At 40.5% G+C, this 144,179-nt stretch overlaps 1 protein-coding gene across 6 annotated transcripts; it reads left to right on the top strand.

Moving 5' to 3' along the window:
* Positions 1-77,222: 77,222 nt before the first annotated feature.
* On the top strand, positions 77,223-129,731 carry cald1a (caldesmon 1a). 6 transcript variants are annotated; one of them, XR_011311359.1, is made up of 17 exons: positions 101,327-101,463; positions 102,988-103,073; positions 111,221-111,358; positions 112,975-113,419; positions 113,510-113,542; positions 113,638-113,751; positions 115,176-115,288; positions 116,424-116,691; positions 119,079-119,216; positions 122,846-122,889; positions 123,120-123,195; positions 124,031-124,171; positions 124,357-124,452; positions 125,639-125,707; positions 126,007-126,058; positions 127,306-127,342; positions 128,059-129,731. XR_011311359.1 is itself a non-coding variant. In XM_069709195.1 (16 exons), exons 2-16 carry the CDS (start codon positions 102,997-102,999, stop codon positions 128,070-128,072), a joined length of 1,803 nt encoding a protein of 600 aa, XP_069565296.1. In that variant the 5' UTR covers positions 77,223-77,319; positions 102,988-102,996; the 3' UTR covers positions 128,073-129,731. The 6 variants fall into 6 exon arrangements, 5 of the variants coding, with proteins under 5 accessions (XP_069565296.1, XP_069565292.1, XP_069565291.1 ...); XM_069709195.1 differs by lacking the exons at positions 101,327-101,463; positions 126,007-126,058 and adding an exon at positions 77,223-77,319; XM_069709191.1 differs by lacking the exons at positions 101,327-101,463; positions 126,007-126,058 and adding an exon at positions 93,506-93,583.
* The last annotated feature ends 14,448 nt before the right edge of the window (positions 129,732-144,179 follow it).

Raw genomic sequence — 144,179 nt, 5'->3', positions numbered from 1 at the left:
CTCTGTGTTCCTGACTGTGTGCAACTTTGGTTTCTTACTGTTGGGTTAGTAGTTTGATTTTTTTTTTTTTTTTTTTTCAGTCAGTGCCAGTGTCAACGCTCCAATCAGAATTTGCAGTCGGGGCTGTGTATGTACATGTGTGGGAAAGGAGGGGTACCTCCTGTTGTTCACATCAAGCTACTTTGATTTAGTGCCTTTAATAGAACAGCCTTAAAAACAAAAAGATAAATAGCAGCTCTGCAGTCATGGGGACAGCAGCAGTGTTTTAAGCTGCATACTAACATGCTCACAATGACAATGCGGCTATGATGATATTGAGCAAAAATAATTGTAATCCATCCAATAGTTGTGGAAACATTTCACTCAAGACCTCAAACCTCAAACCTTGAGCCTATAACCCGTGGTGGAGTTAGATGTCAGGGCAGGATCGTGAGAAGTTGGCAGATTCAATTCAATTCAATTCAATTTTATTTATATAGCGCCAAATCACAGATCATCAAAGGATACATGAGCTGGGAATCATAAATATGTAAACCAACTTTTGTGCATGAAGTAGATTTAATCGTACTGTACTTCACTGGATGAGACATTAATTTTGATCCCACTTCTAGAAGAAACTTTTTTTTTGTCTTGGATCTGGATGCTGTTCTTTTCTCCTGTCACCTCAACCGGTCAAGGTAGATGGCCGCCGACCTTTGAACCTGGTACTATCGGAGGTTTCTCTCTATTAAAAGGGAGTTTTTCCTTCCCAATGTCAGAGGTTTTTCTTCTTGTTAAAGGGGAGTTTTTTTTTCCTCCCAGCTGTCGCTCAAGTGAGAATTGTTGTGGTCCTTTCTTTCATTTTGTGCAGTTCTGTTGTAAAGACTTTATGTTTTTAAGTGCCTGGAAATAACTTGAATTGTGATTCTGTATAAATAGAATTTTACTGAATTGAATATAATCCATACATGCATTTTATATATTTCTTTGTTGACCAAAGGCTCACTAAATTACAGTGTCATTGTCATCCAAAGAGAAAAACCTCTAGCATGGCTAAAAATGATTAAAACATTTTTTACAATAAACGGCCACAGCTGAGATACCTGTTCAAATATTTGTACATTTCAGAGGCTCAAGAACAGAAAGCTGAAAAAAAAAAAAAAATCCTCCAAAATTGTGTTCTCACTGGATTATAGGATAAGAATTGAGTTCAGGTTTAAGGTTTAGATTATGTCTATGATTAAGTTTGGATAAGGATTTTGTTGCTTCCCCACAGTATATCTGGCATTGCTGATATCTGAAATACTCTTGGGGACTGTGGAGCTAGTTAAGATAGACCATGGTGTCATGCTAGTGAGTCCATACTACAAGGAAAAGGTCACAAGTTTAATCACCAAAGGCCATTTGTCCTTTTTACAAATATCCTCGAGTCTTGTATTCATCCTTTTTCAGTCGCTTGAATGTAAGTGAGTTTGGTGAGATAAGATGGTGCATATTCACTGATGTGTGAAGTGGTACAGTAATATGGGATTTTTCCGCATAGGAAAGACAGCAAGAAGGATGAAATGGGAACAACCAGTAAGAAATGAATGAGCAGTCAAGCTAAACGTACAGACAAGACAAGCTCAAAAATATGGGTGAGCCTCAGCCTTGCCTATTTTTTTTTTATTTTTTTTTTTATGGCAGATTGCCTGTGCTTGCCATCTGCTTCATTGATGCTTGCAGAATCCCTCTGAGTGCCAGTTTCTTCAGCCTCAGGGTAGATGCTGTCTCAAGGTAGACAGCTCATTGAGGGCCTGAACCTACCCCATCTGATGGGTAGATTAATGGGGCTGTTACTGTATGCTGCATTTCCTGTATTGAAAAAGAAAAGCTGAATATCGTAACTATAAGACTAATTCTACTGTTTTGGCAACTAGGCATGGGCTTTTCAAGCCTGTGCCCTTAACTCAATAAATGATCAACAAATGCCATCTAACTTCTAAAACCGTCACCTTGGACAGGTCTGATGAGAAGAATGTCATCAGTTTCATCTTTGAGATGAGGGTCGATATTTGTACTGCACGTCCAACATCAAACTCAACTCGTCTGGCCATCGGTTATTGATCAATGCATTACAACCAGCCGCTGGTAAAAAACAGGGGAAATAAAGACTGACAATGGTCGCACTATTCGAATATTCGAAACTTATATCCGATCCGTCAGTGTCCAAATCTTTTTATACATTTTTTTTCAGACAAATTATTTCGATCTCAAGGTTCATTAGTCGAGTGAACTGAAAAAAATCCAAGCAGAAATTTGGATTCTCCTGTTGTAAATATTCCTGATCTACTATATAGTCCTAGTTTAGGGGTTGTTACATATGTATGATAAATTGAGCATCAAATCCTTCTTGATTCTATTGTCACTCATTCTTTAGTCACGATGTATATTTTTGTTCACCATATCTGAAAGTGTTTCCCAACTTGTTCTTACTCATCAGCAGATGTAGTTTGGTCAGTCCTCGAACTGTAGATGTTGTAATTGTTTCTACTTCACCATATTTTTTTCCCAAGAAGCCTATTGGGTCAGATCGGCTGGTTGTTACTCCTGCTCAAATCAAATCTTCAAAGTTGGGAGCTGATCAAAAGCCTCCAAAGAAGGAATCCAAAATTAAAGATAAAAGTTGGGTGGAGCTTTCAGTTTGATCTCAAGTGCTCTTTGATAACAGTTGTATGATTTTTTTTTACTTCAATATTAATTCAAATTGTACATTTATGGAATTCCTGGGGCTACAGGAGATGCACTACAGTTTTGGCATTGACTGGGAAAAGTGTTTAATAAGTTCACTTTGAAAACTAACAATTTAACAATTGTTACAAGTCTTGTCATTTAAACTACCACTGATTTTTTTTTTTTTTCTACTTGTCGGTCATTGGGTTTATTTCTCATGTTGGAGCAACAACTTGACGACCTACCTGTCACTCACACATCAGAAACCACTAAAGAAAAATATAACACCAGGAGTTGAGAGATATTACTTTCTCTTTCCCTTTTAAACTGACTCTCTGCTGCTTCACACAAACAGTTTTAAGCTGACACTGAAACCATTCTTCATAGTCGGATCAGACTTAAAAAAAAAAATGCTCCAATATATTCTTGAATTATTGTTTTTGTATTGATGTTTTCCTCCACTTTCCTCCACATGCTTAAGCTCTCCTCCTCTCTACTGTGAAGGATTCAGAAGTCGATGTTCTTGAACTTGGGTTCAACCGTCGATAGAGACACTTCCTTTTGGGCTGTGAGTCAGTAAGTGAATTGCAGAGAAGGCCCCAGCCAGTAAATATGTGGGAAGATCATCTGGCATTTGCATAGAGGAATATTAATAGGGCCCATGGCTAACTTCACAGGATTTTTTTTTTTTTCATTTGGAAATTGGCTGGTCCACTGAGGTGCTTTTGAAAATGGCTGCCAAGCCTCAAATAATTAGGTGCTGGTAAATATTTCATGATGGAGTGATTTTAACGCTCCTAAAATCTTTGTCAGCTTCATAACTAATGCCAAAATAATGAAGTGATTGCTTTGTGGGCAATAAAAATGTATATCTTACCCTGGAAGAGGGACCGTGGGTTCTTTAGTGTTATTGTTGAAACGATGTGTTTAAATATTACTTCAAGAGAGATGAGAAATATTTTAGTGTCAAGTACAATATTGAAACACTGTGGATGGAATTCGGTAGACATGCCAATCATTGTATTGCTCTAACTAGTCTAACTCTCATATGAGGCATAAACAACAGCTGTGTGAGATAAACTGAACATTTGATGCATGTAAGCGTGGGCATAAAACTACTTATGTTGCTTAACTGCATTTCCAGCAAAAGTGTTGTCCAAGTTCTTTTGGACCTGTGCACCAACCCGACAGCTTGGGAAGAGGCTCCGGACAAATAACCAAAGCTGATTTAGAGCATGATTCACTTTCTGTGCATCTTTTCTAATTTAATGTGAGCCGCTAAATTAAGTTCCGCCTTCCTGTTCCAACTTCTCATAATGGTCACCTTAGCTGACAACCAAAGGTGCTTCCATTAAGATTGATCTATAGCCGCATTTACTTTGAAAATCCCACCTATATCAGTGCATATGTTATGCAGACATATAACCATATAACACAACTTCCCCGTATCGTCTGTTTAGATGTTCACAGCGTAATGTAAATGAAGGAGACTGCCTGCGTGCAGCACCCATCCAATTACTGTCTGAGATACTAAAGGCTGCCACATGATGGACAGCTCAGCAGTCTGGCAGCAAAGGATCTGAAGCTTGAAGCTTGGGGAGGGATCTACTGGGGGGAGTGAGGGAAAATTGATTTCTATGCTGAGGCAGAACGAGTCAGGTGCAGCGGAAGCATGTTGAATTATCTTCAAACAGGAATCGTCACTGGTGATGAACAAATCAGTGACACAAGTAACACGTGCACGCCTCTGGGTGCTCTCACCATGTGTGGTATGAGTCACACAAGGGGTTTGATTTTTCAGGCTATGAAATAACATAGAAGAGTATTCCCCCTTTGCTCGTTCTTCAGGAGAAAAAAAAAAAAAAGGACACCACTAAGGACCATCTTTTCCAGGACATTTTCAAAGAGGAGACAGTTGGTGGCTGCTGGCACTGGCATGTAGTGTTGCCCATTCCAAAATATGGTGGGAATATTCATTCAGGGCCTGTTGTGAGTTTCCTATAAAACCTACTCTCAACATCAAACCGTTTTCTTGGACAAAGATCACAGAAATTCCAGCAATCGCTGAGGATAACTTTAGATGCTGAAAATACAAATTAGATGGAGGAAGGCCCTCATAATGTTCTGCATGATCACAAAATAACAAGGACACCCAGTGCTAGTGATGCATAACTCTCCAAACCAGGCCCGGCATATCATTGAACTGCAGAGCAGCAGTGGTGGCAGTGTTGGACTTCACACCAACATGAGCCACCAATTGGAAAGAAAAGTAACGGCAACTGGCGATGTAGACCTGCTGAAATGCTCCATCTGCAGGCAAGCAAAGGTGCCATGTACACTTGTCAATTCAAGAGTCTTTCATCCAGAGAGAGTCCAGAAGAGATTTAGGACACTTGGATTGCATTTAGCTACATATGTGTGTCTGCTTGTCATATGACAAATCCCATAGAAATCCATTTGGGTTGCCCCAGTCTCCAGTCTAGTCTAGAGGGTGGCTGTAAAGTCCATAAAACAGAATTTTTGCACTTTCGTCATTTGGTTTGGCGGTGGCCGACAACCCGATGTGACGTCACCCGTTGTTTGGTGATCTGCCACTTTGAAGCCACAAGTCTGGCATTTCGGCTGTCGCCATCTTGTTTTTTTGGAGGTAGAAGTGACCTTATTCAGATAAGCTGGTTGAGAATTTTTTTTTTAGCCAGGAATCTAAGCTTAGGAGTGATTTAGGAAACTTCTCAGAGCAACTCTGAGCAAGGAAAGGACAGAAACCCTTAGCTTAAAAGTCCTCCTCCCTGCTCCGAACAGTTTTTGTCCTTAGGAGGTATTTTAAGGGTTAAGATGCTTTGTGAATAACTTTTATCTTTACAAGGATCTACTCTCAACTTTAAGGGGATATTCTGAGAAAATGTGACAACTCCAAAAAGTGTTCTTAGAATTTCACCACTAGGAGTAACTTTTAGTCCGAGGAATCTTTGGAAATACGGCCCCTGGAGACTCCCTCCATTTTAATGTACAGTCTATAGTTTTTTTTACAGTTAAGCCAGGGTTGGAGAGCTACCAACTTTACCATCAAAACATTGGTGGGGGTGACTGCCCAGATGATAGAACATGTTGCCCACTAATCATAAGGTTTGCGATTCAATCCCTGGTTCCTCGTGTCCACATGCTGAAGTGTCTTTGGGAAAGATAAGGAGCCCTAAGTTTCTCCCAATAGCAGGCGAGCACCTTGCACGGCAGCTCTGTCTCCATTGGTATGTAATCAGGTTGAATGGGAACTTTTGTAAAGGGCTGTGCCGACCACTAAGGTAAAAAAAGCGCTTTATAAGTGCAGACCATTTACCATCCCACAGATCGTTTGTTACACTTAGAGAAATAAAGACTTCATATATATCTTGGAGAGGCAGATACATTAACATCTTTACAACTTCTGGCTCGAATGCCTGCCTGAGTGGTTTGAACAATCAGATTTCAGTTAATCTTGAATGCTTTGTGGATGCATTTAATCTTCGCTTTTTTTTGACATCCCGTCACTATCCCGTTCACCCAAGATGAATGACCTGACTAAGCGTAAAGTGGGCCAAAGTAACAGCTGCTGCAGTTTGTGTCACTGGCAGGCAATTAATGTAGTTTTTGTAAAGATCTGTTAAGGGGTTGGTGATAGAGAGGAAACATAAAACAATTAATGAAAATTATCCATGTATGTTATTAAATAAATTGAAGCTTCATGCCTGACCAATTCCTGCAAGGAAGGAGTGGGGAAAAAAACTGCCTTTTTATAATTAAGGTGAACTCATCCTTTGAATTCAAGGCATAAATATTCCTAGGGTAAAATATGTGAAAATGTCTGTCACAAAATCTTACAAATATTTATTCTAATTATGCCCTTGACAATTGGCACATACTTATTGTTAGTTATGTGCTTGCGTGCACTTGATTGCTGCCTCATGTATCCTGCATCCATTTTGAGTATTGGTTGTGCACATCTTCAAATACGCATATGTAATGTGCACATGAACGGTAGGGGCGGCATGGGAACGTGACAGGGTCAGTTGGCACCAAGCAGCAACAACAATGGCAGAACGTTTTCGAAGACAAGCTAATCGACCAGATCCGCAATTACAGGCATCTGTACAATGTGTTATTGCTACACATTTATGTCTTTAGCCTAAGGAGCGTACCACGTACGGTAATTGCAACGTCTATGGTTCGATGGCTGGTTGTCAGGGGTGTAGTGCTATTTACTAAACTACAGGACACCACCTGTGACACGCAGGAAAACAGTGGCTTCGTGAATCAATCAACATACTTTAAATGGCAATATGACAACTTTGACCAGATGATTTGTTTTAATGGGCTCTCTTGCATGACATGATTGTGATAATTGGATCTTTAAGTGCTTAAAAAAATCGATTTCAGTCATATCAAGAGAACAGTGACTATTTATTTCCTCACCAGGAGAAAAAAAGTGGTGGAGCATCATTCCGGTGCGCTCTGGCAGCTGGTTGGAAAAACTTTGTTTCCTGTCTTGCCCTTCTTTTCTTTTCTTTTCTTTTCTTTTCTTTTCTTTTCTTTTCTTTTCTTTTCTTTTCTTTTCTTTTCTTTTCTTTTCTTTTCTTTTCTTTTCTTTTCTTTTCTTTTCTTTGCTGTCCCTACATTGCTGATAGTTAAATATAGTCAAATATTCTCAGAAAATGATATTAAAAAAAAAAAATCAGTATCTATGGAGCCCATATCTTGGCCTGCAGTTATAAATGTACACTGTTGCTTTTATTTCCTGTTGGCAGGACAGTTTGGCATGTATAGTAGATTATTTTTTGTCCTGCTACACGTGAATAAGTACCTTTTGAGATGCAATTCTGTGTGTTTGAAATAACTGTGCCAATTTTTTTGTTATCTGTGTTTGTTGTGCAGAGTGATATTCTTTTGGGAATTTCTTTTAGACAACAGCCATCCTTGAGAATGAAGAAAGGTTTTATTTCCTGTCACTCTAAAATATATTCCCTGATTCAGAATGGGGCTCATAGGTTTTGTTTATGTTTCAAAATAAAAAGTTATTGGAATTTGTCTTAAACAAATGAAAAAAAAAAATTCTGCTGCCAACAGAACACAATGCAAGTGGATAAAAGGTTGTTTGGGGAGCTTAAAGCATTGAAAAGTGACATTTGAAAGACTCCGCAGTGTGTCTTTCCAGAAAAATGGGCCCCTGTTAATCCACAGACCTCCAGTTTTCACTGAAGCTTCCTCTTCACTGAAGAAATAACCCATATATGAAAACGATTGATGCTGAGGTCTGTCGATTATCCTGAGTAACCAGCACATTGTTTCTGGTAATTGCTGTTGCTTCCACCTCCCCCCCCCAAAACCCTCCTCCTTTTATTTTTTTTTCATTTACTTTGAGGGACTGCATAATCAGTAGCTCATTTGCATTTCTCTCAATTTTTCTCTTCACTTTCTGTTACCGGAAGCATTTTCTGAGCTGTGCTACTTGCAAAGGGACCTTGTTAACTGTGGACTGCTGTGAACAGTGTCTTCTTGTAGCAGGAAGTACAATGGGGGCATTAAATCCATGTGCAAATGAGTTTAAGACAATCCGCTCCTTCACAAAATTCCCCCAATTTTTTTTTAAATTAATTATAACATCTCACTTAACTTATTCACACGTCAAATATGCAATCTGCTAATCATTGATGACATTTTATCATGTGATGAGAATGGGCTTTTATGTGAGGAACTTAAAATGCCTGTGTGCTATTGTTTTGTTAGCGTTTTGCTTGTGTGCATGCATACACTCTTGCAAAAGGAACACAGTCAACATATTAAGATGCGGGAGATGTAGCCCCTCCTGGGATAAACTGCTTATTAATCTTGCACTTTCACTTGTGCATCATTTACCCCAGCAATTCTGCCAAACCTCGGCCACAACTGGCGTTGTAAATACATAAACAGCTCACAAAAATAGTCTTCCTTTGTCCCGTCGTGTCAGAGTAATCATACATTTCCTCCTGCAACTGTTTTCAATAATTCAAAATGTTTTATCACCCTCGGTTAGAATGTAAAATATGCGTGTGTATAGTTCATTACATATGGGTCACATTTATATTGGTTTAAGATGAGTTTACCCCTTTTTTTTTTGTTCCTGTTTAACATATATTTTTTATTGAGAATCTGTCGGTATGTGTTTATTTCCAAATGAAAGTAAAAGTGCCTGCCAATCGCAGTGCTCGCTACTGCTATGTGTGATATGAATACGAAATGACATTCAAGTACATTTCTCTGCAGACCTGGGAAGCATCCAATAATTTGTGTCCATCTCCTTCTGTTACTTACCCTTTCCTGGAAGACATGTTTATCATGGCAATCTTTCCTTGAGCAGACATAATGTGTGTGTGTGTGTGTGTGTGTGTGTGTGTGTGTGTGTGTGTGTGTGTGTGTGTGTGTGTGTGTGTGTGTGTGTGTGTGTGTGTGTGTGTGTGTGCGTGCGTGCGTGCGTGTGCGTGTGTGTTCGCTTGAAAAAGCTTTCCCCTGCAGGGATTCCCGAGGTCGAGGTGGACTCATACAAACTGCATGGCTGCCCCTTGTTCGGTGCATTGTTCATTTCACTACAGTGAATAAACGGTTTTCGTTAAAAACAATCGCACGCCTCCACCCCTCCACCGCTCCACTTCCATAAATATATAATTCAGCCTAACCATAAAATGCTGTGTTTCATTTCCCCGATGCCACATTCGAACAAGCATGTAGGATTATGGGTCGTCTGGCTCAGTGCTCGCTCAGATTTATTCAGCCAAGGTAAATTATAAATAAGTATTTTCAAAGCTGTAATTAAGAAATGTCTTTCAAACAGGACTTTAATGGGAAAGACCACAAAAGTTTAAAATGGGATCAGTGGAACCTATTTGCAAATCCCGCTGGATGTCCGTTTATGCAGGTGTTGTACAAAGCAGTCTGTTTGGTAAAGATAGCTTGGACCCAGCGCTTTCATGTATTATAACAAAAAAAGAAAGCTACAAAGAAAGTGAGTCCATAAGTTTCTATTTATTTCTTTATTTTGGTCATATTTCTAGGTGGATTTGATGCAAACAATCTCCTGCCACGGTTAGGGGCTACATGTGAAATTAAAAGCTACAGGTGACAGTTTGATGCCGAAGCTCAACATGAGTTTGAATGACGCAATGGCGTCATTCATTTGGGATGCTGGGTTCATTGTGTGCATGAATCATCATCATCAGCGAGCGTTTCAATCACACTCGTTTCCCTGGCTGAAATATGTATTATGTTTTCCATTATTTTTTTGTTCTCCTCTCCGTCATGTGAAAATGCTTGAAGTTAGCGAAAGTGAGTACACAGTAATGTGGCGCAACAAGGACGTAATATAGCTATTTACCCTTCCTACACTGGGAATCATGAGACAAGATGCTCGATAAACAGTCTGCATTTGGAAATATAAACAAAGCAATAACAAAATGGTCTGGTGGCTAAAGATATGTTTACAGCATAACGGCTAAATATATTTTTTAATCTTGTGCTTTCTTGTTGCACCAAAGTCTTGAATGTTATGTCATCTCCAAGGATGTGGAGCTTCCCGGAAAATATGAGGTAATTCATCTTGAGTTCACTGGTGCTGGTATGCCACTTAAACATTTTATTGTGTATTACATGAAAGGTCGGGGTCGTGGAGTGGATTTTTTTTTCTGTGCACCGGGCAGAAATGTGCGAGAGCATTAACAGCAGCAGGGGAAAATGTATCAAGATATACCACCACATTTTATTCTCTGCCCTCACACGATAATCAACTCGCATGCACACACACTCTCGACTTCCATCCCTGTGGGTGGACAGAACCACTTCCTTATCCACACTCACTTGCATAATGCCTCTCTGCACTGCGTAGGGTACAGGCTGTGCACCATCAGTCACAAACTCGGCAAAAACAGGGCTTCTTCAGAGCAAACCTTAGAGCTCGCTCTCTCAAATCGCTAACAAAGTCTAGTCTCACAGTACGTGTTCACTTTTTTGGCCCCGAGACCTGAGAGCAATAGCACCAGCAGGCGGGTGGCCCCCCACAGCACCCTCTATCGAGCTGCATCGAGGTCTGAAAAAGTTTCCTTTCAAGACGAGCAGACCAGAGCGAGGGATGGATTTCTCTTGAGGTCAGAGCTCAAGATGTTTGGCACAAGCTCTCTCTCTGTTGCCAACAGGGAGCTGACCTGCAAGGCTTGAGACTGTATGAACTCTTGGTCTGTGGTATGTGTGCACAACCCTGCGTAAAGTGAAGTCATATCCACAACACTTATGAATAGAAAAGAAGATAGATATTCACAAAAGAAAACTTTCTGAAGCAGTACATGAGCATGGAGATTTGTACCATAATTTATGCAGTACATTATACTACTAAAACCAACGGTTTGGGAATAGACTTCATATTTGAGGCTGTGAATAGCTGCAGAGGTTGGTTGGGCATGTGGCATAAATTGTTTCTGCCAGAATATTTTTGGTTTCCGTACTGCAAACCTCTCACTTTTTCTTTTGGCAAGTTTTACCCATAAAAGTGAGCAAACTCTTGGCGTAAAGTGTTCATTCCATAGTGATGAAAGCCACCTCTTCACAAGGAAGGAGCACATTCACGGCTACAAGTTGCTACGTAAACCCAACTGCTTTGCTGCATTTGCTGGCAATATTCATTCACAAAAATGTCACCCAGGAGTGAGAAGAAAATTAGCAGGCGAAAACAGCACCGGAAACAATTACAGAATATTGATACAGCTGCCGACCACGCGTAATTAGAGCAGGGCTGTACTGGATAGAAATAAAGAGCGGATAGTTTGGCATTCTTAAAAATGTCTTGGTAAAACAAAGTGGTCCATTACTTAGATTGGAGGCAACTAAGGTGTGATCAGTCTTGGAGATGGTTGAGGGAATATTATACATGAGGTAACGTTACACTGTTGAATGCAAACAAAGGATGTTAACCGGGACAATGACTGGCATGCTGACAATTAAAAGAAGTCAAATGTTCCTTCAAACTACTGAACTGCAAAAAACAAAAACAGAAAAACCTTTGATTTGCCAGGATTTGCATGATGATGATATGGTGAAAAGGATGTTAAATTTGTATGAGGTTCAGTTTATATAATTCTGATTTAGTGATTTTGATTATTTTCTACATTAATTAAAATTTTGAACCACCACTTGTAAATTTTACTTTCCCTAAAACAAGAAAATTGTTGAACAGTACAAAGTTGTCTGAAATCACCCCGTGCCACTTTGTGATAGTAAATTTTTTTTCCCCTAATTTGGGTGTGGTCCTACGCAAAGGAAATAAACTTGAAACAGCTAGGCTATGCATGAAGTAGCATGAACTTCGATAGAAGTGGAAAAAAAAAAATCGATTTGCTCTTCCATTCTTCAAAGGTTTTGCGAGATAAAGTAAAACATTTCCTGCACAAGTAGGAGATGAAAGACCTTCTGGGTGCTTCTGGGTCACTTGCGCATTTGTGTAAGAATGCAAAGCCTTCTCCAAGAGAAGTTTTGCAAGTAAGCATGAAAGAAGTAAGGAATTAGCTAAATTTAAAAAAAATCCTCCATTTTGAAATATGTCCTTTTGAATAAAAAAAATATGTAAATTCAGATTAAGTAACACATCCTCTGATGCACATCCTATGATTGTTCAATTCTATTCCTTGTTATTTATTTAGCCCTAAATCAGTCTGTATTAACAGAAATAATCTTTGACAGTGGAAATGAAAAACTCTTTTAACAGGAAGATGCCATCAGGTTAATTAATTAAGGAATCTTACACAATATATGAAAATAGGGCAGTTATATAAAAATCGATATAATAAAAACAGACCGTGACAACAACCAGCTGATCATCCATGCTGATTAACCCGAATGAGCTTTCAGTTGTGAAGGTGAGTGTAGACAGAGGAGGCAATGAAGAGTATACTGTATATTTTTTCAACCTTGTGGCAATAAACCTGATGTATGAACTGTGCAGCCCAATATTCAGTTGATCCTAATATTTTATACATTTGATATACTATATTGCTCAGAAAGCAAAGAGTCTATATTCTCAAAAGAACTCCTTCAGCCGACAGGCATCGTAAAAAGGATTCATAATAATGGCCTTCCATCAAGAAAGCAGTGAATTCTTCTTGTCATATCCACAACTCTCCATTAAACACCTGCTCACAACAGTATTCTTAACCCCTGCGCGCTTATACAGGCAACAATGGCCGCCTGTAAACATTTAGCACAACAATTCTGCTCTGTCACAGGTGATAGATGCACAAGTAAAAACTGCAATATTGGCATCCAAACAATAGGCAAGGCACTATAGTTAAGTATTTCTCCAGAGAAATCTAAAATTATGTTCTCTCAAGGACATTGCCGACCGAGCATAAAAAAAAAAAAAGGAGAGGGGGGGAAAAAAAATGTAAAAGGCGAGGAGAAAATTGCAGAGCACCCTGTTTTGCTCCCCAGCTGTTTACACAGCGCTGCAGAGGCTGTAAATTTAAAGAGCTGAAGCATATTGGGCATCATCTCCGGCACCCATCATTCCAGAAATTGCCTCTCTTTACCCCTCTCTCTGGAGAAGCACGCGGTTCATAGCCATGCCCGGGTATCCCTTTGCACTGTCACTTTTGTGGTGACACTCGCGAGGGGTGGGATAGGGAGCCCATAAACAATCAGCCTCTACGATATCTCAAGGGTAGGTGGCTGGATTGGACGCCTGCCTCCTCAAAGATATAAAAGGGTAATAATATTTTCCTCCTTCCTAGACCTTTTCCGCTCCTCATGGCTGGGGATGTTGTGCTTTAAGATACTCAAAGGGACTTTGGACTCATTGAATTTATATGTGAGAAAGCATTTTAATCTAACATACAGTGTATGCAAAAGTAAAAAAAAAAAATTAGTAGAGGGGATAATTATGTGGTGAGCATAAACCCTTTGTGGGGCTAAATGTATTATTATTATGAACATTTTCACTGGATGAAAATGCACGGAGGTGCAGTGGTTAGCATTGTCGCCTCACAGAAAAAAGGTTCCGGGTTCGAATCAGGTCCTGGGCCTTTCTGTGCGGAGTTTGCATGTTCTCCCTGTGCTTGCGTGGGTTCTCTCCGGGTTCTCCGGCTTCCTCCCATCATCCAAAAACATGCACCTCAGGTCAGGTTACCTGGCGCCACGCTAGTGGCAGCCTGCTGCAGCATCTCCCCCCTGAGAGCCCCCCTGCTGTAGCGAAGAAATTTCCCCTCGGGGATTAATAGAGTACTATAAAATAAATTTAAAAAAATAAAAATAAGAAAGCACTGGAATAAAATGGTATTTTTTTATTCAACTGTAGTTTTTTCTTTGAAGAGAACTGACCACCAAAAAAAAACTGTTTAATACTTCCATTTACTTTTAACTACTAAATTGACATTTAATTTAGGCTTCAATTGAACAATTTGAAAACCAGTGAATAACTTAATCCCGTGGTTCTCTGCCTTTTTAGCTTGTGAAAAAATGTCTTCTGGTCTCCTTGTTATTGTCAACTAAAGACTTTTTTTTTCTCATTGTTTTATTAATTGTCAGAGTGATGAAGTAATTACAAGAAGAAAAAAAAAAGATTGAAGTCGGAAAGAAACAGCAAGCAAAAATTATTTGTTTCCTGCTTTCTTCTGTTAATCTCATGACCCATGAGATTAATTATCCAACCCTTTAAGAACTGCTGTTCTTATGGCGATCAGAGAGAATGATTAGTAGGCTTCTCTCATTCTTATATTTGTTTTCCTCTTCAACAGTCATGCATGTCCTTTTGGCACTTAGGCTACTCTGTTGTGTAGGTATCAAGACGTGTTGGTCCTATAATGGACAGTGAAAACTCACTTCTTTGTAATTTTGGGAGTCATTGGAAATCGACCTATCTTGTCATTTCAGTATGAGGACGTGTTGCTCCGTCAGTTTGCCTCATTATGACACCTCTGGTGCTACGAGATCAAGAATCTTGGGAAATGAGATGTCTCAAACTGACCGAACTACTATTTGAGCCCATTCTTATTCCCATGGCTTCAAATAATGCCATTCTGCCAAAGCTGATGGCGTCAGAGAGATACGCACAAGATGTCCTTTGCCATCTTAAAACATACAAAGAAGAGACCTCATGTCTTATGCACTGTGATGAGCCGGGTTGAAGAAGGTCATGTGAGAAAGTATAAAGAGGGGGAAATTCTGTTTTGGGAGGGAAAAGGTCAGAGGTGGTTGGATTGGGCAAACCCAAGTTTCACCGAAGAGACTGGTGTTCGAATGCATGACCAAGTAGTTTTGGTGCCTGAATGTAACCAAATGGTGACTGTATTAAATTTAACCCAAACCGTGATCGTTTCCCTAACCCCCCAAACCACATGGTTTTTGTTGCCAAAACATTAAGGCACCTTGTGCACTTGAGACATAAAAGGCTTTGATAAAACAGCAGTATTTGACACCCTGGGAATGAGAGCAGGATGAATATTTAACATACAAAGGTAACAGTGTATAAAAATAAGTGGTCGCACAGTTTGTCTAAAATATTTTGATAAGAAACTAGGCATATTTTACCAAGTCAAACTGCATATCTGTCGATTCCTTTCACTCTGTTAGTATATCTTTTGAATGTTAATTCTTCACAAGGTCACGTTGTAGATCTGTGCCTTTCTCACAGTGGCTAATTACCCAAGCTCCATCTTTTATTGGATCTGACACTTTGAAGGGCTTTCTGTTGGCCCATCCCTCATTTTTAATAGTATTGATTTTTCACCGATCATATCAGCCCTTGCATTTTCAAAAAGATGCCGCCAGCTTTTTTATCCTCTCCCCGCGCCCATCCACCTCACAGCCTCACAGCTTTTATTCCTGTCCAAAGAGGTCCAGAGCTGGCAGAATTGTAACTGTAAACACACATCTTCTGCTCAGCAATTATCAAAGGGGGCAGAGTGAGAGAGGAATTGATCTGCTGGCTCACAGTACAGTAAACAAAGCCTCCCCTTCCCATGTGTGCTGAGCAATTATGAAGTGCAAGAAGTTGCAGGTTTTGCATGTGCTAAAAAAAGACTGAAAACTGTTGGAGCCAAAAGGGTGTTTGTAACGAAACACTTACAATTAGCTTTAATAATGCATTGAGTTCCATCTAATAAGCACTTTTCACTTTGTTTGTGATCTTTTGCAATAGTTGTCCTTGATATTTACATACAAGTGGATCAGCCATGTCTTTTTCTGTAGACGCACAGCAAATAGTTTTCCAGAGAAAACAAAAGAAAAGGGTTCTCCATTTCCCATGACACTTTTCATACCGCTTTTTCAATTTATTATTGGTTTTCTATGAGCTTATTTGTCACCTCTCTCTCTTTCTCTTGTCCACCTTCTGTCATTGTATTGTCTTTTGCCCGTCTGTAGATTCCATTCATGCAACATTAGATTTAAACTCCGATATGCAATGTCCCTGGGCGCTCAGCAGAGATGGATAGATGAATAGCATTTAGGAAAATAAATTGATCTTTGATGCTTGTCCTTCAGGGGGAGATTATGTGACATTGGTAACTGTCAACAACATTCTGTTCTATTTCTATTTTAGCTTGGCGCCATGGGTGAAAATGCACTCACGAGGTCCATTGGAATCGAAAAAAAATGGGCTATTACCCTTCAATATGATATTTGTGAGGAGATTGAAATGAAGAGGTCTCTCATTTGTGCTGCAGTGATCTGGTTATAGCTCTGATGCACATAGTCAAAGGGAACCTGTAAGGTCCACATTTATCAATTATTAAGTATGTTTGAAATATTCAGTGGTATACCAAATGGGGACTATGAAATACAAGAAAGGAACATTATTGTATTCATAAAAGTAATGTGCCATCATATTTGCTGGGGAAAATGTGTACAATTAGCTGTTGATGTATTCTGTATGTCTTGTAGAATCTCAATACATGGCTATCTCTTAAAATCTGATTTTTATATAAGCCCTTTCAGATTCCGCCACATCCTTTCTGTTCTCCAATTGCACATGAGTAATAGAGACCATCTGCCTAAAAGATCGCAGTCAGCAGAAAAGCCATCGCTAGAGCCACAAAGATTTCAATTATCAATATACCATTTAATACATCCCCGCCAGACCAAACAACCTGGCATCTCGACAGGGCAAGATGGAGAATGTTATTTCTCAAACACATCAGCAGATAGCTGCAATTTGGCTTTGTGGTGCGGGAGGGTTCAAACCAGCCTCCATTCATCAAACTGTACTAAGAATATAGAGGAGCAGAGAACCTCTACTTACGCACGGGCAGTCGTGGTACAGCGTACACACAGTAATTACAAAAGGACAGAACCCCTCCGAGAGCTGTCTTTTGGTTCTTGCAATCAAGAGATAGGAAACACTATTGTGGAGGTGTCAGCCGCCGTGTGAGCACTGTTGATTCTTATAAGGCGATACAGCCATCATTGCACTGATGTGGTTCTTCTTGCACTACACTTTGCATTCATTACAAAAAACAAATCCACACTTAGATGCATATTTTGTAACACCCCCATTGTCATGAAGACAAATGACTTCAGGTTGCTTTCTCAAAGCATCTAAGCAGATGAAGAAAATGTACCAAACAGTACATAATGGTTGAGAAACAGATGGTTATGATATGGAGACCAAAAAGAGTTGGCAGTCAGAAATTTGGGACCAAAATGAGAGATCTGTTCCTCCACGTGACTGATGCCAAGAGTCACATTTTATAACCAATCAGTCCAGGTATGTCTTCAAAATGATGCACAATACACTGGTGAGATAGCCTAGCCTTTCTTCCAAGAGCATATTCACATCAAATACAAGTTTGCATTTCATGTTGCCCTCTGTTCCCTAGATTCAATGGGAACCACACTTACATTGTTGTGTTAGGTGATTTTACCTTCACAAACATTAGCAGCTCAAAATTGTAACTTGCCGAGTCCTACTGGATGTTTTAAATTTGGTACAGAAATGTTCCTGCACCTCACTGAATTAACCCTCCCGTTGTCCTCGGGTCAAAATGACCCGCAGCTGTGTTCAACCAAGTTCTATTTTATTTTTATATTTTTTGGGGATCATTGGTGACAAGGAGGCTGTGAGGGTTATAATAAAAATAAAATAGAACTTGGTTGAACACAGCTGCGGTTCATTTTGACCCGAGGACAACGGGAGGGTTAATTGTAATCTCATAGCTCCATCATCAGGTAACCTTTTTGATTTATCCAAATTGCTTTGTGATCAGCTTCCTTCAAAGAACCAACCCAGCTAGAAATTATGCAATGTTCTTTTAATGTTTTCGATATTCTGTTTTTGTTCCCATAGTTTTCTTCTTGAAGGTAGGACAATATTCTCTAAAACATTCTAAAATCACGATTTATCACTTTAAAATGTTAAACTTGCTGCTGAAAACTTTTTAGGAATTTGGTCAACATATGAACAACGTATTAAAAATGGTAACAAAAAATAATTTTAGAATGTTTATAGAGAACTTTATCATACCTTTAAGAACATTCTTAAACATTCAACCAGAAATTCAAATTTCCCACTGAAAACATTCCTGAAACATTTCCTAACATTCTCAGAAGGTTTGTAGAACGACCATCAGCTTGTACTTTGTGTTTATTGCTTTTATTAGCCAATGTCGTAAGCAATGTTAACATTGTCAGTGTTATAATATTACATTAGCATTTAGCTCAAAGCATTGCTGTACTCACAGAATTGTTACATCAACTGTAGATTATTTGTCTTGTTAAAATGTCACACTCATAGATGATGTGAGCTGATGAAATGTCTCTGCTATCATCTATTTTTCCCTCTTTACCATTTTTGGGTATCGGGAGGTAATACGCTATACAAATATTGCACAAGTTGTAATAAAAAAAAAAAATCCTTTATTGCCAGTTACATGGTGACAAAGTAAACAATACAAGTACATATTCAGTGTAGCGAGTCAGCAGACATATAATACATAATAGTGCTGTATGAATTGCTGAGATATAATCTGGTTGCAGCTGTTAAGCAGGAAGGGTGACAAGTTAAGCATAAAGTTGTTACATTCAATAATGTATAATTCCTGAGGCTGAAATGTGTCATATTGAGAGGCTGCATCAGGAGAACTCTGAAAGCTTCTTCTCTCACATCTTCATTAACTGAAGGTAAACTGGAAGGATAAGATGTCAAAGCGTCTCTGAGCCGCTGTGGAAAGGTTTTGCCAGAAGAGAGCTTTTTGTGTCCTTGTCTGAGTGTGTATGTGTTGACAGACAGATGGACATGTTCCTGCATTTGTGTGTCTGCACCTGTCTGTCAACTGCCTGTAACGGCAGTAGGTGTGTGTAGCTTTTTGTGTGTCTGTTGGTTTGGACTGTCACTGCACATTTTGATCATGGATTCCTTTCTTGAGTCTTAAGCTTTCGCCATTTGGTAGGGAGAGGATTCATATAACCAGCTTTGCATTTGGAATCTTGAATTTGGCATGGTTGTTTGCACACCTGTTAGATTTACAATCCATCACTGAGAGTCAAAGCTTCTTTTTTTTGTTTTGTTTTGTTTTGTTTTTTTAACAGAGTGTGCTTTAAGCTATTTGCCAACTACAAATTGAAAATTTTGACCTGATGATGGTACAAGATGAAAAGCTAAGAGATCACCATAGTTATTACAATTTGTGATGAGGGTGTTTGGAACAACTGTACACAGTCTCATGGCAAACCATCTCATCAATTTTGAGACATTTCATTTAAAATTGAAATTGCTGACAGTGATACAGGTCAGAGGATGTCCAATATTGTTAGGCGCTTTATCATGCACCCAGCGCTTAGTGGCGGCAAGTACAACTAAACTGTCTTTACTAGTTTTAGACAGAAGCAGTTGTCATTTTCCATCCAATGTTCTGAGTGCCCATGGGTGTGTTTGTCTTAATGACGTGTGTTCAGGTGCATTGTTTGCTATCCTGAGGCAGCAGAAAGCGATTTGCACCATTGGCCAACAAAAAACAAGTCTGAGTCAATGGTGGAGTATTTTACTGTTCTTTTAAGAGAGTAATGTGAGCCCACATAGCCAGCTGTACAATGCTTTGCTTGTTACAGACATAGGGACATGCAGCAGCACGCAAAACATTTTAAATAAAAAGTTTACAATGTGAAAGATTATTTTTGTGTACACTGATCTGTTCAATCTGCACACAAGGAGATCTGTTTCCTCTGGAGAGAAGAGTTCTTTCTTGTACTTGGCAAAACCACCCTTACAGTAGCAATCCATCAAACTGCAAGCGTGCCGGGCTTTTAAAGGGAATAGGAGATGGCTCTGATTCGTTTATTTCATGTTACACCCAAAACACACTTCTAAATAATTAAGAGATGAAGTACAACCCCCTGTGAAAAATGTGCCTTATTTTACATTCAGATGACTTGCCATTAAAATAGCAAAAGTAGATTTGGAAACACCACAAATGCACTGCGTCATGCACTTTAGACCGTGTGCTTAGATACTGCGAATATAACCTAAGGAATTATGTCTAGAAGTCACGAATGTCATAATTTTGTGCCATCCACACCAAACTAGATGTTTACATATTTCACAGGACGTGCAAGAACTTTGACGAAAGGAAAAGGTCAAGGTATTTACAAAAGTTCATGGCAAGCATTCCAAAACAAGCCAACATTGCCATCTTCAGAGGCATGGTCCTAGCAAAGCTAAAATTCCAATTCGGACCCTCAACCAATGCTAAAGCAAATATACATTTCCAATTTTTATTTCCGTAAAGTTGGACGACTGTTGGTCATTTAGCTCTACCTGGACTGTACCCTAAACTGGGGATGCAGTTTCACCAACTTTGCCCTCAGGGCTAATCATATATCCAGCCAAGTTACCCCAATATTCAGTCACTTATCCCTTGATCCAATATTTATGATAACCTGGCGCACCGGAGGTTCTAAAATTAACTTGCTCATAAAAATAGAATGAGATGTGGTTACAATTTTATAACCTCTTTTGGCATTGATCTTTCACTGTGGAGGACAAGGAAAGCTCACATGCATTTACAATGAAGTGGCCTGATGTGACTGCTGGAACAATGAGAGATAGTGCTCACTAAACATTTTCTGGTGAAAATTGACATACAGGTATTTCACTGGAGGTTAGTATATTCTACTGGTAAACTGATATAAAAATATATATATTTGGTTCAGGTTACATTTCTCTGTTAATGCGCTGAAGAATTAATTTTCTACATATGATTTATTTCAATTTAAATCCATAATTTTATTTACAGTTTTGCTTGACACAAAACCTTTTGCGAGCACAAACAAAATGCAGTACATGTTATGAACTTAAACAGGATATGCATAAGAACAATCACCTTGCAAGGTTAGCAGTGTCTTTTGTTCAGTCCAACACTTGTGTCCAGACAGAAATTTGTCATCAAGTAAAACAGATAGAAAATTTGGTACAGGTATTCATGGTTCCCAGATGATGATCCTTGACTTTTCCTTCAGCGCCACCATTACATTGACAGTAGTGACTTTTTGCAGATTTTTTATTTATTTTTTTATTGTGATTTTGAAAAAAATTCAACTATTGGGGAGACTGGCATGAATGCAGAACATTATCCATCCCTTTTTAATTCAGTAACATTTATCGGGTCACAGTTTGTATTGTTTCAATGCAGATTTATGACCAATTACCTGAAAACCTGATGTGCCTCCCATTAGCCTCAGCTCCAAGTTGTATTTAGTGCTTATTAGCAGATGTTAACTAAGATTGTGGACATGGTAATAAATATACCTGGCAAACATCAGCATGTAAGAGTCATCATTGGTATTTTGCTAATAAATATAAACATTGAGATGTTAATAAATTAGCAGTTTTCTCATAAAGCTTTCTGTGGCCGTGGCAGTCTCTTTATTGGTCAATACACCAAAGAATTACAAGGCCGTACAGTCCAATTACCCGTATACATATGCACTTAAAACCCCTGATACAACCTCAGACTCGTAGATTAGGCCGCATAATATCCAAGTCAAATTGGACCAGACCTGCCGTGTTTAACAAAAGTGGAGCAATGGCAAGTATGAAACAAAAAATACCTTCCTGTTCCAAATTAACAGCAAAATTGGCAAAAGCGAGTAAGTTCTCCCTCATTTACAAAAATATGCTGAGTCTTCAAGAAATGTTGATTTTTCTGCAGGACTTTAGTAACCTTCATCATCCGGCTCATGATCACCTATCACAAAATCTTTTGAAAACCAAAATTACAAAGCTAAAATAAGTAAAAGTCAAGTGTTTTTTCCTGTAGTGACCAACATTTCCTGGTATTGTTTGCATCATGCTGTTTAAGACAGACAAGACTAAAGTGTCTAACTTCCATCATCTCACGCCATATATGTGAGTTGCTACCTCTTTTTCAGCTTCCTCCAATAGGCCCAGAGCATCCTTTGCTCAGTCTGTACACACACTGCCAAACATGACCATTTGCATCCTTCAAATTTAAAGTGTGGGTGGACAATAGCAAAGCCAAGTGTGTGATGTTTTGTTCTATCGCCCAGCTTTTTTTTTTTTTTTTTTTTTAAGTAGCACAGCAGCAGACACTGATGACCAATATAGGACCTCATCAATGCCACTGAATCATGCATCTAAAGCTGTTATAATCTCTGTTATTTTTGCCAACATCTGCTATGAAGACTCAAGGTTAAATTTGCCTCCAGGGTTACCATAATTGTTGTGAACATATGTTGTTTATGAGCTATGCTGGAGCTTTTTAAAAGAAGAGCTTCTCCCGGAAAACATGATTGTCTTGGCTTCACAGTAGTGTGAGTTTGTAAATGGTTAATCTGTTTGGCAAATTACTTATTTGTATTCATGAGGCACTTTGCTGTTTAACAGACTATAGAGAATTAAGAAGAGAGTTCAACTGAATGCTTTTGTTGAAATTTTGATTTCAATTGTCTCTGCCGTAGTTAGAATGTTCCATTCCTTAATGGATGGCATGTGATTAATTTCCCCTCCTTTGTGAGGTGGGCAGCAGCTGTTTTGAGTGCCAAGATTACATTTTGTCCCCTCTGAGGCAGAAATCAAATCCTATCAGAGGGCTCTTAGGCAGCCTCTGACTTCCGACTAGTGACAGATAACTAAAAACAGTCTGTCTTCGGGGATGGCTACCCTCATTCTAATGTATGCCAATTTTACTTTTCGTTCCTCTGCCAAGGACAGAATACCACCTGCTGAAGGATCTGATTTTATGTGCATGTTTATGGACATCTCGACTCCAGAGGCCCTGCTTGAGCGATAGCTCGCCGCTCCACAAGGAGAAACCTGCCCTACCCACTGCCACACCTCTCCGGTCATTCATCATAATGACACGGAGAGGGGAGAATATCTCCATATCCCCACATCCTCAGCACTCACATGGAGGAGACGTCATGTCGGCAGACCACCGACAGGTGGGAAGAATTAAAGATGGCACAGGTTGAGTGAGCACTGCGGGAAAGATGGAGTCACTGAAATGGAGAGCAGCTGACATTTTAAAATTACTCTGAAATTGCAAACAAAATAACCAACAAGTCCTCCGAGTAAAATATCTGAATAGATCACGTGTCACTAGCCTTCAGGATGAAACATTGAATCCCAATCAGAAGACTGAACATTGTTTGCCGATGCCGTCAAAACATTTTACAAATCACAGAAATTACTTAGTTTGGTTTCACCACCATCATTGTCATAACACCATCGTCGTCATAGTTACAATAACAACTACTTTTTAAAAGAAATAGGGGAATGATAATGTTCATAATATAAAGAAACCAATATTCAGTAGCAGTTGGAAATAGGAAACAAACAAAGTCCCCCTGCGTTAAAGTTTGACTTTCTGTTGACCCATAAATCCACTCCGACTTCCTCACTGCTCCGTAATAATGCCATCCACCTTCCTCCTTTGCTCCTGTTATAATTCCTACGGCTGTTATAGGGCTTTATCACTCAAACATAAAAATAGAAGGACTGATTCTGTCCTTTTTTTCCAAATGCCAGATGTCGAACATGTATACAAACATCACTCATTTTGTTGGCAGATAATAACAAAACAGTGCATAAAAAGTATGAATACTTCATGTAAAGTTGAAGAGTTTCAGTGAACATTATAAAAGTCCATCTTCCGATCACAGACTGATGTACACAGAACATTTACGTGACTTTTTGACCCTCCTTCATGCCTTCACTTAATTTACTTTATTTAGCCTGACACATTAACCCTCCAGTCAACCGCATCCACACTCTCTAAGATGATATTACCAAGGTGGGCCAACTGTGGACCATTTACACACTTTCAATAGCTTCCCTATTCCTCAATACTCCCACGATCGTTTGAAATTCAATTATGCTAATCACGGCTAAGGTCGGGGACATACAGGCACTCTACCTCTCTTTTTTGCTCCGCTACATCTGTGTGCCTTTGAGAATAATTATTCTTAAAAGCATATCATTTAGACCCCTTTAGGAAGAGGGAGTAATTTGTGCACTTTGGAGTGCGTTGGATCCTGATGCACTTAAACATGTTGACTGGTCAGAAGTTGCGGAAATTGAATGGGCAGTGGGATGTTAGTGTTTCTGAGGCATTCCAGACCTCAACAGCTTTCTGTTTTAATGAATACTCTGGCTGTATAGAGAGTTTAAAAATCCAAATACGGATATTTTGGGTGTAACAATGACTGCGACACAATTCTGGTCTTCAAATAGGGTTGTGTTTATTGTGTTCACAAGTAAAGTCCATATGTACGTGTGTATGTATGTGTTCTTGTGGTATTCACGAAAACTCTGAACGCTCAGAGTTTGTGAGTAGTGACGTATTTGCTAACGTTAACGGAAATGGTGAAGTCTATGAAAGTTTTAGTCATATACAGTTTTTCATTGTAACTTAATAATACGTCTCTTCTATATGTTGATGTTCCAACGGCCTCTTTTCCCTCTGTCATTATGCCTTTGCATTTCCTGCTTTATGTTGTTTGCTAAATTTTTAGCCTCTGTGGCTTCTCAACACCTGCCAGGTTGCCGTTGCCTCATAACCGTGTTCTTACAAGTTAACCACATGAACACCAACCATACCGTGCACACGGCTTCCCATGCCATAAATACGAGCTCATGAGTTCCATTTGAAGGCAGCAACAATAATCCATGTTTAAACTGTGGTGTGTCAAGTTTTCCATTGTCATGTACAGCGATGGCAGAGTTACTCATCAATCTTGGTAATTTTCAAAAATGTCATAGCAGTCAGAGATAGACAAAGGAAGTTTAGATAATTCTGAGAGACTAGACATCCGTTTTTCTAGCTGAAATGGCAACTGTTGTTGGCCGATTTTATCAGCTGCGCTAGTTAGCTAATGTCAGTTTAACACCAAAACAAGCGTAGTTCAATCATGCAAAACCTGACCATATGACCGCTATTAATCCCAATTGACTTTGCATTTCATGAGTCTCGTTGACGCTTTTTGAATGGGAGCCAATTGCCAGTGTTTTTTTTGGAGCCAGACCTAGTGGCTCTTGGTGGCATTGCATTGTATGGCACTTCTGCATCCACATTCACACATGGACCTGCAAGAAAGAGGTTAGATTGATGCGTGACTGTAATACTGGGAGTCATTTTCAGTTTGAAGAAAATCGATGTAACGATGGACATAGAACGCGAGCTGATCATAAAATTTCTACCTGGACCAAACTAAACTGCTTACAGTGCTTCAAAGAGCATTTGGCGGCATTTTTTTCCCATCTATAAATAACTGTATAAATCTTATTTCTAGTTGTCACACTGGGTTTGTTCGCCTAAAGTAGTCTGCCAGCCTGAAACATCATTGGTTTGTGACTCTGTTTATACCATGATTACTACATTTATTCTGTTGCATACGTTCTGTCATATTATCATATGGGCCGCTAACAAATCTCAGCATCATAATCATAATCCTGTATCCCCACTGCTGTCCCCAGCCACTGTGGTGTGCTGCTGCGAACTGGCATTTCTTTTTCATATTTCCCAGTAATATGGTAAATGTATTTGTTTAGACGTTTGGATTGTGTTCAGATCTTACGACAGTTAAAACTGCCACTTGAAAATAAGCTTCACTTTGAAAAATTTGTAGACATAGTTAAGAGTAAATAACTTAATGCACCACAAAACTCCAGTCTCAATATTATTCCTGATCTCCTCAACAGCATACTGCAGCAAAATTCACCAAGCTTCTTACAATGCAAGAGTTGTTTCTGTAATGCTCGGAGCTAGCAAACTAATAATACCATCTGGCCACGTCAACACAAGTGGAGTTGAATCACTCAAAAAACAGACACAAACAGTGAATTGAACATGTTGTTTCAAGAGGTCAAGCATGCTCTATGCTCCAGCACCTCTCACATATTTTCTTTTTCTCCGGGAAAGAAGCCCAATCCAGCGTTCACATTCAAATTCTCGAGGGGGAAAAAATAAAGAAAAGTCAAGGGAGGACTGCTGTAAACATTTGTTCCTGGAAATTTATGAGCAGACTGTTAGCCCTTTTATATCCATCCAGTTTTACAGTATGTCATTGTGATATAATGGTGCAGGATAGTCCGGGTTTCTTATTCTAAAAACGTGAATAAAACATGCACTTGCACACATTTAAACCAAGAAAAAAGAAAAAGAAGAGGATTTGCAATCTTGTCAAAACAGAAGTCTCTTAAACTCAAGGCAAATTTAAAAATCCATACACATTGGTAAATCAAAATGCCTTACAGATGAGCCAATTCCAATTCATTTTAATTTATATAGCACCAAATTTAAACATAAGTCATCTCAGGAAACTGTACCTAGTAAGGTCAATCATTACAATATTATAGAAAGAAGCACAACAATGCCCACATTAGCAGGCAAGTGGGGAGAATTTTTTTTTTTTTACTTTTAAGCTTTTAACCACATATCAAAAACATAGAGAGCCAGAGATACCTGCAGAAAGGCGTATAGAAATAGAGGAAACAAAGTTAATGACGTGCAATAGTGGCACATAAATGCATGGAGAGTGAACATAGAGCAATAATGAGATTCAAAATAAATGTAAAGTGCATTAAAACATTTAAAAGAACACAGGAAACAAAAGATTCAAATGGAAGAGTGCATTAGATAAGCTAAAAAAAAATCAGAGGGAGGGAAGAGGAACTGTAGAACAACATATCAGACTGCAGTCTACTGTTTCAACTCTGTTTCCTTTCTAAGCATAGTGGTCACTTAACTCGATTTGCATTAATGTCACTTATTTACTCTATAGAAGCGTGCTTTAGCTCTTTCTTCAGTTGGTCGCAGTAGATGATATGGTTTTAGGATATTCACATGCCGGGTAGGAAAACTGAATTGCCTAATGTACTGTTGAGAACGAAATGTTTTGTAAATGTATTATTTGCCTTGATGAGATCGCCTCGGGCGGTTGTGTACTTCCACTGTTTGGCCAAGCTACAGCTATCCTTCAGCATAATAACTCCATTATCATGGTGGTAATTTTCAGCAAATAATAAGGGGTTATTTTACTGAGGAAAAAAAGATCAGCAGTGATATTACCTATATGTCGCCATCAAATTTCGTTGTGCAAGTGCACTCCTTAGCCCAAATGTATTTCACTGAGATTGCTGTGTAAATTGGATGTGCTCATTGAGGGCCAAAAAATACCTGTAAATGCATATATCTTCCTCAATGGGCTGACAGTTAATATCAGTAATTATACGATAACTTGAGGCAGTGGGAATGGAAAAGAGAGAGGGACACAGAGAAAACGTAAAACACAATTGGAGAGCGCGAACAGTGGGGCTGAGATATGATGGCCATTACAGAGATGGCAGATTTGCCCAGGTCGAGGACATGGAGGTCATTCACAGTGGGACTTGGCCACACGCGCACTTTCACCTGCCAAGCCGCAAAGGCAACTTCAATAACTGGGTGAAACGTGGCCACAAAAGGCAAGAGGAGGGCTGTCCTTGGATACGTTGTGTGTTCAGCAATGTCATCTCCACAACAGAGACGCATACAAAACTCACTGCTGTTGTGAAATGCTGTTGACACTGGCAGTAGTTTCACATATAGTCTGCCAGCTGATCTCCAATCTGACATATTTAACTCTCCCTGATGGTGCACCAGTAGTATCCAGCGTATATATTATCAGGTAGTTTAACTACTTGTTATATTACACTATCCTCAGACAGCTCATCTCCAGCTCATCTTAACAACTCCAAATAATTTCAATATCTTCGTTCATATAGTGTTATCTACTTGTACTTTACTTGAGTATTTCCATTTGATGCTACTTATACTCCTCTACATTTCAGCGGGAAACATTGTACTTTCTGCCTCACTACATTTATTTAACAGATTTAGTTATTTGTCATACGAAGATCGAAACAATGGATAAAATAACAAGCTTTAAACAAAATAAAACACAATGGTAAATATTAAACCAGCAGTTTCCAAACGTTTTGCCTTCTTACGTCTTAAAAGCAGTGTGTAGTCGGCGTCACATTTTAGATGGCTATGATTTGTTAAACAAACTGGATTTGGTGTCTTTTAAGAAGGCGTTTTACCTTCTCTCTTTTTTGAGAGTCCCTTCTATTTCTCAGTACATGCTGTCATGTGGCTGTCCTGCCTGACTTGTCAAGTGAGCGTTGGATACCAGAAACACATTCAGTTAATGAATCACCAGCCCGACATAAAGGTGAATGTGTGTACCTAGCAATGTTGCCAATATTAGTATGGTAATGTAGCCCTTTGGATAATTTGGATCAATTATTTTAAAAAATATATATATATAGATGTAACATAACGCACAATAATTTCCATAACAATGAAATGCTATAGATATCATTTGAAACTAGCCTAATCAGTCATTATATGTTAATTATGTCAGTGACGTATGACAGAAAACTAGCCTTACACCTGCTGTTAATAATCCAATCACATCTCTGCTGACATTTCATGAAACGGCTATTGTTGCGCTACCCTGGCTCCGCCAGACTATTGCGTAAAGCTTTAGTTTTCTTCGCTGTGATATAGTCAACCTTGACATCCTTGTTGGCATTAACGTTTGCTCAGACACTCTGAAGGCTGAACTATTCAGCAACCGCTGGTGGTGGCTAAGTGTGATTCAGATGAAGTTGAGTTTTTTTTTTCTCAATATAGTTGCAGTGGTGCAGTGGTATGGTGGTCAATGCCAATTGGTGAAAAAATTTACCTAAAGGTCCGTGCCCAGTAGGATACAATGACTCTATGGAGCGGGGCCAAACACATACATTCACCCAGTACATTTTGGGTCTGGTAATACCAGGCTGCTGTTGCTGTTCACTGCTTTAGAAATTCTGCAGTCGGGGCCAATTGCAGTCACCTTGTTACTCTGTGCATGTACAGACCTTCAAGCACCCACTGCAATTTATATACAGTTCCCCTGAAATATGATAATTTCAGAGTCTTTGTACGATCATTTCATTTGCAGCATCTGGCACTGATCCCGCAAGGAACTAAAAAAATGATTGCCCTACTTTTATTATTTCCACGAGTAAGTTTACTCTGGGATCTGGTAACTCTCTAGTCATGACTCCTCAGTTCTGCAGTCTAAACAAAAGTATAACCAAAACATTTTTTAAATTAAAAGTAGATTGTATTTTACATTGATGCGATGGCAACAGCTTGAAAACTTAGAATAACACATAGTCACTTGTTAAAGCAGTATTTATCTCCTGAAAATAGTCCACAACACGGATTCCCCCCTTAGTAGAGGCTAACCACCTCCCTGCACCTCAAACACGTTCAGAAAACACAAAGAGGCCAACCTGATGTTACTGCAACCTTCTGATAAGACAATAACAATAACAAAGCATAACTGGGGTTAATAACTGTAAAGATGTTAAGTGAATTACATTGTGTAATCCCTTACATGACTAATTAAAAAAATAAAAAAAATAAAAAAAAGTAATCACATCATTCAAACACATTAATGCATTACTGCCCAACACTGATGGTATGAAATTAACCTTAAATACAGAGACCATCTCAACAGAAACTGCACTAATTAATCCATGTTAACAACCAATGGCACAGCGATATTCAGGAAGAAAGTGTTAGATATTTTCCCTTCACTCTCTCTTGTCATTTTGAATTGTCACAATGCAGCTGCTGATGATAATGTGGCTTCTCGTATTGACTGGTACTGCAGTCATATTAAATCAAGCTATTGTGAGTCATCCATGGACCAGTGGAGTGTTAAAACATGTAGTCTGCAATTAAGAAATGATAACAAATGCGGCATTAAAAACTCTGGGGTATATTCTGTCAGTCCCTGATAAATAAAATGTTTAGATTGACTGTAGGGGATACTTAGTAACTGCGCTTTCAACACGAGCATAAGCAGGCAATTTCAACAAGAGAAATGCCACTGCCTGTGAGTGACAGAGCCATGTGTTAATACGATTCTAATGCACCGCAGAGGAATGGAAAAAAAAATAATAACTGGATGGAATAAATTCATTTCAGGAAATGCTAAAAGAAATATATCTACATCCTGAATGTCAAACAAAATATTGAAAGAAGATGGGGTGTCAAAGGCAGCATGACTTCTTCAACTACATCATGGCACCTTGAGTGCAGTGACCGTTAATGTATTCCAAACACCGAGACAGTTTCTTAGAGACCAGCTGTCCCTGGCTGCAGCCCAACCGCCAATCATCTTGTAGAGACAGACTCATTCCAAAGTTGAGCCCAAGGCAGGGTTGAAGCAGAGTACACACATGAAGGAGAACCCATATGGGAAAGGAACAAAGTGCAGGGAAAAAATGAAATAAAATGCTGATTCCTGGATGTGAAAGATAGCCCCTGGTGGAGTTAAAGCTGGCTTTCACACTGTCTTTGATTTATGTGTTGACCTTAAAAACTCAGTAGGAACAAATGAATACATGAAGTGTGCCCCAAGAATGGCAAAAGACTTGTTAATGATGTTACTGATCAAATGTTTGGCATAATAACAGGACAAGGTCAAAATCTTGCATATAGCTGGACCGTGTAGGAAACACTAAATGGGGCTTTTATTTTTAAATGGATATAAGAGGTTGTGGTATTCGGCAGGGTAAAGTCTGTTTAATGTCCGGTCCAAGTGATTCGGACCTTTGTATCCTGAAATCCAGCTCACTTTTGATAACTGACCATTGGCCAAATGTCACATTCATGTCATGTGGGAAGGCTGAAAATAATACGAAAGATTTCTGTGTTTACGACTTGCACATGGCGACATCATCGGACAGCTCAACATGGCGGCTGCCAGTCTTCTTCTGCTGCCATACTGGAAATCACAGCTTTCTTAATCAATACATAGAAACACAATACAGAAAGACAGCAGCAAATACATTTGCTATCTTTAGAGCATCCGAGCATTTTTACTCTCCTGTTTTTGGCTTTGGAAAGACTGAAAAAAAGGACCCCATCTTCCAAACATTTCAGATAGCCGACTGAGTATCACTTTTACTGTAGCTTCATGTGCACCACTTTGGCCCGTGGAGACTTTCGAACCATGGCAGGTCTACAGGCCATTGGGGAAAGGGTTTAGCATATAGCATTTTGAATGGGTAGTTAGCGGAACATCCTTTTCTACAGATCATACCGATGACCTTTTGTCATTATACTACTCACCGAAAGTTGAGTATGGTCATTATGCTTAGTTCTCCTTCTCCCGTGGGATCCACTCCCACATTTGTCTTTAGAGACTTTGGTGTGAATGATCCTGACCCGTGCGGTCCCTCTCAGTGCAGCCACAGCGAAAGAGGGGCGGCGGTGAGGTGGGGAAATTGTCCTTGAAACAAGTAACAATGGCTTCAAGTGGAATGTGACATGTGTCTCCAGGGTCTGACAATATTAATCTATCTGCCAATCACCGCAGGCACCCAGTTCACTCTAGCACCCCCAGAGTGTGTATTAATTAAGAGGCTGTCACACTAAACGAAGAAGTATTTGGTGCACAACAAGTCAGTATCTCTAAACTCATTATCCTGGACACTATGTGCTCAGCTGAATGCTTTTATGTTATTACTCAAGTGACATTTCTTACAGAATTTTTAAGTGGTGTTATTATGCTAGGTCGTTTTATGAAATAATGTACTGTGAATGCACACGTCAACACTTGTCTTTTCACTGTTGTATATGTAATGGGCCGCAATAAAATGGCAAACCTGTTTTTTTTAGTTAAGTTGTTGCTGTAATGCACTGTTACAGTTTGCTTTGTTAAAGAGTGAGTAGGAAACAAGCAGGGTTCAACATTTCTGTCAAGCCAAGTCTCGAATCTAAAGGGGGATGGAAGTGAGGGACGGAAGTGAGGGACATTGTGTGAGCCAGCTGACCGTGTTTCCATAGCTCGGCTATATAAAGAATGTGGTAATGTGCCTCAATGACAGGGACTTGGCAAAAAATGAGGCTACCTTCCTCAAGGGGTCCCTGTCTGTTTCAGATGATAATTGAAAATAATGTAAAAATAGTCATGTGCTGCGGACATGGGTTAACTCTCTGAGGACAAGGTCAGACCCTTTCCTCTTACTTTAATTTCCACATGATTAATTACACACCCAGAGTTGGTTGGGAAGCATGTTTTACAAGTTCTGTTGGATGTTCTACACCGACTTCTTGAGCTAATTTGATTAAATAACTCCGGGAGACGGGTTCTGATAGCAGAGGAGATGAGACACACATATGTTGCACAAGGTAAATGCAACCACAGATCATTCGTATATATACTGTAGCAGTGTGGCTGCTGTTTCATTTCTCTCTTTCCCACCTCCTTCTAAAAATTGACATGATAGCTCTAAAACTGATGATCTCAAAGCTGATCGTTCTCCGGAGAGGGATAATAGACAGACATTCTCAGACTGTGAAATCAAAATGTTCACACCAGTCAGCTGTCAGCTTTCAAGTATATCACATTCAGGATTTTGTTGCTATGGACACTGCTGGTATTAAGAGCACCAGTGACATAAATCAAATCTGAAGACAGACGCACGGTTTGATATCATATAATTGCTTTGACTCTTGACTCCTACATATTTTTCACCCTGCAAAAAAATGTATATATATATTATATTTTTTTATCAACAATCAATCAGGAAATGAACGATTCTTGGATTATAATGAGTGTTTCAGCCTTTAATCTTCTTAGAAATCCGCGATATGGTTGGAGTAATCCCACTTTGATTTTCTGACTGATCAGAGAAACATGATTCTAATCTAAAGGTCCAATAGGATTACTTAAATAATGAGCATGATTACACAACAACACTGAACTCTTACTGTTAATTGAATCACCACATGTAAAACCTGACACATTTACCTTCAGTAAAGGCTTCAAATCTAACAGTTTAAACTCTCTTACAATGCATCTTGCCAATGAAATGTGGCTAATATGTGGAATTAGTAGCATCAACTAAAATGTCCGTGTTGTTCCAAACAGCTAGATGACAACACTATTATACTGTAGGCATCATCAGTGTGTATGTTAAGAAAAATAAACCAAGCAGTTTTCATCTAAAAATGGAAAAATACCTTGACCCCAGGATCAAAACATATGAAGATGGCAAAATACTGAACATTCAAACATTGTATTTGTAGTACAATACAAAATATTGAATGCTGATTTAAAGTATCTGTAAGTATGGACAGAGCCTGTGATTGACATTAAGTGTTATTCATGTCCTTTCCAGGTTTCCCAAGCATTTACTCAGCAACACTTCAAAAGCTTCCACAACACACTGAGTGGGTGCATGATTAATGTCATTTCCAGCTAACCACCCTTACTTACTAATGTACTCACTGTAATGCACTCTAACTCTCCACTCTCTTGGGCTTTAAAAGGCTTTCAAGTTGTTGTATTTGATTTCAGCAGGATTTTTAATGTGTCTACTTTCCAGTGGCAACTCTCAAATGCCTCAGCCCCTGCTGCCTTGCATTAACGCTTGCTCTAAAGCTGTTGTGAGCCTGATTGAGCAGTCCATCTTGCTACAGTTTCCTCAACGTCTCCTGGGCTTAGTTCACGCTGGAAAGGAACAATCAGATGAGTAAAGCTTCTAGTATTGTATGCAGACATACGTTAATCCCCAGTGCTATCATGGAAGTCACTTTATATATAGTGCATGTGTGGGAAGATAGGGAAGAAGGAAAGTAATAGTGGAAGTTTTAAGTGGCTCAGTCCCTGACTGCCAGCGAGATCAGTCAAACTTTGAAGTTGGAAAAAGAAACATTCCAAAATCAACAGCCTCTGTAATCTACAAACACAACAGAGACAGAGGGTTGCTGGCGGGAGCTGGTGCTGAAGGGAGATTCAAGGCAACTTCAGATTTGTCAGTTCACACACACACAAACAGGCACAGGCACACACTCGTACTCTCCCAGCACCTCCGAGGAAACACACTCACTAACAGGTAGAGACACACACATACCCCTAAAGACACTTTTAGGCACAAATGTGTGCTTTCACATTCATACACATGGAAACCACAGAGGACACACTGGTGGGGTTTGTTGTCAAGACATCACAAAGACTAAGAGCCAGCCTCCTCTCGGGATAGCTGAATTTGATCAAAGCAAAGCTTTGTTCCAAGTCAAGATCACGTTTCAACTTCTTAAGCTAATGAACAGTTTATAAGGGCTAATGAAGACTTCAGCGGCTAATGAAGTTGACAGTGTTTTTGTGTTGTTCACAGCACATTTTAAGAATAACACGGTTAAAGTGCTGCAGTACAAAGCTGAACAGCAGCGAGCAGTGAAAAAGAGGGAAATGATTTCACAGTCTATCACCTGTCCCTCCACAAGAACAAGCACGTCAAGGATAATCAATGTTCATGTATTTTTGGAGCATTTAATTTCTCCCATATGCCTATCAATTCTGAGAACTGTCAGATGTAGAAGTGCACAGAAAATCTGTCTCCCACATGCTCCGCGCCGCGGCTATGCTTCGAAAGTGCCAACCTGCCACCCCCAGCAGTCCACTTGGCCATATTGTGGATGTGCAATAAAATACGACTGTAATTGTCCATTAATCTGATTTTGATCAGCATTTATTACAGTGCATGTAGGCAGGCCATTGAATCACTGCATGCATTGTATCCCATCGTTTTACAAAATGTCATGATGGCTGGGTTTATAAGAAGGCTACAGTTGTAATATTGGTATAATTCCTGTTCAGAGAGAGAGAGAGTGATTGATCTCTCTGCCTGTACAAACATTAGCCTTGACACTGATAAAATATGCAATGTGTGACAAAGTTGTTCTATACTGTGACTTTCATTCCACATGATGTAAACGTAGACCCTGAAAATGGATTGCCTATAGTGTGTGTTTGCAATACAGTGGTGATTAAGTACTCTGACCTTTTACTTAAATGTAATAATAATTCCTGCGGTCAACATCTTAAGTAAAAGTACATAAGTATGTAAGTATAAGTATTTCTGTTGTATTATGGCCAATTTACACTCTTATATTTGTCATATATAAATTATTCAAATACTGCTTCATTGACCTGTACATGTGAACAGCATTTTAATGCTGTCATGGTAGCGCTAATTTCAACACATGATACTATTGAATATATCACAATGCATATATAACAAACTGTTCGTGTATTTTACATATTAAATATTGGTTCGAAACATAACTAGAAACTAACGCAGTAAATAAATGCAGTGGAGTAGAAAGTACAATGTTTCCTTCTAAAATGTAGTGGAGAGAAGTAGAGAGTATAAAATAGCCAAAAATGGAAATACTTACGTAAAGTACATTTCAATTGGACTTAAGAACAGTACTTGAGTAAATGTGCTTATTTACATTTTCCCCACATAAAATAAATTATGATTCTGAAGTATTTTATTATACACTATGGCTTTGACCAAATTGTAGCAGTCAATCAGGTATTATGTTTGCCATGTTCACCATCTTGGTTTGCGTTTTAGCACTAGCACATGATCCTGAGAGGAGCATGAATGCCTGCACCAAATTTAATGCAAAACCACAAAAGACATTTTATTCAAAAACCCAAATGTCAACGTCAGGTTGGTGTATGAAGAAAAGTCAGGGCATCACCTAAGTTTGTAGGATTCATTGTCTGGGGCCCATGAATAACTGTGATATTTAATTGCAGTCCCTTCCAAAGTTGAGATATTTCAGTCAGACCAAAAGATGGCTCATGTAAGCTCTGCAGATGATTCCACATTCGATTTTCAGAATGCAGCAGCTGAGCTTAAAACATATTCATGAAAACCAATAACATCGTGATGGGGATATTAGATAACAAGATAACAGTATCTATAAATATGCACTTCTGCTGTTTTGTTTTCCACTTCGAAGTTTGGTTTTGAGCCGACCTGTTGTGACACTGCACCGCTGCAATGTGTTAACCATATAATGATTTGGCAAAGCCAATAAAAACACAATATATTCTGCAAAGCTCCTTGGAATCCATCAAACATCTTTATTTCATTTTGAGTGAGCGCTGCACTGTCCTTTGGATAAACATTGCTGCAGTGCAACTTCAATCCTGCACCACCTTCCCGATCTCCTCCTTGGAATAAAAGTCTGCTCGCTCAAACAAAAGACGCTCCGTGCCTTCCTCTACATTGACATAGCAAAAGAGAGGGAAGTCACAAATCACTTATGGCCCGGAGACAGTTTTACTGCGGCAGTAACTCTCCCTCTCCACGGAAACACACACACCAACACTGCAGACCGATCACGGCGGCATGGTTGCTAGGAAACACCTTGGGGCCAGCTCCCTCAGTATCTGACCTGATTAGTTAATTGCAAAAAGTGAGCAAGTGGCAAAAGTGCTCAAACTGCCATCGACTTGCTCAGGCTGCAACACTCCGGTATTTAGCAGGTGTCGGCTGCTTAACGCCACCTCCTTGGCTGGCATGTGCTAACACATTAGGATTCAACAAAAGGCAGTAGCTCGGTACCACTCTGCCACCAAGCTGGCAGTGGTCATGTTGAAGTCTATTAGAAGTCTAAAAAACTATCAAAAAACTGACAAGAGTAGGATCACCTCCACCAGACATCAAAACTTAGATTTGGTTAGAGTCATAGTCATATTCAAGTATTCTTTTCACTACTAACCATTTGTAAATCTCATGTTTACAAGATGGGAACTAAACGCTGTACAGTGAGATACTGTTTGTTTACTGGAGACAGTTTACCTTAACACCTATTGCTCACAGCCTCACTTTTCGCTGTGATACATACAGGCTGTGTCTGAAATCGCGTACTTACACTTGCTATTTTGAGTGCATGCGTGCGATTACACAGTCAAGTATGGAAACATGCGGTGCAGTGTAATTGGTACACTCAAAAGAGTCCACAATATAAGTATGGAAGGCTGGACACTTCTCACCCCCATCAGTCACCATCAAGGCTTTGTAGTGGAAAGAAAAGGACGATTACCTATTTTGAAACTGTGGTAGTCAAGGAAGCTGTGTCCAAACGGCACACTATACAAATGCAAATTATACACCTCCACACAAAAGTGTTTATTTTTCACCATGTTACCACTAAAGTGTTGTTGGATAGAAGCCATCAGTATGTTTATTGTGTGTGTTATAAAGAGCTCACAAAAAACCACGTATTTGTCTCATGAAATACAAAGTCAATACATTTTTTTCCAATAGTCCTTTTGTTTTTGCTTGCTGAAATCACCCCATTATTTTTTTCTGGTGATGTATCTGAAAATAACCCCGTCATTGATTTGAAAATTGGCCTCATAAAGTCATGTCTTTGGGGGCGTGTCTGTTGGATTGGCAGCACTGTAGTGCGTTATTTCCACTATCAGTGTGTGGGACGTAATGTTGTCAGGTTTCCAATCACATGGAGTCATATCCACCTCTCGCTTGCTTGTCCAAATATCATCACTTCTGGCTGCAAACCGCTTCGAACTAGCAAGATAGCGATGGGCAATATCCGAAATCGAGGCTTCATAACGGCCGATAACAAACCAATGGGTGACATCACTGTTGGTTGCCGCTTGAGCAGAACACAAAGGAAGTACGCAAATTGATGAAACCGTAATAGTCCGCAAACCCTGTTCGCATGAGGGTTTGCTCAGTCACTTTGAAGGGTGGACCAACAACCGACCAGCGGGGGTGGGTAAGTGTGACAATGTTGAAGTGAAGCGTTGGTTACGTGTTATGGACTGTAGTTCAATCACTGTGAACAGTGGTCAAGCTAGGCCAATGAATTGAAGACGGGAAGTCTGCAAAGTCTCCAATGGTCATTTACTGACATGGCGTTACTCGTTGGGGGATTGTTCACAATCTGGTGAATTTCAGTGCACAACATCCATCATATGGTGGTCAATGCAGATTTTTGAAAAGGCTGTGAAATAGTTTCAAAATTAACCCAAAGTTTATGCTCATTAGGTTACAACAACTGGAAACTATCCTCAGTGTAGTTGCAAGACCTGTATGTTCACATAGTGAATTTAGGTCTGGATATACCAGACTAACACAATATGCCACACGGCCTATGTAATTCCACTTACCAAGTAGCTTGTAGATGATGTGTAAATGTCACTTTGAGCACCAGTGTGTTTTTTGCCGCTCACCAGACCCATCCCTCATCAGTCCTCCACTGAAATGTAGCCGGCAGAAGACTTTTGACTTGTGCCAGAAAATGACCTTTGCCTCCGAAAGGAGTCAATTAAAAGGAAATGTCATGCTGGTAATTGCGTCTCACATTGTGAATCATCCATGCAGGGTGGCTCGTGCTGAATTCGGAGATGGTGTGATATGTGGCATTGAAGTCTCACAACCTCTCTGTCGGTTCCTGTCCGCCCTCTCATGCACTCTCTCTATCTACCCAAATCAATTTTTTTTCCTCCCTATTTGAAGTTATACCTTGGTTAACCCCCTGTCACTGAAGAACATTTCCTTTTTGTGCACAAACGTCCCTTTTAATTCAGACATTTCAAGGAACCACAGATCTGTCTATAGCTACAGCATCTACTGTATGTTGTACTCCCCGTATATACTCTCTTAGATCTGTTTAGCCATCTGTCTACAATTATGCTGTACTTTTTTATGCCTTTCCTTATCTTTTGTACTTCAAAACAAAGGGCAATCAATTGCTTTTCTTAATTCAATATTTCCCTAGTAGGCATATAATGGATCAAAGGCACACAAAAACAGTAGAACATAATGTGAAGCACAGAAAATCAAAGTTCTATCTGTCCTATCTAATGCGTCTATCTATCTGCCTCAACACATCTTTGTCCTCGTGAAACCCAAGACAGAATCTGGCAGGTGTTCAAATGTAAAACATTTATCATAGATCCAAGGTCCAGCGGAGGAGGCAGAAAAGATGTGATTTGATTTTTTTAATTTTCTTTAAATTCAGTCCTGACATTTGATTCCCAGGAACTTATTTCAAATCTGAATTGGCATTGGCTTTTGCAAGTGAAAGGTCTAGATTTACTAATAATGCTAATATTTGAAATATATTGTGATCGTGGCCAACAGGGAAACAGCCTGCCCTACGTTTATTATGAAGTAATGTCTCAGAGAGTCATTAGAATTATTTGAGCATTGAAAATAAAAAATGAAATGACTTCTTCCCCCTGGCAGATTTTTCTCTCACGCAGATGCATGTACTGTATGTTGTATATTAAATTATAGTATGCTTGTGATAGCAGATTGTATAATTCCGGGCTTGTTATCTAGCTTGGCTATTTTTTCCCTGCTAAATGTAAATGTTAAAACAGGTTCAGGCACAGATGGCTGCTTTGCCTCTGTCCTATAGCGCAGCAGATGGGAGGTCTCAGCTTCACAGCCTCGCATTCATTTTGCTCCCCTTTCCAGTTGTAAATCAAAGTTAGAGGATTTTTTTTTTTTCTGTCTTCCTATCTTCCTCCCTCCGACTCGTTTATTAAACCTTGCTTCTCTTATCGTCAGCTGGGGCAGCACATCCTGAAGACTCATAAATTATGTGAAAAACACACAGCATCCCCGTATTGCGCGCTTAGTTGATATTTTATTGTCTCTGTGTTACACAGCGTTGATACAAAACCGAAAATGAATTGTGACTGGGTTCGGGTTGAGCACGGCGCCGAGGGTCCCACTTGTTGTGTTTTCTTTTGAAACAAAGAGAATGAACCTCAAGTGCTTTTCAGATCTGGAGAACCTCAAAACCTAGCGACCCCGCGTGCAAAAGCACCGGCGCAACAATTTTGGGCGTTTGTTTTGAGATGATGAAAATACACAGCTGGTACTTGTCTCAACATGTCTGCTGTCGGTTGTGAACGGAGCAGTGAAAAAGGCATTGCGCTTGTTGCCAGTCTGAGGGCCTGACCTCCGAAATGTTAGTGCATTTCGCTTTTGATAGGATTATCTCCTCCATTATGGAGAAAGAAGGGAGTCTCGCTATGTGGCGATGGCTCTCTTTCATGTATTGTTCCACACAATAATTGCTTCTTTTCATGAATTTATTAGGAAAAGGTTAGGCTGGTAAATCTTACAGTTGCTCGGCTCTGTACTAGATTATCAGCTGAACCGGGGAGAAGAAAAAGCACCGCACTGACTCAAACTGTGGACATTTTTAACAAATGAGTGTTTGTGTAGACTGCGGAGGAATTGTGGTTCAATAAATATGACTGCACTTTTGAGAACAACATAACTTTTTTTCAAAACAACATCCTGCACCATGTTGTGTTTTGTGGTGAACACTTGCCATGAAGGAACACACTTGTTGGTACAAAATGATTTGGCGCCCTGGGCAAAGATTATTCAGTAGATTATCTTTAAAGCACAAGCATGTTTATTATAATGAATTCAATCATTCAGATGGCGTCACTGTTTTGGTTGGGCAGAGATCATAAAATATACTATTCTTACAGCTAAATTTAATGGCATGTTCTCATATGCAATGCTGGCAGATGTTCGTTAAAATGGATTAGAGTGCAGGATATCTGAAGCCCCTCGCTGTTTTAATTAACCGATACCTCTGATAAATATTTAAAACCTTGGCAATGACATTGCCACAGAAGGAAGCCCCCTAGGTTAGATTAAGCAGAGTTTTCAGGGAGGTTTATGCTTTTAAAATGCTGAATTGCGCAGTAAAATATTGGAGGATACTTCAAGAGTTTGAGACTTTATGTATGTAGAACTTGAGCCGGAACGTATTGAGGTGAAGTGGTGAAGTCATTTGGAGAGACAGACACACACATCATATCATCACAGCAGAACAAGAAAGGGTCCATATTAGCCACTGGCCGGATGTGCATATGTTACATAGTCACTATCGGAGGGGAAAGTATATCTAATGCTGCTTGTTATTGGTGTGCACGATCACAGAGGGACTCCCACCATTTGTGCAAGTCTGAGTCACAGAGAGCAGCTCGTTGTAGAAAGATCTGTCAGAAATGCCTCTAAAGCCAATCATTGTAACATCCCCTGGATATGCTAACATCTATTTTTGAAGCTAATTTACTGATGAGCCTAGTCTGAAGTGAGAAATGAGTCTTGTCGTGTCACACTCTGCCGGCTGCCAACTTTCATCTCTTCACTGTGCAGGCAATGGAGGGAAACGGAGACCATACATTTCATTTAGATCATGTTTCTGAATGGAGGGTGAATGTCCCTGCAGGCCGCTGACATCAGCAAACAGACCAGTTATTCTACTACTAAATCCTTCTCAACGATGAAAAGGTTTCTTTGGAATAACCAAGTTTGTCACTGACTTCCAACAGCTTACAGTTACAGAATAACTGTTTTCTGAGCGGCAGCCTCTACAAATATTTGTTGTTTTGTTTCAGGTGAGTATACACTAATGAAACATAATTATGAATATTACATTCCATTTCTGCCAATAAATCCCCCCAAATCCTCCTCACCAAACCTTAAAGTGCCACAAGCTCTATGATGTTCAGTTGAATGAATATATTTCTAAATTTGTCGTTGCTGCTCAATGCAGGGCAGATAGCGATAGTTTTTTTCTTTTAATTGTAAACTCTGCCTGTTGAGGGTGGCGATAAGGTTGATAAGGGCGGTGAGATTGAACCAAAGCAGTTTAGTTGTGAGCCATAAAACCAAAACAATGAGCTGAAAGACACTAAAACGCTCAATTATAGCTGCTTGATTGGGCAATAATTCTCTATGGTTTTATCACCAAGAGGGATGTCTTTCACATTAAATGCAGTAATTTGAGCCATGGTTAAAATAAAGATATTGATTGGTGCAGCTTTACAGTTAGGTAAAAATTGTGGCTAAATATACAGGAGGCCTTACTTATTTAAGAAAATTCTGGTTATATGACTCTACTTATTGTTTTTTTTATTGGTTTGGACTAAAACAGCAATTATTGATGCAGGTTTTCATAGGATATGTTTTGTTTTTTTTAATGAAACATAAAAAGATCTTCTATTTTTATTGCTTTTTCTGTAGCCTCCAGTAATTTACAGTAAATGTGTGCTCTATGTGAGGAACACTAAGCTGTCAACTAATCATTGCAGGTGATCTTAACCCATAATCTAACCTTGAATATACATTATGTTCACTTGACATGTTAGCTTACCATTTACTCCATTCTTTTAGTTCCAGTCAGTCACCTTCCACAGATCACAAAGATGAAGCAGCCGATACATCCTCTTAATTTATCTGAGAAATTAAACGCTATTTACTTTGGCTTAGACTCTAACTGAATAATTCTCCCTATGCCTCTCATTAGCATTGGCAATTTCCTCTGTACAGATGAGAAAAGTAAGCTGATTGAAATCCAAATAAAAAATTAAAAGACCATAAGTGCTAAGCAAATAAACATTCCCTTTTACCTCCACTGATAAGGTGTGAAGTTTAGAACTACCAGAGGATGGAGGCGTTCTTGAATTGGGAATAAAAAACAAACAAACAACATCTCTGCACTGCACACTGCGAAACATCACAACAGCAGGGGAAGGGCAGAAGGCTGAAGTTTTATTTGCCTGCCACTGTTATCAAGATTTACTGCTGGTTCACCTCCTTACATTAAAGCAAAGATAATCTTTCTGACAACTCTGGCATTAGTCAGAGCTTCTGGCAAGGAAACACTCTGCAAAATGTAGTGCTCGCTGTAAGAGAGAAGCCATCTTCAGAATTGTTATGAACAGTATAAATCCATCAACCAGACTCATGCCATTCTCTCATCTAATCCCTTATCATGCTGAAAAATGAGAGTGCTCTCTATCAGTTTTGGGACATGCAAGACATTTATCAGTTTAAGTACGAACCATTCTGACTAGTTTCTTTGAAAGAAGCAGAATTTGACATTATCAGAGAGCAGTATGGCCATTTTAGCATTTAGCAATCTGGAGGAAGTCAGTCATACTTTTATCCCTCAATGTTTAAACTACTGCCCAGTTTTATGCAGCAGCTATAATTTAATGTAGTAAGAGACAGAAAAATATCCAAATATATGCAGTTACTAGTTGAATTTAAATGTCAAATTACTTTTGAGATTGTGCTGATGTTCAGGGGCATAGCGCAAATTTCTAGGACCTATATAAAAGCAGTCTCCGTGGGCCCTCTTCTCGATCCATGTCTTTAACACGTCTTTTGAACGTTTTTTTTTTACACATATTTTAGCTGACAACCATACGCATGAATCCTTTTCTTCTCTTCTGTCTTCCAAATCTCAGGCCACCAGGAAATGTCCCGACGCTCCCGACGACCAGTTAGCAGTTGTTTTTCCTTAGTTTGCTTTTTTCCGTTTGTTCTTTTCATTTGGTACCCCAGTTTCCCTTTCTTGCGGAAAGACATGACTTTAACACCGCAACCCTTTATCTGCTCAAACAGCTGCAAAATTGTTGGGTTTTTTTTGTCATATATATTATCAGCCTCTCAACTTGTTTATTCAGCCAAATTTTGCCATTAGTAGTCATTCCCCCCCCAACCCTCTGCTGGTGATCTCTAAAGTATGACTGGGTCTGGTCCAAGGCTGTATTGCAAACTTTTTAACCCTCTAATGAGCTGGTGCCAGCGACAGATCCACCACCAAAACTCCTCTGGATTTCCTCAAATCTGTGTTTAAGACTTCAGGCTCAAGCCCCAGAAGTTTATTTGGCGCTCAGACCAACAGGCTTACCATTGTTTGATTGCATCGTTACAACAACTTATGTCCAATATCCGTATTGGAACATTGTCTATTTTTTTAGTATTTGCTTTTGTGAGATCGTTAACAATGCATCAAACACTTTTTACGTATAAAAACATTTAGTTTTACACTGAGATGTAATAATCACAGGATTGTGTAATGGCGGAGGTTTTTCTGATGGAGCAGAGACAAACACTCAAAGAGTCAAATAAGAATAGTTCTTTAATCACGGGGCTTGATGTATAATTAAAACTACTGTGACTGCTGAAAATTACATAGAAGAACAATAATTGACAGAACAAGATGTTCTGTTAGAAGCGAAGCTCTGAAATGTCTACAGTGAATCAACGGTTCAATTGGAGAGACAAGTAGAGCCTTTGAGTTATTTATTTTGTGTTTTTATGCAGCACTTAAAATGTAGAGTTGGTAGTCAAATTGTTCCTGCTCACCCATTTCTACAGCAATGCGGTAGTACTCCTGGTTTTGCCTTTTCTCATTATAACGAGAAAATCTTCTCACTTAAGGTGAGTGCTTCATTATGTGTGTCAAGTGAAACGTGTATTTCATTATAACACCAAACTTTGGAAATATTTTTTTTGGTAACTGGCCTTTTTTACCAACGACATTCTGACATGTTATAAAAAGGAAGCACAGGTGTATTTGATGAAATTCACCCTGTTCCTACCAAGGAAGTGATTGGGGCAGTGTTTGTCGCATTCACAAGAACAGGCGACCTGAATGCCCCCTTTTGTGGTAGTCACGATTTAAGAATGTGCTAGGAACTCAGTGTTCACGAGTTGTGAGGCGTTTGTTGACGTTCGGAGACCATGAAAGTTCATTTTTCGTTGGATGTTAATTTAATGTATTACCATAATATAATAAATATTGATATATTTTCTTTGTAATTTGATAATACATATCTGAGGAAAATGTTTATGTTCCCAACAGCCTTGTTTTATTGCATTTTCTATTTCTATTTGAAGGCAGTATCACCTGGTCTCATGTGAAAGTAGCTTATGTTGGCTAATGTTAGCCATTGTGAGCAAAATTGGTATGCTGGCTTTCCTTTTCTCATCCATTCAGTGTAATTGCGGATCATTTCACTGATTTCATCAGTCTTCTCTTCTTGTGCTACTATGATACGACATTTTAGCCCTAACCCTTTCAGACACAGTTTCATCCAGCCATATAAGCCTACTATATACCTCGTCTCGTTGGCCTATGATCCCAATCTACTCGCTCTGTGTCAGTTTCAAACCTTTGTAAATATAAATATATGTATCATAGTCACTTTAAAACAGCCGAGTCAAGGGAGTCTTTGAAAACTAAAAGACATTCTGTGTAAATGTGTCTTGTACTGGTGGCCACACTGTTCAGCAAAAGTTACTTACGCATTAAAGTAATGTGTTTAAAACAAACCACATACACCTGACACTAGAATTAATTTAGTCTCTTAAACAGTTTAAATAGACCCAATATCATTGTGTTCATTGTTTGAAAAAACTTTACAAAAAAAAAACAAGTTATTTTAGGACCACAAAATGAAATGACTTCCCAGCTCTCCAGGTGTCCTAGAGAGGTGTCAAGTAGTTCACTATTGCATCTCCGGTGCGGTCACAGTTTCAGAGAGAGGGGCAGTCTAATTAAGTTTCTGAGAACTGTGGATTCATTATCGCTGGGTAAATTCACATGTGAGGAAAAGGAAATACGCTCTCTGCCGTTAGACCCTGTCACACACTTGACACCACTATAGACTCTGAATTAATAATTACATTTTGGAGAGATGTGTGAGGATATGAGCAAAGTGTGTGGGTATGTATTTCTGTGGTGGGGGTTGGAGTAAAAAAAAGGATTAGCGTGAGTCACGTCTGTCTACATTGTATGAGTTATGTGTTTACACAGCGCTAATTACAGTTAGAGTTCAGAAAGAGGTCAAACACCATGTTCAAAGGAGAAAGTGAACGGCATTTCAAGCACCAACTTTCATTTTGCTTCCGTGGCACAGCTTGATGAAGACATATTAAAAGATGTAGTCGGGGCATTTTTAGCATCGCCAGCATTCTTGTGAATTCAATCAGAATATGTCCTAAAGATAACATACAAATCCAGGCAGATCTAGGGGATCAGGTACAGGAGAGGAGGAACTTAGAGGAGGTTTTATTTCTAAATTCAAAGTGGCAGCACCCCGCACTGCACTGCCTAGCACACCTATCATAGGAAATTGTATAATAGGTATCCATTTGTCAAATTAGATCAGAAACTGATATTGAGGTAAGACTGTTCATATCTCCTATGGGATTTTTACCCGGCAGCGCAGATATTTTCAATAGGCATTATTGCATTTTGCAGTCTCATACTGTTCAGATTTGATAGCAGGCTGGAAAATCCACTGTGCTGGAACTAGCAGACTGTCTCCTCCTCTATCTTGCTCTTTCTTCTCTTTTTGCCATCTATCATTTGCTCTTCCCTCCTTTTAAAACAGCCCCTCTCACATCATCCACATATTAATCCCTGCACATGAAGTAAGGTTGTTCTCAGGAACATTTTGTTCCTCTTTAGACATTTATCGTGGATAAAAGAAACGTTACAGTTCTCATTAGCTATTAGAGCATGTCAACTGCAATTGTGGCTCTTTGAAAGTATACAACCGGATTGCATTCACATACAGGATCATTTATATGATGCTTCACAACATCATGAATGCAAAACTTGACACAAAGGTAGATTTTCAACTCAAATCCCTCACATTTATTGTCTTCCAATCCCCATGTTGCATTTCGAAGTGATTTAAATCAGGTATACTAGCAGTCGTTTGGCAAATGTATGATATTTAAAGCAACATATGCAGGACTGTGAGTGCTGGAGGTTTTTTTTTTTTTTTTTAAATCAGCAAGCCACAGATGCATAATTGAATCCCTAACAGTGCAGTGTTAGAGTCTGACTCAGGCCTTCTACAGGGAATGTAATTGCTACTGGTGTGTGCTTTGTCAGTATTAGAATATACCTTGCAGTTTTATGCTACAGCCACTGAACAAATGAATGAAACTTTGCAGATTTTTTTTTTTGTCGAGGCATGTTTGGGCCAGTTGATTCAAACACTGGTGCATTTGCATCCCTCAGGTTGATTTGTTTGGGCAGGTGTTAATAATGCTATTTCGAACCTGGCTGGCACCAAATAACTGGTAAAAGTGTTGGTCCTAGTCCTGTTCCAGGTAAACAAGTCCATCATAGTTACCTGAACCTACTGGGTTTAGAATAAAGTATGTTTTAGCACGAACACCAAAGTCACTGAAATCTTTAAACTTGTAGTATGGCAGGTAATGGAAACATCCCCTAATAAACATTACTACATACGATGACAGGTGACCCTGTGTGCTGGCCATCATTGTAATTAGTCTGTTTGAGACATAGACTCTTATCAAGAATAGATGTAGTCTCTGGGTGTGAAAAGTGACGCCAATGTGTAAGTGCGTTAAAGTAAAATACCATTCAGGGCCACTAGGGGCAGGCACCACAGAACCTCTGGCTCCAATAGACTTCCATTCAAAAGGCACCAACTTCTCTCATGAAATACAAAGTCAATAATTATTTTCCCACAACTCATTATCGTGTCATTTGCGAACGTCACTTATTCTGATCAGTGTTCTGGTGGTCCTAAGCAAAATATTTCCATAATTAATTAGATATTAGGCTTCAAAGTGAAGTATGTTTCGGGGCGTGCCTGGTTTGACTGACATGGCTGGGGTCCATTCAGGTTTTCTGTCTAGGTGGGCGGGCATGTGTCCTCAGTCAATTCACCCCTCGTTCCTCCCCAACTTTTCCAAATATGGTCAATTCTGGCTCCAAAAAAAACAACTTGAGGCTTCAGTACGGCAGTTCACAAACCATTGGGTGACATCACAGTGGATTGCTGCTTGGTTTAAGCCTAACAAAGCTAACACAAATGCCAGTAAAGTTAACTTTTTGACAAAAATAAAATTTACATGACAGTGTAAACAGTATGTTTCAGGGTTGTTTGAATTTGGTTTAGTGCAATAATTTTTTTCGCTTTAGCCGTTAACCTCAAAGCTAAATGTTTTATTGGTTGGATTATGGGTTTTCTGTCCCTAGAACATTCTCCCCACTGGATATTTGCATCTCGACACTGAATTTTATAAACCTATTTTGAATTGTTTCATTTTGCTTAAATGGCTTAAATTGGCTTTCATTTAATTAGCAGGGGGAGCTGATGCCCTGGGCAAGGCTCTTGTATCCCAGACTTGAACAACTTTCTATCAATTAACAAATTACATTGAGGCACAGCTCTGATGAAGGTCGAGAAACAGCTTGCACATCAGGAGCTGACTGAATCAGGCCTCCAGTGGTAAAGAAGAGACATGTGCACCTGCTGTTTTTATTTTCTAAAACATTATAAAATAGCTTTTGTTCTCAGTGTATGTTTGACTCTGGTGTGAAGGCAAAGAGAGTCGAAGGAAGATTTTCATTTTGCAACAGTTTCATGAAGACAAGTGATTTGTGAAGGGTTTTTATCTGCAGCTGTCACATCTGACACGTAGCACAGTTTATCTGCATTCAGTCACATATCACCCAGAGAGAGCGCCTAAGTGTGACAGGGGAGTGGGCTCTCAAAAGGCAAATGCAGGACCGAATGTCTAAGAGGAGCACGGAGGCGCACAGCACTGCATGTAAAACAGTAAAGAGTGCACACATGAGCTTCCATGTGCACTCGCACACCACAATCCTGTTCAACCTCAGCTCCCATCTTTGTCAACAACGTTGCTGTATTTGGTTGTTTCTTTATGACTATTGCCACATGGATTACACCATCCCATTTTTTTTAATTTATTTTTTTATGCATTTTAATTTGGTGCATATACAACAAGGAATGAAATGCTAGCGACAACCTAAAACTCATGTAAATTTGGTGATAATTTATTGATTTGTTTTGTCCAACACGACAGACTTTACAGGCCAGACTGGAGGGCACAGGTGTTGGTGCTGGTGCCAGTACTCTTTAGAATGACTTTTCTCATCGAATACTAGTAAAATAAATGTGTTACTGCTTATTAAAAAAAAAAATGAAAACGATCAAGTTCAAGCCTGGAGTGCCTCATATGCAGTGTGTCCTCCTGACTTGTAGAGCCACCATGAATGTTTACCCACAGATGTCATTCTAATGACAGAGGGGGCAAAGCCCACTCAGTGTGACCCCCAACCACCACCACCACCCCCTCCAGTGCCACTGTTCCTCTGTGCACACATTACAGAGCGGACTTAGTAAATTGAACTAATCATCTTTGATTAAGTACAGACTCCAGGCTTGGGATACAGCAAAGACAAAGGTCGTTCTTCATAATGCGATCTGACACTGCAGTTTGAATTGTCGAGGCTGTGTGCTGCGAAAGAGCTTGTGTGTACACATAGCATGGGGCTGGGAGGAAGAAGAAGAAGAGGTGGGGGTGGGGGGCAGCGGGGACAGTAATTGCACATCATTCATTTAGACGGATCTGAATATGACCTGACTCTATAATCTGAAAGCTTGCTGAAAAGTTAGCACCATATTATTAGTGTAAATGTGCTCTGACTTTCTGAAGGCCAAAGCACAACAGTCGCGTACTTTGGGCATGAGTGAGTCATTTTCTGGCTGAATGGTTTTATTGTATGAGGATAACATTTGTCAGTGCGTAACATGTGTCCGTCAGAAGCCTTGCGTGTTATATTGAGGGATTAGACTGTAATAATTCATGCATAAAGCTTCATCTTTATTCTGGTTCTGATACAGACAGAAATCCTCCACAGACTGTTTGTGATTTATCTGCACTATCAATATTCCATGGGTTTGTTTTAAAGACAAAGAGAGAGGATAACTCTACCTCATTAAAACAATTCTTTTCTCTCAGGTGTGCTGAGGTGATGTGGCATTTCATTTTCATCACCAGCCATCGCTGAAGGGTGATGAAGCCTCGAGTTTTCCGCTATCTAAACGCTTTTGACTGTGAGACCCAGACACCTAGCTGACAGTAAATATATCTGCAGACCGCCCTATACTGAGGGCCAGCCTCTTACTACAATTGACTGTGTTTGCAACAAGGTGTCAGGGCTTTGCAGTTTCATCGTCAAGCATTGTTTCACATGAATATGCAAAGCGCCGGGAGTGCCAAGCTGCCAAAAGCCAGAGTGGAGCACAACTGGTTCAGCATAGCCCATCGCTATTGTGGAGATTTATTGTGTGTGATTTATTTTTTATACCAATACGAGTGCTCTGCAGCCTACAAATGGAGTGATCAAAGAAATTCTTCTATTTACTGCATTCATGCTCTTACACTGCTGTGATTTTCCTCCGTCCATTGCTTCTTTTTTTTCTTTTTTTCTTAGTTCTTGACAAACCCACTTGCTAATAAGGCTCCTTGGGGGCTAACTGTGCCTGAGAAATGTCATTTTGACAACTCACATTTGTTTTCAGCGAAAATAGTTTAACACATTGATTTCTTTTCCTCATGTGAAGAAATGCTCATGGCAGATTTGTTTAGAGAATTCACTTCATGCAGCAGTACAAATACAGGAAGAGTTTTTTGTTTTTTTTTCTTCCCATTCTCCAACAATGATGAAACACTTTACTTAAGTTAATATCAGATTACAAAAACAATTACCACATTTGTTTTCCACAATATTGTTAAATGACTTATTATCCATTTATGTCTTTGGGCATTCATTTCACAAACAAGAAATAGCTCATTCAAGCTTCAATTTGTGCGCGTCTCGACCCAAATGTTTGCAAAGCTACTTACCAGCACTTCTCTGCAGGGAATGCAAAGCTCGCCTTGTTTATAAGAGACGGCGAAATATAATTTGAATAAGCTTTTAATCTGTGGAGAGATGATCCAAAGGACTCAGCTGCCGCCGCTTCCCATTTCAGGACACAATCTCCTTACAATGATGGGCCTCTATTATCATTCTGTGGCACATACAGCAGTGAACAAGAGGAAAATCATCTAACGAGGAGAATGAAAACAGCAGGAGAGATGGTGAACCTACAGTGCTGCTCACTTTTTGAACTCCTTCAAGGAGATGAGAGGCTACAGTCATGAAAAAAATATTTAAAAAAAAAACAAATACCTTAGCTTTAGATCTTTTAACAGCGTTACTCATACAAATCTCAAATTTGCCCAGTTATAAATTGCATTTACTCTTATAAAGTTCTTCTTCTAAATTTGTATTTTTTTATTTCAAGTATTTCCTTGAAGCAACATTTGAAGTTGCTTCCAGTACATCATATAATATAATCATCTCAGAGTTGGATTTTCTTCTGAAAAAGCACATTCTTACACAATATTATGCCAGAGCTTTAAATATGTGTCGCATTAACTTTCGCAATATTGAGCTGCTAGACTGTGAAGTGGTTGGCGTGGCATTAAAAAACACGTTCCCACATAATTAACAGAAGTCCCATGCCTCACTGTATGTGCCCACTTTGATTTGAAAATACAGACTGTGTGAAAGTTTATAGTTAAAGCATAAGCTGTGTAATTTATACCGTTAAAAGCAGAAAGTTTTGAAAAGTGTCAGCCGTGGGTTGGGTGTCAAGCAGCAAGTGCTGTGAAAGTTACACTCTTTATCAAATGTGTTTCACAGCATAACGTCCTTTGTTGAAAACAAACATAAATATATATATATATGTAACATGATTAACCTGCTGGCTGCTGCTTTTTCTGCGACCCCGTTAATTGTCCCTCACAGCTATGTAAGACTGTAGTTATCAGTAAATCAGTGGGTTAAACAAAATAAAGCCCGTAATGACATAATTATCGACGGTACATTCTGAAAATTAAGAAAAGCAATTATTGCCCCAAGCCATGCCGAATCCAGGCATTATGATGAGTAGGTATTTGCTACAAATCAAGATGTTTGCTGAACGAGAGTTGTTCTACTGTGCTCCATTAAAACTGTCATTGTGAGTAAGTTACCCACTCAGCCACAAAATATATAAAAGCATTGGATCAGTCTAAGCTAATTAGGACAGCAGCAGCCAAAAGCGATGATTGTTTTGAGTCTGAAACATACCTCCACAGTGCTGCTGTTAGTTGACAACCTCAGTGTTGTGCTCATGCTGAGGTTAATGAGTGTCTTTATAAATCATGTCTCATCTGTCTGGCAACAGATTCACACTGACATCTTCTCTCTATGGATATCATAGAAAATATTACACAGTTGAATAAATGTTTTGCATTTTTGTTAAACACATAAATTACAAAGCTTGTCTGATATTAATTGAGGAGTCAAAATCACTCCTGCACAGATTATCAATAAAGTGGATAATGTCAAAATCAGACAGGGGTATGAATTTGTTCCAAATGATATCCTCAACATGTTTAAATAATGATAAGAACAATGGATAAGAATCATTTATAAGTGCTTTATAGTTAGCTCAAACTACTGGACAAACAGTAGCTAAAACTAAAAGCTAAATGGATGAATGTTTGTAATGGGTAGGTGAAATTAATGAATCAATGGCTGGTTGATAATTGCTTTTGTGGTTGACAAAGTTCAAATCAATGGATAAATGGTTGGTAGTTGGCTAAACTGATCAAAAAAATGGTTGAAATAGATTGGTAAGCATTGAATAAATGGTTGATAATTACCTAAAAGTAATGGATAAACGGTTGACAGTTAGCTCAATCTAATGCTGAAAACAACAGATAAAGTGTTTATAATTAGTTAGAAGTAATGAATGAATGGTTCATAACCACCTAAAAGTAATGGTTTAATAGTTTATAGTTATCTAAAAGTAATGGATAAAGGGTTAAAATAGTCAACAAATGATCTTAGAAATATGTTGTTGTTTTTTTTAAAGCTACAGGTGTTGCATAAAAAGTAAATAGATAATGAAGCAATAGCTCAAATGTCCAGTTTTTGCCGCTCCAAGCGGTCGTAGTGCAAACTGCCCAAAACATGCAGTTGTATAATGTCGCTACCTTCATGAAATAAGCAACGTTAATGAACACTGAGTTTAAAATCACTCAAAATGAGTACATTTAACAAGTGGCAGGGGGCGTCTGTCAATGTGAACTGCAGAGGAACCACTGACGTAGAAGATGTATATTTCAAATAGTGCATGAAACGCGCTCAAAAGCGGTTACAGTGAAACTAAAGGAAGCTGTCTACAGTAGAGTTTGTACAGCTGTAACAAAGGATGCAGTGCTGTGAGTTTTTGAAAAGGATTTTTCCTTCATTAGCTTGGATTTGTTTTGACAGTCTGGAGATAAATTGGCTGAAATAGCTGAGTCATGTAGATATGGCGTTTGAGGACACACTGCACTTGGCTAATTACTGTTCTAAGAGACAACAAAACAACTCTTAGCGCTTGACAAATTTAGACAATAGACCATTAAGTGCACTTGAAATCACTGAGTTATCATCAAGGCTTTTTATCCAGCTGTAATTATTTTTTATTGCAAATGTTTGAAGGGGAAAAAACACTATTCATAAGTAGCCAGTCTGCAGCTGAGATTTCAGAGGGCAGAATTAAACTTGCAAATTTCTATCATCTGTGATTAATGCCAATACATATTCACCACAAAAAAAAACAAAATTAATGTTGAAGCCACTCAGGGAGAAAAGATGGAAATCGGGGCAGTTCTAAAGATACTGATTGCAGAGGGGAAAGAGAGAGAGGAGGCTGAAGCTTTTTAAACACCCATCGACTGGTGTAATTCCTCAGCTCTGTTATGCGTTAGATGCCGACAACAATTACATGGACAAAGAAACACGAGGAGTTTGAGATTAACACTTTATTGGTATTCCTGATCGACGGCGTTATGCTTCAATGCAACTTCCACATTAAATTCCAATTGAGATGATAAGAAATGCAGCAAATGAGAATGTGCCCTAAATTCATCTTTCCTTGGGGATTAGAAAGCTGTTTCTGCTACAATCTGAAGGAGAAGAAGAAAAAAAAAAAAAAGACTCCCAACGGAGGAAAAGGAAAATCTACAGAGAAAAAAAGCCATACAGGATCTGATACTGAATCTGCAAGAGCCCAAATCAGAGGAGCATCAGTGTATGAGCAGGTATGTCACTGCATTAGGTCAGGATTATTGACCACGGTGATTTACTTCAACCCGTTTAGTTCCTGGCGACGCTGAACTCCTCTTCATTTGCACAATTTCACAGAGATAGTTAATGCTGAGAGGCATCCGGCCTCTCTCACACTGCTGCTGCTGCTGCTGCTTCACAGCAGCCATTCAGCTAAGAAGCTGAGTGCAAGTGTAATTATTGTTCAGGCACTATTCCCAATCTCAGAGAAATTACCAAAAACAGATAAGACTGGCCTTGGATAATATGCAATACTGCCAGTTCTTAATATGAGATGTACAGTAGAAATAAGGCACTATATATCAACACACTTAAACTGCACCATTGTAGTAGAATATGTGATAATCTGATAAATGTACTCCCGCAACATAATGTCCTCAGTAATGAATGCAGTGGCTTGTAGTAATGAAACTGCCTCTTGAATAGCTTCCTCAACCAAAGAGGGGTTTTTTTTTGTTGTTTTTTTTTTCCTCCATTACGAGCCAATTTCCTATAAAGGAGCCTATTTGCGCTGTCGCTTTAGGTGGAATGACTAATGCTAATAACCACCCCCCCCCCTCCCTCCACTCTGCGAAGTACACCTCCACTTGTGTATCAACAGTGTCTGTTTTGTATGCTGATAATTTACAGTATGTCCCTCGTCTCGGCGGTGAGTCATCGCTTTCATCGGGCACGTCTCGGATTCATGTTCACCTCCCGAGATCGCATCAAAACACAGGAGCCCCTCCTGAAAGTTACGACGCCGCTCGGCTCTGCAAAGAGGCTTAGGGGGTATCAGATGGAGAAGCCGTACCCAGTCACATTTCGGTTTGTGCCGTCCTCATCCAAACACGCGGCACCTTGCATCCGGGGTGAAGTTTCACGTAAGCCGATTTATAAACTCTGAAGCTGAAGGGCTGAGAAAATCGCGTGGGGTAAAGATGTTTGTGCGTTTACGTGCGTGCGCCGCTTTTGCGGATGTGTGACGTTGGGATAACGACGGCAAAACGCTAAGAGTTTGTAAGATACAGCTCTCAAGATGTCAAACAGTGCGAGCTGCACATAACAAATGTGTGTGTGTGGGGGTGGGGGGGACGACAGCGTCTGTGATAGCCTGCTCAGACTTTATTTTAGGGTGTATTGGGACCGTGTATAATAAAGGCATGTTTAATAGGCGCCTCTGTCAGAGCAGAGCAGAGGAATGAAAAGGGTTCCTGCTGACACCAGCTAAGCCCCTGAGAACTCCCGGCAGCAAAGGATTGTGGGCCAGGGAGCGGGAGCCTGCGCACAGATCCGATGATTATCCTGATCCCGGCAAGCTGCATGGCACGAGGAGCATGGCGCTGCTACCTCTCAATTAACATCATCACAGCCACACTCAGGGGGTTTGCAAGTGCACTACTGTGTGTGTGTGTGTGTGTGTGTGTGTGTGTGTGTGTGTGTGTGTGTGTGTGTGTGTGTGTGTGTGTGTGTGTGTGTGTGTGTGTGTGTGTGCGCGTGCGCGCTGGAAGTTGGGGGGGATAACAATGTCCAGGGGTTGTCAGACTGATCCCCCTCCCCCCCCTCCCTAAAGCCATCACGCCGGGCCCGTCGCCTCAGCCAATTAAAAATCAATTAATCAACTCAAAGTCTTTGCGCCTGCTAATGGACTATGTGTGCACGGATTGATATGGCTCATCGCTGCTGTTGATGCTCTTATACCTCCATCACCGTTAAAAAAAAAAAAAAAAATGTTAAAAGTGTATTTTTAATCTGGTGGATCTGGAGCAGACAGAAAGCAATTTGTTCGGGGTTAGAAGTTAATTAGCTCGCACCTCACGCCTCCTTCCCAAATGAAACTTTGTGGTAATTTCAAATATGTATTTTGCATCGAGTTTGCTGGAGATTATGACACATTAGCCCCACTTACATGCATATGTATGCTTAAAGGAACCGTTTGACTTTTTTAGGAACAGATGAAAAGACGGATACAGCTCCTGTGTCCGTAGGGTCCTGTAAATATTACGTTTTTGGCGAGCTCGGCTTACTTTAAACACTCAAAGTGGCGGGAAATAGCTTGTCCAGTTCTGCCCAGTGTGAAAACACCGTTTTGCCATTTTATGGGGGTCAAGGTTTTGGAAACACCGGAAAGAAGCTAGAAGCACATCTAGGAGCTGGGTAGTCACAAAACAGGGCCAGTTGAAGGACTGTTAATAGCTGGTGATCTAGCTGCTAACTGCCAAGCTGAGCATGCCAAGCAACAGTTAATGACGATCGTTTTGAAGGCTTTTGTTTACCATTTAGAAGTTATTAAATAAAAAGAATCTCTCCTTACTGATGAGCTGGCTCGCTGTAATTTAGCTTCGCTTCAGGACAGTGAATTCAGAGTTTACTCAAAAATACATTTGCCTTCAACTCCGGTCTCATAACTGTCTGAAAGCACAATGGGCGCAAGAAGACACGGCAGCTTGTAGTTTGGGCCTTCAAGGCTCGGCGCTGTCCGATAACGTGCTGCTGGCCAACAGTGAATCTGATGTAAAAAGTCTCGCATATTTACTTTTCCCCCTGCAAGGAAAAAAACAACAACTTTTTAAATGATGGTAGGATTACTGCTTTATCTGCTGGATGCGCTGTTGTTTCTCGATCAGTTGCAAGGCAGCCAGCAAAGACAGCAGCGAGTTACTGTCTTTGTTAATTGTTTGGATGTGTTCATTCCTGGTGTTTAGACCTGCTAGAAGGTCGATTTTGTTATCTTTTGACAGAGTTTCCAGTTTCCAGTCTGTTTGGCAAGCTAACCAGCTTCTAATCCTGCAGAGAAATGTGTCTGACCGATTCGGAGAGGATTCAATCTTGTCATACAGTTCTTGGCATGAATGGAAATAAGCATATTTATATGATTTCTTATTTTATTGTTTATCTGGGCCCCGTCACCCAAAAGCATCTTGATGCTCAGCTAATTATAAACTCCATCTTATGTGCCTTCTTAAGTTCAAGAGTTGTTTCCTCAAAAGTATCATAACTAAAGTAGCTCTTAAAAATGTTCATAAATAAATGATTGTCTCCAAACCACTTAAAGGTGACTGAGAGCATTTTAAGATGATGTGGAACCTGCAGAGGGGGATTCCTATTAATACTTGTGTTGTTTATTCATTTTGAAGTCGACACTTGTGAAATAAGTGATATTTAAATGAGAAAATAAAACGGCGCTGACACAAACACAAACACATAAACTGAACAACTGATTTACAGGACGGATCTGACAGCCTCTTGTGTTTTCCCTCTTGTCATCTACACACACACACAAACAATCAGTTTGTCTATTGATCCATACAGTATGACATCTGTCGTATTCAAATCTATGCATTCATGAGGTTCACCAATGATGCCTCCTCAGTTTTTCTGAAATGTCAAGTATGCCATAGAAATTCTGTTTGTTGCTGGAAGGCGTTTGCATGTAGGATGAGTTTCTGACTTTAATAAAGCCATGTAGCCATCACACAGCAGCAGGATTGAAGTGTGCATCTCTGAAAGAAGGGAGGAGCTGTGCACATGTATTACCTTATTATCAGTTATTATTAATTATGTAGACATGCCAACGTTATCAGTAAGAACAACCCAGTCTTTCATTAAATTGTTTAATAGCAACAACAACAAAAACACGTGTTTAATAGCTATGTTGGGCTACAGCACTACAGGTAATAGTTTCACTCGAATAGCAAAATAATTGCAAGACACCTACATTTTTCTTGTGCTTTGCTTTACTGTTGGCCTGCATGCACATCATGTGACTGTGATCAGTGTGTCAAATACTGCCATTTTGTGTCAGACATACACATTGGGTACTCTAAATTTGGGAACCAAAGCCACATGGTTAGGTTTGGGCAAAGATCATGGTTTGTGTTACAACAAGTACATCTCTTACATAAGTAATGTTATATTACTTAGGGAGGGAGGCTGTGGCTCAGACAGTAGACTGGGTTGCACACTAATCGGAAGGTTGGTGGCTCAATCCCCAGCTCCTCCTGTCCACGTGCCTAAGTGTCCTTGAGCAAGACACTGAACCCTAAGTTGCTCCCGATGGTGTACCATCGGTGTGTGAATGTGCTCCTGATGGCAGCACCTTGCATGGTGATCTGTCTCATTAGTGTGTGAATGGGTGAATGGAAAAACATGTTAAAGCGCTTTGAGACTGAAAGGTGATAAAGCGCTATACAAGCACAGACCATTTACCATTTATATACGGACATTAAGCCATGCTACCTACGTTTCGTAAGTTAAATACGTTTAAGTTTACTTGCGTTTCTTAAAATGACTCCTTGTTGGTTTCCGGTTTCTCACTGACTCAAACACGAGCCCGGTATTATCAGACCTAAATTTACTGTGTGAGTGTTGGGGTCTGGTAATGCTCCATTGGAGATTGTTTCCAGTCATTGCATACTACTGGGCGTAGACCTCTGATCATTTTGAAACTTCTGAAGCAGCCTTTAACCCAGGGGTGTCAAACGTACACATACAACGGCGTAAAGAGTGGTTAAGATACTAATAAACTAAAGCCGAACGCGTCACAAAGCGAGGGAATCTGCAGAGGAGAGCCCAGGCAGATAAACAGTGGGCTGATGTCTGAGTTTTTGGTCTTTATGTTTCTAGTTTATTGTAGAAAGACCTTAAAATAGGGTTTATTATCCAAAAACCTTCACCAATGATTTAAACATAGAGAAATATTGTTGTTACGTATGCGTTATTATGCTGTGATTTTACTGGTCTGGCCCACTTGAGATCAAAGTGGGCAGTATGTGGCCCCTTAACTAAAATGAGTTTGACACCCCTGCTTTAACCAGTCAACATTGACCACCGTCATTGTTGTGCGCCAAAATTGCACTATCACCATTTGTGCTGTGCGTCAATGTGCCACACATTTTTATCTGAGACTGGGCTGTTTAGGATCTAACAGTAACTGACTCTGTACTTTCTTCTAAACCACACTTCAGACATGTAAGCTGTCACTCACGGATTCCAGGTTTCTGTGAGTCCGGAGCTCCTTCAAAATCTGTTGGGGGTATTTTGTTTTTAGTGTAAGTGAGGCTCATCTATTTAATCAAAGTCCATTTATTTTTCTGTCCTTTCCAGTTTTCAAATTTAATGAAATTCTGCCTAGCCCACCAAACCAGCCAGGCAAACTGCCAGAAAAAACAAAAATAACTTTCTTGAATTGACTTCCACTTAGTAACATCGTTAAGGGCAGCAAGCTGAAAGATGCAGACTTCTGGTAAGATTTTTATGGAAATGTTTTTAACATAAAAAGTCAAAAATAATTTTGCTATGTTGTTTGCAACACCTCCACTCTGTGATCAATGTATTTCTAACATACCTTACACAGAGGCGGTCCTTCCTTTTAAATCTTTTTGTTCAACACCACGGACAGCTGATCTTTAGAAGCTCTTAACAGTGTGCTGGGAAATGAATATAGAAATTTAAGCATTTTTAGAAATCCTCGCCAAATAGCTGAGCTTCCAAGGTCTGTGTATTTGCTGGATTGCTTTATTGTCAGTGGGTATGATTCTGAATATTTTATACTTATTTATTCATCCCTGCGTTTCATCCTGCCTCCAGTATTGTCTTTTGTCTTGTGTCCATGAGAGCTTTCTCCTTCTTATCATGTCATATGAAATAATCTTCCTTGATCAGTACATCCTTCTCTCCGGCTGCCTATCTTAGCTCCATCTCCAAACATAGACTTTTTCCATTTCCTCCTGCAGCTTGATGTTCGGTTCCTTAGCCCGCGGTCAAATCCCTCCTTTGCTCAGTTTCCTCATCTTTCCTTGGTTTCCCCTCTGCCATCCACGTGCTTTCCATCCACTATCTCTGCTTCACTTGCCTCAGAGCCGTCTGTATGTAAATGTTTTACATTTGTGTGTAGGGCTTCCCGCAAATACTCAGCCACAGCAGAGGGATGGGGTTCTTCAGAGGTCAGATCCGTGATGGACATGCCGACTGACACCGACAATGACCCCTCGGTGTTTGGAGGCAGCCGTCAGCGGCCTCTGGCCTGGATCACCTCCCATCAATTACTACGCTACTATGCAGGATCTTAGGCTGGGAGAGAAGGAGAAAAGTCGAGTGGAAAAGAGATATTTTTTTGAATTGTCCCTCAGCAGATGACGCAGACTTTGAAGGTGCCAACACTGTGTCACCTGTAGAAAGGCAAATCAGCCTCTATCACCATCCCTTGTCACCTCCGAGATGCTGTCACCCCCACGCACAAGTTGATCAGATGTTTCACTGGCACTCTGTCTCACACACACACACACACACACACACACACACACACACACACACACACACACACACACACACACACACACACACACACACACACACACACACACACACACACACACTGATGTACACAGGAAAGAAAGCATATACACAATTGTCCCAAAGGAACACCTGGCAGGTCTGAGTGACAGCAGTATGCACTGAACGAACACAGCCTACACAGTTGAGTGACAGTGATGTCGCTTTCCACAACAATGCAATTAAAGGCTACAATAATTGTTTACATGGAGTGAATGAGGCTATGATGTTGTCTGGGTGCTGAAGGATTTAAGACAGCAGCATTGTAAAGGTTCCTACTGTACGATGTAAAATCAAAATTTTAACCTCTCTTTGTAGTTAAAAGGACTCCCTCTGCTTCCTTTCCCCGCCCCTTTATGCACATTGGACAATGGATTCATGACGCAGCACCTCTAATATTAATTATAATCTTTAACAACGTTCTGCTGCATGTTTACAAGGCAGCTCATTTGAAATCATGGCATCAGTTTTGCCTCCCTCCCACCCCCCTCCCACCCCGCAAGGCCTGCGGAGCCACTCAGAGCAGAGGACCTCTACCCCCTAGTGGCCAGGAGGAGTAACGCAGCCCAGAGGTTATTGTAACAGCGTTGCCTCAATGGCAGGTAAAAGCTCGGTTGCACACCATTGAGTGCTTTGACTCCTATTTAAATGAATGATACGGTTTCCGGAGTTCCCCTTTTCAACTTTATCAAGCACATGCTGAGTCATGGCAATCCGAAATAGAAAAGCATCCAAAAAAGCACCTTAATTGCAAAGACTATGTGAAATTGGGTTTGAGGGGCTTAAGTCACTGGTGTGTAGTGAATCCATGCATGTGTTGGCAAGATTACTTATTGTGCAGCCTGATCATACATATGCAAATGCTCTCTCATGATCCCAGAGCATTGAAAGAATTACAGCGAGCATCCGTCACACTGAACGACTCTATACTGGCCCATATAATCACTCAGTTGAATTGAGGGCAAGTGGGAAAGAAAGGAAGTGTTTTTCTTTCTCTCCACATCATCATTCAAAGACCGGAGAGAGACGGAGAGCACTCCGATGTACGGCTGCACAGATGCTTTTGAATCATTTTCAAAGACCTTTTCTTACTAAAGCACCCCCCCCCCACACACACACACACACACACACACACACACACACACACACACACACACACACACACACACACACACACACACACACACACACACGTCCCGCACAGTGATCGGGTACAGCTTTTTGGTAAATATTTGATAGTCTGGCCTTGCATCTTTGAGACATGGAGAACGTCCACAAGGAGTTGTTTTTAGGTCATCTCCAAGACCGCTCTTCTTCCTCTTCTTCTTCCTCCTCCTCCTCCTCCTCCTCCTCGCTCGCTCCCGGTGAAAACTGCAAAAAGGACAGGATGTGATAGGCGGAGGAGATTTGTTTGAAATTTGCCCCAGTTCAGAGGAAAAAGGCTACAACCATGTGCATGTAAGTGTGTCAAGAGATAACAGAGGAGGACCCATACCTCTCGCTTTCCTCCCGCGGGGGTACACAAGCGATTCAGGGCTTTCATGCGTGTTAAACAATGTGCCACCTTCTGAGAGAGAGCAGGGGAGTGGAGATAACCCTGAGACAACTTCAGAAGAGCTTGTTTGTTGATTTCGACTTGGGAGAAAACATATATGGAAATGCTGTCCAAAGTTGTGGTGTGGTACTGTTCCCGTTACATCATGTCAGACATCAAATATTTCTGTGTTAATTAATGATCTCTGCACATATATTTACCTACATTTTGAGGGTAATTATAAATCACCATGAGGCTAAATTCCTAGATCAAATAGTAGAAATAATGAAAATGAATATATGCAAATGTATTTACACAAATTGCTGATTGCAAACTGTAATTCTATTGCATATGTTGCCTCCGTAACTGTGATTACAATTACATTTATATTGTAATTCAATCACATTCAACAAGTTACTCCCCGACATTGTGAATGAGGCCGTGGAAGGTGAACACTTGAAGACAAGTCACACTTCCCCTCAAACATACCTCCTTGTCGCGATTAGCTTGTTAGCTTTCATTTTCAGGAAGAAAAAAACCCGAATTAGAAACCAGCAGTTACTGACAATAACAGGTTTAATTAATTTATGTGTTACGTACAGAATTTTACCGTCCAAATGCTGACTCGACAGAAACAGTTTTAGTGAACACGGTCACACTGATTGACTGTATTTTGTTCATCTAATTCTAATCAGTCAATGAAGACATAAAGCAAATAAAACAGGTCTTGTAGAGTATTTGAGTTTTAGAGGTCTCCAACAGGATATTCTGAAAATACATATTTAAATATATACTACACTGCATATTCAGATTTCCCATCTGGTAAGTACCATTTCTATCTAACTGATGTCAGCACATCTAAATGCTGAAAGTGGCCAAACAGCTTTTCGAAGTGCGTTAACATTTCAGTTTCCTTTGAACTCCCGAACACCTGCAGCATCATCTGAAGTGATGGTTAAGGGCTATTTGTACGGCTGTAAACTGTACATGTGCGGGTTTTATACACTCTTACCAGCTTCTCGGCACGTTTTAGTGTATCTGTCTAAAATCATGCCCATGCAGTAATATTACTGAAGACAACAATGTCAATTGTAACTTCAAATGTAACTTAATTAGTTTATAAAAGTTTTTTAACTAGAGGCCTGGTCACTTTGTGGCTGTAGTGTACAGTATATTGTGTGCGTGTTGGTGTTTTTGAATACAAGTGTTCTTATGTTTCATGTCAGTGACTGTATTGATGTGTGTGTGTGTGTGTGTGTGTGTGTGTGTGTGTGTGTGTGTGTGTGTGTGTGTGTGTGTGTGTGTGTGTGTGTGTGTGTGTGTGTGTGTGTGTGTGTGTGTGTGTGTGTGTGTGTGTGTGTGTGTGTGTGTGTGTGTGTGTGTGTGTGTGTGTGTGACTTGGCATACGTCAGGGGAGCGTCTACAGGGGCCTGTTCAGTTCGTGCAGAACAGCGCTGTGGGACAATATCGGGTTACCCTGCATCACTGCGCGCAGACAGCTGCGGAACAGTTATTTTTGATCATGGAACAAAGCATTGTGTGGATTCCTTTCTCAGCAAAATCTTGTGTGTGTGCAGGGTATATTTCAGTGTGTGTCTCGGTGTACATGTGCGCATAGGCGTGTGTCCTCTCGGGCACATCTGCAGTTGTGTTTTGTGTTTGCTGGGGAACAGCATGTCCCCGTCCTCTCTGATGTCTGTTTGTGCTCAGACAGCAAGGTCGATCCTGGCTCAGACAGACGGGCAGAAAGCTGTGGATGCACCTCTTCCCCCCAAGGCGGCACACACCTTGAGCAGCTGCGCATAGCCCACGGTGAACTAATATCCACCTGTGATTAACCCTGCATTACCAAACCCAACGTGTTATCGTCTGGAATTCAGAGCCTTTAGGCTGCACTGACTCACAGTGTAGCCTCATAAAACGCGCCATTAAACAATTATGAGGCTTTATGACTGCACCACCTGACCGTTAGCACATCGGCAGCCAGTGTTGTCTTTAGAGATGGGTAAAGGGGGGGTTGGTGTTTTGGATGAGGATCGTGCCGTGGGTTGATTACTGCCCAAAATGATTGACCCTTAATCTCTCTGCTTCCCAGACGTGTTTTTATGTTGTAACAGTGAGACACTGAAGTCGCTGGATGTTGTCCAAATGAGAGCAGGTTGCGTAGTTAGGAGAAATAGCACATGTAATTTGTTTATTTTAATTTTGTGCAGGAATGAAAGGCATTTTAATAAGAAAAAGGCCGCGTGACAACATAAGCTGTATTAAAGGCGACCGGCTGTTGCCACAAACCTTAGAAGGGACAGGCATGAGAGGTATCGCAAAACCAGTAGAGTCCACAGTATTGAAGAAAAATATCTTCAGCCTACTGTGTTGTTGTGAATGTTATTCATTCTTCCTCTGCTGTTTGCTGTGTGGAGCTACGTCCCACAGAAGGTCTAAATGTTTTGACCACTGGTCCTGCTCCACTGACCTTTGAGAAGCTAACTCAGGCCACCGTGGAGCTTAAAGATGATGAATAAATGATGCGTTTCCAAAAATAATGGGCAAAATGTCAACCCCCAGATGTGGTGACTTTTTCTCGACACCGGTCCAACGTCTGTTAACAACGTTAGCGTTGGTGTCAGATCACCGGGTCATCGGGTTGCACCAGCTGCAGTTCAGGGTTAAACCAAGCGGATAAGCTCTTATGCAGAGGTGACACGTCATTGAGTCGATTAAAAAGTTGATTCTTAACTTATTATTTTTCATGAAATATCTAACTCCGTAATGTTGCATAGGTAGTTATAAAACTACAGCTGGCGTGCAACATATTGCCCGTTTTGGCTGAAAAGATCGACAACATGACAACTCATTAAAACGCTATTTAATGGTGATGTAAATGAGTCTATAATGCATTTTACAGACATGACAGTCATATACATTACAAAATTAGATTAGACGGTAAAAATAAAGAAATGCAAGTTAGCATGATAAGATATTTGCCACTTGTTCTAAAACTGCATGAAAAAGTCTCACCAGCATTCACAAAGGATTGGCAGTTACGTTTAACATGTTTCTTTTCCTTCCTAAAACTGTTATTTATGAAAGTTATGTTGCAAAGTATTTCCTAGCTAAGGCAAGAGTTCACTAGATTAAACAGTAAATGAATTGCGAGCCAGTAGTTGCTAGGAGAACATGGGAAGGACTGGCTGGTGCAACACACACCAGATAATGACGTTATCAAACTTTTAACATCTAAGTACCAATTATCTGTTTATCCGTTTACCGTTAAGTTCCAGTATAAATTATCACAAGATCTTTGTTTCTACACAATATTGTGAAGCTGTTTTTAAATGCAGTATCTGCCCGTAAATCAATCGCTCCAAAATATCGTCTTCCTTTTCTCTGTCGTCGATTTAACACTTCCTGCTGAACTGCCTCTCTGAAGTAAGTTACGAGACAATGGAGTCTTATTAAACGAGATAAAAATCATTTCAGTTTGGTTTTGTGGTGCTTGTGGTTTCACATGAATCAAATCTGAATATAATTTGGTATATGTAGTTCCGAGTTAATTGTCTACTGGGTATCTCGCAACGAGGCGTATGAGTGACACGGAATACAAATCGGTCGGGTTGTCTCCGTGCGTGCCCACGTTGCGTTTGTATGCGTGTGCGAGTTGCACACTGCTGGTGCAGCACCTCGCTCGGTCTTTGTGGAGGTCACGGCTCATATCCTCCTTCATATTTTAAGCGCGTAATTCCCCCAATAAAACACCATTTTATTGGTGTCAGATCGCTTGCCTGTAAAATGGTGCATTGACTTCATTCTCCCCCTGTCCTTCTGACTCTTATTCATTTGCAACCTGAGATGCCTCCATGCTTGTGTGTAGTTGTGTGAAAAAGAGAAAAATGAGCTCCTGTCAAGAGGCTCCATGTAACGTATTGTAACCTTTTAACAAAATGGCAACATCCTGGTTGGTGACATTGTGACACAGAGTACACTGTGTGTGTGTGTGTGTGTGTGTGTGTGTGTGTGTGTGTGTGTGTGTGTGTGTGTGTGTGTGTGTGTGTGTGTGTGTGTGTGTGTGTGTGTGTGTGTGTGTGTGTGTGTGTGTGTGTGTGTGAGAGAGAGAGAGAGAGAGAGATGATGTGTTTTAACTCAGGGGAGCTAATAAGGCCACTACAACCAGCAGAACAATGTGTCACAATGAAGGTCACAAGTTCAATCCCTGTGTGTCGTGTCACACTGGTGACATTAAAGCAGATGGCTTTATCAGCTGCCTCGTGCCAGTCTTTGGTACAGAACACACCATGTCTGAAACACTATTATGCTCCCTAAGCTTCAATTACAGCATGAAATCTTATCTCCAACGAATTAATGTTCACCTTCAAAAACATCTGAAGGCCGATTGGCCACACAAGTCAGAGAGGTGGAGAGGAAATCAAAGGGTTTTTTTTGTTGTTTTTTTTTTCAAAACTTCTTCACCTTCACTTATTTTTTATTTGTCTCATACACATGATTTCATCCAAGGACCCTATTAACCTGCAGGATGAACTTTCGTCCTGCACTCAGGTACCTTCATCTCTGCGTGTGATGAGGGAGACAGGGTCGGCTGTTTTTATCCCGAGCTGAGACCGCAAGGACCTTGTCGATCTGGTCCCGAGAGAGGTGGCTGTAATAGCATTTTTCTGTAGAAATCATACGACAAGATACAGCCGGGACCAGGGTCAGCGTGTAGGAGAGGAGACCAGTATGGCCGTGGGATTCCAACACAATTACATCCTGATAATCAGACTTGCCTCAGCCAGCGGCTCTTTTCAATCAGTGTGATGAATGTTGAATTAGAGCTGCTCGTAACCATTTATGGCTCCGACATGTATTGATATTGACTGAGCGTGTGTGTGGATCAATGCTCCATGTTACAAAGTACTAATGAAAAAAAAAAAAAAAAAAAAAAGGTAATTGTGTTACATATTAACTTTACATAGCATATTGGACTGCTCATTAACTTTACATTATGATATTACAATAACACCCATATTAAGCCCATTATAGCCTTTGTTATATAAATTATGTCACACAAGTTTGATTATTTATCACAATGCAAATAACTTACACCATGTTATCTAATAACACATTATCAAATATTGTAATACATGCCATATGGTGCCCAGTATGACATGCCACAGCTGCGAATGTAGGCCAGCCAATTGCTTATCGCACTGTGTTAGCTCCCTCCATCAGGAAATCTGAACAAGGACAATCACAAGGGATGATTGTCTGCCTGTCACACTGTCCTGCATTTCAATCAGTCATCTCCTTAATAATATCCCTGTTATTGATTGCAGTTGGGAAATGCTTCACCTGCTCTTGATGTAAGAACAATTATTGCTCTTTGATTTGTTATTTTTGCTGCCAGAGACGGTTCTTTTGTCAACCGTGTTGCCCATGCCATTAAATCCCAAAGCACCTTAAATTAAGAGAGTCATTTTAATGATTTTATGTCCGTTGGTTTTCTCTTCATTCTTTTTTTTTTTTTTTTTTATCTTCCAGTCTGTTGCTCGTAATAACCTGGAGTTATTTATCAGTTTTAAATAATATATGATAAAACATTATCTGTCCTTAAGAATAAGCAGCACGAGTAACCAAATTCAAGATATTACAAAGTAAACAGAGTGTGTGCTTACAAATGAACAAAACATAGTGTGTGTGTGTGTGTGTGTGTGTGTGTGTGTGTGTGTGTGTGTGTGTGTGTGTGTGTGTGTGTGTGTGTGTGTGTGTGTGTGTGTGTGTGTGTGTGTGTGTGTGTGTGTGTGTGTGTGTGTGTGTGTTTGAGCACATGTGTGTACATCTCCCTGCCAGCAGGTCTGGCAAAAGACTCTTGTCACACTGCCTACTGTTTAGAGGTTTTGGGCATAAAAAAAAAAAAGGCCCTTATAGCAACTTTATGTCAGGGGGGAATTCTCGCTTGCAATTGTTTGCAATGTTGTGACAGGTCTTGTGCTGTGAGAAAAATAGAAATTAGGATATTGCCGCTCCGTTTCAGATGCCTCTTTCGAGGGCATTATCTGTTTATATCCAAATAACCTATCTGTGCTGGGTTACATCCCCACAGGCTATCACTGAATGGTAATCCACTCCGCAGCCTCTGGCATCACGAGTCTAATGGCTGTTTGTGCAGTGGAATCCAAGTGCCAAGCCCTGTGTGCTGAATCGTGTTCACTGTCTCCACTATACACTATAAATTTAATACATGGTTAATCGACACGGCAAGCTGTTAAGAAGGGCTGAGGCCTCCGCGGTTGTGGAGTAGAGTCGACGTTGCAGAGACAGTGATAAAGGGGAGAGTAAGTGCTCTGAAAGTCTGCTCAGGGACTTCAGGTACAGAACAGCTGCATCGTAAGTACAGAGAAGAGATGGCTGTCTTCACAAATGGCAATTTCAGACTTTGGGAGTGCACACACGAAAAGGTGGAGACCAGCATGAGGTGGAACTCCATCAGCATTAAAAGACTTGTTTCACAAAATGGACCACGCTGATAATGATATATCTGAAAGTGTTGTACTGGTAGAAAAAAAAAAAAAAAACATTCCATACTGATTTATAGCACATGTATGCACCAGTACATTTGTGTGGTAAAATTATCAACATCCTCTTACTTGATGTTTCTGCAGCTTTTAGAAACAAAATCTTTACTTCCTCAGCAGGAGCAGTTGAAAGTGGTTATCATCGACATAAAAATTCTGCTGAGGAAGGCCATGAGATGTGGCTGAAAGCTTTAGAAACTGTGAACCTTATTATCCATTTTTTATCATGAATGTTTGCGGGTTGAACCCTGGGCTATTTTCAGTGTAATTCCACTGCTTTGAACAGCTTGGTCATTATAGCAGCTATGCATTCTTGTTATATTTTGGCTATTCTAGTCTTCTATCATTTGATTTGATAATACTGACAGATTTATCTGAACCATGTTTGTGGGACACTCTTGCTAAGCAATTTGAAAAATATGTGCTTGCTGCCATATGGAAATAAATGTCTTTGTTTTATTAAGTCTTGCACATATTTTTGACCACAACTTTTGTACTATAGCTATAAAAAGTACATCAATTATTCATCTTTTTAAAAGTAGCATCCCATTTTATTTTTGCTTTGTAAGTGTAAGCTCCCCTTTGCTTTGTGCTTGTACATTATCTTCAAACAATACAATGTCTTACAATTAATATTTTAATATTAGCTATGGATTAAATTGGTTATAGTGGCTCTGCAGTTCTCTATAGCTCTACGGTGCATTTCCACGTCTTTCAGTTTATTATTTGGGTTTTACCATGCACAATTATTCTGTTTTGATTCACTCTCATCAATCTTTTCCTAGTAGCAGCGGCAGCAGACTGAAACACTTTTTTTTTTTTTCATCAAAGAGCTTTGATAAATCCTCCTGCCCAGCACCAAACAGCAGACAAACAAAGTTAGCAACAGGGTGATAAATAAAGGGCCAACAAATGGTTGTTTGCCAAATCAAGCACCACCAAAAATAAGTAGAGTCTACATCTCCATCCTGCTGCACTCAGAAAATGGGACTCAGATATTGTGTCTTTCTCATCGCTGTCACTCAAATATAAAATAGTATTTCACACTACCAGGAGTCATTGACAGACACTGAATAGCCAACCAGTTTACCGCTCCACACAGTTCCCTGGCTGTATTGTAATCCGCGACCCTCATGTCTTTTTGTCCACAATGGGTGAGAATAGGCTTTTATGTGGATGAACTTTGTAATATCAAGCATTTTATGCTGCAGCTGCTCCCAAGTGTCCCTAAAATAAACAGCTTTTCTCATGTTTCTATACTTTACTTTCTAAAAAAAAAAGCACTTTATGAAACATTCTGCCGCCTGTCTGAGTGAAATGTGAATGCCGTAGCTTTTACATGCCATTTGATGATGAATCATTCCTTTCTTTATTTTTATTTCCATTTTTTTCCCCCTCCCATAGTGGTTTAAAGAAGCCCGAGTCTTCACAGGAGCCCTGCAAGGACTTATACTGAAAGATTGACTCGGTGGATGATGAGCGCTACGATATTGAGGTGAAGGTGGCCAGGAATGAAAAAGAGGTACTTGTCTTTGTAATGGAAATGAACACAAGTTTAACTCTGTCAGAATTTTTTTATGGAAGCTAACCGCACCTGTACTTTACCCGAGATAACCTCCAGCTCTTTGAAGATCAAATGCTACACTCTCATCTTAATCCTCCTTCCAAGATTATATCTATTTACATCTCTCGCCACACCAAAGCTAAATTATGATCTTGCATGCATTGCCTGAATTTACAGGGAATAGCGGAGATTGGTATGAAAAACCATGCGTCATGTCAAATTGTATTCCGCAGACTTTGTGATCTGCTCTAATCCACAAAGGATACAGGGGAGAGACGCTCTGTATTCATGCTGTATTTGCCTGTAACATATCCAGGATTGCAGAAAGAAAATAGCAGAAATAGATAAACACCCTGCCTCGCTTATTTCTATCGCTGGCCGCGAGTTCCAGCTCGTGCTTTTAAAAGATGTTGGAACAGGATGGTTCATAAGAGGCCAAACCTGATGCGAGCGAAAAAAAAAAAAAAAAAAAAAGGCTGTAGACCAAACCATAAAAACACCACGGAGAAAGTGGAAGTAAGGCTGCAGGCGACAGCTCACTCGGCTTTATACAGATTTTTCTTTCTTCTCATACCAGTCAAATAAATTTTGTATTTCACCAGAAGGTCCATGGCTTGCCATTTTGAAGATACCCGCATTTGCAAAATCTTAAAAGTGTTGCACTCTGGAATCAAGAGATTCAAGATACCTGCAACAACAGTGCTTATGAGACAGCTTTGGCACTTGTATCGCCTTTTTTCTATTGTTTCTGTTGGTGTGCATTTAAAAAAAAAAAAAAAAAAAAATCATTTATTGGGTGAATATTTACAGTAAACCTTCCTCCAGACATGTATGACCTGTCGACTGCAGGGATTTCAGTACCTGAGGTTTTCTGTAATACAGCGTTGCAAAAGTGTTTCCAAGTCATCTTCAAAGATCTCCAGTGTGTCAGAGAATCATAATATTATCATTACACATATCTGCATGATACATAGGTTTTCATCTACTTTGCATTCTGAACTGCTGGTGGCAGTATAGGTCAGGACGCTGAGTAAGGGATCTGGCTCCCGACTTGCAATGTTCACGTTATCATAATCTCCACCAGGGGCTGTCCAAGCATCATCATCCATTCATGCACTCATTCTTTTCCCATGCATGACACAGAGCTGCAAGAGGTTAAAAGGGATGACACTGCATCACATTTTAGCCCACTGGGTAATTACAGTTAACTGATCCACTGATACTATGTAGTGTATTTGTGCATGTTATTTTTAACCAAATCTAATTACAGTGAGTACGGAAGTTTCACTGTTTGATTGTTTAAAACTATGAATGCAGGTGTCTGAACTCTACGTCCACATGCACAGTCTGTACAGTATCGATGAAATATCCAGACACACAGTTTCCTGATCTTCCTCGTGTTATTTTGTGTTTTTTCTTTTTTTTATGCTGAACAGATGGCCTTGTTGTGATTGGACACAGATGGGGTTTCCGTGGTAATATCAAATATCCCACACAATGTTATATTTGCCCCAGCGTCGACTCTCAAGCAGAAATGATGTCTTAGCTTTATTGTCTGCTGTCGTCTCTTGTGTGTCAGTGCTGCTTAGACTTGAAACAAGCCATAGGAGCGCTCATTTTGCCGTAAACTGCTCTGATGCATCCATTTACGGCTTTATATCTTTTTATGTTTGTTGATGTGGCAGTGCTGCGATTCAGAGGAGCCGCGCCGAGGTGCCAGGGGAGTGATTCAGTTAAACATCTGTGATGGGAGGTTCCCACTTAATAACCGGTGACATCCTCTCTGTTATTCACCCGTCTTTCTCTCTATGTATTGAAACCAGGTTTCTTTAGTCATACCTTTGTTTTTTTTCACATGGTATATCACATCCTGTGTTTTAGCAAGCACAGACCAAAAATTCAGTGGAAGACCAGTTGTCGTCACTGTTTTTATAGAAAGTAAATACATTTGGAGTCGAATATTCCAAATGACTGTTAAACAGCCACCTGAGTGAGGACTTTAACAGATACAGTAGGGAAATGACCACTGACAGTGTGCCAAAGATCATTTTAAGGACATCAGGTAGATGCTGGTGGTGGATTATTGGTCATGAGAGATCTTGGTATTGGCTAAGGTCTGGTGAGAGCTGGGACCAGATGGACTTGAAAAGACTGTGTGCAAGTGTGATTTAATTTTTTTCAAGTGATTCCTCTGTGTGTTTAAAAAGCTCTCGCACCTGACTATGAGTTTAGGTTAAGTATGCAAGCCAGAAGAAATAAATCTTTACCTTTGATGTAACTTTAAAATAAAAAATACTGAATTTGATATTTTAGAGTAATGACGAAAGAATGTAAAAATATTTCTCTTCGTGGGCTTTTCGGTTCAGAGCTGCTTTTATGTCATGAAACGCGACGTGAAAGTGTTGTTACTTTTAAGCCACATTCTTCACATATAGAGCCAGACTTTTGACAAACCCTCATTTTCTCCTGACTAGATTCAACATTTTGTAAAAAAGTCAACAAACAGAGGATTCTGTGTTTGCTTTCGTTAGACTTATAGCTGGTGTGACGGAGACCCCCAGGGATGCGTCCAGGGGCCCCTGAACATGTGAAACAGTTAGAACTCGAGCCAGGTGGGTCACAGCGAGGCTTTTAATCCCTCGCTGAGCCTCACGCACGCTACGAGTAATTTATCATTATAAATCATTTTACGTAATGGAAATTAGCCTCCGAAAGGAGGTTGAGAGGGTTTATTTCAGGGAGAGGATTCAAAACCATCTTCATCATGCACAGACAGTAACAGATACTCTTGCAGCGATTCACCTATATAATCTATTTCAGTCCAATGGTTTCTTCTGTTTCACTGATTTTCAGGCAGACAATGAAATAACTCAAAAACTGTTGGTCAATTTATCATGAAACTTGGTCCCCACAGGATGAATCTGACTGACTTTGAAGAAACCCTGACATCTCCTCTACCCCCACTTGCAGGTTTACATTTTTGTTTTTTGATGACATATCTCAACAACAATTGGATGCATTGCAATGATATCTTATACGGACATTTGTGGTCCTCAGAGGATTTTTTTTTTTCTAATGACGAGTGATTTCTTGACTTTAAATCGAGGCAGCTGACATCTACTAAATGGATTTTTGTGGAGTTGAGTGAAATGTCTCAACAACTACTTGATTCATTAGCATGCACCTTGGTACGCATCGTCATGTTGAATTATAATAATATTATGGTGATCCCTTAACCTTTTGTCTGGCGTCAGCATTAGTTAAAAAATGTAATTTGCCTAAAAGAGCCGTGTTTAGGATTTAGTGGCATCTGGTCGTGAGGTTGCAGATTGTAATCGACTGTACCAACCCTCAATTCACCCTCCACTTTCAAGCATGTAAGAAAATCTACAAAGGCAGCAAATCTCGCAAAATACACAAAAGGTCCTTTCTATGCAGTGTTTGGTTTGTCCCCTCTGGGCTACTGTAGAAACATGGTGCGCTTGGTGGAAGGGGATCCGCTCCTTGTGTAGATATGAAAGCCTCATACTAAATTTTAAAAAAAACACGGGGATTCCTAGTTTCAGGACCTTACACGCTAATAAAAACACTATTAAGAACATTACAGTCTTCTGACTATAGATCCCCTAAATCCGATAAACTTAACCTTTAATGGTTTCTTTTACGACTAAATACCAGGAAAGTGAATGGCATTCCCACCAGCTTCAGTACTTTGGGTTTAGTGCTAATTAGCAAATAAACAATAAAGCTGATAAACAACTTTATGTAAGATAGCTGCAGTCTCTTCATCATACACTTGCCAGATAATCTCTGCGCAGTTTACAGAACTAATCCACATGTTTCAACTATTTGAATTACTCAAACCAGGATCTTTGGTAGACCCCACCGATAGACACCATAATCTGATATTCTCATGATTCTCATCTGTTTGTCTGTGGATTATTGCAGAATAGAAGTCATTGTGAAGCCAAACATGAACCATGCACCGGGGAAATAATCCAGATGTGTGCCAACAAGCAGCATTTTTTTTTTTTTTGTCTTCGAACGGTTGACGGTTGACAGACGCAGGAAGGAACCGGAGAACAATCGGAATGATAAAAGTCTCGGATTTCACCCAGGGTGCTGCAGGTATTTGGTATGCACATCGACCAGCTGAGCCACCGAGACAGCCGAGATACCAATCATTCATTGTACATAGCAACGCAGTCAGAGTAAGGCTGTACAAGTTAATCCGTATCAAGTTAATGTCTGACTTTGATGAGATAACTTTACTCTTAAAAAAAACCAAAAAACTGATCACACATCATCACCAGTAGCACCTTTCGATAACTGAACACAACTTTAGAGGCAAATCTTAACTTCACCTGTGACGTAGGTTTCATGCACCACGGCAACGCACTCTTTCATCTGATTTAAAACAATATGATGAAATGGGCAAATGTCTGGGGTTTGTTGAAAGCAACGTGGTGTAAAAACCTTCATAATTGCTTCAGGGGTGTTTGATCTGATGTAACATTTTGAAGGTATATATGTCAGATAAATCTGGCAATGTGAAGCGCTCTGGCCTGAGGCTGCGAAGATCTGTGAATCCTTGACAGCAGCTGCAGACGGTTCACAGAAAGAAAAACAGCCGAGAGCAATAATGTTTTCCTCCTCGGCCGGTGTCTGTTCGCCACCGCCTCTGCCGGTGCTAATATGGCTAAGACCTTTTGGGGTGGTGCGATGTCCACTCGGCTGTAATAAGGGTCTTTTTTCTTCTTTTTTTTCAATCACAGAACTCAATTGCTAAATCACACATACACTAAGGCAAGGCCAGAGCCCCGAGGAGGCTGAGCGTAAACTAAAGTGTGTGGCTGAGGTAAACACCTGAGCTCATGATGTAAATATAGCAATCGGGTTTGAGTATAAGAGCATTGTACTTACTATAAACATGCCATCAAGCCTAGCCATCATTTTTGGTAATCAAATTATGCCATAGAGTGATTCGGTATCGGGGTAATGGAGGTTTCTTTTGAAGGCCAAGATGTTGTGTGCACACTGGAATAGAAGTCTAAAAGAAACATGCAATCAGGAAAATGGCAGGTTTTTATCTTCGAATGCATAATTCTTTTAAAGTAATGAAGATAAACACATTTTGAGATTTGTTGAGCAGGACGGTCTTCTGCCCCCTCCCTGACTCCGTCTTTGTCTCTCCTGCCTCCTCGTGCACATCTTATTATGTCACGCACACTTACAGCAAGCATGAGCGCCACACGCTTGCATTTGCACATGCACACAATCAACAGACCGCATTTATTTCGCTTTATCTTAAGGAAACACATGCAAAAGAGCACCAGCGCATATGGTGCTCATTTCTGCACCAGGGGCCTAAAGTTCATTCTTTGTTTTGGAGCATCGTTGTTTTAAAAGGGGGAAACAAAGCGGGGCAGTGTCTGCATACTGCCGTTTCATAGTAGAAAGTAGAATACTGCAGCCATTGTGTTTGTCACCTCCAGCTCCCTGGATCCTCAGGAAAAACTGCTGACAGACGGAAGGTCGCTAATAGCGGAGGTGCTTTATGTGGTGAGGACCAAACACTAAACTTTCTATCGGTATCCTTTATCTTAAAATACGATATGTTTTTAAAACAATTGGTGTGTGAGGTGCGATCATGTTTTTTTTTGTTGTTGTTTTTTTTATAAGCTGATGCTGAATGTCAAGTTAGAGCTGTAGTTTTTATCGAACACATTCGGGTCGTCTGTATTTTTTCCGGGAATTTGTGGGATTTATCAACATTATGGTGTTATGTTGTTCAAAGAACAACAAACAAAACGACAAAAAAACCAACCCCTCCAGTATTTGCTCTTTAAAATTGTATTACTTTTAGGTCTGTGAAATGAAAAAAAACAAAAAACAATTAAATAATTCAGTGTTTCCTCACCACAATCGATGACCTAAATAAATCAGGTAACCTTTTGGTGGTTGTTGTTGTTGTTGTTGTTGTCCAAATATGGGATGCGGTGACTTAACTTCAGTATTTCTAAAATTCTGTCTACAGCCCTGACGCAGTAAAACACAGACATGCACATGACAAAAGCCATAGAGTGCTCTCACTTAAAGAGTCACTCTGTGGAAATAGACCACTATTTTATTTGACTGCTTTATTCTCAAAATGTACAAAGGAAGAGGGCATGCTGGGAAATGTGAGGAGAGGAGCACAAGTTAAACATATGTACTGGGGCCAATTAAAATGACTGCAGCACAAGAGCGAGAGAATAAGAGAAACAAAGGATGTTTTGTTGTTTCAGTTTCATTTTCAAGAACGGATGTTAAAGCAAACAAAATCATAGACAAATGTATGCACGATGTGTACAGGATCACAGCTGCCAGTGGCACTAAGTTAGTAGTTATTACTTTTTTCTTTTTTATAACTGATGATTGTAAACTTAGATTGTATGGACCCAATCGTAGATCGAGTAAAATAATTAATTGTTGCACATTTGATTGTCTATATATTGTTTCAAAGATGAATTGTAGAGACACGAGGACCGATGGACCTCTTCACAGCCTCTCTTTAAATTCAGCGACCGTTTTGGGTTTCTAGCACAGGCGAGTTGGTGCAGCTGGTTGAGACTGTGATGACTTGTCCACATATTGGAGGCATGCAGCTGTTCACAGAGCTGTGTGTTCCCAGACTATTGCTCACAGCTTCAGTCTTCTTCGCAGTGATTATTGTCTGGAAACCCTGTTGGCATTATGGCACTGCCACTGTGAAGGGCGGATCAATCAGCGGCCAGTGGGGGGGGGGGGGGGTTTAGCTATGTGCAATGATGAAGTCAAACTTTTTTTTTTTTCCCAGTAAATGTAGCTGCAGCAGTGGTAGAGGGGGGGGGGGGCGACGTGTTGGGTAGCAAGCCTACATGCTTCTAAATGAGAATGAGTGTGATTTACAGTCTACCTGATTGATAACTGTGGTTATTTGCTATGGTTGCTTACTTTAGGTCAGAAGTCTGTGGCAGCACATTATGCTGCCTTTTTGGGCTCATGGTCTGCATGTGAGCAAATAGTGCAAGAGGAACATTTCATATGACAGAATAGTATTTTTCACAGACCTCCAGAGGGATTACTAAAAAAAAAAAAAAAAAAAAAAGAGCCTAAAGTCACTTCAGATATAGCAACTTTTGCACAAGGTCTTCTCAGAATTGGCATATTTAATATTTCATTTTGGACTTTGTGAGAGGAGTGTGCTTGGCGCTGGAACAGCAGTCTGAAGCAGACAACTCGGCCAAGAGTAGATGTGCGATTATGTCTTAAAGAGGGAGGGGCTTGAACGGGTCCTCAGTCCGTTTGGTTTTTATCATTGAGTGTATAGTGGAGGACCGACTGCAGACTGGCTCCCTCTCCTCTCCTCTTGCTCGACTCTACAGCTCTACTTTGTCCCGTTCAGATCCGGAGGTAAGCGCAAAACAAACAAAAAAAAAACTTTACCAAACCCTTTTTTGAGGTTGATTATCAGACCTTATTCTGGTGAAAAGTTGAGGATGCTCCAGCGAGAGAAAAACACGATGCGTTTCACGACGGCGGTAGAGTATCATACTGGATCTCGGTTGCGCGCAAAGGGCTGCTGATTTCTACTTTTCTGAAAGTCTTGGCTTCGAGCCGCTCCCTCTTTTACGCGTTTTTCCACGCCAGCAGTTCACTTAAGGCAAAGTAAAGTCGTGATTGCGAGCTATGCAGAACTTTTCGATGGTTCAAAGTCATGACGCTGTCATGTAAATATTTCTTAACCGCGGGACTGCACAAAGAAACGCAGACGTCCAACCCTGTAGTGCGCGCTCACTCCTCCCGATTCTTATCGGGGAAAGTATGAAGGGATGGAGGGAAGGGAGGGCGGGGTGCCTCCAAAACCTTGGCCAGCCAACTTTTTCATCGCCTCTCAGCCGACATGACGCTCACTGCAGCCTGAGTCAACATTTCGGCCCGGAAGAGAACGTTGCAAAGATTTACCCTTTTTTTTTTTTTTTTTTTTCTTCCTGCCAGCAGCATCCTCCATTCGCTGAAGGAAAGTTGTGCCCCTGATCCAGAATGTGACTAAACCTGTTGAAATTTGAGGAAAGTGTATAAAGTTGGCTCAGGGTGGGCCCCATATGGCTGACAGCACACCACATACTCCTCAAAGATCAAATCTGAGCGTAAAACCACGCTGAGATACAGAAGGCAATTGTCTTTTCGTGTATGAACCTCAAACGCATCCAGCATCTCCTGCAGACAAAGCCACAGGGCAGACTTGCAGGGGGCAGGCCTGCTCGCTCCGCAGATGAATCCGCTTCTCATCGTTTCAAGGTATCACGTTCTTTGCAATCCCACCACCCCTCAGGCAAAAAGGCTCTCTTCAAGTCTCATTGTACTCGAGTTGGGCATAAAGTCTTTTGATCTCGGCTTTATTACATTGTAGTATCTGCGAAATGGAAGCATGGCAAATGGGAGAGGGCGGAGGGAGAGGGTAGATCTGTAGGTTCTTTTCTTTTTGAACGCTTCCAGGCCAAGAGACAGCATCGTAATTGTCCATGAAACTGTATCTGATAAGTTGCGCAGTGTTGGGAAAACACATGGAGAATGCCCTCCGCTCCTTATAAGGTGCAGGCCCAACCTGGTGACAGATGATTGGAATAGGCTCTGGAATGCGATGCATAACAGTCTTCTGGTACAGTGGTTCTCAACGCTTCTGTACCCCCACAGGCCCAACAAACTACCCTCAGTACCCGTCCAGCAACACCACCCGGTCATGGTTCATGGTCCCAATGTGCTCATTTCCACTACTAATATTTTAGGCATTTATTCATTAGGTTACCTCAGGCAATTTTTAACCAGCTATCCTTTTGGCTTTGTCTTCCATTTAACCGTACTTAAACTTATTTGACCACTTTTCTTATACTGTCAGCTAACTATTTCAAACTCTCTGTCCATTATTTAAACAAAAATCAGCCATTTATACATTTCCTTTTGGTATTTAATTTACCAATTACTTTAAGCTAAGCATTTCTTTTTTTTAACCACTCCTTTTAGCTAACTATTTCAGCTGTTTATCCATTACTTCTGGCTGAAGATTAAACTTTTTTTTTTTTATCCACTATATATGATATATATTAACAAATCATAATTCCTTTTTTGTTAAATTAGTCAGTCCACTTATTTTGTGATTGTTGCGATTAACAAGGCTTGATATTGCAGCAGCTTTTCTTTGAAACTTTTGATGTAGTTTGCGAAGTTTAAAGTAATTTTTTGTGGTAAAATTGCAGAAGTTAGCAAAGCTATCGAGTCGAAGAAAAAACTAGATTTCTTTTTAAACTACTATCGAATAAAAAGTCATGTAATCCCTTCCTACGATTATAAACGTACTGCACATCACAGACATATTTTAGTTCAAGTCTTTGTTTTTGTAAAAAAAAAATTTTAACTTAAGAGTACCGTGAGGGTTAAATTTACAAAAGAATTCCCAAAAATGATGTCGCCATACAAAACAGACCGTCTGTGACTGTAATATACAACACAATGGCTAAATCTCCTGTAAAATGAAGGACTTTAGCAACTTTTTAAATTATATCAATTCAACACATACTGTATGCACAGCAACAAAGTGCACTCTCACAACTGGAAGTGTGTATAAAACTAATTTAACATATTCCTCATTCCCATGATAAGACCACATTTCCCATAAACCCCGGCCATTATGGTTTTTCCACTCAGCCAGCATGAGGTTTGTTTTGATGGTGAGAGGAGAGGTAGTGAGCCTTGCTATCTGGAGTTATTTTTGTTGACAAAGCGATTTTTGTTTGGATGGGATTACTTTGTGCTATGATACCTTTAGCATAGCTTCCGCAGAGAAAATCTTTTCGCGGTAAAAAAAACAAAAACTGCAGGAATTGGTTGCATTTGTGTTCATTATTATGACAGCAAGATCACAATGTCCTGGAGGAACTGATTGGTTGAACCACTCGATTTTGTCCGCTCCCTGGCAATTGCAGAGGTACCCCAGCTATAGGACCTATTTTGTTGTGTTGTTTCAAGTTTTTGCATGCATGTTCACACACGTACAGAAACATACACGTGCAGCTATTTCTAGGCTGAAACCAATAAAACTGCAGGCTTTACGCTAAAACGCATGTCGTGCTTTGTACTTAGAAGGGGATTTTATAATTGGCACGATATGATATGGGTGGCGAAGAATCTGGAGGTAATTGCACAGAGTGATAACAGGGGTTTGGCAGTGTGGGGCGAGAGCCAGGGCCAGGGTTAGGGCTGGGCTGGCAGGATGTAGGGAACACTGCCATGCATTTCCGGAGTCTGGCTCTGGACTGCGCAGTGCGGTGAAAGCTTCTAGTTACTGTATGCTGACTTCCCTCTTTCTCCCTCCGTCTCCTTTTCCATCCCCGTCCTCTCTTCTCCCTCTGTTTAAAGTTAGCTGTTGGAGTGGGTGATTATTCTGCCTCTTTCTCTTCCCAATCAAGAGATGCCAAGGCATGAAGCATCTACAGTTGTGTGTTTACACAGATGAACTGTTTGTAGGTGCTTTGTTATAGTTTGACGCTCGATACTCATAATCCAGCGACGTATCAAGTTCCAAAGCAAGAAACCAGAGTTTCCTTGCGAGGCAATAGTTTTTTACCACCGCTGAGCGAAGGCAGCCAACCAAGTGGCGAACTGAATTTGAATTCAATGGAAAACTGGCAGAGGCGACTTTCTAACACAAATGATCGGACCACTTTGTTCTTTTTAAAAATAGATGTGTACCTACACTTTGTTCGGCGTTGAGGCTTTGTGGTTCCGTTTCCAGTGATCACATGCTGACATGTCAGTCCAAACATACATTGTTTGTGCACAGCAGGTGCCAGAGCTATTTTCTGGTTTCTTCTCATAACGGACCAGTGAAACTATGTCAAGCATGTTTCCTGTGCTCAAGTCGTTTTACCCCGTTGGTTTAATCTTATGCAGATTTGTTTGTTATAAGAATATGCTTTGAGAAAGAGATGCGGCCTCAACCGTGCCTGCAGAACCACAAGCAAAATTAGTGCTCCCTGTTTTATCAATGGTGTCCTTGTCATCAGTGTGCACCACTTGCTTGGAATAACGTCAGTTTCGGTTGTTAGGTTTGTGTCTTCTGGACGGCAGCAGGAGTAGGACAGGGTTCAGCTCATGTGAAGCGATTGTGATTGACGCGCCGCTAACGCTCGTGGGACTCTGGGCCTGGACTCGAGCCCCACAGCGTACTCGTTCTGTCCCCCCACCCCCTTCTCCTTGCCTTTGAATTCGATAGCATGTAATTTGAAGGCACTGCATCCAGAACCGCACACTAAGTTGTATAATATGGTGAGCTTGGACGGACGGGCAGATGTCGGGTTGGAGAGGAATTCTGAACTCTCTCACCGAGTAACGACGGTCAGCAAGTGGTAGGCCAAAACTGGCAGGGCTGCTTAAGGGCTTGTGAAGTCACACGAGGGTGTGAAACCTTAGATGATGGTTTTTTTTATGCAGTGAGGGTTTGTGATATATAAATTTCTGGTATTTGACATGTCAAAAAGGAACATTTCTCGTACTGTGAATTTTTCCGTGTGTGTCATTTAGCTTTATACCCTGTTTGTTGTTCCTCATTTTGCAGCCAAGCTGACATGGAACAGTTGTGTAGGGGGAGCACGTAGCTCTTGGATGTTCTGGCATTAGTTCACTGCACAATTAGACTGTAGTTGTGTCCTGGGTAATGGAGAATGCTTTCTCTCCTCATCTTTCCAGACCTATAACAGATTCACCACCAAATTAAGCCTGATTTAATAGGGGTTTTTTTTCGAGCCACATATTCGATACACTGTACATGCATAAAGAATTTCATAATGATCCCCCGTCCCAGGATCTATATTTTGACTTCCTTTCCTTCCAAACTAGCTCTCAAACTTTGATTCTCCTGTCTGAAGCAGTCATGTGGGCACAAAAGACCTGTGTTTGAATTCCTCTGGGCTTTAGTCACACTCTGATGAAGAGGGTTTGTTAGATCAACCTCTCACTCGTATCGTTTTCTGACTTTAAAGTGCGATCACTCAAGGCCAGATTGCCTAATAGGCTGCATGGCACGTCAGTGTTGGTAATTGGCACACTGGTTTGCCATCTGCTCGTTGCCAGATGCCAGAAGTTTAATAGCTATACAAAATTTAAAAAAAGACTATTGTATTCCTATTTGCTCTTACTGGATCTTTGTTTTTTTAATAGTGGATGATATAATTCACGAGGCAACCTTCATATCTTAAAAGGTAAAAACTTCCTCTCTTACTCACGTGGTCTGCATTTCATGGGGTTTTAGTTGATGATTGATTGTGCGAGAGTGAGGTCAGTGCTCCTAAGCAGCGCTTCTGATGTCATCCTACAAAGATGCATGTTCTCCCCTTCATTCCCTAAAGCGGGTTATTCGAAGAAGTGTGCAACCTTGTTGAGAGGGGACATTTAGCCTTTGGGCTTCTTCTCATCTGATAAAACAAGCACAGGAAATGTCTCTGTTAGCTGATTGGCCTTGTGTTTTCCTTCGGCGTCCTCCCACTGGGACCTCAGACGTGCACAGTGTGTCCCTGTGGCAGAGGACCCACCTTACATGTCTCTCCCTAACAGCTACATTAACTTCCCCTTCGCCTCCCTTCTTTCCTGTAACACCAGTCTATTTCACCTCAGCTCTTTTTCTCCAGAAAAGAAATGATTACTATAACGTTCATTCTCACTTCGCCCAACTTCTTCTCTTTGCCAACTTTCCATTCTTTCCACTCTGTCCTCTCTTCACCTCCCCTCTCCTCCTCCTCCTCCTCCTCCTCCTCTTCTTCCTCCTCCTCCTCCTCTTCTCAGCCTTTCGTCTTCTTCCCAAAGAGTCCCAAATCTAAACAAACACAGCTAATCAAGAGCCTGTCAAATCACCGTTTAAAAGTCCCATATTTTAGGGTAATCGGGAATTAAAGGAACGTGGAGGTAATAAGGTGATGTAAATCCCAGAGGAGTGTGTGAAAAATACCATTCAGCGCGCGAGCACATGACCGGTGAGGTCATGTGTTTACACAGTTAGCGAGGTTAACCGCTCTATGAATCGCACAGGGGGGAAAACAGACAGGGCAATGTGCGGGTCAGTTATAGGCCTGCTGGATTTATGCTTGTGGCTCTAGAGCTGCTGTATGTGTTGAAGTGTGTATGGCGAATGTGAAGGACAGCTTGGAGAGTCCGTGTTGGACGCCTGCCATCCTCGGAGCGAGAACTGGCAGGAGCGAGATCGGGCTCGTATGTGGTAATGATGGAAGTGAGGACTTACCTCATACACATAAAACAATCACTGTGTCCTTACATGGGTATTCACATGAGTCAGACTTCTACTGTAATTCTCTTTCAGTCTTTGGATGAGCTTCATAGCTGCTTTTTGTTTCAACAAAGTTCTATTTATTTGAACGATTATTTTAAGTCTTGGTGTAAAATCTGAGGAGAGTCCAGCACTGTCACATGGTATCACAACTTATTATGGCCTTCCAGGCTGCAACTAACAATTATTTTTTACCATCAAATCTGACAATTATTTTCTGGAATGAACTCCTCATATGTTCCAAGAATCAAAGAAATTCATTTTACAAGAGAAAAAAAAAAAACGGAGACAAACCACAAGTCCTCATTTGAGAAAGTGGAACCAGTAAATGTTGCATTTTTAGCTTTTGTAAATGACTCAAACCTGCATCCACTCCTCTTTTTGCCACTTTCATTAAGTAGAAACAAGCTGCAAACACAACATTGGGGACATTTTGCCGACATAGTTCAACATTAACATTACATTGGAGTTGTGTTTCTGGCAACGTGATCCAAGGGGCGATAACTGTCTGCGGCTTTATGACTGGGTTACATTACACATGATTATTTGATGCTTCACTAATGGAAAAATATTGATTACAGCAGCTTTAAATGATTAGTTGATAATCAAAAGTATGGGTGGCCAATTTTACTCTGGTCAGTTCATCATCTAATCAGCTTGCTTCATCACAAAATTGAAATTTGATTCATTCATAATGTTTCTCAAACCTTTCTCAATCTGGCACTTAAAACCAGACATGTGTCTTAAAGCAAGGCACATTGTTGCAAATGGTCCACGTCCAACTTTCCCACCTGAATAGGCCAGTCAGGCAGCAGCACAGTCTGAGGTCTGTGTCGGGGCTGCAGTTGGGAGCAGTGGTAATTGTTTAAGAGCGCATTTATAGAGTGTACTCTTTGTGCCTCCTAATCAGAAGCATACTCAGGCATTTACATATGAGCCTCCGAGGATTGCTCAGGAATGTATTACAAGCGAGGCGAGAGGACGTGAGAGTAAGAGAGCCGGCGCTAGTGGGCCATTCGGTTGTTGCCATTTCTTTCCACTTCACATGTCACTGCCCCTGTTGGGGTGAGAGAGGGGGTTTAAAAGATAAGCGTGCGTGTGAGTGAAAGTGATTAAGGCTGGAGATCAAAAGCGCAGAATAGCTGATGCGAAGCCATTTCTCCCTCAACAACAGTAACAAATGTAAGTGTGTTTAGGCACACTTTCAACATTTTCTTCCTGCGTCTTTGAGATATCAATACCAACAATTTCTCCAAAAAGTAGTAATCCAGCGCTCCCATCTATCTACCTATCGGCGGCCTTTTTAGATTAGATCTTTTTTCGTGGATTCATTTCAGTCTGCATTAGGTAATTTGTCAATTTTTCTCTCTGTACTCTAACTTAGGTCTGGCAAGGGGACAAGAAGAACAAAAATATGGCCTCAGAAAACCATTTTAATCAGACGCTGCTCCGCAGGGACAGAGGCTGGCATAGGAGAGCTCTTTACCTCATCAGAGCTCTGCCAGTGGTGATTGGGAGAAACACTCAGTCAGGTTTTTATTGAATAACCCCAGCGCTGTACTGGAGGGGCTTTACTGTAATAGAGCAGCTCTTCGGCCGCCGAGGTGACAGCCAAATGGTACTTATTAAACTAAGGGCTGATTCATACTATATGCCCTACTGCAGTTTAACCTTGTTGGAGGTTTATGGTTTGGCTTTAGTGCTGAAGTCCAGTCACATTTTTCATGACTGAGATACATATGCATATGATTATCCTCTGATCAGACAGCAGAGTTCACAGATTTCCTATGTAAAAAAAAAACACCACATGATTACAGTTATTTTGATACAGACCGTCATTCATTTCATTTTACTTTCAATTTGAGTTGTAATATCCACTTGAAATAGAATGTGTGCTCAGCAGTTGAAGATAACGCTTTAGCACCTCGACAGTACTAGAGCAGGTCTTGAGATGCCATGCTACTCAGGAATAATAGCTGTGGATCCCATCGTCTCTGCCTATTTACGCAGTACACAGCACTTCGCGCAAATTGAGCATGACATCTAATGGAGTGTGAGCGTGGATTAATTACCCCTGCATTTAGACTAATGGCTTCTTCTCTTCTGATTAATGATGACACATGCCACAACGGAGTAGTGCACACCTAAAACATATGAAGAGTTTAATGGTGAAATAAGATATCTTCCTCAGGAACAGTAAAGTATTTAATCTGACCTAATCTGCTCATGTGAAAACACTTCGTCTTTTTAATTATTGTTTAAGTATTGTGAGCTTTTGAGTGCCTTTAATAGCATAACATAGAGATAAGGTACCCATAACCTTCCTTCTTAAATACAGAGCAATGAACATAAAGTGACAAGGTTGTATAAACATAAAGTGAATTGCTTGTAAGAATCAGATGGGGGTGTGCAACGATTCTTTCTTGTATACTGTAGTAAATGAAACGAATATTTCAGTTGTGGACTACTGGTTGAATAAAAAGCAATTTGCAGATGTCTCTTCGGGCTCTGGGAAGTTGGGATTGTAATTTTTTACTTCTTGTTTTTTACATTTTGCAGACTAAACAATTAACTATCAAAAAAAATTGCATATTAATAGAAGAAGAATAGGTGGATAGAGACTAAGGCTGGTTATCCTTCAAGAATTTTCGATACCGGTATCAATACCTTGACTTCGACAAGGTTCCTGAACAAACTTTTTTCGATTTTAATTCCATTTAAAAGAAGAAAATAAAATTACATTAAACATGATTGTACAAGTCTTCAGCTTTCATGCAGTTTAAAGGGGATTGTTTTCTGTAGCCCCAATTTACAGTTTTCAAAAAAAATGCCTCACAAACAAGCTATTGGTAGAGGGGAAAACATTTTTTAGACGACTGTGCACAAAGAGGGCTTTAGTTCCCATTTACTGTAGCGCATACAACTCAGACAGGCATGTGGCCAAAGATTAGTTTGACAACAGTGACATTAGGTGTTCTAATGTAAGATTTACTCAAATTGAAACTGTGAATTGATGTACCTGTGCCAGCTAAGTAGAGTGTACGTATGGCAAATGTTGAATATAACTGCAATAATCTAATATTGGCCAATATATTGGTCTAGACCAAGTATTAGTCTTGCTCTACTGAATATCAATACTTTGGTATATTAGCGTATAATGTTTCTTGGCCTGACTTGGTTTTATTTATGGTGGAGGACTTTTGATGGTTTATTGAGTTAGATGTTGATGAACCCGGTACAGTATATATTAGGGATGAGGTGGGGTGCCCGTTTTGGCTGGCCTCATTAAGGCTGCCTTAATGAGAAACAAAACACCCAGATGCCCCCCCTGGAACAATGGGTTCTTGTTATCAAAGAGTGTGCGTCCCATGTATGATGAAGTCTGGCTTGCGTCCCGGCAGATTTTTCACGAGATTCTGTGTGTCTGAGTCAAGCCCTGAGCCCCGCAGTACCACTCACTCCTATGACAGCCACCTGGGAGACCACCTTGGAAAATGGGCCCCTATTAGTTCAGGTTAGACTTAATGACCAGTAATGGTACACCGGCCAAGCCAAACTGTGCAAAAGGGCTCCGGGCAGGCCGAAATGAAATACCAGTCACTCAAGTTCTGAACATAAACACAAGGTGGGTGGTGGGTGAATAGGTGTGTATGTAGGTGCATGTCTATGTGTATGAGGGGGTTCAGACATGCATCTATGTGTTTGACAGCTGAGTTGACCCAGGTATAGGAGACAATTTTCCAACCAGACGACATGGGTGAACCCCCATGGACAGACTAGGGGGTGGCTGTGGTTTTGGATTTATTCCCATTTAGCGCTGCTGCTTTGTGAACTGAATCTCATTTCCAGTTTTGCCATCAGCTAAAAAAAAACGCTTGCCGCAACCTCCACAGAGCAACCAGAGAAGCCTCCTAAGAGCACTGCTCAATTATTTACAATTTCATGGCTGTCTGAGATATGTGTTATTCTAATAAATTTAGAAATTAGGAGGCTTAAATACTGCACATATATTAACCTCTGAAGCTGAATTTTATTCTCAATTTAGTGGTAAATGCCACATCATGCTAATGGCATTCAATGATGATTGCGTCTTCCATGGTCTAAATAGTCTGTGGTCTAGAATTAGCACAGGCATTAAAAAGTAAGAGACTCCAGCATTTATAATAGTGTGATATGAGTCAATCAGCCACTGAATAAAATTACTTTAACTCCCGGGGAGAATGAACTGCAGAGCTTCCAGGCCTGCTGAGGCAGACAGTGAAACATAGTGTAATCTACAATGAAGGAGACAAATGCAGAGGAAGAGAGAGAGCTTTGTTATGTCTCATGAAGCTCTAGGGTTTCCTGGAATTTTTGGCAATGGCTCCCAAAGTCACATAACCACAGAACGAGAGAAGACATAGACAGACGTGGGGTAACTCTCCTGAAAGACGCAGTTCAAGTTTGACACTGCAGGTGTTTGCACCGGTGGTCACTTAGACATCGAGACTGACAGAAAAAAATGAACACAATGGCAGACTTGACAGAAGCTGGCAAACATTATCGACTGTATAAGGCCCAGAACATCAGCATTGTATTACCAAACCCAAATTCATTGTGGGAATATATGGTTCTGACCACGCTCCACTGGGGATTTCCAGTTTCCAGTTGTTGCATCTTGATTTTGGAGCACTATTGGAGCGGCCTTTACCCAATTGGCATTGGCCAACATATACCACATTTTGCGTGCTGAAATTATTCTGCTGCCACCATTGTTAGAATTACATCAATGCCATCGCACACAGCCAACCCCCAATGGTCGCTGATTGGTCCGCCCTTCAGAGTGACAGAGCGAACCATAATGTGAACAGGGTTTCCAGACTTCGATCCACTTCGATCACAGCGAAGAATGAAACTTTAAACAGTAGACGGGGAAAGCCAGGCTACAGGAACATGCTAAACGCAAGTACCTGAAAGCTGATGACAAGGCATTGTAAGTCCTGCGAATGCGTAAAGCTGATGAATATTACTCAATTATGCTGGTATTAATCTCGGTCCTTGAGAAGGTAATATTTTCTTGTTAAATCTATACAGATTGTTTCCTTTGACCACAATGGTCAACAAAAATGGCGGCTGTGGAGGAACGTCCTTGCTGTGCTCACAAATGCGACGTGTGACCTTTGAATCGCTCAAAGGTGAAGCACATAGAATTTCTGTCTGCATGAAGAGTTGATGAAGTGCAGCTGCGGTAGACCTTTGTGGAACTGGTCAGCACGATTGTTTTCAGCGGAAGTGAATGGAAACGAAAGGGGTCAGTTTTCTCTTGTGGTTGCATGATATATCCACACAAGCTGCAACGTTAATTTTCAAGTGAGAACTCAACAGAAGGCAAAGACGTGTAGCTCAAAGCGTCGAATGTTCACACACCTGCGTGAAGCATGGTCCAGGCTTAAGACCCTGGCTTGGACCTTTCACCCTGAGGGGGATTTAGATGGGGGCAGAAGGCATGTACCCTTCCAAGCTGGCCGGCTGCCACAGTAATAATAACAGCCAGCACAGCCATGCACGAAAATGAGATCTGGTAAAGTGAGTGAACTTCAGCCCTGCAGAGCCCGGAAAGGATCTGAGGTATGAGAAGAGTGGAATGTATTTTTTGGAAGGAGAGGTGAGCTCACTGTCACTTAGAGAATGTGCGTCCGCTGATTCAAAAGCAAGGGTTTAATATCTTAAAAATGTGTTGCTGCAAATCCCTGAAAGGCAACTTTTCCATAGGGGTGTGATATTTATTGGAGTTTTCTAGTTCCTGGCATCATATCTGTCAACTGGTGTAGGCGGACTGGGATTAGGACTGGTTTACTGTGCTGAACTTTGTGATGACCCCACCAGTCCTTTGCCTATTACAATCCCTCATCTGGTAACTATTCTTTGCACTCTCGATTTGTACCGGCTTGTGTTTTAGATGAGTATTACTGTAAAATTCATGAACTTCAGTGTTGAATTCGACCTAAAAGTTACTAATAAAACAATGCAAAACAAATTGTTGCTGACTTCAGAGGATGGCAGATTTATGCAAATGTCTGTTGTAGAAAATGGATAAATGAATTAGAAAAGTGGGTGAAACAACATGCAAATGTTTCACAGCGTTCAGCTCACAGTCGGTGGTGGCGATGTACCAGTTTACCAGCTGACGTAGGTTTCAAAATATTCAAAGAAAAATCTGCTTTGCAAGCGTTTCACGAAATGTTAAATACTTTAAACATGTTTGTCATTATATTGCAGCATTTTGCAACTAAAGAGCCAAACGTGGCAAAACGTGACATTGACATGGTGTCCTCTAGTGGACTGACAGGTGTGTTCGATGGTTTTGCGTGATATCGGGTTGGGTGACCATTTTCTTTTGTTGTGTTTGCAGCTTGCTCTTTAAACGGCCAGAAAAATAAGCAGGATGATCGAAGGACGCTCAACGCATTTGGTCCGAAACTTACAGTGTACCAGCAGACAGTTTGCAGAGTAATTTAAACATGTCGAATGCTGTCTCTTCTTGGTCACTGTCGCGGCCACTGGTGCCCAATGTCTTCTGAGTATTCTGCTTACAAATGTCTTCTCGTCCCCACACCTGTCTGAGGAGCACATTCCCAGCACATCCACCGTGAAGCAGCTCCGGCCTGCATCAATTCACTGAAGAGCGTGTGCGAATGAACACCCCGACACGGAGCCGCTGAACTAAAACCAAACGTCCCGCTCTGTCTCCGGTGTGCGGCTCTCTATTATCATACCTTTTTTCTGACTTGTGTGGATGCACTGTGTGTCTTGTCTTGAAGAAACGCTCCCATTTTTTTCCCAGCAAGACAGAAGCGAAAGCAGCGTCAGGGGGATCGCTCCACCTCTCCACATCCAGTGCGAGTAATAGACCCTCGGTCAGGTCATCTTGCTCACCCACCACCCCGCCCACCACCTACCCGCTCCTTAATCTCCTCCTATCTCTCTCTCCAGGAATGCAGCCCTTTATTTTGAAAAATACCTTGTCATGTAATACCCTTGAAAAGCCTCGCAGCACTCTTCAAAAAAATTGGCATTCCACCGCAGGATTTACTGACTCGTGTGTTAAAACAAGGCAGGAAAGATAAAGATTTATGACTTTTTGGAGTGATTTAAATAAATAGGTCCTCTGTTTAAGTGATTTTCTTAGTGTTTTCCTGATAGGGGATTCAGTGCGGTGCATGCGCAAAAAAGGCAAACTCGTGGGGGGTTTTCACTCAGCTGTCATGTTTTCAACAGGCCCTCAGTGCATGGGGGCATTGCATCATGCTTTTTAGCCTCACTCTACCCTCATGTATGTTTCCATGTAAGGTATGATGGAGAAGGCATCCTCTCGCAGCGTGGTTTGAGTCAGCCACATAAATCACTTGGTGGTTTATATTCTTCTTTTTTCTTTCATCCTTCCAATTTTCTCTCCTTCCCTCACCAAAGTGTAATTTCTCTCCGGACACCGAGAGAGCCACACGTCCGCCCGAGACCGAAACGTGGCTTTTATAGGAAGCATGTCACAAATGTTCAGCAGATCCATTTTGTTTCCATATTTTTTTTAATTTTTTTTTTTTGCCTCAGAGAAGCACATAAGGAACCTCTCAAGCTTTATGAGAAATACATTTTTATGTTCCACTTAATGCTTCCAGCATGTCGTGTTATTGCCCATGTACCAGAGGCAGTGGGCTGCTGTGGATCATGCTAATCACGTTTACGTTGTAGTCATTGAGCTTTGGTGCACATCCAGAGTGACTTACACTTATTAAAATGCTACAAGTTCAGAATCTTGCCTGAGGGACTTTTAGCCAGACACACTGGCTTTTTTTTTTTTTTTTTTTTTTTTTTTTGCAGTGGCTGAAACTGTGATCTTTCAGTAACTGATTCTGAGAGGACAACTAAACTTTTCCTTGCTCACTAGAGATCATTTCTGTTCTGTTTTTATCCTCTTCTGTTTGATTCCTCTTTATTGCCATCAGCTGGATAAACCGTTCTCTCTAGCTGCGGTGTCGGCAGTAGCAGTGCTTAGACTAAAACCCACCATATATCAGTGCTCTGATTCCACTAGCCTCCCTGGTCCGCTCACTAGTAGCAGATTAATGTCCTGTTGAGGAGACACAGACTCCTGCTCGGGCCTCATTTACTTTGACAGAAGGCAGGTGTCAAGACGAGCTGTCCTGAAGGAACGAGAAGGAGACTGCTTTCCTCCTGGAAATGGATACGAGAGCAGGATGAGAGATGGATTCATGAGAAGTCACATGTTCTTGTGTGTTTTGCTTAAAAGGACAGATAAACCTTTGGTCCAGAAGGTACGCTGGAGCATTAAGCAACCTGTTGAGACGTTGTTATTTTCGAGTGCATTGAGATCGCCGACTCCTTTGTCTTTGGTTTCATTCGGCATCTGTCTGTCATTATTTATTTACGATCCCATTTAATAGCTTTCAAAATGTCACAGTGCACCTCAAGGTCCTACGAGACTTGATGTTATCCTAGTGTATTTATCATAACTCTGTTTTGCTTTGACAGAAAAATGATGTGGAAAAATTTCATTTATTTATTCATTTGATTCCTGTCTTGTTTGATCCTATTACAGTGTAGTTCTGATGCTGCCCTGGCCTTTCAATGGATGTACGTTTTCATATCGCATTTGATTGTGAGTGACAAAAAGATGAAGGCTTCACTGTAAAGTCCTTGTGGGATTACACAACAGACTCTTAATATCGCATGTCAAGTGCAGGGGTGCATATTTATTGAGATTATTTGACATTCTTGATATTTGTGCCAGAATATCTGATGTGTTTTTTCAAGGAGACGCTTACATAAGAGGGCTGCACTGCTGAAAACTAAGACTGCCTGGATCCTGTGCAAACAGGGGAAGAAAGAGCCGGAATAGCTTATTTATCACGTTTTTCTCCCGTCTTCGTTACTTGGCAGCAAAGCAAAAGATATCCGTCGTAAAAAAAAAGTATTATGGTCTTCGAGAAAGACTTTTCACGAGCGTGAACTAAACTAATTCTTGCTAAACTTAATGCTAAGATCAATCTTAGTACAAAGACTGTAAGAAGGGAGAGGCACTACGTCTGACCACGACTTTTTGAATTTAGTTTTTTTTTAACTAACTTTTGAGTAGTCTCACTGCTTTCGGTCTTAAAAGTACTGACAAAGCCAAACTAGCTGAATCCCTGTTAACAATTATGCCAGCAAAGCTAAGCTACCTGCTAGAAGTGGCATATTTACCATCTTCTCACTTTGCAAGAAAGAGATGAAGCATATTTAAAAAGTAATCTTTTTCTAAGTTTACTACAAAGCTTCAGTTACGAGCTAAACAGTTTTGTAAAAACAGAGGCACAAGTCCCTTCTTTTTTCTTTTCTTTTTTTTTTTGCTTTGTTCTGTGGTTTTTATACATCGCTGGCAGCTCACACACTCCAAAAAAAACAAAAAAACCATCCCAGATCATTTCATACGCTTCTTGTGAAATGACATGCCTGCATTGACCTTTTTGCAGCAGCAGTGGCAGGAGAATGTCAGAACCCACTCCGTATAGCGAGGGGGACCAGATAAACAAACCGTTTCTAACTTAAGCAAAGGACTGTGGCTCTGGAAACGGCTGCTTTTTCACCCAGAGGAATGTTCCCTTCCAGGGGGCTCCGACTCAAAGCGCACCGCTGGTATAGAGCTCATATGTGAAAGTGAAGAAAGCTTTTGTGTGTGTTAAAAAATTAAATGTCAGCGCAGCGAAAAGATCGGTGCGCCTCTTCTTTCGTGAGTCGTGCAGGTGTGTACGCGTGCGTGTGCGTGAGCGTGTGCGCGTGTGCCCCGACAGTGTTCGCTGAGATGTCACGGCAGGTCCACCATCACCATCAGTCATGCTGTTTTGAGAGGGAGCCAACTCTGTGGCCACTGTGTAGTGAGTGTGAGAGCTCTATCTCGCTGTGCACACAGCATGCAAGAAAACCTTCCCCCCCTTCCCTTTTTTTTTTTTTTTTTTTTTTTTTTCTTTTTCCCAGTTTGGTTACGGGAAAAGGCAGGATTTTTTTTCTTTCCATATTTGGTCATATGGAGCACTGCCAGTGAGCAGTAGCCTTTTGATGCCGTACAAACATCCCTATTTTGTGTGGGATTTGTACTTTTTGGAATGCTTTTTTTCCCCATTTCTGCCTGATTGTGGGTGCAGCGTCTGAAAGTGCACTTTTAAAAGGGACTCAAGCCTTTTAAAAGTCAAAAGACAAGAGAGGAATTATATTGGCTTTTGCAGCTGTTTCACAAAGACACTGCCTTTTTACAGTATTATTTATTTTTGAAGCAGGAAGACTCCTGATGCAAATTTCCATCTGAAAGTAAGACAGTGTTTTTATAACTGGTCTTTTTCAGCTAGCTGCTATATTGATTCCTCTTTGGCATGTATTTAATTTCGTAAATTGGATTCGCAGTTGACAAATATGAATTTAACCATATCATTTCATTTCAGGTGTAAACCTTTAAGAGCTTCAAGTCCAGTGAGATTTCGAAGCTGGATTTAGTCAGATCTCCTCAAAAATGAAAATAACAACGATGTGTTTGCAGTTTAAATTCAACATCTGTGTGCTAAAACCTTTCAGATGGAAAGCTGTGAGATTCAGATGATGGATCTGGCATGCACGGGTATTATTTTTATTGCAATTTAAGTGTGACTTAGCTTCAGGCATGGGGTTTAAAGGACACATAAACACACCCTCAGTCTGAAGGGGAATGCAAGCTGGTGACGCACAGGTGTTTTCAGCTGTCTCTCTCTACAGAAAGGATCGGGCACAATACCTTAAGATCTAATGCAGCCTTTGGTGTGATGAAGAGTACAAAAGTCCCATGGATGTGTTGGAGAGGGGGGAAATATTAAAAGAACAGTGAGTCATAGTCTAAATATATAACAGATAAAAGTGTGTTTGGAGTTTAGCTAAGTTATCTTACTGACAGTGGAAAATAAAACACAGGATTCAAGAATGCTACATTGACAGTAATTTGTTTTTATCAGGGCAACACAAGAATTGAGAACGTATCATGCTACAATTTCTTTTCCAAAAGGGATTCATCAGTGTAAGAGATAATTGAAACGAATGGTAATCATTATCGGGAGTTTATCACAACATGCAGTTTGAGAAAGTAAGATCATCAGGTGAGTTGCACAGTACTTATAAGGATAATTCCAGCCTTGCAGGGGGATCTATTTGTCTTTTTTAGTTTGACCATCATTTATGTTAATTTCCGGGAACGTGGAGAGGATACATCACAATAAAAAAAAAGTCTGATAGGTCAGGAAAGTCAAGCAGTCACACGATCAGATCACCGGTAAACACACCGGCCATTTAACCAAAGGAGGTTAAATCAAAACTGCCCATGCAAACAAAACAAAAACAGGAAATTGTGAATGATGTTCACAGAAGAGATTGGGTAATAATTGTAACATTCACCTTAAGTCTAGCTTAAAGCTTTTTTTCAAACGTCTCTGACTGGCTGGGTTCTTTCCTGAGCTTTATCTATTTATCTGATTGTTGCGTTTTTACTCATGAATTTTTTTTTAGAAAATTCTAAGTTTTCACAGGCTTTTAATTATGTAAAACATGATTTATAAATTTCCGGCTCACTGATCCAGTGATACATCCAGTCATTGTTTAATTCTAGCTCTGCTAGCTGTAGCCTGTAGCACCCTCTAAAGTATAATGCATCCGAGGTATTCCATTGAGATTTTCTTGGCTGTGTGTGTGTGTGTGTGTGAACAGATAACCTCAGTCAGTCTGTCTCAGTGTGTATGATTCACAGGACACAGAGAGGTGTTATGGAATGTGAACCATTGTCTGGGAATGCAGGAGTCTCCTTTTTCTCCACCGAATGGAAACTTAACATCTTTGACCTTCAGGTCTTTTCCTTACACTGATGTGAAATTTCCCCTGGTTGGTTCGTCTTCTATCTGACAGCCAAAGTCAGCACGGCGGAGATTTTTGCACGATTTGAGGAGGGATTTGAGTCTTGATCATTAGATCTTAAGTTATTAATGACAGTACATCTGAGGTATTCTGGCATTTCTTGCCCTAATCTTCAAAAATGTCATCACGTTATCCAGTTGCAGTTCACTTTGCATTGACATCAGCTTCTCCAGGTTTGAATACCGTCAGCTCACGCTTGGTGAAATTTTTCCTCATTGAAGCTGAAGCCACTCTTAAAAATTTGTTTTGGAGGAGATAGAGTGTGAGAGGAAAGCAGATGGTATTGAGATTGAGCTGAGCCCTGATGCAGTTGGCCACCTCATATGTTGCCTAGAATATATAGTCGCAGCAGAAGACCGATTTTGACAGCAGAGGCTATTGTGTGGTTGACATTCACACTGTGCCATGTTAATGCAGACACATGCAAATTAAGAAAGAAGTGTGGCTGCTTGATGTGATTAAATCCTATAAAAAAAAATAAACCAAGTACTAAACTTAATTCGTAGCTAACCAACCCTGCCCCTCTTCATATAGTCTGCAGCTGCTGCATTGTGGTCCAAGTAGGAAGGAGACAGTAAGAAAAGAAAACTGGGTAAAGACGGTAGAGCTGACTGATGCTACAAGTTTGAGGCTGATACCACTGTTAATATTTGATAGTACAAAAAAACCTATATTTTTTTACTTTAACATAAACAGACATTATTGACATAATTTTTCAAACGTGGCTATTGTATAGATATGCACTGAGTAAGACAAAGTAAAAAAAGAAAAAGCTTACATAACATTAAAGGCACAGTGAGTGTTTTGGGTAATTTCCTGTTTGTTGTTGTATTTAGCAGCTAACCCTACTCTATAGGCAGCTGCCTTTTTTTTTTATATAAAGGGAGTAAACAGTCTTATCTTTGTCCACGATTGTTCTGTCTACGGTTTAGAACCCAAAAAGTTCTCATTCCAGATGGTTTGGTGTCATTAATGCGTAGAACTCTTCAGCATGGTTTGCAAATTTTTAAACAATAGCTCAGTTTATTGCAGCCGGTTGGATGGACAGTGCATAGTCAGAGGTTCCAATTTCGCTTGTAAACTATGAATTTAAAAAGATATATTTAAGTTTCTGCCAAGTTTTACTTTTAAAATAACAAATTGTAGCTTTGTTACATCGCAGTGTACATTATCTGTCAACAATATCACCTAACCAGCGTGTCGATCAGACTTTGAAAGGCAGGTAGAGAAAGAGACAATACATGGTATGAAGCTGAGAGAGGGACGAGGAGGGATGCAAAGCCAGAAAAAAATTTTTGGCCTCGCCGTGACAAAAAAAAAAAAAACTCCAGTTGAATTTCTGAATACGCATCCCGGGACTGTAAACGTGTTAATGTTGCCTCAGCCTGGACGTGCAAGCAGAGACACACAGCGCACAAACCCACAACCACAAGGCCAGCTTTCCAAACACAGCGCTGTTGGTGGCGATAGATTTCACACATGTACACACGTTTACTATACCATAAACACACACTGTATTTTCAGTGCAACGGTTGTAAAAGCTTTCAACCAAATTCAATTCTTATTTAAAGTGCACACAAAACGAAGCATTCAATAATTCATAGTTAGTACCTCGTCTGTACTCGACTGCAGATGTTTTCCACACACACAAACGCATTTGCAAATGTACATGTTGTTTGTTAAATGCTGTTTTATCATGATGCACACGTCCTCACGCACAGGCTGAACATATTTTAACAGCCCTGTCAGATTACTCTCGGGAGACTCCTTACCCCTGCAGAAAACGTTAGGTTTACCCAACTCAAACTGTCCCCAGAGCCTCAGCCCAAACAGCTGTTAGTGTGCACTACCTACAGGCCCACACTATCTCTTTCTCGCTCCTTAGTTCTCTCGTCCTCCTCATTTTACTATAGAAACTTTATCTGTGCGATAAAAGGACCATAAAATGATCGTTCTTACTTAGCCAAGATACTACTACTATATCTAGGGCTTACACTGAACCACCACTCCGCTGGCTCTATCTCTTTATATCCCATATGAATGAGTCTGCTTTACCTCCAATTTGGCCAATGTACAAATGAGTGTGTTCCTGTGTTGTCAAAGTAGATCTAATTCTCCTATTCTGTACGTGGACAGCAGGTCGTCCTATAGCTACATGCAAATGGGGGCGCATGTCGGGGTTAGTGGTTCAATTCTCAGTTAACTCCTACATACATTTTTAAAGGTGCATCATAGTATGGATTTACCTTAATAATATGCGTTAGTGCAATACAATACCTTTCAGTGGGAATATAAAGAAAAGGAAGAAAGAGTGCAAATTTACCTTGTGTGGACGAAGAAGCGTGAGGAAGCCCGCGCAGACTTTGAAAACCGAAAAACGTACCAAAGTGCCAACAAAAGCTACCGGGAGAAAGAAAGACAGCTCGCTGGAAAATACAGATAGAAACAGAGAAAATCAGCTTTTATGAGGAAGAAAACACGTTATACACTCTTATTGGGCCTCATGTACGGCCTGAGCATATTGACTTTTAGTGAGAAACGATGAATGCACAATAACTTTGGGGGGGGGGAAGTTGCTCAGGCTACTGTCAACCTAAGCTGACCTTTAGCAAGGCCAGAAAGAGGTTATGTCATTTCAGTTGTAAAGGGGAGGTGAATCACAAGTGTCAAATTAGTGTTGCAGGCAGCATTTGAGCAGAATCAATCCTGCTGTCACAATAAAAGCCTAAAATTTGTAAGAATGTGGAAACAAAGTATTGTCATCCTCTGCAACCTTTGTCTAGAAGCCCTAAAATTGAACCCTGTCTGACCAAATATTGATATGAGACGACGGCCGATGTCAAAATACATAAAATCCTGCAGCTTGTGAAAGTTTTCTTGTCACAGTTAAGAGGCCGCGTCCTCCACGCACGGCCCATTGTATTTTTACCTTTTCTGTATTTTCTTGACGATATTTGACGTGGTTTTGTATTATATAATTGGGCATCGTTGTGGAACAATCACAACTTATTTCACTTGAATCCGTCTCGCGTGTTTCATAAGCCCTCCTGAGGTAGTCTGCGACTCAAACGGCACGTGGCTGGTAAAAGAGTAAATGTGCCTCATGAGCTCCCAGCATACCAACCGCAGGTGGACTAAATATGTTCTTGCTTCGATGAAAAGACCAGAAAGGCCTGGCTCCGTGCCAGTGTTTCTTTTGCATTCCACTTTACTGGAATACCTGTCCTCACCTGGACACCTGCACGGTCCTGACTGCTCGAGATATAAAGCTCCCTCTCTCGTCTCCTCTCAAGTAAAAAAGCATGTTTTGTACCTGTCCTGCTTTTTTTTTTTTTTTTTACAAAGATATGGTAACGCGGGAGTTATTGGTTTGTACTTGCAATGCTAAACAGTCCTACACTTTAACCTTTTATTGAATAAATGTCAAAGAAGTTGCATTGCCATTGTGACAATTTTTTTCTCAATGGTTCAATCTTAAATTGAAAGCGTTTAGCAAATGGACAAGGAGTTAGCAGCATGAGGTAAACGTGTGCATGTGTGTATGCATGAGCTGTTTAGGGTGAGGTGATGTCTAAAAAAAAACAAAAAACATTTGTACCGAGGCCAGTGACAATTGCGTTAGGGCTATGTAAACCAGAATTTTGAATAATTTTGTTTATGACCAGGAGAACTAATGCCTATCGGTCTCAGCGGGACGTTTGTAATTGAATTGCTTTGTAATCTAGTCTATTTATTTATAGATTAAATACACTCGAATGCCCAAAATGCTTTTTTGCTATTTCCTTGACTCTTGTCTCCTTCATTACTAGCCAATAACTAGGTTAATGTAAAATAATAGCCTTTATCATAGAAATAAATCAGATAACATATTTGACTAGAGTAGGTTATGTCAGAATAAAGATCATGATTGTTTGTTTGTTTTTTTAAACCTGAAGCTGACTTGTGACTTTTTCAGCCTCCACCAGCAGGAACAAGTCACCATTGTTCCCTTATTTGCCAAACTCACAGCTGGCAAGGACATAACTTGCACTAAGCTACTTTTTACTTGTTTATCTTCACATTAATTCCCTTTATTCAACAAACAAAACATTCCCCTGCACGCACAAAGATTCGCAGGAGGAGTCCTGTTTAACTGGCATGTGAATGGGTAATTTGAAGGCTCTTTCAAGTCCCCTCTGCTAAAATCAGAGGTTAAATAGGAGCATTCCTCGCATAGCTCCATAACCATAACCTGGAGATTAATGTGTTTGTCTAAAGGTTGCAAGAGGATAGTTGAGGATAGTATCACAGTTACAAATCTGGCCAAAGAGCTGCAATCTTTTGCAAATTCTTTTCACAGAATGCTAAAGCGGTGTTAGGAACATCATCCAGAGCCAAAAATAGATGCTTTGCTGCTGGTCCATACTTTTTCTTCAGTCCTACACTCCCAGACATTTTACTTGATCTGCTTTGTGCCCCTATCGGCCAGATAGTGCCCCTATCTGGCCGATAGGGGCCCATTGTTTTGGGACTTTTAACTCAAGACTTCGTGAGACCATAGAGGCATTCTGAGGTGGTGTAATCCCAGTAGCTGTCAGGATAATATCAACTTGGATTTTAAGGCTTTTCAAGAGGCTGGCACTTAGACTCTGGCTTCTGTGCCAGGGTCTGGCAGTCTCGACAGGTAGTAATTTGACTGGTAAATGTGTCATTATAGCCATTGTAGACGGCTGGGGCAGACAGAGGGAGAGAAAGAGGGGGAGGAGAAAAAAAGCAAAAAGAGAGACGGAGTTAGAAGGGAGGGTGGTGTGGATGGATGGATGTAAATAAATGGTGGAGAAAAATGGACAGATGCAGTGAAGGAAGAAAACTTTTTACAGCGGACAGGCTCGGGCAGGCGGAACTTGTAAAAAGTCGGAAAATGTCACAAACTTGTGACTCCAGGTTGCGAAACTTTATGGAATGCCGTCTTTCTGTTCCTGCCTCTGTTAGCTTTTTGCAAAGCGTGGGTGGTCCCATCAGCGATGTACACATTACACTTCGATGTCTCACTGAGGGCCCTTTCTGGCTGCATTCGACATGGTTTTCCCCCATGTGAAGGCAAGACAATGTGTCTTCTGCATTCAATGAGCAGCCCTGTTCATACATCATAAATCAGTTTGAAAACGCTATTATCTCAGGTTTATTATTCATGTAAATCTCAACAATGTAATCCACTGTGTGATCTGTTTCCTTTTAATTTACCTGGCGATCATTTTCAAAGAGTAAATGACTTGTTTCCAAAAGGATCCATAACTCATTTTTGTACAAATCTGAGCACCAAATGAAAACGCAATCCTCTCAGCTGAATAAATCATGCGTTATTTGTAAAACAATAACTCCAAATTTATATGCTGCCGTGCTTGCATTACTAATAAGTTTGTCTCCCTTGGCGTCGCCAGCTCAAGGAAGTATGTCATTAGACTGGTGATGTTTGGAGGCCTTGTCGGTTTTAGTTATCGCTCATTTCGTCTTAATTACGGCTGTATGAATAGCCCCACATCCAAGTGCCATTTGCCTTCCTCCACCGTTTCACAAATGACACTTTAGCAGGCATCTAAACATAGACAGTGAATTCTTGCGGTATTTAGAATATCTCGTCCAGAGTCACAGAATCACTCTTCTTCCAGTGTAATAGTGGGCTGTGTTTACTGTACGGGGAGGGAGGAGACTGGGTGAGAGTAAACGGGATCCCTCGGAGTCGTGGGTTTTTCTTTAAAGAGTGTCTCTCCCCGTGGTGTGCGTTTTTTTTCTACGTGCACGTGTGCTCATTAGCATGCACGCGAATGCTGTAACATTGCACCGACATGCTCTTGAACACGTATACCTGCTTACAGATGTCTCGTAGATGGAAGAGAAACCCAGGCAGAAAGCGTGCTCCCGGCGCAGAGTTACTAAAGTATAGCCAAGCTCTGACATGTCGGTAAACAACACAGGAAAAAGTCAGCAGTTACAGATAGAGAGAAAATGAGAGACAGGACGAGGGAGGGAGGGAGGGAGGAAGGGAGGGAGGGATGGATGGATGAAGTGGGGCGAGACTAAGGGAAAGAAGGAAGGAGGTCACCGAGGGAGGGAGGGAGGAGTAGCAGGGAGGGGAAAGAAGCAGGCAGTTGCCTTTTCTGTCAGCTGAAGCCGGACTGTGGGAGACTGTTACTAGATGTTTTTTGTCTTTATTTGGAGAAGGCATTGTGAGAGGCTGGTATGGTGTGAAGGAAAAGACATTGTCCGAAGGCTAACACAAGGTATGAAGGCCACAGTTCTCCCTTTGTTTCTCCGAAATCCACTTTTTTTTTCTCTCTCTCTGAATCAGGTGTCTCCTTAAATATTATATTTTTTCAGCGCTTTCATGCAGCTGCTGTGTGTTTTTACCCCCTAAAATGCCCAGTTAGCATCACTTTTCTCTGCTCCAGTGTACAGTAGATGTTGGTGGTGGTTTGGCAGGAATCGTAGATGTATGATGGGAGGCTCAGCAGCTCCTGGGTGGTCTCAGGCCTCACAGAACAACCTAGTCACGTACCCCTCTCGGGGTGTTTTTAGTGAGAGTTGCTCTTAACTGATGGAGGTAACATCCTGTCTTGGCTTCTCCTACCAGTCTCTTTCTATCTCTTGTCTTGTCTTCTTTTTTTTTTTTTTTGCCTTGTTCCCCAGATTTCAAACAAAATTACTTGGGTGGCTTGGATCTACGCCACCTAACTGAGGCTTGTATATACAGAGACATGACCACACTCCTGGTTATTATTGCGAGCATATTGTATATATATTACGTATGTATACATACGTGTTATCAACAGGACTCGGGTCCTGGTTTGGTGAAACCTCTGGTCACCGTGGTAACAGCAAGTTTAATGGAAGTTAGATCTGACAGCAAATATTCTTTAAACGGCCGCTTCAACTATTATTTGCAAGAATTGAAAACAACGAAATGAGGATAAGAGCGTGCAGAAAATGATCCTCACCGCTAGCACTAATCACGGTGTGTTTCCTGTGACCTTTTCACAATAAAAGCCACTCCCTATTTTTCCAGATGAGTGCTTTTAATGTGAAACAGCAGTTGTAGGAATTTTTCCATTTGCATCAGCAGTAAATGGATACAAGCAGCTCTCATATTGTGTAAAAGAAATGAACAGTAAACAATGAGGTTTCTGTATGATTTGAATCCCCATTTATTGGAGGGCCAATATTGGCCAATCCCAAATAGATCGGTATATGTGTTTCCTGATATGCGCCGATGTATTTTTTGACAATATGCTTGGGATGGTTTGGACATTTTTTGGTGTTTTTTGTTTGTAGTTATTTATCATAAATCCACAGTGAAGTTCCCTGTTCTATGCACTGATGTCATTTTGAACAATAAAATTTATTGTAAAACTGTAAAGTATCCGGCTTCCATTTTATATTTTTAAGGAATCATTGTAAAAAATGTGTTTATGTGTATTATACAAAGAAAATCGGCCAATATATTGATATCGGAATTTTTTTACTCCCGAATATCAGTATCAGCATCGGCCTCAAAATACTAATAATTACAGAATGTAAATAAATTAACTGGCCATGAAATGCAGAACAAAAATATGACCAAAAACAGATTTTGATTTGATTATAACATTAAATACAGTATTTTGATCATATAATATCATATGTCATCATATTAAAACACTAATGTTTTGTTTGGCTGGCGAATCAGTCCCTTCAGGAAACTTAAATTAATGTATTTCCTACTTCCTGCCTCCTTTAACAATTGTATGTTTGATGATGTCACCCCACAGGGCACAATCATGGAGGAAATGGACTTTGAGCGGCGCCGGGAGCTGAGAAGGCAGAAGCGGGAGGAGATGCGCTTGGAGGCCGAACGGTAAGATCCGTTTGGTTGTCTGCAGATTCGCACTCCAGGATTTTCCAACTAATTCTCCTGTAGAGCAAGAAAGTGTTTAAAAAGTCAGTAACCTCCACAGTGGCTTAAAGAACACCTGTAGCCCAGAGGGGGAGACGCTGCTGTCATTAAAATTTTACTACTTAGGTTGTTGAAACAGAGGGTACAGCCTGTATTGTATAATGAGGCTGAGGTTGTCAATGCACAGTGCAGCTCCTCTGATGCTCATGCCAAGTTAAAGGAGGATGGAGCCAGAAGCTGGGCCTTTAAAAAAAAAAAAAAAAAAAATCACTCGGCAAATATTGGCTTCTCCAAACCAGGCTAGAGTCAAAAAAGGGTTGATAAGAAATCTGATAAGCAATGCAATGACCTTTAATGTCCAATCATGCCCTCCCTCCCTCTTTCCAATTTTCTCTCCCAGATACTGTGGCCATTTGAACCCTCTTTGACTCAATGGCAGAAAATGATTAAACCAAAGTTAATTTCACCAAATTGATTGAGTGATAACCAGCCAAGGGCAGTAATCAGAAATACTAAAAAGGTTTTTTTATTGTGAGGGCTTGATACATCGTGTGCCAAGGAGGTATTTTATAGAGCGTTTTTACAAAAGTCTTTTCATCTGTGCTGCAGCCCCTGCAATTAGGGATGAGGTTGATGTGCATGCAGATACCGGCCAAGGTCACTTGCCTCTGAGAAACATTTTATTAGAGCCAGTTACTCCATCACTCATGGAAAACAAGCTGACATAGGTCTGACCACAGCTAAATCCATAGATGTTTTTCTCTGATAATTATTTTTTTATGACACAAAGAATACCTGAGGAGCATTTACCTTAGTGATGAACAAGGCCATGTTGCTCAAGTTAAAATTGCTTTTCTTGTACAAAGGAAAATGTCCACAATAGTGGAGATACACTAGGTAATAAAATTGAGTGCTAAGTCATTCATCCAGACATCGGAAATAAAGTGCTGGCCAGGTTGCGCCTGCTACACGGATGCCCCTAAGTTAATTTACAACATGTTATTCCATGCAAAATTACAGGGATGTTTTTACTCAAAAACAGAGTTCACCATATGAATAGCTGAGCATGATACACTGAAATAGTGAAAAACGTATCACAAATCACAGATGGTAATAGTGTACATATGACTCGATAAGTAAATATGGAGTCATATATATACTAAATATATCCTTGTGTTGCTTAAAAAGAGTATTTTTTTTTTTTTACACTGTAAAATATATCCTTTAAAGCTGCAACGATTATATTTTAGCCACCGGAGGGCAGCACAACGAGCAGTTATTACAATGCTAACATTCAGTATTATCGTTTTATGTATCCGATATGGCTAACGTGTCAGCAAACAGCTGTTTATGTACACATTTAGCAGCCGCAGATTAAAGTTAGCAGTTAATTGATGTTATTTGTTTTTTTTGCAACCTGGCAAATGTCATACTTGTCGTATTGATTACTTTTTCAATCTACAGCCTTTAAAACCTGTCTGTGCTTCTCAGCGTCATTGTATGGGAAAGACCCTGTTTATTTAGATTTTGTTAAACAGTTATGCCTCATTGCCTCAGATGCACTCTTTATAACCGAAGTGAAGGTTAATTAATACCTGTTAGGTTTCACAACATAAAACCTCCCATAAACCCCCGACTGCTAGAATTATTTATGCATTTTTGGAGTGTTTATGTTACATGGAGGAGATGGAATTTGGCAGAAATTGTAGACTAAGAAAGAGGCGACAGAGAAGAGATGAGGGCTGACTGAAAGAGAAATGGAGCAAGGGTGAAAAAGAGTAAGAGTCGTAAGCGCCTCCGACATTTACATTTTCAGCTCGGCGGGAGTTGGTTCATGACTGTTTATTTGGTCCAAGCAGCAATAATTTCAGCTGGCAGGCGACACGCCGCTCCTGCTATTGATGAAAGATTACATCTCGACATTGTTTCCATTTCTGCCAATATATTGAAACAATCAATATTTACATGCCCCTCTTGGTCGGGCTAGTCAAAACCACATGTTTTCTCATTGGCTTATTTCCATTCAACCATCACTGAGCGTGCTGTGAGAAGACGGAGAGTGCAGGGAGAATGTGGGGCCATATAATAACGGCTGTAGGAATGCCAAATTCCTGGCTATTATAAGTGTTTACTGGCCAGGTCCTCCATGAGCTGTTTCCTACAAGCTGGCACACTGCGATTGTCTGTGTTAGTGTGAGAGAGCGTGTGTGGCTCTCTCTTTTTTTTTTTTTCTTTTTTTAATATGTCCTTTAGTTTGTGTAATATTGCTCATGCTGCGCTTGTATGTGCCGTGCATTGCGCGCACAAGGGTTAGGAGCCGTGCTTGCATGCAGCGGGTGTTCGCTTCAGTATGTGTCGGTGTGTTTCGGATCAGCATCAGGTGATGAAGGCTTGACAAGCCCCATTCACCTTTTTTTTTTTTTTTTTTAACTACAACTGAGTGTACAAGTGTGTGTGTGTGTGTGTGTGTGTGTGTGTGTGTGTGTGTGTGTGTGTGTGTGTGTGTGTGTGTGCGCGCGCGCGGCGGGAGGACAGCCAAGCCTTCTCTGTTCTGTCTTACATCAGCCTCAGTTCTAGCTGTAAGAAAATTATTGTTGACATAGAGGTGCTCAGTAGGCTTCAATTCACTTTTAGTTATATTTGGTATAGACACACGCGCGCACACACACACACACACACACACACACACACACACACACACACACACACACACACACACACACACACACACACACACACGCATCATTTTCTGCTCTAAGGTTTCTCACACTCTCGTGCTCTCCTTTTCCCCCAATCCATGCAGCTCATCAGAGCTATAGCATGTTTCCCTTCCCTCAAACGCAGTCAGACAGGAATGTCTGCTCTTTTTTTTTTTTTTTTTTTCACCTTATCCGAAGACAGCGCATGGATGTGGAATTTTCCCAGTCAATTTAGTGACCAGAGGGTCTCTGCTTCAGCTAAAAAAAAAAAATTGTCTTCTTTTGTAACGGCGGTAGAACAAATAGTTTACCCCCAAAAAAGTTGTTGTCACTTGCTGCCAAATGAAACTTGTGTATTTGAGCATTTTATTGTACTGGGTTGGGCTTTCACAAAATATTTGCTCGGACACAATGATTGTACTCTCATGGAATGCAGATTAGACCAATATGTTTAGTTTCGGCATCCACAGTAAATGTGCCACATGTATAAGTTGAGATTTCTTTTTGGTTTCTAAAGCAGGTCTAAGTGCCATATATATATATATATATATATATATATATATATGTTAACATGTCCAACCTTCAGTCCATGGAGAGACGCACACAGCCTAAATTCAGCGGCTGCGCCTTTTGGACAAGCAGTATGGACTTCCATAAGTTTGTGATGTCACAAACTCACGCTCATGTCATATGTCCGACTGTCCCATCTTTTACGTGGAAGACTGTATGGACGGTATTTTCTGTCTTAACGATGCAGACGTAGCCAGTCTAGCCGTTTCAAGGCTTTTTGCTAAACTAAGCTAATAGACTGCTGCTCGTAGTTTCATCTCCACTCCTTAAATCTCCAACCCCTCATTCTCCATATCCTTCTCCTCTTCCTCCTCTTCTACTCAGTCTCCTCTTTCTTCTCCCACGCCAATTCCCCCCCTCTCTTTCTCTCTCTCTCTCTCTCTCTCTCTCTCTAACCACCATCCTCCTCTTCCTCCCTTTCCTCTTCATTCTTTACATGTGCGCTAGCCCTCCGCCTGAGAGACCAGGAAGGACTGAGGAAATAACACCCATCCTCCGTGAATGAGCCGTGCCAAACAATCTCCGCCCCGAGTGAATGGACCTTTGCAAACATGACCCGGTCCTGCATCGTAAAACCTTTGGGTCTGACGGGAAGAGACAGGGAGACGCAGACAGAGAGGCAAAGACAGACATGGAGAGGTTACAACCATATTTGAGCATCATATGTTAACTTAATACATCAGCTATGAAGGGAGGGACGCCTAATCTTACTCTCTGTTCTTTATGCATGCTATAGTGCCTCATTCTTCTGTGAGTCAGAATAAAGGCGGTCTGGGGGAATTGTATCACTGCTAATGTTTTGTATCCTTGGAGCCGGACCGGCAGAGCGCGGGGGGCGGGAGGAGGGGGGGGGGGGGGCAGACGGGGTACGTTGTGGTCCTGTGGGTCGCCAGTCGGAAGGGAAATAGTCCAGAGAGGCCAGCGTGGGAATGGGTCAGCATTTCTGACAACGCAAGCCAAGCCCCCGCCCTCTTTCCCTCTTTCCCTCTCCATCCCTCTCCCCCCTCCCCTCCGTTCACAGCAGCTCTTTCTGCCCCCTCTCTCGTCCCGATCTTCCTCTTCGCTCTTCTCCCTCCCCTGCCTCTGTCCCTCTCTCGCCAAGGAGGGGTGAAGAAGTCTTTTCTCATGGGCTTTTCCCAAATTGTTTTCACTGACATTTCTGAGATATTTTGCTGTAAAGAAAATATCTGGACATATTTCCTCCTAATAGGCTCACGGATGCTGACGCTTTGTGTGCTATCCATGCAGATTGTTGCAGAATACTGCTTGAATCAGCTTTACTGTACTATTCAGCATGTGAAAGGTTTATCACATACAATACAAAGCTTTTCATTTCCTTTGAGCTCCATCGTAGCTGCCGCGTGTGAAACTAAAGTTTACAGGGTGCGTTAGCTGTCAGCCAATAGTGCACAGGTTGCTTTCTTTACTGTACTTGGCCACCCAAGAAATAGGCATCTGTCGCACACTATATACCGGCAGACAAACATACCTGAAGCGTATTACTCTGGCTGCACATCATTTTGTACAGGAAAAGGTGTCGACTGCGATAAAATCTGCAGATTACTCCTTTTTCCATTATTGTGCACGCCCTTTCCTTTCCCGTTTTTCATTTCCCGCTTCTCTTTATCCTCACTCTATCCCATTTCACTGGCTTTCTCTTCCTCTCCTTTTTTTTTTTTTTTCTCTTCCCTTACTCCCCCTCCTTCCACCTCTCCCCATATTTCTGTCAGTATGCTGATAGAGTTTGGGGCCTAGGTAAGGAAAGGGATATTAAAACAGGGCTTTGGGTGTGTGTGTGTGTGTGTGTGTGTGTGTGTGTGTGTGTGTGTGTGTGTGTGTGTGTGTGTGTGTGTGTGTGTGTGTGTGTGTGTGTGTGTGTGTCTGTCTGTCTGTCTGTCTGTAGCCATGGCTGTGATTGACAGAAATGCTAATTCAGCTTTTAGGAGTTTGTTCTTCTCTCCTACTGAGGAATCTTTAACCCTGAGATTGTCATCGTCACCGCCGCCAAGGACTCTTTTTGTTCCATTTTTAGCTCTTGTCGTTCTCTCTTTCTCATGACATTTTGGTGCTGTTTCTAGGATGGAACAGTCCTCCGGGAATTACGGCAGTTGTTTCGCAACTTCTTTTTTTTTTTTCTCTCTCTCTTACAAAAACATGCATTGCTGGCATTTCAAATAAGGGTTAATGTACTTTCTATTGAAGGGAACTCATGTGAAGTCAATGTTATTTGAATGGAACTGAAAAATACTACTTATCTAGATCAAAAATGTGATATTCTTTTTTTCTTTTCTTTTTTTTTTTTGCTACAGCTCTGGAATGACCAGTAGCTCGTTGGGGCTAATGTTAGTAAACTTTAGAGAATGTTCTTTGAGTCTGATGACTTCATGGGGCTTTTCTTGCAAGGAGAAAATGTAAAAAAAAAAAAAAAAAAAAGAAAAGAAAAGTACATGTTATGCTAGCGATTCCTACTATATGTCACTGCAACTTGTGGCCAAAGCAGTGAGAGTTCAGCATAGACTTCCCCCTGGATCAGGACAATTTTCTACACCTATAAATGCTGAATTAACTGAGCTAAGCAAGCGTACGTGCACATGTGTAAAGCATTGCCTTACGTCACTGATGTCACCGTCCCGCAGGTCCAGCTTGGGCGTTTGCAGATTCATCTGTTCTGTTATGACAACGTTTCTCATCTGAGAGCGAGAAACAGGAGGCAAAGGGGGGGGGGGGAAAAGAGGAAGGAAAAGAAGGAGGGAAAACTGTTGTTCACAAGCTGTAAAAACTTCACATAAACCCCAGCAGCTTTAGCTCGGCTCACCACACATGTTGCAATTAACATGCAATGGCATGCTTGGCTGGCTGACCTCAAAGGCTGTGCTGTGATGTTAGGTAGCTAGGCATGTGGTTAGCAGTGGGAGTGTAAAGGTCAGCCGGGGCAACACAGATCAAGCATGGAGCCGAGTTCAGAGATGTCAGGTGGCCAGAAACACAGCAGTTTGGGAATGGATTGGTTACTTTGGGCAAAGGAAAATGGGTCTTGGGTATTTCTTGTAATGTCAGATATCCCTAGTTCATGATGCCTGAAGTTATAGTCCAGTATCAAATATACTTTACTTCTGGGTGTAGTCTCTTTCTTTAAAACAGTCTATTGTACTTCAGCAGACAGAGTTCCCCCCATTTCCCAGACTGACTTTGGACAGGCCCCAGAAAAAGGCCTGAACTTGTTGCTTTCAATCAAATCTAAGCACATAAATATACAGTAGCTCTCTAGCCAACTAGATTGTGAACACTGGAGTCTTGTTTATGATAGCTTACAGCCGCACCCATTGCTTAACCCACTGCATTGAATAAATACATTCATAATCCACAGTATGTCTGCTTTGGATTTTGTTCCATTAAGGCGATGAATGGTTTATAGATTTTTGCTCTTTTTTTTTTTTTTATACATCTCTTGTTAATGTTAAGGCAGGGTGGTGCGTGGAGAAAGAAGTTCTTCAATTCTTCACATTGCTAATGCAAAAAACAGATGTTCATCCATGTGTTAGACACGACCTCCTTTAACCTTACTTTATCTACTGTAAGGTTGATCAGTTATGTATAGTAATAAGAAAAATACTCAAATAAAAGGGAACAGAAAATTCAAGGTACAGCTGTGCCTAAAACACAGACTGTTTGTTAAAATATCTGGCTCTGAAAAATTAAGCCTAATGTGGAATTCCTGAAAGTGCAATAATAGTGACGCCCACTAGGGGCTGGTTCCAAAGAAATCCTCAATAGACTACCACTAAAAAAGCATCAACTTCTTTCATGAAATACAAAGTCAATCAGTTTTTTTCTACAAGTCATAATGATGTCATTCCCTCTTTCTGATCAGTGGTCTGGTGGTCCTTCTATAAATAATTCCATAACCTTTTAAATATTACGCCTCAAAGAGAGGTGTGTTTGGGGGGCGTGTCTGGTTTGATTGACATGCCTGAGGTGCAATCGGGTTTCTGGTATAGGTGAGCGGGGCATAGTGTCCTCAGGTTTATCAGTCAGATACAGCCCTCGCTCATCCCCAGCTCGCACAAATATGGTCACTTCTTGCTCCAAAAAAAACCAAGATGGCAACAACCAAACTGCAAAACTCAAAGCTTCAAAACAACAGTTCACATACTAATGACGGATTTGCCTCTTGGCTTAAAACCACTTTTGCTTCTTGCTTATGGTTTTAACGTCAAATTCTGCAGAGTAGCTTCAATGCAGGAAATAATTTTTTTACCCTATTTTTGTGCCGAATTAAGGTAGTCTAGGCTAACGCTCCGTAGCTTCGTATTTAGTGTACGCATAAATATCTTTTATATTGTGATATATTTAACGTGGTATTAAATTCCTTGAAGCCTTCTAAACTTTTAAGAATAGTGGTTATTTCCAGTGCGCACACACCACTTTCCAGTTTGCTGTCCAACACTGACCAGACCAGCACAAGCTGTGGGCCAGAAACACCGTTTCATGGCACTCTCTTATCTTCAGCCAAACCATATCTCCAGACACAGTTCTTATCAGCTCGTCAAAACTGCAGCCACGATAAGAAGCATTGTTTGTTGCACAGCTGACAGGTCAGCTTGATAGAAGACAGGAAAAAAAAAAAAAAAAAAAACTCAGGGCGAATCCAGGTTTGGTCTCTGCGGTGATTACAGTCCATTTTAAAGTATTGTTCACTTTGAAGTTTCTAACCGTGATGCTAAATTGAGGACGAAAGAAGATGGAGATTTGAAAGCTGGGAAGAAAAAAAAAAAAGAAAAGAAAAAAAAGAACATGTGCTCTTTTGTCTTCTCACTGTTTTTCTTTTGCCTCCCTCAGGATGGCAAAAAATGATGATGATGAAGAGGAGGCGGCCCGAGAGAGGAGGCGCAGGGCACGCCAAGAGAGGCTGAAGGGCCGGGAGAGCGAAGAGCCCAGCGGCCAGCCAGACAATCTGGTCATGACCAACAGCCACAGGTGACGCAAAACACAAGCTCTCTCTAAGATAAATACCGAGAACTTTGCTGTCAATTTTTGGTTCAAGAGCACCAGTAAAGTGGGAGAATATTTTGGACAATATATTGCAATTTTGGTGATTATTTGAAGATTTCTCACGATTAAAAAAAAAACAAGGCGCATATTATTTCATAATGAAACAATTGAGGCCCCATCTTCTTTATTTGCAAAGGTAAGTCAGTAAGTGCAAGTAATTGTTAAAATTGCTGTCCCAGACCAGGGCAAAGCTGCTCATGTCACTCTGATAGCAGCTCTCACACAATAGGGACAATCTACACAGTAGTTTTGCTTTTTAAACCCCAAACTAGTGCAGTTTCTTACTAATCTGCTTCCTCACCATTGAGGCTACTTCTCAGCAGTAAGCAAGCTAGCCAGGCATGCCAACAACGTTGCCTTATAGCAGGCAAACACACTTTACACTTGTGCAAAACGCGCCTACCATCCTCCAAACTCTTGAAATGATGAGCACTGCTGTTACTACAGCCCCATGCTCACAGCTTCAGCAATGCATGATCTCATACCTATCCATCAGAAAGACTGCCTCAGGAACAAAGAGGCTAACTATCAATTTCTATGCAGTTTAAAGCTGTGAGATAAATCGTCTTGGCCACAGTGGAAGTGGTGGGTCGCTCTGACATCTTGCAATACAGACGCTGCTTTGTGGCCATGAATGTTTCCCTCTCTATGAGCTCAGAGATACATCCTGGGCTGGTCGAACAACAAGGGGATTGTGCAGGAGGATGCTGAGACAGGACCGAGCGCTCGCGAGCCATTGTTGATTGTGCAGATGCAAGGATAATGTTTGCCAGACTTTTAGGTCAGAGGAGTTTGAGTCATGCTGTTTGGACGAGGTGGAAGAATATTCTTTCGGTATATGACGTCTGAAATATATAGTTTTTAGCCATATTGAAGGCTTCATGGACGCTTATGTTGGCTTTAGAGTCGGTCAGTCCAGACAGAAATATCGCAACAACTGTTGGATGGATTTTTAGGAACTTTTATACTGGCATTCGTCATCCCCTGAGGATGAATCATAATGTATTTGGTGATGTTTCCCATCATGGCTCTTAAATAACAACTATTGTCTCCGCATCCTAACACATCACATGTTATTGTCATTATTATATGTCTGCATTTTTGCTAAAAGCACTGCGGTTCCTTCGCTCACAGAGGTTTTGTAGTTGGAAGGTAACAAGTCCAGACCTGAAATCCATGATAAATTTGCTGATACTCCGTTTACATTAAGGCCTGACTTGAGTTTATTTGAAAGAATCGCTCTGGTGAAGACCTGTCGAAGACGCCATTGGTCAGAATTCTCCACATATTTGCGTTAAAAGCTGACAAAACCATGGCAACCACTCTCTGGAAACTTTAATTTCAGAGCACCTCAGCTGCTGTTAGGGGTTGTGGGCCTCAATCAACGGCATCTCTGTGGTAACTGGAGACAATATTATGCATTCACTTCTCCTGCCCACGTTTTCTTAACAGCTGACGTCTGCTGTGACCTCAGCGCTCGCTCCTCATTAACAAAACAAAAAAAACACAGTGAAATGTTTGTCTCCTTTTTCTCCTTCCAGTGTGACAGAGACGGTGTCTGTGAGCAGCTCTTATGGAGGCGGTGGGGACGACGATGACCAATCCCTGCAGGACCGCATGGCCAAACGCGAGGAGAGACGGCAGAGACGGATGAGGGAGGCGCTGGAGAGACAGAGTCAGCTGGACCCCACCGCCACCGAGGGCAACGACAGCATCGCCACGGAGAAGAACGACGCAGAAGAGGAGAGGCCCTCCTCCTGCCGCAGGGGCCGTTACCGTGACAGCGAGGACCAAGAGGAGAAGACGGCGACCAACAGCTCAAGGAGGGAGGAGAAAGAGCACAAGGAGCCGAGAGAGGAAGAAGAGGCTGCTCCTGAGAGAGGAGGAGAAGAGGAAGAAGAAGAAGAGGAGGGCATAGATGAAGAGGAGGAGCAGAAAGTTGAAGTGGAGGAGGACAAACCGAGAAGGTCTTATTTGAGAGAACAGGTCAGTCCTCATTGTTGTTTATTCATTTTGTCCAGTTATGAAACTTTTGTAACTGACAGTCGCTTCAAATGTGATGCTTGTTTTCTGTAGGAGTCAGTCGAAGAGCCTAAAATGAACAACAAGGTATGGCCATCGATTTATTGACTTTTTTGTAATGCACATCCTTGAGCCGATCACTGATCTTTCCTTCAAAGAACTGCTATACTCCTTTTTCATAGAGCCTCGCTGAAGAAGAAGAAACACATTCGGTAGTCAGTGAGCATTCAAATCAGGCTGGGTCACCAAATTCAGAGGCTGAGGAAGATGCAGTAGCATCAGGGGAGGCTGAAGAGGTACCTGAGGATGATAATGTAGATAATTCATCACAGAGCGAGCCTATGTTACTAAGAAATGACACTGAAGAGGACTTTGAGGTATCTGAGATACTGCAATCAGAGGATAATGAGGTATCATATATGCGGTAAGAATTTGAGTAGAGGTGTGATGCACAGCACAGAAAAATCTCCGGGTAACCTCAGTGTCTTGATGTGTCCTTGATGAGATAAACAGAAATCCTTCAAGTCTAAACAGCCCTCCCCCCCCAAAAAAAAAAAAAAACTCTTAATAAGCCTGTCTTGTTGACTGTGTGATTTATGTAAGAGGCAGACCCTGAAATTACCCGGACACCTCGCGTCCGTCTAGCGTGGTTTGCACCGTTTGCCACCTGGTGGTAACTGAGCTCTACTTTTTATGAGGTGTGGTTGCAGCCGTGTGGTTGGATTTTAATAAGGTTAATGCTACGCTCCACAGAGTGGTCACAGTGTTGTTGTTTTTGTTTTTTTTCCTGCATGTCTTCCACCTTAGCTGCGAGAGCAACAACACATCACATTGTGCTGTCTCCACTGCGACGACTCACTGCAGCAGAGCAACATAATGACATTTAAAAGAATAAGTGCTTTAAATGTATTAAGAGCTCAACAAGCCGTCATGTCATGTGTACTACCAGTCAAAAATGTTAGATCCATAGTATTATAAAAAAAATAATAATAAAAAGTGAACCTAGAATAAGTTGCCAGGTAAACAAAACACAATAATCAACGATCTGATGAGTCACAAATCTTATTCAGCCCGTTCATTCTGTTTCAGGTCCCAACAAGCATCTGAACGCTGAGGCTAACAAATAACACTTCCCTCCTTCATTTTTTTTTGTGTCGTGAGTCTTTTCTGACACAAACCGATGATCCTGATGAACTAAGCTTCTAATTTTAATTAATCTCGTGTCCTACATGCATTTGTTACAGTTAGTATAAAAACCAGGGTTCACAGACACGTCATGTTGGCATTTATTCTGTTGAGAGAAAGGTACTTCCCACTGCTGTCAGTAATAATTTTGGTGTTTTTCTGTTGAAGACAGGCTTCAACTACAAGACAAATGTACTTTCTGAGCCAAGGGTTAACAATATGTGGTCTTCGAAACCTTACTGCATATGCACATATTGGACCTACACGCATACTAATTAAACAATATCAAACTTAAATGATGTTGTTAATGGTGGACAGCAGTCAGCAGGATCCCTGTGTTGGATAATCCCTCCGTCAGCAGTAATTCTGAAGTGGACGCAGCAAGATGTGATGTCATGTGCTATTCTGTTAGGCGTGTGCTCTCGTTCTCTTTCCTTCATGTCATACGATCGGCCCCTCCCTCCCTCCCTCCCTCCAGCCTCCCCACCCATTACGTCTTTGTTCACCGTGTTTGTTTTGTGTGTGCGGCTTTCAGGTGAATGAGAGGGGCGGGGCCGGGGAGGAGAGGGAGGACCAGAGGAAGCACAACGGAGGGCTGCACGAGGAGGCGGCTCCCAAACAGCACAGGAAACCCGAGAGGACCCTCAGGTACGCCGTCGCGGCAGCAAAGGCCGAGTCGCTGTCTGCTTCTCCCTCTGACGCCAAACTGGGGATAGCCTCATGAATTATTCAAGCAACTTGTCAACAGAATTCATCAGATTCACGTCCCAGTTTGCTGCCAGTTAAGATTTAGTGCTTGAAGAAATCCCCCAAATGACCTGAATGGGATTAGCCGGTGCAGTATTGATGAAATATGAAGAATTCAAGTAATATCTTTCATATCTTTGTACACATTTACTCCTCTTTACTAGGGATGCACCAGTGTGTTGTGCCTGATATGAGAGTCCTAGAGCAAAAGACATGATGATTTTATTCTGAAGTTAAATTGGCAGAGATAGGTGTCAGACAGGGTTTCCAATTCCCCCTAATAATTGGCTGTAAAATATTATCACTCAGAAATACCAGCCTACTGCTTTATGAAGTTAATACTGGGCTGCTACGACAATGTGCAGGTTATATCGTTGCCTTTTTACTCTTGACCACTTGTGGAAAAACAGTGCAGCAATTTAATATTCTCGACACCGAGGTCGGCCGTAAAGATCGAGCTACCTGACAACCAGAGAGGGAGCAGAAGACGCACATTCCTACGATTAGAAGATGATACACAGCATAAAATGAACACCAAACGTGCTACTTATTCTAAAAAATCATGGAGGAAAATTCTTCATATTTGTCAATTGTGTTTTCTTATTGTATTCTGATAAGGGACAGGAACTTATTGATGTTACACTCGTGACAATTATTGTTAGTCGCTCAGGCTGGTTTAAAAGCATGGAAACGTTGCCTGAGGCTTCTGCTAAATAATTGAAAGGCGAATCTGAATCAGATTTTTAAGCAAACAAGTTGTTTTTTCTTTAGCATTCAGCCGCAGCTGAATGTTTGACCTACAGTGAGTCCTCAGCTTGAAACACTGGCATGAAACTTGAGATGAGCTGTAACATAATCTGTGCAGAGGTGATTGTTGGTGTTTGTATGTGCACAAGTGTGTTTTTGTGTGTTCGCTTGTTCATGAAAGAGACAAATTCAGTGTATGTTTAAATATTCAGTTTGGATCAAATGTCAAGAATTTCCCTGCCTGCTGCGCAACCTCACACCCTGATCCGTGTTTGTGTGTCCGTCGCAGCCGCGGCAGCGTGCGTTCCCCCGAGGTGTCCGCAGGTGACGACCAGGATGACGCGGCCCGCCTGGAGGCCGAGCGCAAGCTGGAGGAGCTGAAGCGTCGCCGCGACGACGCAGAGAGCGAGGAGTTCGAGAGAATGAGGCAGAAGCAACAGGAGGCCGAGGCCGAGCTGGAGGAGCTGAAGAGGAAAAGGGAGGAGAGGAAGAAGGTGCTGGAGGAGGAGGAGAGGCAAAAGAAGCAGGAGGAGGCGGAGAAGAAAGCCAGAGAGGAGGTAGGGAGGAGAATTTTTTTTTTTTTTTTTTTTTTTTTTAGATTGACCTAATGGATGCTGTTTGATGCTGACTTTTTTTTTTTTGTTCTCTGTTTGATCCACTTTCTTTTTGAATTTAGCCATTAAACTAAAATTCGGCATTATTATAAACTATGCTCTTTTTTTTTTTTCCAAAGAGGATAAATGTGCTTTTAGAAACAGCTTCTGAGCTTCAGGCGTCTGGCCGACTGACTCACATCTCAGACCGTAATACTCCGTATCCACGTAGCCTACAAACGCTTTAATAAGACTCTTTCTATTAACACACACAGCATTTGTTATTGTAAACTACTGTTTGCAATTCCCAATGTATGTCCCCTCACAACATTGAACATTGTGGGGAATCCATTGTGCTGCTGTGTTGAGTTACAAAACATTACTGAATGGTTAAAAAATAAAGAAATTGGTACTAAACGTTGCCAAATCTAAATGTGTTGTATTTTGTAGCAGGAAGGCTTTGGCTAACTCCGCTGATCTCATCTTGTATATGAATGGGATATCTCCCGAGAAGGTTACTAAAACCAAATTAGATCATTTCTTGTCTCGGTCTGATGAGATTGATCACATTGTTTCCATGATCGGTGAAAGCATTTCAATTCCAAGGAAATGTTCTTCTATCCGCTGTTGTGACTGATGTAGTTCGCTCACTTGTTTTGTCTGCTGAGAAACATCTTAAATCTTTAAATTGCACAGAACAGAGCGAGGTGATCTTTCTCTGCAAATGTGTGTGAGATGCACGAGTGATTGTCGTGGCCAACTGTCGATGGTGAAGTAGTGAGTCCGTGTCACTCGGGTTATTTGAGCCCCTGATATTTTCAAGTTCCTGAACACTCCGTACTTTGTTTGTCATTATTATTATTGTTATAGAAAAGAAGGGTTCTAGTTAGCATTGGTAACACCTGGACAAGCAAATGTTAGATGGGACTAATGGCAAAAAAAACAGTTGCTATGAAGAATAGAATTGAACAATTCTCAGCACCCTGCCGCACAGATTTTGCACCAATTAAATTATTTTGTAATATTAGTAAGAACCAAGAAAATACGTCTCTTAGTGAGCACGAATGATGGGGAGCACTATCCCTGCAGCAAAATGATTGACACTCTCGTTTGTTTGTTTGTTTATATACTCTCTGATGATTTCCAAACAAAAACTAATTTCAATTTCAGTTTGACTTTATGGTCAGTTGTCTCGTTTATTCTTCTAATTAATTTAAGTCCCATTGAGTTCCACAAGCCTGACAAGTCCTTCCTCTTTCTTTTTTTCCTTTTTTCCCCTCACGGCTTTCATGTTGATGTTGATGTTTGCCTTTTGCACCTGTGTGAGCTGAGACTCATGCATCAGACTCACACTCTCGGCGCTGTGACGTTATCTCGCCATACGTCACCGTTATCACGACTCGACCTGTTTGGTCTCCCCACTTGTAACTCCCATGCAGACTGTCATTCCTTTTACCTCTTCTCACCACAACCTCATCCTTATGTATCTCAAACGTGATAACCCCCCCCCCCTCCCCCTCCCTCCTTGCTTCGTGTCCCCATCTGTACTCGAACACACAATGTCGTTCGTTTTCCCTTTCAGCCGCCCGCTCCGAGGTCCCGCTTTCTCACTATTACCCTGACTGGTCGTCTTTGTTGATCTTGGCTCTGAATGTGGCGGCCCGTCTCTCGCTATCTGCCCCTGTTCTTCTCCTCTTGTGTGATGTTAATGAGGCCTTTTGGTTTGTAATTAAAAGATGGCCCAGAGATACAGAGAGACTAATTAACCAAGACAAGTCTGCTGGAGAGGGCTGATATACTGCCAACCACCAACCCTCTTCTGAATACAGTATAAATGGTTCATACAGGGTTTTTTTTAACTGTCCGCAGTCTGCACGTCTCAGGCTTTACAAAGTGTTTTTTCCTAGGGCGGGGGATCACTGTAAATAAGAATTTGCTCTGAGTAATTTAATTTGTCCCTAACCTGTAAGTCAAGTCAATTAGAAAGTGGCACATATCTATTGTCTGGGTCGGCTGCATTCCTGATTGTTGACCGGTTGTGACATATGCTATTTCATACCTTAATCCATGGCAGATTGTGTATGTTCTCATGGTTGTTTGCAAGTTTATTCCCAAACAAAATCCTACTCGGTGCACAGGAAGCGTGTTTCAGGTTTCCAGCAGCAACAGTGGTTTGTTTGAGTAAATAGAAGGAAAGTGTGCAGTTAGCATGAGCAGCAATATCCGGCACAGCTGGACGGGCAAAGAACAGAGCGCCACCTTACAAATGCTTTAATTAAAAACACGTTCAACAAGGGATGCTGCAAAGTGAAAGAAAAGAAATTAACGAGGCTCGCCTCTGTTTTGTTCAGGAGGAAAAGAGGAAGATGAAGGAGGAGATCGAAAGGAGAAGAGCAGAGGCAGCTGAGAAGAGACAGAAGGTGGAGGACACTATGGACGGGGAGGAAAAACTCTTCAAGTGTGTCAGTCCTCGAGGCTCCTCTCTGAAGGTCAGTCCACCGCTTCTAACCTCTCACCATCCCCTAAGAGCTGCGTGTCCCTCAGTTTTTATGCCTGTGAAGCTTTCCATTCTTGCACGGCACATTACGCAGTTGTAATAATGAATAGCGGCGGATTTACCGCTCAGAGTTGAGACGGTGGGCTGAACAGTCATCTGTCGCTGGCAGATCTTTTCCAGCTGAGGCGAACTAGCTAATTTGGCAAATATTTGCTTTGTGTGATAGTTCAAAAAAAAATCTCTCACTGGCTGGTCTTTAAATGTTTCTAGCTGTTTTGTTTGGAAACGAGAATCTGAAAAGCTGTCTTCAATATGCACTTCATGGCTAAATAAATGATATAATGTTAAACCCCTTATTTATTCAATTTCAAAACATAAATAAAGTGTAGAGCTTGTTCGTCTTAAGTCCTGCATGATAAAGGAAAACGTAAGATGATTGTCATTCAAACTAAACCTGTTAAACTGCTTACAGTAGCTCATGGACCTGTTTGTATTGTCAGACTTTATATTTTTTCTTTTGAAGGGCAGAAAATGTTAAACTCAGATCGAGCTTGCGGGAAGTATAAACTTCTCCAAATCAATTAATGAGCAGGAGAGAGCTGCTAATATTCGCCGAAACTTTTATAGTATTTGTTGACAGGTTCCCACGCAGGGGAGGAACGCTTCACAGTTAACCTGCTAGTATGTCATGAATGGTGCATTTTTATGTAGCCTGTAACTGCACATTAAGGTCATAACAGCAGATCACAAACCAATGGGTGACATCGCTGTTGGTTGCCGATTGGTAAAAACACTACTCTCCAAAAAGCATCCCTGTCGGCCCGACATGTTGTGAAAAGCTAACCTATGGCGACACGGAGTCATAAATAAACATAAATATGACTGTCACTGTTCTGGGGAAACATGTATTGATAAGCCATAAACACAGATCATTCAGTTCGAGGCTTAGAGCAACTGTAACTTTAAAACACTTACTACTTACACCGTACTGAACTGCACTTTACCTCTTTGCTGTATTTGGGTCATCAGCAGAAGAGTCAATATACTGTAATAGTTCTCCGAAACATGCAAATCCCACTCATCTGGCAGTGCAGCAAAGCTTAAACCAAACATTCAAAGTATTTGGAGAGATAAAGTGCCAGATGACCCGCATCTGCTCCTCTCACCCCTCGTAGCTCTCTGCATAAAGTGTTATCTGACTGGGATGAAGGAGTGTTCCCAAATTCAAAGAGGCTCGATGAAGTGAGAAAATGAGAAGTGAAAAAGGCAGCAACTGAAAAAAAAAAAAAAAAAAATTCTGTAACTTCTTTGACTTTATTTAAAAATTCTGCTGATATGTTGACCTGCTTCTCGCAAGAAATACACAAAAGTGATCATCCAACTGTGTGCCCGTCCCTTCCTTATCTGAAGATAGATGTTTGTCACGGTGAAGGAACGTTTAATTAACTCAAATGTGAATAAAAGTTTGCCGTGTTGCCAAAAGTCAACTCCCACACTGAAAATCGAGGGGGATTTTCAGCAGTGGAGAAAATCGAATTAGTGACAGTTAGCTCTAATATCCTACACTCAAAGTTTGGCTCTTACACTGAGTGCGTCTCTGATCGTACTAGAATCAAGTGCTTTGTTTGATTGTGGTCAGTTTTGTAAATACTGTCGTTCAACTGCAAATCTCCCCCCGTGCTGCACTCGTCTCTCAGACGCAGCTTTATTTTGTCATCATGTTCACTGTAGGTACAGCCTTGTGTGTATTTGTCTGTCACATACTCCATGCAGACAGAATTGTGCATGAAGTGTTGATTTGCAGTGTTATACCTGAAGTTTTATGTGGCAAAAAAAAACACAGCTGGGGTTGACAGTTCAGTCCCCACATCAGAGCACTGAATCAGTAGATTTAACTGTGAATTGAATGATTCGAAATAACTATAACAAAACTCAGATAGAACAGATTGTAAGCACTTCTTTCTCCATTATATCTTTCAACAAAAGTTTTAATTATCGGCCAACATATAGGCCGATATCAATAAATCTCTGATAGACCAATTTTGACAGACACATAACCATATTAGCATTGATTTAAAATTGTATTTCTAGACATTTGGTGAATGTAAATTCAGTATTCCTTCTTATTTTAGCTCAGTTTTTGGTCTCCACCAGCTCTTAAGATAAGTATTTGGCTCCTAAGTTGCTAAATGCTCCACTGTTTTCACAAGCTTTGGTGACGCATGGTACGTGGGCGGGAAACACTTTCTTGCTAAGTTTGTCTTGAGAGAACCAAAACAGTAAACTTGCTGGATGTAAAAATCAAAACACTACTAACACACGGTAAAATGCTATAAAAAGTTTAAGTATATGGGGTTTTTTTTGCAGCACAGAATTTAAAAAAAAATTGTCTCATAAGAATATACAAAAAGTGACAGAAATCTTTTTTATGTTGCTATTGTACTGTCCAACAGCAGATTGATCTGTTTTTTTATTCAATTTGTCACATAAATTTCACAATTTCCTGCTCCATTTATGTGCAAGAGTGAATTTCATACCCTTTCGGTTCTGTAAAACCTTTTTCAAAACCTTTTTGCAAAATGACATGCATGCCATCGAGAACATGTTGGGTTTTTTTTCCTCATTTCCTTTCGCCGTTATGTGTTTTTAGCTTGACAGCTGCTATTTTGTAGCTCATACGCTAAAACATTAAAAAAAAAAATGTGTCTGGCTATCAGAAATCAGCTCCCAGTGGAACACAGAGTCCCAGGAGCTCGTCTTCATGTTATCAGCAGTACACCAGCATAACCCGGCTCTGTACTATAGATAAAGCACAAGAGTTCTCTGGCAGAGAAGGACAGCGGGACGAAATGAAGGACAGGCTGCAGGGATATGCAGGAAGGCAATTAGGGTTAACAGGATTACTGTAACTGCGTTCGGATGGCTACAGCTCTTTAAAACGCGCCTGAGAATGAGGAATTTCCTGTCGGGGAGTATTTTGGGAACTCCCGCATTCGGTAGCAGCCGAGTGCGAAGACCGTTTTTTCAGAGAGAGAGGGGCAGAGTTTTTTCTGCTGTTTCTTCTTTTGTCTGTTTAAAGGTTTTTGTGCGTGTGCGTGTGCGTGTGTGCATCTGAGGAACGCACGTGTTGCCTTTTAGCCTTTCTGTCGTATTTCATAAACAATCCTGAGATTCCCACAGTCCAAAGGCAGAGATTGGAAAGATCTTGCTATGTTTTTTTGTTTTTATATATATCTGTCTTTTAAGAGCATTTTGCACACAGAGTCAGTCACATTGTGTGTTGCTGTTCAGGAGAATTTAGCTTAATGAATATTTCAAGAAAATTAAACAAATTGACCTTTAAAAAGGATTATTGGCAAGAAACCTAAGCACATAATTGCTATTTAGGTTATGAATTATTAAGGCCCAGTAATTATGTAGAATGACATGTGCATCTACATATTGGCTCATAAACCTGAGTTAGAAATGGGTTCATACTGACAATAATGATGGGACAGATGCACAAAAATCAACAGAAAGGCTGGATTCCACATCCGTTTTTAAGTGTTGCGGTAATATATACACAAGCGGGACGCGGCTGCGGGATTTATAACTCACTGCCTTTCTTACCTTTTTCTGCAGATTGGAGAGAGAGCAGAGTTTCTGAACAAGTCAGCACAGAAAAGGTAAAAGTATAACTTCATCATTTGAATCGTTTTGTGTCACACTAACAAAGCTTTTTCTGCAGTCCCGTTTTGCTGAATAGGAAGAATAGTCCAGAGCTGAGGCTTTAATTCCCACTTGAATGTCTACAGTCTAGGAACTAATGACCAAATTGTATATAATGTATATAAATAATATAAAGTGGTCTCATTTTTCATGTGCCGTGTGTTAATTACCTGCTTCTGCCCAGCAGCGCAGTGAAGGCGTCTCATTCTCCTCTGGTGTCCAAGATAGACAACAGGCTGGAGCAGTACACCTCAGCTGCTCAGGTTAGCAATGCATCAGCTGGGAAACAAAATGTTGGACAGAGCAGAATGGTAAAAACACCTGAGGTGCATGAGGTTGGATGAATGAATTCGTTTTTACCGCTCACAATAGGACAATGCAACACAGCTATGCAGTACATCTAACACCAAAAATATAACGAGCAGTAAATATGTCTCGCAGTAAAACATCAATACACGAAGAGAACGTTCTTTTTACTTGAGTTTGTTATTTATACTTCTACATATTTTCATTTAGCACGTTTTTATGTGCAAATGTCAAATATACTTGGAGAGAGAAAGAAGAAATGCTACACGCCTGCAGTTTATCCAGAGAAACAGCTTCTCTGTTTCTCTGTCAGGCTTTCTTTAACAAACTAACTTTGTACATTCGAAAAGTGTGTTTGCACTTTTGGACTAACCGAGTGTGCAATCACAGCCAGACAACAGGACTAAGGTCACACTGAATGTAACAAAAGAAATCATTTCAAATTTGACTGATGTGCTAAAAATACAATTTTGTTGGTCGTCGTGGGTCTGGAAGGTTTCCTAAACTGGGAACACGTCTGAGTTTGCCTGGCGTGGTGTCGCTCCCTCATACTGATTCTTTTGAAAGTCTCACTCAACATGTTTATCTGTTGATTTGAATACCCGGAGAGCGTCACAGTAATATTTTTCAGTGCACTTTGAGGACATATCAAAGATGCTTGCATAAATTTGTCGCTGTTACCAGCCCATGCTCACGTGGGGCTTTTAAAAGAGGACCGGTTATCTGAGTATCTGATCAGAACAGCCGTCCCTCTCAGTCACTAGTTTCAACCCGCCCTGTTTGTCTCCGCAGAGAGAGAACAAGGAGTCTCGATCCCCTCGCTCCGGAGCGGTGGACCTGCCCATGGTCACTGACAGCATAAGAAGCATTAAGAGCATGTGGGAGAAAGGCAACGTGTTCAGCTCACCTGGAGGTGGAGGAAGCCCATTCAAGGTAAAAGAGAAAAAAAAAAAAAAATGAGGTGGAGGAGGATATAAGAAAGTTGAAAACTTCTGTGACTGAAGCAGAGAGAGAGAGAGAGACGAGAGAGGAAAGAGCCCAATTCACTGGCACTTCCTGCACTGCCCCCGTTGCCGATGACAACGATGCTTGGCTGACCTTTGACCCTGTCCAAACAGGAAGCAGCTGTGATGAAGACAGGCGTGGCAGGCCGCATCAACGACTGGCTGAATAAAACCCCGGAGAGCGGCAAGAATACAGGAGGAAGGCCAGCGGTAGGTCGCCGCCGTAGCAACCCCTGTCTCTGCTGCTAGGAAATGCAGGACAAGCACTGAACAGCTTGGAGCCCCACAGAGAGATGCTTAAAAACCCCAGAACCACAGCAAACGCAGCTGTGTTGACTGACCTGCATAGTGGTGAGGGACATCTTGAGTGGCGTCATGTTAGTGGTTTGTTTGGTCACCGGCAGCCAAATTTGCTCAAACCACACCCACAAAGTGTTTTATTCTTAAACTTTTATAATAAGAACACCTAACCTGACACACTAATGCGCCATTTATTGGTTCAAATCCTTTCAAATGTTCACTTTTATGGATAAGATTCAGTAGTCAGTTGTAACTGCTTCACCTCATTGTAAAGAGTAGTTTTCTGAAGTTTAGACCACTGTGTTATTACAATGTCATAATTACTGCTTGGTCCCGTACAGGATATGTTATATGATCATTTTTAAAACGATGCAGTGAAGCCTATCGAGGTTGAGATATTATCCGTCTGCCACCACCTGGTGGCCACAAGCACAAGTGAACTGTGGTGTATCTGAGCTTGCTACAGTCATCTCTTACAGCCGGTATAGTATCCATTGTGTCCACAGTGCATGTGGATGAAGCAGACTTGGCACCAGTTTGGTGTACGCTGTCACTCAAGTATTTTATCTTAAGCGTAATTGTAATCTTTGCCAAGCAGACTGAGAGCAGTTCCTGCACGCGGTTTCGCGCCAGTGTAATGTTCCTACATTTTACTCAAAATATTTACGCCAGCGCTCTCTCTATGTTGTGGATTACGGTTTATATGACAGTAGGTACCACAGAGGCAGGGAGAGGCAATAGATGAAGGGAAACTTTTTAACACAAGTAATTCCAAAGGAGAGCGAGCAACAAGACAAGAGAGTTCAAAAACAGGAAAATGTTGCTCTCCATTGTTTTTATAACAGGAATTCTACCTGGTGTTCTGATTGACTGTCTCAAACTCTTGCTCATAGTGAGGATGCTATTTTCCACTTCCTCGAGACAAACACTCTGCTCGATAGTGTCTGTCCCCCTCTGCCATTCCTTCCTTCTGCATCTCAGGTGCTCTGCCATTGCCAACAAATGATGCCTCTTTTCAAATAGGCCGACAAGCACCCGGAGCGCCACTGACGGAACGATTTGTCTCTGCCTCTTGTTTTCTGACTCTCTCCGACAGGACCTCAAACCTGTTGACGTCACCAATAAGAGGAGTCTATGGGAAAATAAAGGCACCTCTCCGACCAAGGTAGCTATTATTTCATTTCAGACCGGTCGGTGTCGAGTAACATGGAGAAAGATTTGTGGGGTGATCGGAGTGCCAGTTTTAAGCGAGAATTACACATCCTGGAGTTTGTCCAGATGTGGTTTTTAACTACACCAATGTGGTTTGTTTTATTAGCTTCCTTGGTTTGTAGTTCTTGTCAATCACGAGAATGTTTTTCTAAAGAAATTGATTAGAAATATGTATTAAATGAATAATCTCACAATATTTTAACCAAGCAGCAATGGGAGTGACGATCACTTGTGTTTGTTTTTGTTTTAAAGAACTCTCATAGCTAGTTGACCTCACCGTTAAATCTGGAATAAGCCTGGAGAGGTAAAAGACATGATTGTTCTACGTTTCCTCAAAGCTCTTATCACAGAATGACGTCTCACTCTGCTGTCACACTGTTTGTTCTCTGGCACAGCTGCACTCTGTTCTGCTGTGGTTGGACACCGCTGCTTGTTTTTTAGTTGCAACGATAATAGCCGATAACGGAGTTTGAGTCCAAAATGACATATTGGCGATTTGACGAACGTGTCACCAAGATATACACTTTTATAACTCCTTCACATGAGGTATTTTAGAAGCTTTTTAAGTGTGTAAAAACATCAGTTACTTTCCAAAAATACCCACACAGCATTTGGAAATAAACTTGTCAACCAGATTTTCGCTGTGAAATAAGAATCACAAAGTCAAGTCAAGAAAGCCGTTGTAAAGTCAGTCTAAAGAAAGGTTTCGCCATTGGCTCCATTAACACCCATAACTTGTAAAAGACAACTCAACAAAATCTAGAAGATTACAGTTCAGTATAAAAGCTGAGCCGTAAAAACCTTTTAAGAGTGCACCCATGTTGTCCAACTGCAGTCTTGAACGCTTTTCACAAAGGCCCTGCATCACGTCACCGCTCTTTCTTCTGACAACCACAAATCACCGCTCTCAGTCCAACTTCACTTAACTTTTTATGGCCCTAATGGAGAAACTGTTTACGGCACTCTTTACAAGGAAGACGCCTGGGCCGGGTTTTGCAGTGGCACTCTGACAGTGTTGAATCACTGTTATCACCTCACATTTCCAAACACATCTGATCAGACCCTGACATGGATGAATTGACTTGTACGCTTTCTATACCTAAATAAAACTCTGTTTGCAGAGCTGATTTGTAGTGAAATTTGAAACCAAAAAAAGAGGACAAAGATGTCCTACCGAGCCACGTATTTTCCAATAAACTTCTTCATTTCTTCCTACCCTGGTAGCGGGGTGTTGATGCAGCCAACAGCTGCAGTGCAGGCCGGAGGCTGTGGTCTGCCAGTGAGTAGTGGGACTGGAGGGCATCAGGCAGTGGTCTGCACTGACGTAAAATGGGCCCTGGACAGGAAAGGTAGCGGTTAGCGACCCTTGTCATTGGTTAACCATGCTATTTTGCAATGTCAGGGAAGACAGAATGAGCAGGGTGACGACTGGTGAGGGGGAACTGGATGGGTTTGAGAAACTGCATTGGTGGAAGTGTTAGACCTGAAGTGTCTCCGGTGTGTTTTGGGTCTTTGCTGCCTTTTTTACCTTCCTGTTTCCATGTCTTCCAGGTGGCAGGCAGAGGGGAGACCAAATCAGTCGCCAATGGTGAGTCTTTACGAGGAGCCACAAGTGGCAGCTTGTAACTGCAGCGCTTGTGGAATTTTGTGTCGGAAAACACACCAATGGGTAGGCAGTCATGTGGGCACACACACTGCTGCTGTTGAATGAACTGGTGGTTTGCAGAATGTCAACTTTTTACAACCTCTTAAATGCTGCCTTGTTCTTCGCTTGGCCACAGCGTATTTTTTTTCATTCTTCTAATTGGTCTCATAAGCCTTAAAACAGGATTTTCTCAATCCACAAGGTTACGTTTAATCCTTTACTTGAATTAAAGACATGGAAATGATGAAAATGAGTTGCAACGACAGTGGCAATACTGTATGTGTTTATATGTGCTGGCATTGCACAGGCTCAATTTAAAGGGAAGCTAAAACAGTCAAAGAAAGGACAAAGACCATTTTCATTTTGCACAACCAGGAGTCTCTTCTACCGAGCGGGGAGCTACACTTGGAGTTAAAACAATGTGCACAGAAGTTCAACATCTAAATAATTGAAAAGAGCTGAGGGTCTTCAGAGGTTTTTTTGGAGCCAGCATCAAGCTGCCTTTAAATTGCCTTTTGACTACATGACTTCAACATTTGACTGTGGTGTTTGCTGCCCGGCTTGACTCTCTATGTCAGAAGATCAGACTCATGAACCCTCACCTGTCTGCACGCTTGTAGTAAAGCAAATGATGGACGCCTTTTTATGTCTTTCACCAGGTATGGGACACTAATGTCTTGAAGGAGCCACTGAAGCTGGGGACCACGACAATCCAAGACTCTTCCGTTGACTTTTTGTTAAAAACCAAATAATGACCACACTCCCAAGAGGGGACCCCAAGAACGCGACGGGACAGGAGAGACGCTGTCTGACCACTGTACCAAAACAGCAACAGCATACTTTTGAAGGGGTTGCTACGTATAGTGCCTTTGCACAATGATTTTTGCTTTCTACAAAAAAAAAACTCAAAAAAAAAAAAAAAAATGCTGTGAATTTGGACATTTGTAATTACTAATTACTTTTTAAAATCCTGCCAGGAAGACAAAACTAATTAAATTGAGATATATCTTTTGTACTCATGCCTGAGACAGAGTAGATGAGTTAAAAGTTTCCACATTCCAAAGAGATGAGTGAAATCAGTTCTCTCCCTCGTACAGATTATTTTCCATCTCTCTTTTTTTATTTATATTTAAAGCAAAAGCTTCACACATTGCTATTTTATTCAACATTCACCTGTTCAGGATAGAATTATAAGCACTTCTAGAATTTAGCTGATTTCACTTTTATTATGTCTTACCAATAGTGCAGCAATGGTCTGAGTAATATATGTTAGCACATGTGATGTTTTGAATATGACCTATCATACTGTATCATATATAACATCTGTATACTCGTAACAAAAGGTATTTTTGCTTTGTTTTGTATCCAAGAACACCAACAGGCAGTTAATTTTGAAGGTGACAGGAGTGTTGACTATTCAGAAGGCCATTATGACTTTTATTATCCTTTATGTTATTTTTTTTATTTATGTTTTAATGTGTTTTGTTTCGAGCTGTTCTTTCTCGCTTTTGTACCTGTTCGATCACTTTAAAATCTTCAGACATTCCTCCTAAAAGCAGGTGCACATGGTGCCATCGCTGCCTAAAAGCTGTGGGTTTTATCATGTAGGATTTGGGCAAATGAACTATCTTTTTTTAATCTACCTTTAACTTTTTTTGTATTGCCTCTATGCACACTCTTATGCTCAGCAATACTTTTCTAATTGAGGGCATACAAAGTAAAAAATCGGGGTGCTTAAGCATATAGCAAGATAGTAGTACAAGGATATTTACCACTATGTAAATCTTCTGCCTTATGATTGCAACAACAACATTTACGACAGCTGAGGTACAATACATGAAAACCTCATAGCAACTCTGTGATTTTGAGACTTGTGATTTTCATGTTTATTTTTCTCTGATATGTTCTTAAGTAGCACATTCCCTTTTGTTGTTTTGGAGCTTTGATGATATGAACAATTTGTCAGGGCATTAAATTGAACAAAGTTACTGCTCCAGTCTGACAATCACATTCCACGGCTCCTGAAAAGAGCAGGGGAGCTCGACCAAAATATTTTTAAGCGCGATTTAATGTGACATTTATGGGTTGTTGTTTTTTTTTAATACAGTGGTGATATCCGTGTGTCCATTTTATGTTTTCTTAAAATTCTTTTATTTCCATGTTTAACCAGACACTTGTTGTTGTTGTGTAGTGCTAAGCCTATGCAAAACACACTATCTGTACTCTGTCTCCCCATGTCATACTGTACAAGTGGGCAGTTTCCAAGAGGATGAACGTTTTCAACATTGTACCCTTGACTCAACAACAGCAATAAAGACATTGAGGTATTCCACATCGTTATATTTCCTTGTCCAACTCCCAACACTACACTGTGGTTCTACAATGGCTTTCTGTAGCACATTATGATGAGCCGCAGAGGTCTTAAGCGGCAGCTTAAAGGTTTTATACCGATGCAAAAAATTTGTCTGAGCAACCCAAGTAACATCAAGGCTTTCGTCATGAAAACTACAAATATCCAGGCTATGTTTAAATCGTTCTTATCATTTTTACGATAGTTTTGGAAAATAATTAGTCTTGTTGATTTACAACATAAAATCCGAGCGGCGAGTCTCCTGAGAGGCATCATGGGTTGTGTACAGTGAACTTGGCTAATGTAGCCAGCTGACTGGCTCAAATTGATCGCAGCTGAAAAATGGAGAGGTTTCTGATATTGTCAGGAGGGACGACCACAAACAAGTGCCTGTGCCACGACCACTAACTGCGTTTTGTTTCACCTGCAGACATTTTTCTCTGGAGGGCCTCCATAAACCAAGTTCACCCTTAACGGCTGCAGCACTCGGGTTAAAGCTCCACTGCCACTCTATACACGTGATGTGAGTGCTGGACATGAATATGCTGAGGATGGTCTGAGCTCAAATTGAGAAGAGAGACTGAGCAGGAGTTTTGCCATGAACCACAGCAACAGACACGTTGTGCTGCTCTGACAGATGTGACATCCATCATTAAGTAGGTTCCTCCCTCCTTTCCACTGGTGTGTTTGCGGCGGGTTGGGGAGGTTAAATACCACAACTAACTAGGTTGACAAAGTAAACTACTGCGGACCTGTCGGCTTAAACTACAGTAATGCTTCATCTGTTGTGTTGATAATGACACACTGAGCAGACTGCCAGGCCCGCTAGTATTATGGTTTGTGTATTTAATTTGAAAATTAAATAACTCCTGAGCTACTGCAGAGAAAAAGTCCTCGTGCCCCCCCATGATGACGATGAGCACTTGAAGGCAGCATTTCTCTCCGTGTATAACTCGTCTTTCTTCCTCCAACAATAGAACGGACTGTCTTCACCAATTACAGAAGAGACGTGGTCACATGACTTACTATTATGTGTAGATTTTGGTTGGGGAGGATGCTTGAACTTGGCTTTGTCTGGATGTGGAAGAATAAAGCCAGTACTTGCTGATAGCCTCATCTCTTCTTCAGAGGATATATAGGAGGTATGACCATGACCTCAGGGTGCACGACAGCAAAAAAAAAAAAACTCAATGACATTGGCTTTTGTTTGGAAAGTGCACTGAAGATTGGCAGTTTTTGATGAAAATGTTTTTGTTGTTTTATTTGACAACCCCTCAACATGATCAAATTACTATCTGTTCTTCAAGCAGTCAGAAATGCTTATTTAAACTGGCTCAGACATTGGATAAGTAGACTCGTAAAGACTTTATGATGGCCTTTTTTTTTTATGCGTTCTGATCTGAGCAGTTCATATGCTGGTGCAGAGGGTGCTAAGCTCACCCCTGAGACAGTCGTGTTGGTAGCATGCTTTGGGCTTTTACTTAATGCTGCCTAATGCCGAAACCAGCACCCGCAACATTCCTGCCACTGTCAGACTGTGTGTTGTTCCACAGTTTCAGCCAGACAGGGACTGACCGCATTCATTAAAGCAAATACACATTAAATACCCCAGCCGTGACAGCTCTCATACGCTGTGGGTTTCTTTCTGGCTTTTCCAGGCACTAGTTTTCTTCACCCAGATGGTATTCTTTTTTTTTTTCTTTCTGCTTTTCTATCTTTCTCAGTCACTTGCTCTTCCTCACATTCGCCTTGTGACGTCAGCGGCTCAGTCTGATGACACAACTAACAACCGCACAGGGCCTCCGCAGGCACCACAGTGTTTGAATTTGATTCAGATTTGTAACAGAATTTAAACATGAGGCATGAATTTGGGGGCAGAAACCGTATACAGAGAAGGTGTAAATATGGCACATAGAGACTGAAAAGTGCAGCTGGCCCTGTGAACACAACTTGGAAAGAAAGAGCAGGACCGCGGCCAGGCAGGAGGAGTGAAGGGGGGACCTGGGGATGTGGAGCCGATTGTATTGTATCATCCATTCAACGTGTATATCAAAAATAAATCTGTTATTACCAAAAACCTGGAATGAACTTGTTTGAGGAATATGTTTAAAAAGCAAGACAAACTCCTGAGAGGTGTTTTTGTTGCAAAAAAAATTTCTCCGAACCCGGCAGCTGACCGCAATGCAATGACAAAAATAGCCTGTCTGAATGTGGGTCCCAGCTCATTGATTTACTGAGTAGGGCAAGGTGAGCCAAAACCCATTGTCTGGCGGAGCTGCACCACACCTGCTCAAAAGCTCGCTCTATTACTCTTAAAAATAGATCCATACTCTCCTGTTCAGCCCTACTGACACTGGGTTTTATGATCTGGTAATTTATAAGCCTGTGGAGAAAAAGAAAAACAAGGTTGGTCCAAGGAACTCTTGTATACAATTGATTAATATATAAGGAACTTAAGGATACTACAATTTTTTTTAATCCATTCCTTTAACAATGACCTTGACCCCAAAAATGCTCATGTTAGTGTGATAGAGATCAGATCAGTTGTAAGAAGACCTTAAAAAAAAAAAATCTCTTGATTTTAAGAATCTGTTTCTAATATTAAAGGAGTACTCCTGTGATATAGAGTTTCATTTTGACAAGCTTTGAGGACATCTGAGAAAATAATCCCCTTATTTGTGTTCTTTCGTTACAGACTAAATGAAAAACAGTGGGGATAGCTAGCCTCTTTTGCTCCCTAATAAGCACACTTTATCTAATTTGTTCAATAAATACCGAAAACCAGCGTGTAAAAATGACAAGTTGTGGTTTTATATTGGGTTATGTGAGGAAATATTCTTGGCCTTACCCCCAGACACCGGACCTAGCGATATTGATATTTTCATCCAACTCTTCAGCAAGAAAGAGAATAAGTGTATTTCCAGAGAAACTGTTTCTTCAAGGAAGGGATGATGAAAACTGAAGAAGCACAGCCCAAAATGTCTCGAGTTTTGGTCCCTGAATCAAGCTTCGAAACCCTGCGTCCCCCCCAGTTGTGTTTAGACTCTTCCTGCCTGGTAAACGCTCACACAAACTCCAAGCAGGCCAGTCACAATTATTACATAATCACGTGATCGTGATTATTTGAGCTGACCGCGATGATTTTGTGTGATGAAATAGTTTCCATTCATCCGTACAAAAAACAGCTGGATAAAACGAACAGAAATGTCATATTTCCATCACTGTTTCCACGTCAGTTTCCATAATTTGAGGTTTGACTGGTACTCTTTTAATGACGTCTCCCTGAACCCCTTTTCGTCTGCTGTGGTTTCGCAGCGCATGAGTAGAGAATTAGCGCCACCAACTGTTTATCTCAAGTTGCTTAACTATATAATCTTTATAATTTATATTACAAAGGTCTCTTCTTCTCGATAAGGTGAATGCTTATCAGTAAACTATGATTATGCGTGAAATTAACAAGAAGGAAATTAAATCATTAATCACAGCTATTTGTGACAGTTAATTGTCAACTTAAATTTAATGATTGCGAGACCCCGAACACAAAGCTACAACTTTGTAACAGTCTTTCTGTTAAGTCTGACTTAACCCTGATGACATCACTATGACATCACTATGACATCATCAGGGTTATTTTTTTCCTCAGACTTTAGAAGTTTCCTTAAGAGCCACAGAGTACAATATACAACTCTATTCCCTGGTCTGGGTGTTACTCCTCCCGGCAAGTTAATTGATTTCCATGTGAGAAAAAAAAAAAGGACACTGTCCCTTTAACAAATCTCATTTTTGAGACTGCATTCAAATTAAATGAAACTGCTTCAGAAAAAAAAAAAGTTCTGTGTTTAGCATGAACATCAGACTAAATTACACTTGTTATGATGGACATTTCTTGCAGCGCATTGCTTCGAAGCCTCTCGAGAACCTGGAGAATTGTTTACGAGTGTACATATCAAAGCGAATGCGCTATGCGTGGCTCCAGATACACCAGTGCGTCGGCTGAGAAACTCGTGCAGCCGTGGTCGTTTCAGTGCTGTTCAGACTCTCGTCGGCTGCCTGCAGCCTTGATCAGCGCCAAGAGGAAATGGCTGAGGATTAGGCCTGGAGCTGTTTAAAGCCCTGGGCCTCTGCCTGCAGTGCCCGTGGTGGAATCATTTCAGATTCTACAATTGCTCCAATCTCAAAGCATGTAGCCCAGTTTTTTTTTTAGTTTTTTTTTTTAAGGTTTTGGTTTAGTCCTTTGCACAAATGATGAAAGTATTGAAAGGAGAAGAAAAGAATAGAGCTACAAACCATCTGTCCGAGGGGAAGAAATCTCAAGGGCTTGTAAAAAAAAAAAAACATTACAGTCAATAAGATAAAGATGGGAATATGAAGAAAACAAACCGTCTCGGCAAGAAAAACATTAAAAGCATGATAAATAAATATGAATAGTCAGATTGAGCCCAAGAGAATTGAGTCTGGTTAAGTGTGTGTGTCTGAGCTGCCATTTCAGTAGCTGCATTACCTCAAAATAAGGAGACTGATTAAACTGCATTGTGTTCTGCGTGTTGCGTCGGATTGGTGATTTTTTATTTTATTTTATTTTATTTTTTTTACTGTATTGCCGCTTTCCTCTGCGAAGCAGTTAACCGTGATCCAACATGTCTGATGAAGAAGCAGTCGAGGGGATGCAGTGAGACGTTTCACTGCAGCTTTGAAGCATTGCGGTAAACACAGAAACTGAGCTGGTTTTGACTGATCGCTTCTTTTCTTCTTCTCAGGGAGGAAGATTTTGAGAGCATTTAAATGCAAAATGTCACTCCCGGCATTCACTGCTCGATGTAGCTGACCTTATTGTGTCGTTCAGAGGTAGAAACAGAGCAAGAGGAAGGTAAACGCTTCTGCAACGGCGTCGCGTGCGCGTCGTCTCGTTTCAGGTGTGTCTGCTGCTGTCGGTGAATTAAAAAAAAAAAAAAGACACGACAAGCTTTCTAAGTAGGTTTTCTTTTTGAACGTTAACACTTATATTTGTCGACACCGATCGGTCGGCTCATGTAAAACTCAATTTTATTTGAATCATCGCCGTCCGAGCTTTTAGTCACATGTATGTGTTTCAGTGTTCTGAACTTGCTTGATTTGATTATTTCTAATCCAATTTGACCGACACGGTTCTGTAGAAAAGACTGTATGTGGCATTTAGTATTTGAATGCACTTTTCAGTGTGTATTCTGAGATTCTTTCAGCTTAGTTGACAATGTGCAGGTTGCGTTTCACTTTTATTTCATTACATTTCATTGGGGGGGGAGGAATGAAACCATGGGTGAATGTAGGTGGATCTCAGTCCAACCACTTCAAAGACTTGAATTAAAGAATAATAACCAATAACTATTTTAGATATATTGTGAAATTAAAAATTAAACAATGTTTTGGTCTTGTTTAACTTTTAATCCTGTTGTTTCTATCAGAATCCCTGTCTAACCCCGTGTGTGTTAACCTCGTGGTGCCCCCGATCTCCTCTCCTGATGTGTTATGTCGTTCCCCCGTTTGTTGTTGTTGTTGTTGTTGTTGTTGTTGTTGGAGCCTGCGCAGCTGCTGACAATCCAGCTGATTGCCACCTGCCAGTATATCAACCCCCCCTCCGGTCCTGCGGTCCTTGGGGTGTCGGTCCATACTATCTGCTACGCCCACTCGCCCGCAACCTGTCGCCAGACATCTGACCTGTTCTGCCGTCTTGCCGTGGACTGCCTCTGTCCGGCCTGCTGCCCTGTGTTCGGACCTCGGGAAACCGCACACTCTTATCCAGCTTGCCAGCCTGCCTCGGACTCCATCCTCCACCAGAACATAAAGTCTGTTCTGTACCTGAACTCTATTTCGTGTCTGCATTTGGGTCCATCCTCCTCTTTCACTCAGCACAGCGGCTACTGCGGATAAACGGACATAGTGAGCTTTCTTCTTGTAATTTACTTGAATTTTGAACAGCCGTGTATTGCTTAGGTTTGACATGTGACACTGCCATCAGGAATAGAAACAGGAGTTGTCATTTTTAAGCCGTGTTGCTATTTTCCATATCAGACAAAGGCTGAAGGATTGGTTTACTACCTGATTTGTGGCGTGTGTTTTTATAATCATTATATTAACCTAAAAGTTTCAAATTATAAGATTCGGGTCCAGTTTTGTAATACCTCTTTGTACGTTAAGAGGCGATAATGAGTGACTGTAGTATCCAGTCTGACCCCAGTAGTACGCTGACGGTTTGATTAAAAAAAAAAAAAATGTGGGTTGTAATTGCCTTCGTAATGTCAGTCCGCTGCTTGTTTTTTTTCCTTTCGTAAGTTGTGCCTCGAGAAAATGCCTCAGAAAACATGACTGATTTTGCAACTTCTCTTTTACGCATCGAGATTTTGCTTTGATACGTGACAGGTTACAAACCGCTCACAGGCTCAATGTGTGATCCAAGATCGTTCTCTGTTTTTAGCTTTGTTCAGAATGAATGTCAAACACCAGCACTGTTTTTCAGTGCATCCCAAGAGACAATCTCGCAGTGCTCTCTGAGTATGACCAAATCCCAGCCGCTAGCTGTTTGCCAGACTCTCATTGATCCACTAATCCATATTTTGTTCTCTTAGTCATGGAGACATTGAAAGAGAAAAGGTTTGTATGACTTTTTTTTTTTTTTTTAAAGCTTTTTTATTCTTCTCTCTTTCTTGTTTTGTCCCTTGTGGCATGAGTTACACACGGCGTGTGTTGTGCTGTCCTCTTTTGTCATGTTTTTGACCAACAACAACAGAACATTGCTTCAATAATTCCTGTTGTTTTCGTGTTGTATAGAGGAAACTGCACTAGAAGGTAATTCTCTTCTTTAAATGCATTTCTTTCCGCAATTGTAATCCCATCTGTGTTTTCATAGACCATAATATTTATTAAGAGAAAGACTGGGATTAAATGTTTCATTTATACATTTATAGGAGTTCTGCGTAGCGTTTATTGTGCCATTATAAATATTACACAAATGCCCATTTTATATGAATAGCACGGAGACTAAAATCTTTGGAAATGCTATTCAATCACATTCTCCACCTACACGTTACTGTTAGATTCTCATTTAGTTTCACCACTTTCTTCTCGCATAAATCAGGATTTGCTTTTTCATCTTCAGTATTTATTAATCACTGTAATGTTCGGCTGCCGAGGAGCCGCCTGCTGAGTTGGTATTTGATGAATTTATTCCAAAAATGAAACCTCCATTTAGTGGAAACTGACACCTGTTTGCATGAAGAAAAAACAACAACTCAGTACTAACTATTGTTATCATTGAGTTAGTTTTAGCAGTTGATTAAAACATTTTAATATTGTGTTTCTTATACCTTTTAAATCTTTAATTTAATGTGACCATTTTCTAAAACTTATATCGTGTTTATGCTGCTGCAGAGACGGGAAAGAGAAGGTATTTATATATTGTAATTTTTGCATTGCATTTTCTGACGATAACTTGACAACAGCTCTAATCATATTTTAATTATTTCTCACCACCTCGGAACCTTTTCACTCTCCAGCTGAAGGTGCTAACTTTTTTTTCTACTGTTATATTCTTAGCTGATCTCGTGCCAACAAACATAGCCTTACAGAATATTCTAATTGATGTTAATTGAAAATTGGCACATGCTTATTTTCATTAACTAAACAGCTGAACAATTATTGTAGTTAACAAATACATTATAGCACCTTTTTTTTTTTTTTTTTTTTTATCACGGCCTTCTTTGAGCTCATCTCCTTTTCCTGCACTGATTATGAGCTCTGATCAACTGCTTCCTGACATGACCTTCAAAAAGAGCCTGCAGACAATGGTAATGTATAGTCTGCCTTTTAAAACGTATATGCACAGTGTGACTAAAGAAGACTCTGTCACTCTGGTTTATGCACCCGGTCTTGTTAAGCTGTCATTTACTTGGGGCATGAAGACCTTAGCGCTGAGCAATTTGTGGGGAAATAGTAATAGTAAGGTCCAATCTTTTCCATTTTGTGTTACGGATGAATCTATTTGCAGTGTAGATATCTTTCGATCCTATTTCATTTTTTTCCTCGTGGCTTTATGTTTATTCTGATATCGAAAGGTAAACTAAGATTTCATGGACTGAAACCCCCAGTGTACTCAGATCAACCCTGTATGACGAGGCACACAGAATTTGTTTAGACTTTCTATTTCTCCCTCTGACATGCCAGAATGGTTTTTAGATCCAAACATATAAAGTAAACATCAGATTTGAGTGAAATAGGTTTCGGATATAATAAAGTAAATCCATTTGTATTCTGCCTGCTGATGCGATTACATTTCCCTCCGTCCTTTGTTGTAGAGTCTCCAGCTCCAGCTGCAGATGAAGGCTTTTTAACGTGCTGACAAAGCCTTGTGAGAACATGTGATCATTGTTTTATTTTAACATGAATCTCTGACGTCTTCAACTGTCCATTTGTTAGCTGCTGCTGAAAAACAAATTCACACTCACAAACTGCCAAAAAAAAAAAAAAAAAAAGGCTATGTGGTGTTTCAAAAACAGCTTTCAGGAGACTGTGAAGAAATGCCCTTTTTGTACTGGGCGCTGAATTTCAGGATGCTGGTATGCATTCTGGCTGCAGCACATTTTGAAACAACTGTAGTTGTACCGGACATGATGCAAAAACGGCTACAGGCAGTACCAGATAGTCTTTTTGTAGCAGAAAAGATTGACTCGTACAGACTCTGCCAAGATTATTTCTTCCAGGACTATTCATGTACACATGTTATCAGAGTGGGTGGGGAGAGGGTTGTATACTATATCGTAAACTTGTGGGAAAGCGGTCATCTTTTTTTTTTTTTTTGTCAAAGATCAACATGTTGTGGAATTTGAACGAGAAATATGTTTCGTTAAGATTTAAATATTAGTGGTAGATAACTAAAATAGCCAGTGGATTGTGTTGAAGATAAAATAAAATGTTAAAAAATATCTACGATGAAACTGCAGAGGAATAATTGTGCTTCTTTGCTCCTTTATGACAGATTAGTCCAATAGTAATAGTATGTTATCCAAAGTTTGAAAAATGACATGCTGTGGTATGACTTTTTTGTTTTACATATTTCGGATGACATACTATAGTATGATTTTATTGTCATATTTCGCACGACATGCTATAGTATGACTTCTTTTTTTTACATATTTCGCACGACATGCTATAGTATGACTTTTTTTCATATTTCGGACGACATGCTATAGTATGACTTTTTTTTCATATTTCGGACGACATGCTATAGTATGACTTTTTTTTCATATTTCGGACGACATGCTATAGTATGACTTTTTTTCATATTTCGGACGACATGCTATAGTATGACTTCTTTTTCATATTTCGGACGACATGCTATAGTATGACTTTTTGGTCATATTTCGGACGACATGCTATAGTATGACTTTTATTTTCATATTTCGGACGACATGCTATAGTATGACTTTTTTTTCATATTTCGGACGACATGCTATAGTATGACTTTTTTTTCATATTTCGGACGACATGCTATAGTATGACTTTTTTTCATATTTCGGACGACATGCTATAGTATGACTTTTTTTCATATTTCGGACGACATGCTATAGTATGACTTTTTGGTCATATTTCGGACGACATGCTATAGTATGACTTTTATTTTCATATTTCGGACGACATGCTATAGTATGACTTTTTTTTCATATTTCGGACGACATGCTATAGTATGACTTTTTTTCATATTTCGGACGACATGCTATAGTATGACTTTTTTTCATATTTCGGACGACATGCTATAGTATGACTTTTTTTTCATATTTCGGACGACATGCTATAGTATGACTTTTTTTTCATATTTCGGACGACATGCTATAGTATGACTTTTTTTTCATATTTCGGACGACATGCTATAGTATGACTTTTTTTTCATATTTCGGACGACATGCTATAGTATGACTTTTTTTCATATTTCGGACGACATGCTATAGTATGACTTTTTTTTCATATTTCGGACGACATGCTATAGTATGACTTTTTTTTCATATTTCGGACGACATGCTATAGTATGACTTTTTTTTCATATTTCGGACGACATGCTATAGTATGACTTTTTTTCATATTTCGGACGACATGCTATAGTATGACTTTTTGGTCATATTTCGGACGACATGCTATAGTATGACTTTTTTTTCATATTTCGGACGACATGCTATAGTATGACTTTTTTTTCATATTTCGGACGACATGCTATAGTATGACTTTTTTTTCATATTTCGGACGACATGCTATAGTATGACTTTTTTCATATTTCGGACGACATGCTATAGTATGACTTTTTTTCATATTTCGGACGACATGCTATAGTATGACTTTTATTTTCATATTTCGGACGACATGCTATAGTATGACTTTTTTTTCATATTTCGGACGACATGCTATAGTATGACTTTTTTTTCATATTTCGGACGACATGCTATAGTATGACTTTTTGGTCATATTTCGGACGACATGCTATAGTATGACTTTTTTTTCATATTTCGGACGACATGCTATAGTATGACTTTTTTTCATATTTCGGACGACATGCTATAGTATGACTTTTTTTCATATTTCGGACGACATGCTATAGTATGACTTTTTGGTCATATTTCGGACGACATGCTATAGTATGACTTTTTTTCATATTTCGGACGACATGCTATAGTATGACTTTTTGGTCATATTTCGGACGACATGCTATAGTATGACTTTTATTTTCATATTTCGGACGACATGCTATAGTATGACTTTTTTTCATATTTCGGACGACATGCTATAGTATGACTTTTTTTTCATATTTCGGACGACATGCTATAGTATGACTTTTTTTCATATTTCGGACGACATGCTATAGTATGACTTTTTTTTCATATTTCGGACGACATGCTATAGTATGACTTTTTGGTCATATTTCGGACGACATGCTATAGTATGACTTTTTTTTCATATTTCGGACGACATGCTATAGTATGACTTTTTTTCATATTTCGGACGACATGCTATAGTATGACTTTTTTTTCATATTTCGGACGACATGCTATAGTATGACTTTTTTTCATATTTCGGACGACATGCTATAGTATGACTTTTTTTCATATTTCGGACGACATGCTATAGTATGACTTTTTTTTCATATTTCGGACGACATGCTATAGTATGACTTTTTTTTCATATTTCGGACGACATGCTATAGTATGACTTTTTTTCATATTTCGGACGACATGCTATAGTATGACTTTTTTTTCATATTTCGGACGACATGCTATAGTATGACTTTTTTTTCATATTTCGGACGACATGCTATAGTATGACTTTTTTTTCATATTTCGGACGACATGCTATAGTATGACTTTTTTTTCATATTTAGGACGACATGCTATAGTATGACTTTTTTTTCATATTTCATATTTCGGACGACATGCTATAGTATGACTTTTTTTTTCATATTTCGGACGACATGCTATAGTATGACTTTTTTATCACGTTTTGGACGGCATTGATGAAGTATGACTGTTACGTGCTATTTCTGACGATGTGCTATAAGTATGACTTCCGTTAAAGTTATGTCAGGCAACACAATGGTGCAGTTGTCAGTGTTGTCGTCTCACAGTCTAAAGGTCCGTGGTTCGATCCCTGCCTGGGACTTTCTATGTGGAATTTGCATGTTCCTGCGTAAATAATAAGTAAAAGTAAAGTATGTCTTCCAAAATATGGACGATTAACTTATGCATGTTATCATGCATGTAGTCCATGATGTAAAACAAACATCATGTAGTCGTAAACGTGACAAAGTCACACTCCAGGCAAGAACATGCAATCCTCCACAGACAGAGTTCCAAGCCCCTGATCGAACCGAGTACTTCCTGATTGTGAGATGACAACACTGGCAACTGCAAAATTGTGCTGCCTTTATTGCATGATTGTCTGATTCACATAACTTATATGACTTTTAAACATTTTATGGAAGAAAGTACTGCGGTGCAGTGGTTAGTGTTGTTGCCTTCCAACTGGAAAGTCCCAGGTTCAATTCTTGCACTTCACGTGGCTTTTCATTAAGGATGTTCATGTCATCCTTTCCAGAGTGAGTCTTGAACCTGGAACCTTCTGACTGGGAGGCAACAATGCCAACCACTGTGCCATTGATCACTCTTCCTTGACATGTTTAAAAGTCATATAAGTCAGACAAGCTTGCAATAAAGGCAGCAAAATGGTGCAGTTCCAAGCCAACGCTGATGGGTGGCCTGGAATTTTGTGTGTGGAAGATTGCATGCTGTTGTTGAATGTAATGTTTTACATTATGGACTACATGCACAAGTTAGTCATCCATGTTATGGACGATAAAATTTACTTTTAGGTTATTAGTTTTGTAGGAAGATATAAATTCCACTTGGAAGGTTGCAGGCAGGAATCGAACCAAGGACCATTAGACTGAAAGACGACAACGTTGACAGCTGCACCACTCACTGGCTGACATAACTTGAACGAAAGTCATACTTATAGCATATCGTCAGAAATTGCATGTAAAACTCATACTTCTTTAATGTCGTACAAAGTGTCACTTTTTTGTTCATATTTCGGACGACATGCCATAATATGACTTTTGTTTCATATTTCAGACGACATGCTATAGTATAACTTTTTTTTCATATTTCAGACGACATGCTATAGTATGACTTTTTTTTCATATTTCGGACGACATGCTATAGTATGACTTTTTTTTCATATTTCAGACGACATGCTATAGTATGACTTTTTTTTCATATTTCAGACGACATGCTATAGTATGACTTTTTTTCATATTTCGGACGACATGCTATAGTATGACTTTTTTTCATTTTTCATATTATAGTATGACTTTTTTTCACATTTCGCGACATGCTATAGTATAACTTTTTTTCATATTTCGGACGACATGCTATAGTATGACTTTTTTTTCATATTTCGGACGACATGCTATAGTATGACTTTTTTTCATATTTCGGACGACATGCTATAGTATGACTTTTTTTCATATTTCGGACGACATGCTATAGTATGACTTTTTTTCATATTTCGGACGACATGCTATAGTATGACTTTTTTTCATATTTCGGACGACATGCTATAGTATGACTTTTTTTCATATTTCGGACGACATGCTATAGTATGACTTTTTTTCATATTTCGGACGACATGCTATAGTATGACTTTTTTTCATATTTCGGACGACATGCTATAGTATGACTTTTTTTTCATATTTCGGACGACATGCTATAGTATGACTTTTTGGTCATATTTCGGACGACATGCTATAGTATGACTTTTTGGTCATATTTCGGACGACATGCTATAGTATGACTTTTTTTCATATTTCGGACGACATGCTATAGTATGACTTTTTTTTCATATTTCGGACGACATGCTATAGTATGACTTTTTTTCATTTTCATATAGTATGACTTTTTTCATATTTCGACGACATGCTATAGTATGACTTTTTGGTCATATTTCGGACGACATGCTATAGTATGACTTTTTTTCATATTTCGGACGACATGCTATAGTATGACTTTTTTTTCATATTTCGGACGACATGCTATAGTATGACTTTTTTTCATATTTCGGACGACATGCTATAGTATGACTTTTTTTTCATATTTCAGACGACATGCTATAGTATGACTTTTTGGTCATATTTCGGACGACATGCTATAGTATGACTTTTTTTCATATTTCGGACGACATGCTATAGTATGACTTTTTTTCATATTTAGGACGACATGCTATAGTATGACTTTTTTTCACGTCATATTTCTGGACGACATGCTATAGTATGACTTTTTTTCATATTTCGGACGACATGCTATAGTATGACTTTTTAAAAGTAAAGTCATATTTTAGGACGACATGCTATAGTATGACTCACACTCCAGGCAAGAACATGCAATCCTCCACAGACAGAGTTCCAAGCCCCTGATCGAACCGAGTACTTCCTGATTGTGAGATGACAACACTGGCAACTGCAAAATTGTGCTGCCTTTATTGCATGATTGTCTGATTCACATAACTTATATGACTTTTAAACATTTCATGGAAGAAAGTACTGCGGTGCAGTGGTTAGTGTTGTTGCCTTCCAACTGGAAGGTCTCAGGTTCAATTCTTGCACTTCACGTGGCTTTTCATTAAGGATGTTCATGTCATCCTTTCCAGAGTGAGTCTTGAACCTGGAACCTTCTGACTGGGAGGCAACAATGCCAACCACTGTGCCATTGATCACTCTTCCTTGACATGTTTAAAAGTCATATAAGTCAGACAAGCTTGCAATAAAGGCAGCAAAATGGTGCAGTTCCAAGCCAACGCTGATGGGGGGCCTGGAATTTTGTGTGTGGAGGATTGCATGCTGTTGTTGAATGTAATGTTTTA

This window comes from Brachyistius frenatus, unplaced genomic scaffold (genome assembly GCF_029030835.1).
Source record: "Brachyistius frenatus isolate BFR_SWC_R1_liver_20210118 unplaced genomic scaffold, ASM2903083v1 Contig_81, whole genome shotgun sequence".
Classification (NCBI taxonomy): domain Eukaryota; kingdom Metazoa; phylum Chordata; class Actinopteri; family Embiotocidae; genus Brachyistius; species Brachyistius frenatus.
This window is presented reverse-complemented; position numbering and strand designations above follow the sequence as displayed.

Bases quoted from the DNA above. Each gene is read 5' to 3' on its own strand.
- cald1a (XM_069709195.1), top strand. From the start codon at position 102,997: ATGGAGGAAATGGACTTTGAGCGGCGCCGGGAGCTGAGAAGGCAGAAG. The intron at 103,074-111,220 runs GTAAGATCCGTT...TGCCTCCCTCAG, and splicing joins ATGCGCTTGGAGGCCGAACG to GATGGCAAAAAATGATGATG. The intron at 113,420-113,509 runs GTCAGTCCTCAT...TGTTTTCTGTAG, and splicing joins GGTCTTATTTGAGAGAACAG to GAGTCAGTCGAAGAGCCTAA.